Genomic DNA, 144179 nt, shown 5'->3' on the forward strand with positions numbered 1-144179 from the left:
GCCTGAAATTTAATTCTCAAATATTTATATTAGTGGTCGTGTCTTAATGAAAATCGGTATGCAAAGTCGGGGTAATAAGTCGATATAATCTAGGCCATAAATGATTGTATTCACGCACGCTGAGAAAAATGGTAGTTTAGGGGAAGGCCTAAAATTTAATTCTCAAATATTTATTATATTAGTGGTCGTATCTTCATGAAAATTGGTATGCAAAGTCGGAGAATAAGTCGCTATAATCTAGGCCATCAATAATTTTATTCACACTGATTGAAATGGTCGTTTAGGGGAAGGCCTGAAATATAATTCTCAAATAAGTTATTTATGTTATTAGTGGTCGTATCGATAAATACTTCATAACTAACATAACTTTAGTTATGTCGTAATTTAGTAGTAGTTATGTAAGTTATTAAATTTCCGATCCCTTATGTCTTATACATTGTTACCGTACCGCATATAATCACAGAGATATTCAAGAATTTGGATTTTTGTTACTAAGTCCATATCAGCGCCGAGTCACGAGAAAATGGGTAAACAGAATTTAGTGAAAATAGGTATGTAAAGTCTGAGAATAAGTAACTACAGTCTACGATATAAATAATTTTGTAAGACCCCCTAATATCACAGAGTAGAAAGAAAACTAATGTGAAGGCCTGCAATATAGAAAGCTCATAAACTTTATCAACAATAACATTACATTGACCATTGTTTGTTGTGATGTGCTTTTTGTCTTCTGTTTCCACTCATCCCCGATAGATAGGATTACTGCAGCGTACCGAGGTTTTTAAAATTTGATTTACGTCGCACCGACACAGGTAGGTCTTATGGCGACGATGGGATAGGAAAGGAATAGGGGTGTGAAGGAAGCGGCCTAGACTTTAATTAACGTACAGTCTGGTGTGACTGGTGTTTAAATGAGAAACCACGGAATACCATCTTCAGGGATGCCGGCAGTGGGGTTCGAATCCACTATCTCCCGGATGCAAGGTCACAGCTGCGCGCCTCTAACCACACGGCCAACTCGTCTGGTCGTACCGAGTGTAACAGCCTGCCTGTATATTGGCAGGAAGTAGTTGGGGAGTTAGATTACTTTCTTCTTTAGCATGCCATTCCTCTGGTTCATACATTTTCTGATATTACTGGTACGTAATACACTGGTTCATCATAGCATTCGAGCTATTCAATCCCTACTCTGAGGCACTGATTGGAATGAGTAGAGTGCATATTTAACGGAAGAATGGCACAGGAGTGTTCACGGCAGTCTGTGACCTGGTTATTCCAGCTCTGGAACTTTGGACTGTTAGATCGGCACCGTAGTACTGTTCGTTGAAAGTGAGAAAGTGTGCAGTTTTTCATTTGATCGAGTATTTTATATGATAACATTGCTTTCAATCGCTACATTCCTACTGACGTTTTAGTAATGACCTATGTTGAATTCAGTTAGGAAAACCACCAAGTTAGTCTTTCTGAGAATCCCGTAGCGAAGCACGGGTACTTCAGCTAGTTTTAATATAAAATACTTCCGTAGCGCTGATTTTTCCAATGAAAAAATCATAACACACTTGCGTCTATTAAGATGGTTAGCAGTTAGACTAGACGTTAAATAAATTACTCTATTAATCACCTTCAAGTGGACCAAACACACCTATACAGGCTCAGTTAAGCATTGTCTGTTTGTTAAACTTTTAGCTCAGAGATTTTTCGGATCCTGAGATGCCACCACCAAGATTTATGCTGTTAAGGGCGGACATGATTGAAATTTTGAACTTATCAAAACCAAATTTAAAATAATTGTACATATTAATAAGATACAGTCCCACACACAGTTTTGAGTTAATAAGTTGATTGATTGAAAAGTTATTGATAACTAACTTTTATTTTTATGTTGAAGGAAAAATGCTCCTTCCGCACAGTTTTCATTTTTTGGGCTTTAATTTGGCAGACTTGTAAAATATATATATAATAAGAGTTTTTTCTGTACATTGCTTAGAATTTATAAATAACGGTATTTCTCTATCGGTCGTGTCCAGGAACAGGAACAGGAACATGCACTTTTTAGCTGTCCGTCATTTCTGTCTGTCTATCTGTATGTGTGTGTATGTACGCGAATCACGATAAAATAGCTGAAGAGAATTTAATGAGAATCGTTATGTAAAGTCGGGGAATGAGCCACTACAGTCTAGGCTATACATATTTTTATTCACGCTGAGGGAAATGGTAGTTTTGGGGAAGGCCTACAATTTAATTCTCAAATACACTGACTGACAGAGCAAATGCAACATCAAGTAGGAGTGGTTCGAAAGGGATGAAAGTTGGGGAAAAAACAGAGACGGCACGGACGAATAATTGATGTTTATTTCAAACCGATATGCAGGTTACACAATGCGCACGGCATCGACTCAGTAGGATGTAGGACCACCGCGAGCGGCGATGCACGCAGAAACACGTCGAGGTACAGAGTCAATAAGAGTGCGGATGGTGTCCTGAGGGATGGTTCTCCATTCTCTGTCAACCATTTGCCACAGTTGGTCGTCCGTACGAGGCTGGGGCAGAGTTTGCTAACGGCGTCCAATGAGATCCCACACGTGTTCGATTGGTGAGAGATCCGGAGAGTACGCTGGCCACGGAAGCATCTGTACACCTCGTAGAGCCTGTTGGGAGATGCGAGCAGTGTGTGGGCAGGCATTACCATGCTGAAACAGAGCATTGGGCAGCCCCTGAAGGTACGGGAGTGCCACCGGCCGCAGCACATGCTGCACGTAGCGGTGGGCATTTAACGTGCCTTGAATACGCACTAGAGGTGACGTGGAATCATACGCAATAGCGCCCCAAACCATGATGCCGCCTTGTCTAGCGGTAGGGCGCTCCACAGTTACTGCCGGATTTGACCTTTCTCCACGCCGACGCCACACTCGTCTGCGGTGACTATCACTGACAGAACAGAAGCGTGACTCATCGGAGAACACGACGTTCCGCCATTCCCTCATCCAAGTCGCTCTAGCCCGGCACCATGCCAGGCGTGCACGTCTATGCTGTGGAGTCAATGGTAGTCTTCTGAGCGGACGCCGGGAGTGCAGGCCTCCTTCAATCCTTCAACCAATCGACGGGAAATTGTTCTGGTCGATACTGGAACAGCCAGGGTGTCTTGCACATGCTGAAGAATGGCGGTTGACGTGGCGTGCGGGGCTGCCACCGCTTGGCGGCGGATGCGCCGATCCTCGCGTGCTGACGTCACTCGGGCTGCGCCTGGACCCCTCGCACGTGCCACATGTCCCTGCGCCAACCATCTTCGCCACAGGCGCTGCACCGTGGACACATCCCTATGGGTATCGGCTGCGATTTGACGAAGCGACCAACCTGCCCTTCTCAGCCCGATCACCATACCCCTCGTAAAGTCGCCTGTCTGCTGGAAATGCCTCCGTTGAGGCGGCCTGGCATTCTTAGCTATACACGTGTCCTGTGGCACACGACAACACGTTCTACAATGACTGTCGGCTGAGAAATCACGGTACGAAGTGGGCCATTCGCCAACGCCGTGTCCCATTTATCATTCGCTACGTGCGCAGCACAGCGGCGCATTTCACATCATGAGCATACCTCAGTGACGTCAGTCTACCCTGCAATTGGCATAAAGTTCTGACCACTCCTTCTTGGTGTTGCTTTTGCTCTGTCAGTCAGTGTATTTAGGTTATTAGTGGTGCTATCGATAAATACTACATAACTAAAGTTATATAGAATTAGATTTTCGACCATTTATGTCTTATACATGTTTACCGTACCCGTTATGCTAAAAGAAAATGTTATTCATGAATTTATATTTTTGTTGCTAAGTCCATATGAACGCCGAGTAACGAGAAAATAGGTCAACAGAATTTAATGAAATTCGCTATGTAGAGTCGGGGAATAAGAAACTACAGTCTGGGCTGAAATAATTGTATTCGCCCGGGATAAAATGGTAGTTTAGGGGAAGGCGCCTAAAATTTAATTTTTAAATACCTATGCTAGTGGTCCTCTCTAAAAGTACTATATAACAAAAGCTGTGGAGAATACAATTTCCGATCATTTATGTTTTATTCAGGTTTACCGTACCGACTATGATAAGAGTGGCATTTCATAGTCGGAAGAAAAGTAAATGTGAAGGCCTACAATGTCGAAAGCTCATGAAATTGATTAACAATGTCATTACATTGATCATTGTTTGTTGTGATGTTCTTTGTGTCTTATGGTGCCATCAAATCGCCGATAGATGGATTACTGCTTCGTACCGAGTATAACAGCGTGACTAAATATTGGCGGGAAATAGCCATTCTTCTGGTTCATACATTTTCTGATACTGCTGGTCCGTAACCCACTAGTTCATCATATAATTCCAGCAGTTCGATCCTTATTCTGAGGCGCTGATTGGAATGAGTAGTGTTCACACTTCATGAAATAATGACAGGGAGGAATGAAAATATTTAGTAGTAGTACTAGAGGGGTGTTCACGCCTGTCTGCGGCCTGGTCATTCCAGTTCTGGAACTTTAGACTGTTAGATCGGCAGCGTAGTACTATTCGTTAAAAGTAAGAAAGTGTGTGGTTTTTCACTTGATTGAGTATTTCATATGGTGGCACTGCTTTTAATCGCAACAATCCTTCTGGCCTCATTGTAATGACCTATATCGATTTCAGTTCGGAAAACCACTGAGGCAGTCTTTCTCAGGATGTAAATATGCAGGTGGAGAGTGTCTGCAATCATAATGAAAACTCCCCAACTTGATTGTGACCGATGGTAATCAAGAAGGCCTAACATTGCAATGAAAATTTCCTAACCCAGTCGTCACACGAGAAAAGATATATAGTGACTTCCCCGTTACATTTCTTGGGTAACGTTAAGAGCTATGCAATTTAATACAATCTTACTCACAACGTGTACGTTACCTAACCCAGATTTCCGTATGGAGCGTAGAGTTCCGCAGCGAAGCACTGGTACATCAGCTAATACTCATATATTTAAGAAAAATTCCGCGTTTTACAGTCAGGTATAAACTTTCGAAAATATAAGATATTTCATTGTATAGGCAAAGATGTGTTTTCGTTCTACTTCAGGAATAAAAATATGAAAGTAATATTTAATTAATAATAACATTCAGAACTACTTTTAATTTCTGTACATATTCAAACATTCTCTGAAAATTTCAGGTGAATCCAATAAGAACTCTGTAGCAAGGAGCTTTTTATGCACGGCAAACAGCTAAAAGAATTAAGGTAGATGAAAGTTATTGGAAGTTTTAAGAAACGTACTTGCCTTAAAATTGCCCCGAACTGTAAATTACTCCCTCATATGTCTTCCTCCTGTTACGCACAGTGTAGGTCTACTACAAGGAAGATACATTCCAGCGGTATGATTGAAATGGTAGTCCGAAATAACTTTCAGGATAATTTTATCTGACAGTGTGAGAAAATGTGACGCGGGCTTGCTCTACGTTCGCCAAATTGATAACGGGTTTTGAAACAAGAAGAAGAAATGGGGGAATTTTTAACACTAAAATTGAAAATTCGATGTTTTTAGTAAAAAGTCACAAAATGTCAGTCATAACTCTCTTAAACAGAAACATTAAAAACCGATAGTGGCACCAGAATGAGCTGTACTAGAAAACATGAGAATGGATATAGTTTGTCATTGCTCTCCTCATTGCAGATATTGCAGCACGATTAGCACTAACTTCCGACTCGTTGGCTGAATGGTCAGCGTACTGACCTTCGGTTCAGAGGGTCTCGGGTTCGATTCCCGGCCGGGTCGTGGATTTTAACCTTCATTGGTTAATTCCAATGGCCCGGGTGCTGGGTATTTGTGATGTCCTCAACATCCCTGCAACTCACACACCACACATAACACTATCCTCCACCACAATAACACGCAGTTTCCTACACATAGCAGATGCCGCCCACCCTCATCGGAGGGTCTGCCTTACAAGTGCTGCACTCGGCTAGAAATAGCCACACGAAATTATTTATTAGCACTAACAGTAGTTAGTGCCTGTGATAACGTACGGATGCACCACACAAATGTCGTTCCTCGCCATCATTCATACCGCACCAGCTTCCATACAACCATAGATCAGACCGAGACTTCGACGAAAGATATGTTTCGCTCTGGTCTGTGCCAACAGACAGATGCAAAAAATACTGCATCCTTCAAGAAGTAACAACAACACCAAGTTAAGCATTCTTCTCTTTTTATCAGGCTGAGTGTCCAAGGCGGTTAAAGCACTGGCTTTCTTACCCCAAGACAGCAGGTTCGATCCTGGCTCAGTCAGGTGCTGTTTAAAGGTCCCAAATACGTCAGCCCCGTGCCCATAGATTTACTGGCTCGTAAAAGAAATCCTGGGGGACAAAATTCCTTTAACTCTGCGTCCCCGAATATATAAAAAGTAGTTTGTGGGATATAAGTTAATAGCACTACACTCTTCTAAATTTTCTTCACAGCTTTTACCATACGCTGGTAGTGTCGCGGGTATTGTGTGTTGTACATGTGGATTTGGCTTTGTTTTACTGCCGTATGGCAATCCTAAGGCAAACCCTTTGTGGAGGGATCTTTTCACTACGACGAGTTTCTGTGGTGATTGGTAAGTGTTTTTTTGTTTTTGCTATTTGCTTTACGTCGCACCGACATAGATAAGTCTTAATTGCGACGGTGGGACAGGAAAGGCTTAGGAATGAGAAGGAAGCAGCCGTGGCCTTAATTAAGGTACAGCCCCAGAAATTGCCTGGTGTGAAAATGGGAAACCACGGAAAACCATCTTCAGGACTGCCGACAGTGGGATTCGAACCCACTGTCTCCCGGATGCGAGCTCACAGCTGCGCGCCCCTAACCGCACAGCCAACTTGCCCGGTGGTTGATAAGGATGGTGAGTATATGAAGAAGAGTGTTCGCGTAGCTATGAGTTTGCATTCGGGGAATGGTGGGCTCGAATCCCACTGTCGGCAGCCCTGAAGATAGTTTTCAATTCATTTTCGCACAATGCAAATACTTCGACTGTACCCTAATTAAGACCACGGCCGCTTCCATTCCAATCCTAGCTATGTCCCATCCTTACGTTAAAGAAGTAGCAAATAAAAATAAAGGAAAATTGTGAATTTTAGAACAAACAAAATATCCAGTCCGCGAGTTTAAGGAATTGACCGTGTACAGGTAAAACTTCCAAATAACCATAAATCAAATCCGGGAGCCTCTGAAAGACAGGTTTTACGCTGACCATTCAGCCGATGAGCCAGACGCATAGTGTAGTACAATTTATTTATTCATAAATAAATGAGCTGATCGTCCACAGCGCTTAACAGATAGTTACCTCACGTTACAATGAATCAATACAGAGACGCATATTGTAAAGCACAGTAACAGGCTTGTTCTAATCACATTTCAAGCAGGTGATGTAATCTCCCAGCGGTAAGCTGCGCCACTATATGTTCCAGTTCCGAGTCCCTCTGAGCCGTCACTTCGCAGCCAAGGTATGTAAAGCCGTGCAAACTTTTAAATCTTCTATCGTAGACTTTACAAAATGTAAACAAACTTTCTTGAAGGTATAACTAGAAAACTTTGTTGTTGTTTCCGTGTTCGGTGTCGGACAAGATTCCGAAACAAGCCTTTGATATCCCAAGGGATGTCCTGGAACGTAGGGGATTGGAGGGAGGGGAAGAAAAGGGAGCCAGCCTCGCTCCACATAGCCACGTTTCACCATCCGCCGCTGTTCTCAAACAGGAAGGCTCATTCCATTTGCCCGACCACCTCAGCTTCTTCATAATGGAACATACTGGTCGTAACTAATGACGAGATAATTATGTAGTCGAGTGACCCTGCGAACTATTATTTATCATAACACACTTCTCTTATCCATTCCACCCTTGTAGAGATTTATCACTTTATCACATCCATTAATACCAGTAGGTCTGCCAGTCACGCAAAATATAACTTGACATCATATTTATTTATTTGTTTATTTTGTATTTATTTATTTATTTATTTATTTATTTATTTATTTATTTATTTGCTTCGTTCTCTAAGCAAGTCCATGGAGCCTTCTCTCACAATAAACGAAGGTTCCAATTAGACCAACATGAGACACCGGAATAATAATGCGGAGTATCGAGTAGACACCGTGAAAACATAATCAATCGTATAGCTTGCATTTCACAACCGGGTCCACTACTTCTCGCATCAGATAACACCACAATTCGTTTCACAAGGGTGAGTCAATCCAAACCCAGCATTCAGTTCAGAAAAAATTCTTGGGCTGGCCGGAAAACGAACCTAGTCCTACAAGAAACAAGTTGATGTGATGCTCCTACTCCAAGGAACCGACATTAATAATAATAATAATAATAATAATAATAATAATAATAATAATAATAATAATAATAATAATAATAATAATAATAATAATAATCGTCCTCATCATCAACATCATAATTTAAGCAGTAATTATAGACACAACGTTAGTTTCCTTTGTAGATAGTAAATATTTCTTGCAGTCTTCTCCATACCTTATCGAGTTACAGATGCGTGCTACGCCTACCGTAATGAAATGGATGAATCATTTGGTGATGCGTGTGCGGGGACGGTCAAGGTATTTACGTTCTAAGTGTGGCTCAGAGCTCGCAAAATAGTGAATGCTAGGTCCTGAGGTGATTACGTGCTTAGAGTGTTGTGCAGTGGATACTGGGCTTGAAGCTGGCTGTTTAATATCGACAGTTGGTTAAGGTAGGCGCGCGAGATCGTGCTGAAAAAGAAACTAATGTAAGAATGATAAACTCTTTATAAGTTACCCTACTGGGAAACTCTTAATTAAGTTTGCTCTACACACATCAAAGTAGTCGAATCAGAGTGTGTATTTTTCTTTCCCTTTGTCCCGCTTCCTGATTCGGGTTCGGGGATGAGGTGAGGTTAAATTATATGGCATACTTTTGTGGTCAGATGCCCTTCCTGATGTCCACCTCAGCAGATTAGCTAACGAATATGGACTGAAATAATGTTGAATGAAACTGACTATGAATGTGGACGGGTTCGGCTATGAGTAGGAACTCTCCCGGCCTTTGCCTGGAAGTGAAAATAGGAAAACGCAGAAAACCATTCTGAGGACAGCGGACGGTGCGGCTATTGTAACTGTTAATTGTACCAAGCACTTGGATACAAAAGAAGTAGACTATTTCAACAACGATGACTAGAGCCCTGCACGGATGCGGATATCCGTGGATACCGTGAAGTTAATGTCTTGGCAGATACAAACTACATGGCATTGCGGATAATTTTGCCCATAATTTCTAAATACACAGACTGACAGAGCAAATGCAACACCAAGAAGGAGTGGTCAGAACTTTATGCCAATTGCAGGGTAGACTGACGTCACTGAGGTATGCTCATGATGTGAAATGCGCCGCTGTGCTGCGCACGTAGCGAACGATAAATGGGACACGGCGTTGGCGAATGGCTCACTTCGTACCGTGATTTCTCAGCCGACAGTCATTGTAGAACGTGTTGTCGTGTGCCACAGGACACGTGTATAGCTAAGAATGCCAGGCCGCCGTCAACGGAGGCATTTCCAGCAGACAGACGACTTTACGAGGGGTATGGTGATCGGGCTGAGAAGGGCAGGTTGGTCGCTTCGTCAAATCGCAGCCGATACCCATAGGGATGTGTCCACGGTGCAGCGCCTGTGGCGAAGATGGTTGGCGCAGGGACATGTGGCACGTGCGAGGGGTCCAGGCGCAGCCCGAGTGACGTCAGCACGCGAGGATCGGCGCATCCGCCGCCAAGCGGTGGCAGCCCCGCACGTCACGTCAACCGCCATTCTTCAGCATGTGCAAGACACCCTGGCTGTTCCAATATCGACCAGAACAATTTCCCGTCGATTGGTTGAAGGACGCCTGCACTCCCGGCGTCCGCTCAGAAGACTACCATTGACTCCACAGCATAGACGTGCACGCCTGGCATGGTGCCGGGCTAGAGCGACTTGGATGAGGGAATGGCGGAACGTCGTGTTCTCCGATGAGTCACGCTTCTGTTCTGTCAGTGATAGTCACCGCAGACGAGTGTGGCGTCGGCGTGGAGAAAGGTCAAATCCGGCAGTAACTGTGGAGCGCCCTACCGCTAGACAACGCGGGATCATGGTTTGGGGCGCTATTGCGTATGATTCCACGTCACCTCTAGTGCGTATTAAAGGCACGTTAAATGCCCACCGCTACGTGCAGCATGTGCTGCGGCCGGTGGCACTCCCGTACGTTCAGGGGCTGCCCAATGCTCTGTTTCAGCAGGATAATGCCCGCCCACACACTGCTCGCATCTCCCAACAGGCTCTACGAGGTGTACAGATGCTTCCGTGGCTAGCGTACTCTCCGGATCTCTCACCAATCGAACACGTGTGGGATCTCATTGGACGCCGTTTGCAAACTCTGCCCCAGCCTCGTACGGACGAACAACTGTGGCAAATGGTTGACAGAGAATGGAGAACCATCCCTCAGGACACCATCCGCACTCTTATTGACTCTGTACCTCGACGTGTTTCTGCGTGCATCGCCGCTCGCGGTGGTCCTACATCCTACTGAGTCGATGCCGTGCGCATTGTGTAACCTGCATATCGGTTTGTAATAAACATCAATTATTCGTCCGTGCCGTCTCTGTTTTTTCCCCAACTTTCATCCCTTTCGAACCACTCCTTCTTGGTGTTGCATTTGCTCTGTCAGTCAGTGTAATTACGTTTAATTATTTTCACTCAGGTGGTTACGCGACCCTTGACATTGGTATAGGAGAATAGTGATATATAAAGAGCCTTGAGCCCATAAAGCCGTAAATCTGACCTAAACCTAACTGGTTCTTGCCTAAAATTAACGGAAGGAACAAATTTCAATACGCCGGTAGTTGTCACAAGAGAAAATCCCTCATAAACCTGTGTCTGTAGGGATTCTGGTGTTAGGCCTATTGTATTAAGTTGACACATCCACCTGTTTCAATATATTGGATGTAATGTACTGTAGTTAGATATTTGAATTATCTGCGGATAACCATTTTGCGGATGCGGATTGTACCGGGAGTACACCTCAACCCCGCTCATTCAAAATAAGCGCCTTAATGAACTCCTCTGTCGACCAAAAGGTGAAATTGCTACTACAGGAAGTTGGGACATGAACCAGAAGATGTCACCATAGAAGTATTGAGTAATTGTGTTATTGTGAAGTTGCCTAAACTGACAGAATTCATTCGCCTTGTGTTTGTTTACTTCAAGAAGTTTGAACTTTCCTCCATAGATGGCAGGACAAAAACTAAGGTCATGCGCTCTGGTGCACAGAAGAAATATTTGTTATTGAAATAAATTTTGTGTTTATAGGTTTTCTCAAGTAAATCAACTTTCATATTTTTTAATATTTCGAGGTTTGCAACACTTCCCTCTCATTGCGCAGTTTTTGAACGTGACCAGTCACTAACTTTCTGTACTTCTTTTTCAGCCTATCACAGACTTCTTCTTGGTTTTTGGGTGTAAAATTTTGAATTGGCCAATAAAGTAGAGAAGGTGTGTCCGGATTAGTCCAGAATCCTCTAGAACCTTCCCTTGGGATATATAAGCTGAAGCTTTTCTGGCTACCTTGTCTGTTGATCGTCGTCGTTCTAAGTGTGTGTGTTAAGACAGGTGGCGAGGCGCCTCATTCTTCGGCGGGCAGAGTAACAGCCATGTAATGCCCACCTAAATTCTATCTTTCTTGTTGTCTCCGCAAATGTATCCGAGGGAAAGGTCCGAATTTCTAACTATGTAAACAACCTTTTCTAAAATGTAAAATTTCGTTCGGGTAATACGTATAAAAATTTCACAAAATCTTTAACTGTAATTCGGGGATAGAGAGTGCGTTACCGTTTCGACTTCCCCTTCAGCTTGGTTGGAGGTGACTACGACTTTGTAACTGTTTTTCTTCTTTTCCGTAATGCATTAAATTATCCTTTATTCGTGTCACCTCAGTAGTCTGGGATTAGCCCCTGTATCACTGGGCCAAGAGCTTCGTTAGGATTTTATTCTTCATTTATGAGTGCAAGTATACTCCTGCATTCATTTTGTGTTCGGGTCATTCATTTATCCTGTTGTTCCTTTTCCGCGAAGGACCAGTAGGTTGGGTACTAGATACCCCTGTGTAAAATTATTTACATTGCAAATCGTGCCTTGAGAGCCAGAGATCTTAAAATTTTGTGCAACGTTGCCTTGTATAGCCTGTTAGAAATTGAGAGCATGTTGATCTTTTCTTAGTTTTTGTTATAGTGAGAGGTGCCTCTGGAAGGCTAAATATTGTAACTTTTGGAACAAGTGCTCTTGAATTTGGGAGATTTCTATACCTCCTCTGAAATTGTAGATGTGTAAACTGAGGGATCGAAGCCCAAAATTGTTAAATTGTTAAATTCTGGGGTGTTCCACCCTTGTAACTGAATTGGCATTGTACCTGAGATTTCATTGTTATTTCACCTAGTGAAAATTTGTTTTGTTTGTTTTAAAGATATATAACCTTTATTTAAAGTTTTAATTCAAATTTTGATATCGCAGTTAGACCCATTCAAACTCAGCACCTTCTTTCACCTCTCTGCGATCCTCCAAAGCACTGTAATACGGATAACCATTCGCGGATGCGGATGCGGAGCGGATGTGGATATGATTTTCTATATCCGCGCAGGGCTCTAACGATGACCTGAGTATTAAAATAAGGGGAGCTTTTCTGTAGAATCTCGTGACAGAAAATACCTCACTCTTCGAACCCACTCGTCTCCCGAATGCTGATCTTGGCTCCATAGCCGTATCGCGTTGACACGCGTGGCCACTTCGCCCAGTAGGGAAATTTTCTGAATGCTACTCTGGAAACATTTATGACCAGCCTAGACCATTTCAAAAAATGAACTGTATATTCGCAAATCAAGGCATATGTATAATAATTCGCTAAATGTGTTTCGGCTCACCCCATAATTGGTAATATTCTACAATGACACCAGCAGAGTATCCCTGCACTCTGCTGCATTGAAGTTAAAACAGACCGCATCCAGGATACCATGACAATGACCTGGTATTGCAAATTGTATTGGGATATATATTAATTGAATCGGTCGTTGTAAAAAGGCCTTTCATCCACTTTTTGATAAAGAGAGGTTCACTGTGGTGAAAATTCCGCGATAAAAGGGCTTTCCTCAAGCCTTCATATACTGTACAAGCACTGAATGGAGTTCAAACATTAATTTTTTGCTAGAACATCCTTACTCACGCCACCTGTAAGAAAGGTATGATACCGTCATTGCGCCTAGAAAAACAGCTTAGAACTCTGTCCAGAAAATGACATAATAATAGTGATACTAATAATAATAATAATAATAATAATAATAATAATAATAATAATAATAATAATAATTGTTACCGAGTTTTTGTGGTAGTTATACGTGAAAGAAGGTGCGGGGTGGTGAACAGGTCTCAAGCTACTAAAGTAAAATTAATTTAAAATTTAACAAGGTTATGTTTTCTTTTCAAAACAAAGAAATAACAAGCATGGCAGGTACAAAGTAGCAAGTCCAAAGGGTAGTTACAATATTTACAGGATTTGGGCTTCGCGCCCTGACTTCACAATGCTAGGGCAATCAGCTCAGTTTTACCCCAAACACAAGTTTCAACAGAGGGGCAGAAAACCCCATTCATGCCTAGGAGCCCTTGCTCCAAATTACACTGAAAAGCCTCCACGAGGCATACAATACTCAATTTTCAAAAGAGCCACTCGCTCTCAAATTTAAGCCTCTCCCAGGCCACACCAAACTCCACCTTCAAGCTGTCCTCAACGGACGTAAACACAGGGGTAAAATACCCAATCTACTGAGGTCTATTAAATGAAAAGAAGGTTAATTAAATGACCTCTAAAATAACAATTTGAGAGGAGGCGAACTTGCACTCCTAATACACTTTGATTAAGACCTACTTGGCACTAGGCCGTTAATACAAGGGCTAATCCCATACTAAAGAGGTGACTTAAGAAGAGAACAATTTGTTTTACGTTAACGAAGAATAGGTTGAGAAAAATAAGTTCACCTCAAAACAATATGAGTGGGAGCTCGAGAGGGTTAGCACTCTCTATCCCAGTATGTAGCTTTAAAAGAGAATATATGAAAAGAGTAGTTACATTTAGGAAAAGGTTACATGGTGGAACGCTTCGAACCCGCCCCGAGAGTTAAACTGCTGAGCTAGCAAAGAAAGAAGTTATTAATCGGCCATTACCTTGTTGTTGACCGCTGCCGAGGAAAGAGGCGCTTCCCGCCTCCTGCTATGTACTTAATACACTGAAAGATGGAACAGAAGTGGCCCGGAGACCCTAAAATCAGCAGTTTATATACTCTCGCGGAAGGTTCTAGGCGTTAGGGGAATGAGAACACCCTCCCACGAGGATTTTATTGGTTCATCAATAAACCCCCTACACAATACTAAGAAGAAACACATAATTGGTGGAAAATTAATTTAAGAAATTCGGGATAGGCTAGATTTAAAACAAGGGGAAAGGAGGGGTTAATATTGCCAACTTAACCAATGACTGAAAGAAATTTAGCAAAGAACAAACATTTGAAATAAAAATTTCTCCAACAAAATAGTTCTTTGACTCCGCACTAGGGTGCACTATTGTTGATCTTCAGTAGTGTCCTCTAGAAGAAAAAGTTCACACTTCTTACTTCAAGCGAAACAAAAACACATCAAAACTGACACAGTTCAAAAACTCAAAATTTTCCACGTGGTGACATCTTCTGAGAAGGTAGCGAATTAATAGCGTAGATAAAGTTCAGACTTCCTCCAGCAGAGGAGTTTCAAATGGCGCAAATTTTAAATTAGCGGCGTGGAGGTGTACCGCCCGGTACAATAATAATAATAATAATAATAATAATAATAATAATAATAATAATAATAATAATAATAATAATAATAATAATAATAATAGTAATAATAATAATAATAATAATAATAATAATAATAATAATTTGTTAAATGTGTTTTGGTTCACCCCATAATCGGTAATGTTATTATATTATTATACGTACATTATTATACGTTGTAAATTATTATTCTTCAAATATATATCAATGAATCACGTAAACATTTCATCTTCTCTTCTCTTCTCTTCTCTTCTCTTCTCTTCTTTTCTCTTCTATTCTCTTCTCTTCTCTTCTCTTCTACTGTCCTGTATTCCTTTATCGAAGGTTCAGTATTACATGAGCTATATCAAAATAATTTCGTCCTAAGTGATACATGTGCTGCGGGTCAGTATTTCTCCCCCTCAACATTGTCGCATAACGGTATTTTGTGGCTCAACTACGATATGTACTCCAGAATAGTATTTAGATGTTATTTTTAATTGCCCGAAGCAGGAAGATACAGCACGATGTAGTCGATTTCTACAACAGTGACCTGAGTAATGAAAGAAGGTGGACCTTTCTGCAGATTCTCATGACAGAAACGAACCTTGCTCTTTGAAGTTGTAGTTTGCTGGCGCTAGCTACTTCTCGTGCTGTTAATACATCAGATTTCATTGGGACTGTTTGAAACATGCATTTTACCTAAGCCTACCAGTAATTCAAAACGTAGCCCATACTGCGCGTCCAACATGTGATAAATAAATAGGTCTTAATTAGCCCAGAGAAAGTGCAGAATGTCATGAAAGTCAGACACTATATAACCCATAAGATGTAAACTCATTATCAAGATTTATTAAGTTTCAAGATTAAAATATCAAAATGACATGATTATTATACATTGCAAATAATTATTTTACAAATACATCTGAATGAATCACGTAAAAGTTTTCTCTTCAAATAAAAAAAAAATATTCCGCTGTCCTACATTCCTTTATAGCAGTAATATTTTAAATAAATACACTTTTTTGAGTGTATTACTAATGGATATATACTTGTTATCTTTAATTAACGATGTTACAGAAATCGGAGTTGACAAAAAACTAAAAGTATTTTTGGAAGCCTCAATGGATCTTTATGTTGGAGAGAGAATGCAATGCTCAATGAAGAACAGAATTTTAAAATGTCTTTTTTGTGTGTGTTTCTATCAAAACCATCACTTTAGACGAAGGGTCTTCTGGAAATGACGGACACTTAAGGCGTGATCGGTTCAGCAGGAGGAATGCCAGTTAATTTCTCCGTTAAGAAGTCGGTAATATTAGACACGATGCCTACATTTCTGGAGAGAAAAGAGAGAGAGAAAGTGAGAGAGAGAGAGAGAGGATGAGATGAGTAGCTCAGATGGTAGAGCGCTGGCCTTCTGAGCACATCTTGGCAGGCTCCATCCTGTCTCAGTCTGGTGGTATTTGAAGGTACTCAAATACGCCAGGCTCGTAATGAAGTATTTTCTGGCACGTAAATGAACTCCTGGGGGACATAATTCCGGCACCTAGATATCTCCAACAAACCGTACATAGATAGTAGTTAAACAGTAGTTAGAGGTACTTCAAGCCAATAGTATTGTTATTACTTCTGGAGAGCACATAACCCGAGAGTTCACTCAGGCTTCACTGGAAATTATTTCAGTACCGCGTTAATTCCAAGGGCTAACCACTCTATTCACCTTAGCGCCGAGGATTCTAATATTTAATATCTTTACCTTCCACTAAACCATGGGCCTTCACAACCTGTATGGATATTGCTCAACATACTTTCCACATTTTTAAAAAAGAGCGAAGGAGGTTATACTTAACGCTAAGGCACATAAACTAGAAACTATACTAAACCCGTAGCCCACACAACTCATTATCAGTTTTATTTCTTCAAAGGTCTTCTTAGCTTGTGTTCGTGTTAGGGACAGTGCAATAGACTATGAGAGTTGGGGCATGTCATAGCAACTATTCGTTTCCTCACATTTTTACGATGTTCCCATACAACAAAGCAAGACAATCGTAGAACATGAACACATCACGAGGTGGCGGTGCGTTGGACAGGTACTACGCACAGGGAGATAGGACTGCAGTAGTGAGACAGGCTCCGTGCAGAATGGATGTGACGAGGCAAGTACCCGAACACCCGCCATACTCACTGGACCTGTCTCCATGAGATTTTGACTTCATCACCAAAGTGAAAGTTCCATTGGGTGAGAGACGGTTTGGGACACGAGATAAAATCGCCATGAGATTACAAAATTCCCACAAGATGTGGCGTATTGTGTCCCAGGTATCCCTCACCGTTTGCAACGTCTTGTGTACAATCTAGGACACTACTTTGAGGGTTTACTGTAAAGGTTACTGTACACTCTGAGAATAAGCATTATGTAGCAGAAGGATTTCTTGGCTGAGTGTTTCCTCACTTTACATCCTAATCCTACTTTACATCCTACCTCTGGTAAACATCATCATCACATCATCATCTGTTTACCCTCCAGGTTCGGCTTTTACATCCTACTTTACACCCTACCTCTGGTCAACATCATCATCTGTTTACCCTCCAGGTTCGGCTTTTACATCCTACTTTACACCCTATCTCTGGTCAACATCATCATCATCATCATCTGTTTACTCTCCAGGTTCGGCTTTTATATCCTACTTTACACCCTACCTCTGGTCAACATCATCATCATCATCATCTGTTTACTCTCCAGGTTCGGCTTTTACATCCTACTTTACACCCTACCTCTGGTCAACATCATCATCATCATCATCATCATCATCATCTGTTTACTCTCCAGGTTCGGCTTTTACATCCTACTTTACACCCTACCTCTGGTCAACATCATCATCATCATCTGTTTACCCAACAGGTTCGGCTTTTACATCCTACTTTACACCCTACCTCTGGTCAACATCATCATGATCATCATCATCTGTTTACCCTCCTGGTTCGGCTTTTACATCCTACTTTACACCCTACCTCTGGTCATCATCATCATCATCATCATCATCTGTTTACTCTCCAGGTTCGGCTTTTACATCCTACTTTACACCCTACCTCTGGTCATCATCATCATCATCATCATCATCATCTGTTTACCCTCCAGGTTCGGCTTTTACATCCTACTTTACATCCTACCTCTGGTCAACATCATCATCATCATCTGTTTACCCTCCAGGTTCGGCTTTTACATCCTACTTTACACCCTACGTCTGGTCATCATCATCATCATCATCATCATCTGTTTACCCTCCAGGTTCGGCTTTTACATCCTACTTTACACCCTACCTCTGGTCAACATTTTCACCATAATCTGTTTACCCTCTAGGTTCGGCTTTTCCCTCGGACTTAGCGAGGGATCCCACCTATACCGCCTCAAGTGCAGTGTCCTGGAGCTTCATACTCTTGGTCGGGGATACAACTGGGGAGAATGACCAGTACCTCGCCCAGGCGGCCTCACCTGCTATGCTGAACAGGGGCCTTGTGGAGGGATGGGAAGATTGGAAGGGATAGGGAAGAAAGAGGGTAGGAAGCGGCCTTGGCCTTAAGTCAGGTACCATCCCGGCCTTCGCCTGGAGGAGAAGTGGGAAACCACGGAAAACCACATCGAGGAAGGCTGAGGTGGGAATCGAAACCGCCTCTACCTCCCGAGGCTGTGTGGACCCCGTTCCAGCCCTCGTACCACTTTTCAAATTTCGTGGCAGAGCCAGGAATCGAACCCGGGCCTCCGGGGGTGGCAGCTAATCACGCTAACCACTACACCACAGAGGCGGACCCTGGTAAACATACTCGCCATTATTCATACATTCCACAGCACCTTACAGTCCCAAAACCTATCTGTATATTTCAATTTGTCTGGTAGATTTCACACTTATGTGCAAAATAAATAGTTGCCATGACTTATGCCCCAAACCTCGTATTTGAGAAGTAAGACAGAGATTTTAAGTTGATATAAATTTAAACATGTTAACTAAAGTAAGAACATGAAGTACATAGTTGAATCAAACTACACAAATCCCTAAGTAAGGCCCAAGACGACTGCTGCTCAGTCTTAACCGCCGGCGGACACCGGAGTTACTCGTGGTCAGCGTAACGACATCTTCAGCCGTGTTTCTTGGAACGCCTCCTTCTCATATCAAACACCTCTTCAGTTTGTCTCATGAGGCTGAGTGAAACCCGCCTCAGTCCTCAGTTCATATTTAAATATAATATACTGAGGACTAGCAGAATAAAAGCCAATGGTTAATAGGAAATACTTAAAATTCTTCCTCACAAACAAACGAATATGGTGTTCAAGATATGATATTACTTCGTACGGAATATTCTAATCAGGATCCTCTATTGTACGAATTAATTCAAAACCCTCTCCCATCTCTTTCAGAGTACCAAAAGACTGTATCAGAAAATAGCAAGTATCTGTTCAGTGAAGTAGTCCATTTTCTAAAATCATGGATCATGGCTGCAGAAAAGTAGATTTTTAGTAGGCCTACTACCTTTGACGTGTTATTGTCCACCGCAATGTTGTCTTTTAAGCTGAATAAAGAGAGCATAGGTGCTTGTTCCTACAGGCGCGAAAAACTTCACTGTGGTAGTTGATTGCTTAGTTAAAGAAGTGTTCGATCCAGCTTGAATTAAAGATGAGTACCACAGTATAAATGCTATCATGTGTAATTTATATAAAAAGCCGAACAAATTGCCTGCGAAAACAATAATTTAAATAAGTTATATTGCCGTATACACGAGTTTAAAGTTATTACGAAGTAACTGCTATCATCGTTGCAGTCAGTTATTGGTTATTCTTTGGCACGTATATTTCTAGAACGTGATTTAACTGGTTCAGCTGTGATTTTAATCACAAAATTGTAATTACAAGTTTGCACACTTCAGGTTGTTGCCTCACCCTCACTTTTATCTCGAATCTGCTTGGCTGGTTGTTTGTGTGAAGATAACGGTAAAAGTGCACTTCCACTTCACGAATAATAATAACCGAGATTTTATATTATTCGCAGAAAAGAGTATGGGACGGGGCGAGTTGGGAGCGCGTGGCTGTGAACTTGCATCCGGGAGATAGTGGGTTCGAATCCCACTGTCGGCAGCTCTGAAGATAGTTTTCCGTGGTTTCCCATTTTCACACCAGGCAAATGCTGGGGCTGTACCTTAATTAAGGCCACGGCCGCTTCCTTCCAACTCCTAGGCCTTTCCTATCCCATCGTCGCCCTAATAGCTATCTGTGTCGGTGCGACGTAAAGCTACTAGAAAAAAAAAGAGTATGAAAATATTTATTCCAAAAACAATCCCCATAATTAACAAATAGTTATAGAAACTGCAATTTCCTATCATTTATGTTCCATAGATTTTTACCATACGGGTTAACACAACAGATACTCAAGAATTAAGATCACCGAGTCGGAAGAAATTCAAATGCGGTGGCTTACGTGCCCTAACCCATAAAAGTGATTAACAACAATATTGCACTAGCTTTTTTTGATTGAGATGTGTTTTTTGACTGCCGTTCATCTTCGTCAGATGGCATTATTGCACCCATCAACGACAGGTTCAAGAGTCAGTTGGTAGTATGCACTTATTACTGAACGTTACTTCGAAAATTATCAGTACGTTGAGTGAAGTGTAGTTTCATATATCCAGATATATATATATATATATCTGTTATGTGCCGATTCATTTCATAAAAGTAGACAGAATTAAATAATTTCAGAGTCTAAAAGCTTTAATTTGCCTTTTCAGCAAAATGTATGGCTTATCAGTAACGATGCGTTCATGAAGAGCGAAGTAATTCGTATGTTGTGAAACAGATCATTACACTGTCATTTTAAAATACAGTCACATCACTATCACTTAAAATAGTAACAACTCCATAAAGAAAGAATAGTTGGACGACCCGTTAACGGGACGCATCAATACACGTTTTACTATCGTGCAGCAGTTAAGCGAGAGGGTTTATATTAATCTATATGGCCACAAGAACTGCGTTAGTAGATCATAACGATGTCCAGTCCAGCGGTGTAGGGGGCACTGCGTCCGCCTGTCACCCGGCGGTCCCGGGTTGGATTCCCGACCAGGTCAGGGGTTTCTGATTGTAACTGATAAATATCCCTGGCCTGAAGACTGGGTGTTTGTGTCTTCCTTAACGTTCCTCGCCTCACATTCAACACTCTAAAATTCCGCAATCCCACTTACACGCAGGTTCCTCTCAAATGGTGAAATTAGTGGCAAAAGATTTTCATAGGTCGAAGCCACGAACAAATATCTAAAAAAAAAAAAAAAAAAGATCGTAACGATAGCAGCAGAGGTTGGTAGATAACATAGAATCAGTAGCTGCCATCGGTAATTTAAGAGCTTTTCGGAAATCTATCTACTGTCATTAAACCAACCATAGGTCGTGGCGTAGTAACTATTGTGAGTAGACGAAGGTTTGTGCTGACATATATATCTTATGGATAAAAATGGCAGTTGAACGGAAAATAAACAATTGTGCTAAAGTACTCGCCGGCCCCGTGATGAAGGGGTAGCGTGCCTGCCTCTTACCAGGTCAAGGATTTTTACCTAGACCTGAGGGCTGGTTCGAGGTCCACTCAGCCTACGTGATTAGAATTGAGGAGCTATCTGACGGTGAGATAGCGGCCCCGGTCTAGAAAGCCAAGAATAACGGCCGAGAGGATTCGTCGTGCTTACCACTCGACACCTCGTAATCTGCAGGCTTTCGGGCTGAGCAGCGGTCGCTTGGTAGGCCAAGGCCCTTCAAGGGCTGTAGTGCCATGTGGTTTGTTTTGCTAAAGTACTCAGATCATGCGCTTAACTGATTATTTAAAGAAAATGGAAATGGCATACAAGAGTAAGTTAAAAATTAAACATTACTAATATGTCGTTGGTGAACGATAAAGATAAGCCACGATAAAGAAAACTGTTTAATTCACACCACGCACACACACACACACCGAACTTATTGTATACCGCATAAAATGAGTTTCTTCTTTGCTTGACGGCGGAAGGTGGCGTCTGACTTGTTAACTCATTCAGCGTTCTGTTTTCCGTACTATTTCATGATTTCCTGGCTAATTTGTACGCTAACCATTAGTCCAAGGGGTATAGTTTCGAGTCCTGGCTGGGTCGAGAATTTCAACATTCATTGGTTACTTCCTCTTACTCGGGCAGTGGGTATGTGTGCCGCCTTCAGCATTAGAATTCATCATTGGAAGAGCACCTCCCTCACAGACGCGCAAGTTGCATATAGGCGTCAGTTCGAAAGACCTGCACCAGGCCTCTCGGAGGCCTTGCGCCATTATTACCGTAATGACCTTTTAACGAATGTGTTTGATTTTGATCGCCGGCCGCTTCATTCTCCGCTCTTCACATTCCTCTGAGGCAGTGGAAATTCTCGGCACTACTTTCAGGTAGCAGTTTTCCCATCAGCTATTTAGATAGCAATTTCTTAAATGATAAAGTTGGAGATTTATTTAACGTCTGATTATATAAATTACTTCGATCCATAATCTCCCCCACCAGGAGCTGCCCGGTTGAGGGGTGCCCGGTTCGCTCGAAAGGATGTGGGTTCAATTCCCCGCTAGGAATTTAAGAAATGAAATATCTACATCCAGAGGTGCACATGACCCTAAGGTCAATTCACTCTACACCAAAAACGAGTACCAGGTTAAATCCTAGGGAAACCACCAAATGCCGAAGTTACGGATAGTGGAAGCCTTTACCTTCCACGCCTCGAAGGATGTTCATGATTTTGCTTTCTTCGCCTTTTTAAATTTTCTAAAAAGAAGAAACAAATATGCCGCAAATTTGTCCTCTTAAATTCCAAATGTATCTTCATATCATGATGTTTCCTACTTTTAAAAACTCCACTAACGTCATTCCATGTAATTTCTCCACTAACAGCTCGGAATATACCTCTTAGTCGAACATCTCGTCTCCTTGCTCTCAAGTCCTCCCAGCATAAAGCTGGCAACAATCACCCAGATCGAACCGTCTTATCTGCGATTCCAGTTCTTAACTCATAAGAGTTTTATATACATAAGAGTTCATAAAGGTCCAGTAATAGTGCCTTCCTTGTAATCATTACAGGACCAGATAATGCTTCACCTCCTCTAATTCTTTTTCTATTATCTGGAAATATAGCCACTTATTCAATCAATTTTCTGTTTAGTCCAATAGCCCTCATTTGCGTCATTTGTCTCCCATGATCTGCCCCGGGTCGATCATTATAACGACGCACTCAATTTGACCTCCTTGAATATAAAATATCTGTTATATTTTGGTGGAATCCTACGAGTTTAGCCTCACTGGAATAACCTTTCCTAAATCCGAACTGCCTTATATCCAACCAGTGAGTAATTTTGAAAACGAATCTAATATAATCAGAAAGAATGTTTTACATGAACTCATATGCAGCACATATCAATTTGACTGGTCTTCAGTTATCCGGGACTACTATAGTAAGTCTTCATTTATTTACTACAACTCCTTCATGCAAGTTCTGATATGGTGCTATATGCAAACCCTTTACCGGTACCTTTAGTATATCACCAGAAATGTTATTAATTCCAGCTTAGTTTCTAGTTTCAGAATGTTGTACATTTCCGTAAATATGTTTGTAAATTTCATTACCTCGCTAGTATTAGTCACCTCCTTTACCTGGATAATATTATCGTTATATCCAACACTCTTTACATACTGCTAATGAAATACTTCTCTCTTCCCTAAATTCTCACATTTACTCCCCCCTTGCCCATTAACGATTCCTGGAATGTCGTCCCTGGAAACTGTTTCTGCCTTCAAGTACCTATACATGGGGTAGCAATGATCTACGGCCAAGGTTTCAGGACACATCACACGCAAAGGGAAATTTGTCGTCGCACCTGCGAAAATCGCTGTGACAGTATTGCGGCAGAAATACTGACCCGCAGCACATACATCATAAGAGCGAGAATTCTTTGAAATTACTTACACAATATTGAACTTTAGATGACTAAACTGGTGTCGTGATTAGTGTGATTAACTGCTACCCCTGTATGACCAGGTTCAATTCCTAGCTCTGCCATGAAATTTGAATGGTATGAGGGCTGAAACGGGAGGTCAACTGAGTAGAGGGGGGGGGGGTGTCTATTCGCACCTCAGGCATCCTCGAAGTGGTTTTCTGTGGTTTGCCACTAGCCCTCCAGGCAAATGCCGGGATGGTACCTAATTTAAAGCCACGGCCACTTCCTTTCCCCTTTCTTGTCTATCCTTTTCAATCTTCCAATCCCCCACAAGGCCCCTGCTCAGCATAACAGGTGAGCCCACCTGGGCGACGTATTGGTCCTCCTTCCCAATCGAATCGCAAGACACAATGTCTTACGGTCCGGGATACTGCCCTTCAGGCGGTAGATGTGGGATCCCTCACTGACTCTGAAGGGAAAATCAACCCTGGAGGGTAAACGAAAGAAAGAAAGAAAGAAAGAAAGAAAGAAAGAAAGAAAGAAAGAAAGAAAGAAAGAAAGACGACATAACCGTACTGGGCAAGGTTCTAAGCTGAAATATTTCACCCGGCGGCTTTTGCATGCTCAGCGGCGATATTTTATATGGACAAGGGTCTGTAAACGTTTTATTTAAATTCATTTTCTACAATTCTACATAGTATATTAATAACGGGAAACACAGAAAGTACCGGCTTACCGCATGAAACTATTTTTTAGATGTATTGATCAAATTAACCGGCTCCATGGTTAGCATTCTGGCCTTTGGCTCAATCGGTCACGGGTTCGATTCCCGGTCTGGTAGGGGATTTTAACTTTCTGTACTTAATTCCTATGGCTCGGGTCCGAGTTTTTGTGACGTTTCAGCGTTAGATTTCATCTTAGATAGGGCCTCATCTTCACAGGTGTGCAGGTCGCCTAAACGGTGTCAAATCGAAATATCTTCACCAGGCCTCTCCGGAGGCACACCCAATTATTATTATTATTATTATTATTATTATTATTATTATTATTATTATTATTATTATTATTATTATTATTATTATTATTATTATTATTATTATTATTATTATTATTATTATTATTATTATTATTATTATTATTATTATTATTATTATTATTATTATTATTATTATTATTAAAGCGTTTCCGGTCTTATGTCCAGATAACATATTTTTATGTTCGCCATTATGTTATCATTTGTTTACTCCGCTAAAGGGAATTTAGTGGTAAGTTGTCAGAGAAGTGCATTGAATTTAGAATTCAAGAATTTAAGAGTATTACAGATTAATTTCTCCTCTGTTACAAATATTCATAAGTCACTCCTCAACCTGCACCCCTTCTTAAATTTTTCGTTATCTGTTATAATATAGTGGATCTTTATCATTCCTTTCCAGTTTTAAAAATGCATACCTGTTTTCAAACTTCGCATCAATTTGCTTTAAACTCATCCCATAGGCTGTTTGCGTTATTGTTTGTTATTTTCCAGCGATTACAATTACTTTCTAAAAACTCCCTAATGTCCAATATTCTTACTTCTTGTAACCTTACTTTCTATTTGATTAATTCTCATGCACGACAATAACAGCTTCGTGATTACTTATACCATCCCTCTGTCTCTAGTTTTTGTATAGAGCTCATCTGGTTTTATCAGCACCACGTCTAGAATATTATTACCTTCAGTTGATTCCAACATTTACTGATCCGGCTGCCATTCCCGGATTAAATAATTTACCATAGTTTAGTCATGCTATTTGTCTTTCGTGTTGCCATCCCAGATAAAATTGGGGAAGATAATATCACCCGCTACGATCATGTCCCTTTCTGTCATTTTCCCTACATAACTTATGATCTTCCAAACTAATTCTGCGCCAGCTTCCCCCCCTCCAGGTCTGTTCGCGCCCAAAACACTAAGTTGCGTAATGTCTTTAGAGATTAGTCTTACACATAGAGGTTCACGTTTCTCTTTAATAATACATGTATAACTTAAAAATACTATTTTTTTCACCAGTATGAATACTCCCCCCACCTATCTAATATATTCTATTTCCACGATAAACTCCCCATTCCCAGAAAAAAGGTCTGCTTGCATAATATCACTTAGTCATGATTCAACTTCTGTTACAATATCTGGTAAATACATTTCTACAGGGCGAGTTGGCCGTGCGGTCAGGGTCGCGCAGCTGTGAGCTTGCATCCGGGAGATAGTGGGTTCAAACCCCTCTGTCGGAAGCCCTGAAGATGGTTTTCCGTGGTTTCCCATGGCCACGGCCACGGCCACTTCCTTCCCACTCCTAGGCCTTTCCTATTTCATCGTCACCATAAGACCTATCTGTGTCGGTGCGACGTAAAGCAAATAGCAAAAAAAGAATACATTTATACTGAATTACTTAATTCTATTCTTTTCCTTACAATACGTCAAGAGTTCAAAACTAACATATTTATGTTTTACTTACGTGACTTCCACCTTTTTGTACTGTCATCGCCTCATCCAGGTCCACCCCGTTTCTCTGAATGTACTTCCCAATAACCCTCCCAAACAAATCTCCCAACTTATGCGTACACACTGCTATAGTTTAAATGAAGGCCATTTGAGTGCAGATCCCTAACACATACCCATTCATTAGGATCAACAAATTTCACTTCCAGTTTCCCATATACCCATGACTGATACCTATTCCTTACTGATACCTCTCCTGAACGCCCTTGACTAGATCCCTCGGGCCTCAACTTCTTTTTCCTTTAAACATTAGCCCACCTGTCTTTCACAACTTCTCCCCTTTCTTCCCCTCCCTCTTTTATACTTATCGTACCCAGTATATTGTTTACGGGAGACCTATCCTCCTTCCTGTCCTCCGTTCGAAGATCACAGCTTTGACGGACGGTAGAATTAGCTCCAAACGGCAAGCGCGCCAGTCACCCGCCCGTAAGTGATTTGCTCTGTTATTTCAGGAGTAAGCAAAAACAAGTAATATGCAAATATTGTTAAAAATAAGGGAATAATTTACAAAAATGTGCGTATGTTGCTGATAATCATCAGTAGTGCATTAATGGTTTTCCGTGGTTTCCCATTTTCACACCAGGCAAATGCTGGGGCTGTACCTTAATTAAGGCCACGGCCGCTTCCTTCCAACTCCTAGGTCTTTCCTATCCCATCGTCGCCATAAGACCTATCTGTGTCGGCGCGACGTAAAGCCCCTAGCAAAAAAAAAAAAAAAAGTAGTGCATTATATGAGACAACATTTCAGACATCCAGTCCACTGGAAAATACTACTTCCGACGCCAGTTTGCAGTTGTGAATTTTCTGCACTAACTGGCAATATGAACTGGAGTAACAAGTGTGGCAAACCATCATAAACGTATTTCTATAAACCCTGTAACGCAGCAAAAGTCGGTTATATTCATGTGCAGGACAGAAGTAATATTTAGTATATCCAACATGCAGTCCTGAACCAAAAGCGAATACTGCACCCATGGAATTGAGCCCAATTGTATTATTTCGATAATTGTAATGAATATCATAGGTGGAATATTTCCACACAAGTAGAAACTCTGTTTCTCACAGTACTGCAGAAACGAAGACCGCACAAAAGGAAGCTTTAAGCCACTGAAGTCTCTGTAAGACACGGTTTGTTGTCCCCCAATAAAACAATTATCTCTGAACACAATACAGCACGAAGACGCCAAGCCTACAAGGAATTTAGCTCATGGCTGAGTACTTTTCCGTTGTTTGCATGGGAGAGAAACACGGAGAACAACGCCGAAAGAAGACAGAAATATCTACCAAACACCCCTCAGAATTGAAATGGAAACAGTCCAACTTCCCTGTTAAAAACCTTCTCAACCAATCAGAAACCTTTATTCTGTATATTTCGAAAGGAACGCCATCAAATATTCAGTCTTTCCACAGAAATCGGCAGTAGTTAATAATTTTTCAACTGTAATGACACTTCAATTAGTATATTATAAATAGCGAAGGATAAAAATTTTGTTGATGTGCAGCTAATATTTAACCGAGAGAGGACGTGTCTGTGGACGAGGGTGTGGTAATATTCCCGCCGTTGACTTATTACATCCAGTAGTACGACAGACGAAATAATCCCACCGAAGCCATCTCAAGTATGCAAATATCTATGATAAATTCAGCGATCGCAGTGTATTAATTGAATTACCCGAATTTTATTTGTGAGTTGTGACAATAATGAAATAGCAGGTAGGGATGCATGACTTAAAAGTCGCTCCTGAAGTCAGATTATATCACTCCGCAGAAGTATCCAGAGAGGCACTAGACGCCTGGCAGAAAGATCACTTGTTCTTCGACGGTCGTGTAGATTGGACGTGAAATGTGAATTCTCTTATTGTAGTAGTATCTTATGGGACAGTGTAAGATATTTGCTTAACATGTAAAGCATCAAATTAATGTATATATTATTTAATACAATTATCGCACACGTCAGATATGTTAATATATCTAGAACTTTTATGCTAATTTTTGAGATGACAAGTTAGTCACGTATGATATTTTCAGTGCGTATAACTTGGTTATATCTGACTATTACATGGGTGACAGAGAGAACTTCTTTCAATGAAAGACAGGTGGCACTCCAGCTGTCGAGGAAATACTTTTGGTTTCAGTAATTCATAAAGACAATTAGAGGGAAAGAGAGTGAATGAGCAGTTCTACTACAAACAAATCATTACCACTACTACAGGGGCCAAGGAACTTGTAAATAGGATTAACGGAGCTCGAGGACGGCAGTGCAGGTATGCAGGGAAATACTTTCACCACAATAGAAGCGAGTCCCGCGCACACGTAGTAACACGTAGAGATCTTCAACACGCGTGCTACGCATATAAGAAGAGAGAAAAAAGTGTATATAAATTTCTTTATATTATTGTGTGTATTTAAGTGTCAATGTGTTAGAATTAAGGCATCAAGAATCTAAAATGCGTGTGAAGAGTGTAACCAATATCATGGATGGATACGCCGATACTATGAAGATGTGTAATTTCTGTGTAAGAATGTTCTAATTCCACATCGGCGGACGCCCTTAGCACGGGCGAGACTTCTTTGCAAAAATGTGAGTAAATAAATTCATATAAAAATCTAACATGTAGTCTACTATTTTAATTAATCAGTTACGCGAGCTAATAGGTAGATATTTAGTTATTATAATTCTATTTCAGGGTATAGCACAGAGGATGTTAAATAATGACAATTTATTCACGCATGATGGTGTCAGTTTCATTTGTTTTCTTCTTATTATTATTATTCCTTTCATTATTATTATTATCAATTGGACTAATTTGTTTAAATGCATAGGCCTACATTTAAACGGCATTAGAGACCGTCACTATGATTTTCTATGATTGCCCATTATGAAAGTTCGATTTGCTAGTTCAATGATGTAAATTTTTAATTGATATCAATTTTCTTTTATTCTTGGTTATTTGTATAATTTCCGTTATTTTGATATTTACCTCACCTGAATAACAAAACATGGACAGGTGAAGAGTAATCACTTTGTCAATTGGTCATAGTGGATTTGAATGCATTTATTTAATATTATTGTGACACGATATAAAGCATTCAATTGAGAGATGGTAGTTGAATATTTCAGTAACTGGGAAGAATGAACCCAAGGAAAAAGATGTTATGTCATAAGGCTCAAACGATGATAGAGAATGATATTATGTGGTAATGGATTATGCACTGTAGACAACTGTTTCAATGTTGATGAGAATTTAATAATGTATTGCCAGCCATGGAGCTGAGAGGGAAATATTTAAGCCGTCGGTGCTAATAAAATGAAATAAGATTCAAGCTATTGAAGCTAATATTGTGAATGTGAAAATAAATGCCGGCCATGTTGAGCCGAGGATGTAATGAAAGTGAGCAGGAGGACAAGTCCCCTAATGTAATTGAGGTGCATTAATAATGGTGATTATCACAATGTATAGATTAGAAGGCAACGTGACATACCATCTTAAGCGAGGTAATGATATGCAAAACATGGTAGATTGATCAAATATGAATGACTTATAATGGTCCCAATATTATTGTGACACGATATAAAGCATTCAATTGAGAGATGGTAGTTGAATATTTCAGTAACTGGGAAGAATGAACCCAAGGAAAAAAGATGTTATGTCATAAGGCTCAAACGATGATAGAGAATTGATCCCAATTGATATGCGGAGATCGTATTACAATAAATAGTCGTGAGATTTTTTTAAATTTGAGTCAGTGTTTTATCACGTTTCTTTTAAATATATTGCCACTTGATTTTGGATAAATTTATTCTGTAATATTCCTAGATTTATATTAGATAAACAAAATCAGGGAAGCCATGAAAATTTGATATGGTCATGGTAGCATAACATCCTTACTCAGAGATTTGAAGTTACTGGACTCTGAGCAGGATAAAATATTTTTTTGCGTAATGATGCAATCTGAAATCTATTACATTTGATTTATGAACTGCACAATGCGTGTGTGAATAAAATAGTGTAAATAGAGTATGAATTTGTACGTCGATTGCAAGTCAACCACGATGGTTATTTTTATTTATATTATGAGTAGAATTAGGTGATTCCTCTGTGACTATAATGTAATCTAGTTGTTTTCCATTGATTTTTATCTACTTTGATGTGTTAAGTATAATGTTCATTTATTTAGTATTAAAAATGGTAGTTCGCGTAACAATAGGTACATGACGTGTTAGATTTGAAATTTCTTCTCACATAACAAGACACAACAAATTTTGTCGGAATTACTGAACAAATAATTTGGTCACTAAATTACATTTTGCTAATAAATATGTGATGATATTGATGATAAATATAGTCGAGAAAAATTTGTGAAGTAAATTTTTTTTATTTCATTTCAATAAAATATTTATATGAAAGTTTACATATTCCAGTGTGGTGTCAACAATTAGAACTATACTTAATTAAAGGTTCAGTAATGTCCAGATTTTCAATAATTATACTTGTAGACTTATTAAGTCAAAGATGTCACATTACACAGTGATTTATTTTAAAATAGTGTAGTTATCCTCATTATTTAAAATGAGAGTTCAAATTGTAAATAATTTGCATAAATTGCGGAGAATGTATTCCTAGAAAAAGATTGGAATGTTCTAAGTTTGTAATAACGTTATAAATTCTTTATTTTCCACAATCGTGATTTCTAATATCAAGCACGAAACTTAACTGATTTTTTATTGAGCCAGCTATTGAGCTGTACACCAATTGTGATCTAAATATTTGTTACAATTTATTTGAGTATTTGATGATGAAATATGGTCACAATTAATGGATGATTTATAGTGAAAGGTTTTCATCTTAAATTTTCATTAATTAATCAATGAATTAATTAATCATTTTTTAAATTTTAATTTTAATTAAGTGCGTTTATCAAAGGTTGAGTTTACATTTATATAATTTGGATACTAAATTTGGTTCATATTCTAATCCATGATAATGAGTTTACTTAATTTATTAATAAAGATTCATTTTATTTTAAAAATCAGTCTGAGTCAGCAGTTATTTATTCAGTAGTCATATGGTAACCTTTAGCTAGGCAATCCCTCAGCAGCACCTTGTGGACGACAAAGGACTGATCACTAATGAGACGGAATCTCAACAATGCGGTAAGTATATTTTTTTAGCAGGCGAGGCAAGAAAGAAGAGAATTTTCCGCAGCTCTACCGCCTAAAGGGTGCAATACATTCGCAGGTAATTTACGTCTGAACTTCGAACAGTGTTTCAGAACAGATATAATCCTTCTCCACCTGTCTTGATGATATTATTATTATCTTTAGGGATTCTTGCCATTGCACATCTACGGAACATCTGAACACCCTTAGACGTTAGAAAATGTGTCTATACTGTATAATATACATGGTTAGAAAATGAATCTCATTAAAAGCTCTAATGAAATAGTTTAATTTGTTTACCATTCAAAGATATTTATAATCATTTAGATGCCTGATTGTGGAGGTCAAAAATATACTAAAAACTAAACAATAATTACAATATTATGTTATTGGCTTACACAAAACGCGCTGCTAATGTAAAGAAATTTCAGCTCACTGTTGTTGGTCTCTCTTGTATTCCTCCTGATTGATTGTTTGTGAGAGATGAGAAAGATGTGAGAATAAGGGATACCGTCATTGAGTCTCATGAGTACTTTGACATTTTCAAGCAGCCTAGCAGTATTCTACATTTGGGTCAAAAGTCCAGCGTTTCGCCCCAGGGTTGCAGCAGATTCGTCCGTTGGATTTCCACACCTATCAAAGACACTAGCAAGTAAGTCTGCACTGTTTAGAAACCAATGCAAACCTCCTTTGTAGCACAATGCAAGAACAGTGAACTACAGGGAAACAGGATTATTGTGATGATCAGCGTGATGAATTCTTTCAGTAGTTTCTGTTGGCATTCTGTACAGGGGCTCCTATCTCATGGCCTGATAACTTATCGATATTGTTCTCGCATAGGCTGAGTGGGCCCAGTCCTCATTTCCACTTAAAAATCCCTTATCTGCCCTGGAATCGAACGCGAGTTCTCCTGCTAATTAGCAGGCTTACTACGTCTGGATTGCGGGGCCGGCTATAGCCCCCTCCACGGTACCTATTTTTTGTTAAAGCCTAGCCAGAAGGTTTTAGCAAGTGGAGATACCTATCTCCTCTGGTACACTGTCACTGCTTTGTGCTATAAAGCCGGCTTGCAGTGGTGCACTAGGTAGAATCTTGGAAAGAATGCCAAACCAACTGATTAGCCCGCTGCCACTCTGGAGCGAAACGCTGGACGTATGAAGATTGAGAAGCCTGAACACTATAAACTGTGATATTTCTTAGATGTAAATATTATATTTATGTGGTATTCTGAAATAAAAGTCAAAATATTGGAAAATTGCACATACCTTTTTATCATCATCATCATCATCATCATCATCATCATCATCATCATCATCATCATCATCATAATTTCAACGGTTTGAACACTGAATTACGATAACAGCGACTGATTTCTACTTCGAAGGAAACATTTGTCATGCTGTGCACTACAAAGAGTACAGTTCCAGTATCACAGCCGACATCATCATTGAACCGACTACAATGAAATACGGATTATGCTACTTTTGTTATTTTAAATGCATGGTAATGCTTTCTAACTGACAGAGAATAATTAAACGATGTGAAAGAGAATGACCAAATGGGAGGTATTGTGCCTGGATTGATGCAGAAGGGGATTATAGCAAGAGAGAGAATATCCAACTAGGGTAACTAACCGATCGGCCTATGTTTATAACAAGCATGTTGTATCTGGTATGGTTATCTGCTGGATTTCCCGTTCTTTCTTTTATTGAAATTTTAAGCGATTTCACAGTCACGTTATGGAATACAGGTGATGTCTGGTAATTGACAACGAGTGTTTTAACAACGAGTCTGCTATAGTCTGGATTGTGGACTCAGATGTTTTAATCTTCCTCAAGAGGTCCAGAGTTTCTTTAGTTATAGTCCCTCTGGCACCTATCATCGGACCAAGCACTTCCCACTTTTGTATTGTGCATATTATTTTAAGATCGCGACGTGGTTCGTTGAGTTTTGGTTGGTATTCGTTGTCCTCAAATCCCCAGTCGGATCGATCACCATAGCAGCTTGTTTATTTCGATCGATCACTGTGATATCAAATCGACCTGTTGATCGGTCTTCGGGGAGGCATCCGACTTCTTCATACACTCCTAGATGTCTACGAAGGCTTCAAGCGATCTGAGATCGCACAACATTGTGGCGGTTGGTTGTCATTAGCCCTCCCGTGGAACAGAACCCTAATATATGAGGAAGGGCTTCGAACTCGTCACGTCTTCTGCAACGGGATGTATTAAGGTTCCTTCAATGAAGAGTTCGCACAGGGATGACATTGACATTCATTTTAATTGCTTCCATCTATTGCCCACATGATTGCTTACCCAGGAGTTGCCTTTCTTCCAATGGGAAAATAATATTGCTTCATTTCCTTTAGAAAGCAGTAAGGTCCATTTCCGGAAAGAATTTTCAGGAAACAATTTTCGGATTGTTTTAGCATTAGACATTCATTTTGCTCTTCGGTGAGCGGCAAGCGCTGGAGACAATGATTAATTTCGGTGTGGAGATCTCTAGTCGCGTCTATGTATTCTTTACAGTTATCAGCCTTTTGCTTATATTTATACATCGAAAAAGGCTTCCCATTGCGCTTTAAAGTTCAGGTCGTCTTAGGCTGCGTTGAGCATAGATCATACCACCTATGACATCTGTTGGTAAAGCTACTCAAATTTTGAGCATTTATCTATTGTACCCTTTGAACATCCTCTTCTAGCATGTGTAGGTAGTCTCGTTGGTTTTATCTTGGTGCTGGTCAAATACCTACTATTTGTTCTCCCATCGCAGGGCAGAGACCATGCGTCATTTCGTCTTAGTTTGGAGTACATAAAGGATCGTAATCTATGGATAAACAACTGAGAAAACCGGACTGATTTTGTATGATGAATTTATTTAATAATGGAAATAAAAATTAATTAGAACAATTAAATCAAATGTGCGTGAAATCTCCTGATATCTCGAATATATTCCTACAAAGAAACATTATTATTAATATTATTATTGTATCTGCAGGTTGTGACAAATAGCTACGATAATTTCACATATCTACAAGCAGTGGTGAAGCGTGAAGTAAGTAAGGGGGTAGACAGAGATTTGTTTCTTATTTAAAGTATTTTAATCATTTTATATATTGAATATTGTTTTCAACGCATACAGGTATATATTCAATATTATATGAATGACCCTGAAACTAAGACAAACTCCATAACAACCTATAACCCTACGTGCACTCGTTTTATTTTAAAAATAGACTCAATACGCAGCGGGAGTTGTAAAGTAACAATATAATTTTAGAATTAAAAATAGCAATATAATTCACTGTTATGAGATTTAATAAGAGAAATAAATAGACTTTCGTAAAAATCACCTAAAATAATGTTCTTGTAAACGACTTCAATCCGCCTGTCCTTCATTTCAGCAAATATATCTATTACTCTCGTCTTGAAGTCAGGCGTCTTGCTAAGATGCCACAGCAGTTCGTTCTCTATACCTAGAGTTTCGAAGTTAGACAGTACTTGCTGGTCACTGAATTTCTTAACTAGGTTTTAATTCGTTTGAAGGGACTCATAGCGCTTCGCTAGCAAGTGACATCGGAATATACAGTATCAAGTTAAGCAATTTTATTGTTTCCGTATGCACATTCTCGAGTTCATTATTAAGAATGTAAGCCAATAGTTGTAGGAGTTATAATACCGTAACTAATATTGGCGGGCAAGAAAAGGCATATACTTGATTTATTAGGTGTAAGTTTGCTATACTTCGTACTTGAACATTAGTATTTTATTTCTAGACATGTCTTATCTTAAAGTAAATTCAAATTAATTAAATCTATTCAAAGCATGCCTGAGATGGTAGCCAATAAGAGCACCTTTATATCTGAGATCCATATCACAGAACACCAATACCAGCCAATGAGAGCAAGAAGAGACGCTGGTAAGTCTGTATACTGGGAGGAGAAATCACGCTATACGAAAGTCTTAATTCCACAGTCAGTACCTACAGATAGTGTTAGTGTACCTCTATCTGAAATCTATGAAAATAAAAGGGAACATTTACAGAATGGACAGCGTCTACTCTCGCCTACGTACTTCGAGTAAGTGACACGAGAAATAAGTAAAGCGAGGAATACAATAATATCATGTATGTGGAAATAGTTAATGTTCTAAAAAGTAACTGAATTAACTAGACAATATTTCGTTCACAAAATTTAAAGGGTACACGCTGTCTACTCTGTCTCCACTGACGCTTCGCCCCTGTTTACAAGTGCAGAACTTGTGTTGATGACAAAGTCCATGGTCAACAAACATTCACTTACGGCTGTACCCAAATTTATGGACTTAAGCCATGTCAGAAGGAATGGAACCCAAGATAATCCAATGGAAACACATTTACAGAAATCACAATAGGAAAAAATATAAAATGAAACAGATAAATTTGTGCTCATTTACACACGCTATAACTATAGTAGTATAATAGGACAGTTCGGCGGCCACCACCACCACCACAGGCTCTCAGAGGCCTCCTCCACCACCACAGCCAGAGGCCTCCCAGAGGCCTCCTCCACCACCACCACAGCCAGAGGCCTCCCAGAGGTCTCCTCCAGCACCCGCGGGAAATTTGAATTTGTAAACAAAGCCACGTGCTTTTAGACAGCTATCATCCATAACAACGCATCGCTAACCTCACTGCTGCCATCTTGACGGACCTAAACCTCAGTGGTACCAACTTAACCTAACTAGCGCGAGATTTGAATTGGTAAACAAAGCCACGTGCTTTTTGACAGCCACGTGCTTTTTGACAGACAACAACGCATCGCTAACTTCAGTACTGCCATCTTGACAGGCCTAAACCTCAGTAGTACCAACTTAACCTAACTAGCGCGAGATAAACAAATCCACGTGTTTTTCGACAGCCACGTGCTTTTTTGACAGCTGTCATCCGCCATCTTTAAACTACAGAGCACCATGCTGCCCTCTTTATCGCAGTAGCTGCAAATTCGTCACCTGTTGTCGGCAGTGCTGCCATCTTGGCGGGCCTAAACCTTAGTGCTACCAACGTAACCTCAGTAGCGCGAGATAAACAAATCCACGTGCTTTTCTGACAGCTGCCATCCGCCATCTTTAATCTATAGAGCACAGTGCTGCCCTCTTTAGCTACTTACCTTTGAAATGTGGTGGCGGGTAATTTTTACGTCACAGCTGTCATCCGCCATCTTGCATCGCAAACCTCAGTGCTGCACTCTTTAGCTAGATACCTTTGAAATGTAGTGGCGGCAAATTCTTTATGCTCTTGTTTGGAAACAAAGCCACGTTCTTTTTTGACAGCTGTCATCCGCCTTCTTTAATCAACAGAGCACCGTGCTGCTATCATGCGGGCAATTTCGTCAGCTGTCATCCGCCATCTTTAAACCACAGAACACCGTGCTGCCCTCTTGCGTCAGCTGACATCCGCCATCTTTAAACTACAGAGCACCGTGCCGCACTCTTGCGATCAACTCCGTCAGCTGTCATCCGCCATCATTAAACTACAGAGCACCGTACCGCACTCTTGCGGGCAATTCCGTCAGCTGTCATCCGCCATCTTTAATCAAGAGAGCGCAGTGCCGCACTCTATGTGGTGCTGACAAATTCCACATTCGCCATCTTTAATATACAGAGCGCCGCGCTGCACTCTGTGGTGGCGGACAATTTGAAAAGCTGCCAAGAGAGCATCGTGTTGGCATCTTTATTCTTTGACATGTGGTGGCGGCAAATTCCACATCCGCCATCTGAGAGCACCGTGCTGCGCTCTTGATCGTAGTAGTGGACAATTTAAAAAGAACATGTCAAGGAATACCTTTGTTCTAAAAGAAAACAAAACTACAGTTCTGAACGGCTTGCGTAAGATAGCGATTGTTATAACCTCCTTTTCCCTGCTCTGTTAAGGTATAGCTTTATCGAACGTACAACGCGATCTTACACATAAGACAGCATGCATATCGCGTACCTGCAAGTTTAGACTTGAACACATAATACTGTTTATAGTTCGACGTTGCTGAACACTGCATTGTATGACTAGAATCAAACACTGTTTAGAAAGAAAATATTATCTTCTCAACATACTTACTAAGCTGCTCTTCCTCCTCTATCAAGGTACATCTCTATCGAACATGCATTGCAAAAGCAAGAGTGTGCAAGTTTGGACTTGAACACATACTACCGTTTATAGTTCGATGTTGTTGAACACTGCATTGCAAGACTAGAGTCAAACACTGTTTAGAAAAAGAAAAAAATTCTCTTCTCAACATGAGCTAGACAATAACATACTTACGAATCTGCTCAACACCTTTTTTCTTGCTCTTCTTCTTTGAGTAATAAACGGAACTCTATCTTGCAAATAAGGAGCGGGAAGAAGGTAATACCTAATGTAAAATAAAATAATATGCCAATTCTACATTATTTATTTACATCTTGTATGTACAAGTTTTATCTCGAATCATTTTACCCTAGTGATGTTTGCGTACTTCTCCCATTCTCGACGCAATTCTTGAATGTACAAGTTTAAACTTGCCGTACTACGCTCTCAGCGTACCTCTCCCTATCTTTATACAATGTGTACAGTGAATTGTGATGTAAGACAGCTTAACGTATATATTACAAAGTACACACACCTCTAGCATAACCTTTACACACATCTGCTTTATGTAAAGTAGTACCGATCAATACTACTATGCCCCCAGGCTAGAGTGTTGGTAGAATTTGGAATGACAAACCGTTTGCAATCATCATTATTAAGGGCTACCTTACTAATTAAATGAGTGTACAACTGGTGCTTCTTGCTTCTAATGACAGACATTTGCTTATGCAAAACAGGTGGATTACTTTTAATGCAATTGTTATAGTTTTCAAAACTTAGCTGATTCTGAACGACATTCTTTTTAACCCCCTTCAATCTCTTTATTTGTAGTTCATTTAAGAGTTTTATGCAATATGACTTGGATTTAGTACCTACAAATGAATCGATAATATTCCCAGCACATTCATCTTTCATTTTACCTAGAAACTTTTTGTTCACTAGCGGTAGATGATATTGATTATTTGCAGGATAGTTACTTGTATCAAACCTACCCAAGTCTGGCTTCATATCATTGTAATAGTCATCAGTTTTGATTTGATAAATAAACGAATCGGTATCTGTGTAGAGCAAATGCGCATTACGCTCGTACTTCTTCATCATATAATCGTAATGGAATTCATACATGAGTGTTTTAGCCAATTCAAGTACTGCAAAGCCGACGTAGGTAGGTTTGTCATACTTAACCTTAACACGATTCATCTGTATTATAACAAAATTCTCATGTATGATGGTGCAGCTGTGGAAATTTTGTTTACTTATTAAATAGTTAGCACCATACCTTTTCTTAACATTTTCCCAGTTTGTAATCAATTTTACATCAACGCGTTTGTCAACATTTTCCATAGTCTTACCAAACACACTGTTATTCATGAGCTTGTAGAAATCTTTTTCAAACTCGTTAACCGCATTCGTTCTTAAATTACTTTTCAGATCGATATATGGCTTTAGCCACGGTGACTGATTAAATTCTAGTACGCGATGAATTTTGGATAACTTCAAACCATGCTGCAAACACTGTTTTAAATTTCGGTAATGAATGATATACTTTGATTTATCACACACATTAGCAATTAGCATTTTCGTCGTTGATGCGATGTACGGGGACTTCATATTTTCAGGGCAGAACGGTAAGTCATAATGAGAAGTGTGTAACTCTTTAGGATACTGTAAGTCAACTTCGAGGAAATAGCCTTTATCAGCTTCATCGCCTAGGGCGTGCAGCTGTAAAACATCCATTTCGCACTGCGTTAGCCAGCGGAAACCACTCACCGGTAGATGCTGACTCATTGCCCACCCATACTGATTGTTAGCATCGAGATAAACAATATACTGAGATTCCTGACTCGAATCGAAACTCGGCATGTACTTATTATTTGCCTTAGAATACCGCCCACTACACTGACTTAGACCACCACGAATAGACGATAGTATAAAGTGCAACATATCAATATCAGTTAGCAGTTCCAAATTCACCTGCGTGCATTTTAACATGGCATCCCAACTTACCCCAGGCGCAGTAAAATACTGACATGGGTCAAGGCTGTAGGTTTTCTTGCAAACACAGCGAAAATTTTCAAAAACATTAGCTAACAAAAGTACATCCGTCTTTAAATATAAGTCGGAGTATTCACCTAGCATTTGAATGTGGAACTGCTCCCAGATATGTTGTGCATGTAAATAGTCACCATCACTAATATACGCTGAATTCAGCGAGCTGTAAAAGGATTGTTTCGATGGTAAGGCACGTTCTTCGAGGCGTTCTAAGCAGTCAAGATATTCATAACAAAAAACACCCTTACGCCGAAGTAAATTAAACTGCGCTTCTTCAGGAAAAACGCGTCGAATTTCCGTAAATTGTTCTGGCTGTAAATGACTAGAAAGTTTATCGAGGCTACTCGCCATAAAGCGAAACGAGTCAAGGAATCTCAGTTTTATAGAATGCTCCGCATCTACTTTTACGGACTTTGCAAACGCAATGTACCGCTATTTATTATGAGGGATTATATCTACTTTTTCATCTGAAGATCACAATTGTGAAATGATGAAATGTGAGTCGTAACCAGATAAGTTATGAAAAATTACAGGGATACATTTAGGAACTCTGTGCTTAAGATTACACCTATAATGAGCGGCACATCTGTAGAAACCAGTTAAATGATCATGATCAAATACTTTAGGGTCATTTTCGGAAAATTTCCCATCACAAATGCTACACTTTGTAGCACGTTCATGATCATTTTACTGAATTTCGGTGAGTGGCTTCATAGGAATATTACAATTTAGAATATGACCAAGACGAACTGCATCACTTTCAAGTCTTTCTAAAAATACTTTAGCAGCATCAGGTCCTCGACACAGCCCTAACTTGTTAAGCGTACTATCTTAACTACACTTGACGTAATACGCAAAGCTATACGGGACATGCATGTGCATAGTATTAGTGAAAGAGTTGTCAGGATTAGGTGAGCATGTGCTGCATGGCTTGAGGATGGCTTCAAAGCCTGCATAAATCACGAAAGGTACCCACGTCTGCTTGTGAAAATTAGTAAATTTTAAAACATTATTGCCTGTAGTAGGTATCTCTGTACGTACATGATTGCAGTCATTCTTGGAATGCTTCGTTAACTGATCTTCAGTTCTAAAATATTGCAAGCATCCATCACATAGCCACTTTTTACCATCATGTTTTGTCAACTGATTACTAACAAGTCTACTCAGATTTTTAATCCAGCAAAAGTGGCTATTCTCACTGTTTTCGATACAGAGTAAGTTAACATGAGTACTCTTCTTATTACATGTATAATACACAGGACCTACTACAGACTTTTTCTCTACACTATACCCATTAATGCTAATGTTATTTAGTTCCTCAAAGCGCTTAATATCTTTTAACTGCACAGGAAATTCTATACTATCGAAATTTACAGTAGTTGCGTTGAATAGTGTGGATACGATGATGTTCTCTTAGCTACGTCTGATTTAGCAGGATTTAAAGCCGACATCACCGCCCATGCAGAACATGCCTCGTCATTGTTTTGGATGTTTACAACAGCTTCTTTTCGCTGAATCCATGTCGGCAGCTCAATGTACGATGAACCTCGCATGGGATTGTACTTATTGATGTTAACTTCTAGATACATTATTTCAACTAAAGCCCACCTGATTCCTTTTCCTGAAATTCTTCGCTCTTAGTTGAAATAATGTTCGAGACATCCCTAAGTACATCACTAAAATTAGTTGACTGACTTATGACGAAATTTTTCGTATTAAATGATTTAATGTCCGTTATTTCGGATTCATCCGTGCTTTTAATGTACAAGGCGAAAAGTTCAAAATTAACTTTAAATAAATTATGATTGGACAAAGTTTTAGCGAGAAGCTGTTGTACATCCGGTTGAACACAATTTAAAAAGTTTGAAGTGCTCTGAAACTGTTGACTGGCGCGAAATCTACAACTAAAATCCTGCTTTTAAATGCAGTATTAATTTCCTCGATGTTTGCATTACAGCCACTTCTACTAGCATTATTGTTATGCTCATTACTGCGTAAGTGCCCCTGAAAATGTGAAGATGGTACATCAGTGTTACAGTGTTCGCAGTAAATAGTTTGAAGTTCATTTTTCCTAGGTTTCTTACTACTAGTACTTTCTACAGCTACATCAGTAGCTGCACGCTTTTTCCCTACTACCTGAGGGCAAGTAGATATTTGATGTACCTCTGCTAAGTGAGCCTGGTATTGCTCTACATTAGCGAAGTACAGCCCGCAAACATCACATAAAGCGGATGTTATGCTAGGGTGTTTTGATTTAACATGACGCGTAAGGGCATCTACCCTCGTAAACGTCGCCTCACACTGCTCGCAGGAGAACGTATCAGACGCCTCACGATGTTTCGATTTTACATGACGCGTAAGGGCATCTCGTCTTGTAAAAGTTACATCGCACTGCGAGCAGGGAAACATCTGAAAAGAGAACAACCAATAGAGATTAGCCTAAAGTTGCGATGTTCAACCTATAGAGGTCGGACATGACTGTGAGTTTGAAATTATACGATTAACCTCTTCTATGGCATGCGGATTAAAGAAAATAACTATTTATCAATAGACTAAAGTTACGATGTTCAGAAGAAACCAAGTTTCAACCTATAGAGGTCGGACATGGCTGTAAGTTTGAAATTATAAGATTAACCTCTTCTACAGCATGTGGATTGAAGAGAATAACTATTTATCATTAGACTAAAGTTACGATGTTCGGAAGAAACCAAGTTTCAACGTATAGAGGACGGACATGGCTGTGAGTTTGAAATTATAAGATTATCCTCTTCTATAGCATGAGGATTAAAGAGAACAACTATTTATCATTAGACTAAAGTTGCGATGTTCGGAAGAAACCAAGTTTCAACCTGTAGAGGTCAGACATTGCTGTAAGTTTGAAATTATAAGATTTACCTCTTCTATGACATGCAGATTAAAGAAAATAACTATTTATCATTAGACCAAAGTTACGATGTTCGGAAGAAATCACGTTTCAACCTACAGAGGTGAGACATTGCTGTGAGTTTGAAATTACAAGATTTACCTCTTCTATAGCATGAGGATTGAAGAGAACAACTATTTATCATTAGACTAAAGTTACGATGTTCGGAAGAAACCAAGTTTCAATCTATTGAGGTCGGACATTGCTGAAAGTTTGAAATGATAACATTAACCTCTTCTACATTAGACTAAAGTTGCGATGTTCGGAAGAAACCAAGTTTCAACCTGTAGAGGTCAGACATTGCTGTAAGTTTGAAATTATAAGATTTACCTCTTCTATGACATGCAGATTAAAGAAAATAACTATTTATCATTAGACTAAAGAAGAAACATATATGAATGTAGTGTAGGGTACGTCAGCTAGCCTAGCTATCTTTACAACTGATTGAAGAGAATAACTATTTATTATTAGACTAAAGTTACGATGTTCGGAAGAAACCAAGTTTCAACGTATAGAGGTCGGACATAGCTGAAAGTTAAGTTTGAAATTATAAGATTAACCTCTTCTACAACATGCTGATTGAAGAGAATAACTATTCATCATTAGACTAAAGTTACGATGTTCGGAAGAAACCAAGTTTCAACCTATTGAGGTCGGACATAGCTGTGAGTTTGAAATTATAAGATTAACCTCTTCTGCAGCATGCTGATTGAAGAGAATAACTATTTATCATTAGACTAAAGTTACGATGTCCGGAGGAAACCAAGTTTCAACCTATTGAGGTCGGACATTGCTGTGATTTTGAACCTCTTCTACAACATGCTGATTGAAGAGAACAACTACTTACCAATAGACTAAAGTTACAATGTTCGGAAGAAACCAAGTTTCAACCTGTAGAGGTCAGACATTGCTGTAAGTTTGAAATTATAAGATTTACCTCTTCTATGACATGCAGATTAAAGAAAATAACTATTTATCATTAGACCAAAGTTACGATGTTCGGAAGAAATCACGTTTCAACCTACAGAGGTGAGACATTGCTGTGAGTTTGAAATTACAAGATTTACCTCTTCTATAGCATGAGGATTGAAGAGAACAACTATTTATCATTAGACTAAAGTTACGATGTTCGGAAGAAACCAAGTTTCAATCTATTGAGGTCGGACATTGCTGAAAGTTTGAAATTATAAGATTTACCTCTTCTACAGCATGCTGATTGAAGAGAATAACTATTTATTATTAGACTAAAGTTACGATGTTCGGAAGAAACCAAGTTTCAACGTATAGAGGTCGGACCTAGCTGAAAGTTTGAAATTATAAGATTAACCTCTTCTACAACATGCTGATTGAAGAGAATAACTATTTATCATTAGACTAAAGTTACGATGTTCGGAAGAAACCAAGTTTCAACCTATTGAGGTCGGACATAGCTGTGAGTTTGAAATTATAAGATTAACCTCTTCTACAGCATGCTGATTGAAGAGAATAACTATTTATCATTAGACTAAAGTTACGATGTCCGGAGGAAACCAAGTTTCAACCTATTGAGGTCGGACATTGCTGTGAGTTTCAACCTCTTCTACAACATGCTGATTGAAGAGAACAACTACGTACCAATAGACTAAAGTTACAATGTTCGGAAGAAACCAAGTTCCAACCTATAGAGGTCAGACATACCTTAAAATCTTCGCGCTGCAAACTGTTACTCGGATGAATAAAATGCGTGCGTTCAAGCCTGAAACTCGAATGATAATATTCTGGTCGTAGCTAAACAAAGAAGAAACATATATGAATGTAGTGTAGGGTACGTCAGCTAGCCTAGCTATCTTTACAACTCAAAGTTCGAAACATACCTTAAAAATGCACGTGCTGCAGACTGTTACTCGGATGAATAAAATGCGTACTTTCAAGCCCGTAACTCGAATGATAATATTCTGGTCGTAAATAAAAAGAACAAACATATATGAATGTAGTGTAGGGTACATCAGCTAGCCTAGCTATCTTTACAACTCAAAGTTCGAAACATACCTTAAAATGTTCGCGCTGCAGACTGTTACTCGGATGAATAAAATGCGTACTTTCAAGCCTGTAACTCGAATGATAATATTCTAGTTGTACCTAAAAAGAAAAGAAAATATATGAATGTAGATGTTTATTACCTAGCGTAGAAGTTGCTTTGCAAACAGTAACTAACGGTTCAGGCTTACCTTAGGTTGAAGGCTGAAGAATAATGTTCACAGCAGACAGTACTTAGACGGGAGATGTGCACGTAATAAACACACAAAAAGAACTGTGAGCGCTTCACGCAGACTGCAGCGAGTAAATATGTTCCTTGTTACCAAGCGGGTGTCAAGAATTGCAGACGTTTGCAGTACAGTTGGAACGAAGTTTTATGCAACAAGAGCTCTCCTGAGGGTCTTGCGCTGAGTTCTGCAGGCTGACGTATTTAAGCCGGGATAGAACCTGCTGTTGATGCCGAGGTGTCAGAATTTAAGAGTTCTGCAGCGGATCGAGCCTTGGAAAGTTAGCGCGCGATCCTCGACCTCTGGACTTAAACGGGAGGGTACTGAGCTAAGCAAGAAGCCGACATCCTCGGTATTCTTTACCTGTAGGCACTTAAAGGTATTGAGCTAAAACCGCATCTAGCTAGATCATGTAATTACACGTTATGACGATCGCGCAGGTCCCTCGCCTAGCATTTGCTACTTTTACGGCTTCCGACAGTAGGAGTTCGAACCCGCTATCTCCCGAAGTAGCGAGAATGATTGCGGGTACAAGATGTTGATGGTGATTTATCTGTCGGATGGGGGCGATCCTACTTTTACATATTACATTCTCAGGTAGTTTCGAATAACCAGAGGGTGTGCAAAAAGCCAGCATTAAGTAAGGGCTGTTGATGGGGACGTTAAACCTTGTGCAGGCTTCCCCGAAACAGATTGCGGGTACAAGAAGTTGATGGTGATCCATCTGTCGGATGGAGGTGATAAGCCTTGTGCAGGCTTCTTCGGTAGGAGTAGGCTATGTATCGGCACCGGGTTTTACCCTCTCCCTACTATTGTATATTACATTCTTAGGCAGTTTCGAATAACCAGAGGGTGTGCAAAAAAAGCTAGCATTAAGTAAGGGCTGTTGATGGGGACGTTAAACCTTGTGCAGGCTTCCCCGAAACTGATTGCGGGTACAAGATGTTGATGGTGATCCATCTGTCGGATGGAGGTGATAAGCCTTGTGCAGGCTTCTTCGGTAGGAATAGGCTATGTACCGGTACCGGGTTTTACCCTCTCCCTACTGTTGTATATTACATTCTTAGGCAGTTTCGAATAACCAGAGGGCGTGCAAAAAGCCAGCATTAAGTAAGGGCTGTTGATGGGGACGTTAAACCTTGTGCAGACTCCTTCAAAAATGATTGTGAGTACAAGATGTTGATGGTGATTCATCTGTCGGATGGAGGCGATAAGCTGTGTGCAGGCTTCATCGGTAGGAGTAGGCTATGTACCGGCACCGGGTTTTACCCTCTCCCTACTGTTGTATATTACATTCTTAGGTAGTTTCGAATAACCAGAGGGTGTGCAAAAAAGCCAGCATTATGTAAGGGTTGTTGATGGGGACGTTAAACCTTGTGCAGGCTTCTCCCAAACTGATTGCGGGTTCAAGATGTTGATGGTGATTCATCTGTCGGATGGAGGCGTTCAGCCTTGTGCAGGCTTCATCGGTAGGAATAGGCTATGTGCCGGCACCGGGTTTTACCCTCTCCCTACTGTAGTATATTACATTCTTAGGCAGTTTCGAATAACCAGAGGGTGTGCAAAAAAGCCAGCATTAAGTGAGGGCTGTTGATGGGGGCGTTAAACCTTGTACAGGCTTCTTCGGTTGGAGTAGCCTATGTGCCGGCACCGTGCGGGCCCTTTCGATAGGAGTGGGCTATGTGCGTGCACTGTGTTTTAACCTCTCCGTACAATCATAATATTTTATGTTAGGAACTTACACCAGCCAAATGCTACACGGCTAAGAAAATGTTCCGTGAGTTACAAATAGCTTATCAGCACGCAGTGTCCTCGTTCAAGGTTAGTACAGCCGGAAGACGAGTGTACAATTTCTGTCAACGCATACATTCCGCACGTCGCTCTGACTGACTGCGCCGGTTCAACTTCAAAGACAGTGTTCTATACGGTAGAACAAAAATGTAACCCGGTGTGAGCATATAGCCTGCTACTAAAACTTAACACTGTAAATGTTTGGAGCTCCTTTTTTAGAGCTAGATGCGGTTCGTAACGTAACAGGACCGGGATTAAAAATATATTTTACAGCCGAGTGCCCGTTCCTAACATGAGAATTTAAATCGTAGGAATCTGTTTTACGGCCGGTTGCCCTTCCTGACGCTGAAAGACTAGGATTTAGCTAGTTACCCTTCCTGATGTAACAAGACTAGGATTTATTTTAGACTGCACTTAGCTAGAAATAGCCACACGAAATTATTATATAGAAAGAGAATTGCCGGCTCCTACAGTTTGGTTTAGTGTGCTTGCCTCTCACCCGGCAGTATCGGCTTCGATTCTCTTGGGATTAAAAATATGTTTTACAGCCGAGTGCCCCCTCCTGACGCAAGAGTTTAAATCGCAAGAATCTGTTTTACGGCCGGTTGCCCTTCCTGACGCTGAAAGACCAGGATTTAGCCAGTTACCCTTCCTGATGTAACAAGACTAGGATTCATTTTTAGACTGCACTTGGCTAGAAATAGCCACACGAAATTATTATATAGAAAGAGAATTGCCGGCTCCCACAGTTTGGTTTAGTGTGCTTGCCTCTCACCTGGTAGTCTCGGGTTCGATTCTCTTTTGATTAAAATATGTTTTACAGCCGAGTGCACCCTTCCTAACATGAGATTTTAAATCGCAAGAATCTGTTTTACGGCCGGTTGCACTTCCTGACGCTGAAAACTCCAGGATTTAGCTAGTTACCCTTTCTGATGTAACAAGACTACGATTTATTTTTAGACTGCACTTGGCTAGAAATAGCCACACGAAATTATTATATAGAAAGAGAATTGCCGCCTCCTACGGTTTGGTTTAGTGTGCTTGCCTCTCACCCGACAGTCTCGGGTTCGATTCCCTTAGAACGAAGGTGCACCCCAAACACATCATTCAATGTTCTGATCATATATTGTATCGATTATACACTGACTGACAGAGCAAATGCAACACCAAGAAGGAGTGGTCAGAACTTTATGCCAATTGCAGGGTCGACTGACGTCACTGAGGTATGCTCATGATGTGAAATGCGCCGCTGTGCTGCGCACGTAGCGAACGATAAATGGGACACGGCGTTGGCGAATGGCCCACTTCGTACCGTGATTTCTCAGCCGACAGTCATTGTAGAACGTGTTGTCGTGTGCCACAGGACACGTGTATAGCTAAGAATGCCAGGCCGCCGTCAACGGAGGCATTTCCAGCAGACAGACGACTTTACGAGGGGTATGGTGATCGGGCTGAGAAGGGCAGGTTGGTCGCTTCGTCAAATCGCAGCCGATACCCATAGGGATGTGTCCACGGTGCAGCGCCTGTGGCGAAGATGGTTGGCGCAGGAACATGTGGCACGTGCGAGGGGTCCAGGCGCAGCCCGAGTGACGTCAGCACGCGAGGATCGGCTCATCCGCCGCCAAGCGGTGGTAGCCCCGCACGCCACGTCAACCGCCATTCTTCAGCATGTGCAAGACACCCTGGCTGTTCCAATATCGACCAGAACAATTTCCCGTCCCGTCGATTGGTTGAAGGAGGCCTGCACTCCCGGCGCCCGCTCAGAAGACTACCATTGACTCCACAGCATAGACGTGCACGCCTGGCATGGTGCCGGGCTAGAGCGACTTGGATGAGGGAATGGCGGAACGTCGTGTTCTCCGATGAGTCACGCTTCTGTTCTGTCAGTGATAGTCACCGCAGACGAGTGTGGCGTCGGCGTGGAGAAAGGTCAAATCCGGCAGTAACTGTGGAGCGCCCTACCGCTAGACAAGGCGGCATCATGGTTTGGGGCGCTATTGCGTATGATTCCACGTCACCTCTAGTGCGTATTCAAGGCACGTTAAATGCCCACCGCTACGTGCAGCATGTGCTGCGGCCGGTGGCACTCCCGTACCTTCAGGGGCTGCCCAATGCTCTGTTTCAGCAGGATAATGCCCGCCCACACACTGCTCGCTTCTCCCAACAGGCTCTACGAGGTGTACAGATGCTTCCGTGGCCAGCGTACTCTCCGGATCTCTCACCAATCGAACACGTGTGGGATCTCATTGGACGCCGTTTGCAAACTCTGCCCCAGCCTCGTACGGACGACCAACTGTGGCAAATGGTTGACGGAGAATGGAGAACCATCCCTCAGGACATCATCCGCACTTTTATTAACTCTGTACCTCGACGTGTTTCTGCGTGCATCGCCGCTCGCGGTGGTCCTACATCCTACTGAGTCGATGCCGTGCGCATTGTGTAACCTGCATATCGGTTTGAAATAAACATCAATTATTCGTCCGTGCCGTCTCTGTTTTTCCCCAACTTTCATCCCTTTCGAACCACTCCTTCTTGGTGTTGCATTTGCTCTGAGAGTCAGTGTATTCTTAATCACTTATTTTGTAAGATAATCTTCAAGTATCGATAAAGCTGTACCTTAACAGAGCAGGGAAAAGGAGGTTATAACAATCGCTATCTTACGCAAGCCGTTCAGAACTGTAGTCTTGTTTTCTTTTAGAACAAAGGTATTCCTTGACATGTTCTTTTTAAATTGTCCACTACTACGATCAAAAGCGCAGCACGGTGCTCTCAGATGGCGGATGTGGAATTTGCCGCCACCATATGTCAAAGAATAAAGATGCCAACACGATGCTCTCTTGGCAGCTTTTCAAATTGTCCGCCACCACAGAGTGCAGCGCGGCGCTCTGTATATTAAAGATGGCGAATGTGGAATTTGTCAGCCCCACATAGAGTGCGGCACTGCGTTCTCTTGATTAAAGATGGCGGATGACAGCTGACGGAATTGCCCGCAAGAGTGCGGTACGGTGCTCTGTAATTTAATGTTGGCGGATGGCAGCTGACGGAATTGCTCGCAAGAGTGCGGCACGGTGCTCTGTAGTTTAAAGATGGCGGATGTCAGCTGACGCAAGAGGGCAGCACGGTGTTCTGTGGTTTAAAGATGGCGGATGACAGCTGACGAAATTGCCCGCATGATAGCAGCACGGTGCTCTGTTGATTAAAGATGGCGGATGACAGCTGTCAAAAAGCACGTGGCTTTGTTTCCAAACAAGAGCATAAATTATTTGCCGCCCCTACATTTCAAAGGTATCTAGCTAAAGAGTGCAGCACTGAGGTTTGCGATGCAAGATGGCGGATGACAGCTGTGACGTAAAAATTACCCGCCACCACATTTCAAAGGTAAGTAGCTAAAGAGGGCAGCACTGTGCTCTATAGATTAAAGATGGCGGATGGCAGCTGTCAGAAAAGCACGTGGATTTGTTTATCTCGCGCTACTGAGGTTAAGTTGGTAGCACTAAGGTTTAGGCCCGCCAAGATGGCAGCACTGCCGATGACAGGTGACCAATTTGCAGCTACTACGATAAAGAGGGCAGCACGGTGCTCTGTAGTTTAAAGATGGCGGATGACAGCTGTCAAAAAAAGCACGTGGCTGTCGAAAAACACGTGGATTTGTTTATCTCGCGCTAGTTAGGTTAAGTTGGTACTACTGAGGTTTAGGCCTGTCAAGATGGCAGTACTGAGGTTAGCGATGCGTTGTTGTCTGTCAAAAAGCACGTGGCTGTCAAAAAGCACGTGGCTTTGTTTACCAATTCAAATCTCGCGCTAGTTAGGTTAAGTTGGTACCACTAAGGTTTAGGTCCGTCAAGATGGCAGCAGAGAGGTTAGCGATGCGTCGTTATCGATGATAGCTGTCAAAAAGCACGTGGCTTTGTTTACAAATTCAAATTTCCCGCGGGTGGTGGAGGAGACCTCTGGGAGGCCTCTGGCTGTGGTGGTGGTGGAGGAGGCCTCTGGGAGGCCTCTGGCTGTGGTGGTGGAGGAGGCCTCTGGGAGCCTGTGGTGGTGGTGGCCGCCGAACTGTCCTATTATACTACTAACTATAAATAGATAAATTCACAGTAGCGCTCGTCTGTCGTAACCTATCAAGTCGAGTGGTCGGAAAGTCTTATTGGTTGTAGTATTGTCCATGCGTGTACCTGCTTTTCCCTTTCAATTCTCGTCCCTCTCAGTAAATGCTTTTATGACTCTCAACAGTGTCGGGTATGCAAATGTTTTGAACCAAACTCCAGCTGACAATTCATGTACCACCCACTTTTCAATATTGGAACAAAAAAGTTAATACACTGTGTGCCCTTGCTCTTTGCGGTCATTAATTACAGCGTGTATAACATCTTCCGCTATCTAACATATGTAAATAAATAAGCTGAATTATTATAAAAACTCGTTTCTGCAGTGAGAGAAAATGTTACTGAAGACTAAACCATACTTTTCAATGAAGCTACTTTGTCATGGGGCTTAACATAAACCGGGCGTGGCCAATCACCCAAGAATCGTAAGACTGAGTGAACGAATGAGAGCTGCAAGAAATTCCTCATACATTTAAACCTTTGGCCAGAACTACTTTATTTCACGATGGGAGGGAGTTCACAGCGTTCTTTTTGACAGATCGTTGGTTCGAGTTCTAGACTCTGGCATATTTCACATCGTAAATATCCTCGAAAATATCACAGGTTATAATTTTCCCCATTCGGTCATAATATCTTTTTAAAAACTGCTTTGCGTCCTTAGCGATATATCCTTTGGCGAAGACACATTATAATGTTCTCATCGCAAGTCACGTGGTCGTAGCTATGGCACCCAAGTACTGCACGTCTCACATATTGAAATAAATCGAACCATTTTATTAATAACCTTCCAAAGTGGTGTAGAAATTCACATAAGTGAAAACGATTCTTGAGATGTCGAAATTGCAATTGGATATTGCCTGTAGTTGAAAATATTAAACAGCCCAGGCCTGTGTCATCAGACAATTGAATATCGAAATGTTCTGATTGGTTAATACTTGCATTTTCTGGAACAGTTCATTCTTTCGTAGAGGAATCGAAATATCTTTCTCCCCCACATAATTTTGTATCTATATCACTCTTACTGCGCCGTAACTATTTGAAAAGTTCCCTTGCTTATTTTTAGTTTATTTCACAGCTCCAAAAACCCTTATCTGAAAGAACAGAAAAAAACCGTGTCCTTAAGTGTTTTTGCTGGATTACTGGATGGTATTTTACTTTTCTATGTTTTGAACAAAATTCAGAATACTGTATATGAAACATATGAAAAATTAATTCAATTATAATTCACCTATTTAGTATCTTTTAATTCTTCTTTTTCTACCACTTTTCCCACACCTGTGGAGTTGAGGGTGCGAACTGTGTCGCACATGTGGATTTGGCCCTGTTTTTACGGCCGGATGCCGTTCCTGACGCCTATCCTATATGGAGGGATGTAATCACAATCGCGTGTTTCTGTGGCGGTTGGTAGTGTAGAGTGTTGTGTGAATATGAAGAGGAAAGTGTTGGAACAGAATAATTAATCAGGGGCGATTAAAATCCCTGACCCGGCCGGGAATCGAACCCGGGACCCTCTGAACCGAAAGCCTCAACTCTAACCTGTCAGCCAATGAGTCGGACAATTCAACTATTTGGTACATAGGTGCACTATTGATCGCCCCTTGATATAGTTTAAAGATGCATATTTGTTGCTGAAAGTGTGAAAGCCTTTAATATAGATATGGCTCACCATGTGCATGCCTCGTGTTCCTGACCTTAGCCTTCCAAGAGGATTGCTGTCCCGCAGAGTTTTGAGTATCAATTTGTCAGGTTGATAACGTCCTCAACCGTGTTACTTAGCTTTCATGACTGCATCCGCTTCCACTCAGTTTTTTTTTCCAATTTGCTTTAAGTCGCAAGGACACAGATAGGTCTTATGGCGACGATGGGACCGTGACCTCAATTAAGGTACAGCCAGAGAATTTGTCTGGTGTGAAAATGGGAAACAATGGAAAACCATCTTCAAGGCTGCTGACAGTGGGGTTCGAACCCACTATCTCCCTAATGCTGCTCAAAGTCCACTCATGTCAGTCGACAATTTATTTATTCTCGCGACCGTGAGTAAACAGCTTTGCAGCCCTCAGTCAACAAATAAAATCCTAGAACAAGCCGGGAAAGCTTAAGGCGAACGCACTATCGCTGCAACATCAAGATGATCTCTACACAGGTTTTCATTGATGCCGTGTTGCCTCTGGAGCGGTCTGGTGCAGGTTTTCCTGTTTGACTCACGTGGGCGACTTGTGCGTCTGGGTGTGTGGTGACGATAATGAACTAAGGAGTGGGTGTAACCCGGTGTCATCACATACCTCACTCCTGTCGAATACTACCAAGCTTAACTTCACTATCCGACGAAAAAATCACCATCAGCAGCGCCATATACCGTCACTAAATGAACACTGAAAAACGGTAATAAAAGTCCACGGAATACAGAAAAGCAAATACATCTATTTTCCGTAACCTGTCCGCCACTCTACCTTTACCAAGAACTAAATCATGTACTCATTTCTATTGTAGCCTGAGTGAATCCCAGAATTATGTGCCTCTCCAGACGTGAGAGTCTCGTTTAAAAAATTCTCCATTTCCAGACAGGGAATCGAAATCATAAAGAAACAAAAACAAACCCCATGGCACAATAGCCCCGAAGGGCCATGACCTATCAAGCGACCGCTGCTGAGTCCGAAGGCCTGCAAATTACTAGGTCTGCACGACGCGTCTCTTCGGCCGTTATTCTTGGCTTCCTAGACCGTGGCCGCCATCTCTCCGTCCGATAGCTTCAATTGTATTCACGTACGCTGATGATGATGATGCTTGTTGTTTTTATAGGGCCCTAACATCTAGGTCATCGGCCCCTAATGGTACGAAATGTAATGGCAAATTAAAAGTTCAAAATCATCCACTTGACTAAAATAAAAAATGTCATGAAGAAATGAATGGAGGTATATGAATTTAAAACAATCAGTGGATCCGTCCCAAAACTAACGTAGAAATAGTGTTACTGACCAAAGGGCCACTTCTAATGCACAATCATGAATCGAGGGGCTTTCTGGCTAAAGGGATCCAAAATCCAGGTAAAAGGACCCTCATAATAGTACTTATCGCTAGTAAAGTAGAACCATGGTATTTGTTATGTTGGTGTAGTAATCGAAAGTAGCGTAGACTCACGGTATTCCACATATTATGGTACAACTAACAAGTATTGTACGTCGCACAGGTAACGCAGACTTATAGTGTTTCTCACATAACGGCCCCACTCATAGACAACGCAAACACGTACGCTGAGTGGACCTCAAACCAGCCCTCAGATCCAGGTAAAAATCCCTGACCTGGCCGGGAATCGAACCGGGACCTCGAAGTAAGAGGCAAATACGCTACCCCTACATCGCGGGGCCAACGATTCGAACTCATAGCCTTCAAAATGAACCGAACATGTCCTTACGGCACAGGTAATCGAAAATGGCTTTACTATTCAGAGAACCTAGAACGTATTCACCGCCCAGAGAACTGCGTCTTTACAGCCTAGGAAACCTAGCACGTATTTACCGACCAGGGAATTGAGGACTGAGCACGTATTTCACTCTCCATGGACAGAACATATCTCTACCGTCCAGGGAAGTGTGCACGTATTCACCGCCCAGGGAAGTGTGCACGTATTTACCGCCTCAGAAAACGAGAACGTCTTCACCTTGCATAATTTTACTGACGACTTTTCTCTTGTGTTTCACTCAGTCTAAAATACTATGACGGGCGATTATTCATCTATGTAAGTGGTTCTTCAGAGTTGAGATCTACAAGATTCACACTTGATGAATTGTAGAAATATCCGAGACTCCCATTCATTAGACCGGACGGTTAAGAATGATGCAGGGTACTTTGATGTCTGATATTGTATTCAAACGAATGGCTGGCGAGGGCGCATTCATAAATTATATTTTTTAAAGTAAACATATATTTCACATCTCACCGCTACAAATAAATCAAGAGAACGTACAGCCTTGGGCTTGCCTGCGGTAGCATTTAGTGTACACATGAATATAGGGGAAGTTGCGGTTCGCTTAACTCCGAATACATCATTTTACTGCTTCACGGTTCACCGAGCCACTCGGCCAAGAGCTTGTCCATACTATAGCTGCGTTCTCCGTAGTATTATTAAATAACCTTTACTATTATTCCTTTCTCTGAAAACGAGATGGTTGACTGAAGAGGGACCCATTAATATCATGTATGATATTAATCCTTTGACAGAGTTCCACAATATATGAACGTATTGGATGACTTGGCTGCTTCAAAACAGGGAGGATTCTAACAGGTAATTTTTTATTCTACTCTGCAATATATCATGTAGTCTGTAATAATAATAATAATAATAATAATAATAATAATAATAATAATAATAATAATAATAATAATAATAATAATAATAATAATAATTGTACCGGGCGGTACACCTCCACGTCGCTTATTTAAAATTTGCGCCAGTTGAAACTCCTCTGCTGGAGGAAGTCTGAACTTTATCTACGGTATTAATTTTCTACTTTCTCAGAAGATGTCACTACCTGGAAATTTTGGAGTTTTTGAACTGTGTCATTTTCGACGTATTTTTGTTTTGCTTGTAGTAAGAAGTGTGAACTTTCTCTTCTAGAGGACACTACTGAAGATCAACAATAGTGCACCCTAGTGCGGAGTGAAAGAACTGTTTTTTTTGGAGAAAATTTAATTTCAAAAGTTTGTTCTTTGCTAAATTTCTTTCAGTCATTGTTTAAGTTGGCAATATTAACCCTTTCTTTCCCCTTGTTTTGAATTTAGCCAATCCCGAATTTCTTAAATTAATTTTCCACCAATGATGTGTTTCTTCTTCATCTTGTGTAGGGGTTTTCGTTAACCACCAATAAAAGATTGTGGGCGGGTGTTTTCCTTCCTAAAACGCCTCGAACTTTCCGCGAGAGTATATAAACTGCTGATTTTAGGGTCTCTGCGCCACTTCTGTTCCATCTTTTCGTGTGTAAAGTACATAGCAGGGGGCGGGAAGCGCCTCTTTCTTCGGCGGCAGTCAACAACCAGATAATGGCCGATTAATTACTTCTTTTCTTGCTTGCTCAGCAGTTTAACTCTCGGGGCGGGTCCGAAGTTTTTCCATTATGTAACCTTCCTTAAAATGTAAAGAAACTTGTATCTATTCTATCTTTTAAACTACATATTGGGAGAGAGAGTGCTTAACCCTCTCGAGCTCCCACTCATATTGTTTTGAGGTGAACTTATTTTCTCAACCTATTCTTCCTTAACATTATGTAAATTTGTTTCTTTCTAACGTCACCTCTTTAGTATGGGATTAGCCCTTGCATCAGTGGCCTAGAGCCAAATTAGGTTTTGAAACAAATACATTAGGAGTGCAGATCGCCTCCTCTCAAATTGTTATTTTAGAGGTCATGTAATTATCCTTTTATCGCTTAATAGACCTCAGTAGGTTGGGTATTTTACCCCTGTGCTTACGTCCTTAGAGGACATCTTGAAAGTAGAGTTAGGTGTGGCCTTGTGATAGGCTTAAAACTTTGAGAGTGGATCGCTCTTTTGCAATTTGTTTCTGCGTGCCTCTAGGAGGTATTACTGTGTAATTCGGAGCTAGTGCTCCTGGGTATGATTGGGGTTTTCTGCCCCTTTGCTAAACCTTATGTACATGTAAATTCGGGCTAAAGAATTGGAAGTTCGGGGCCCGAAGCCCAAAACCTGTAAATACTATTGTTGCTCTTTGTTGCCTTGCTACTCTGTACCTGCCATTCTTGTTATTTCTGAGTTTGAAAAGAAAATATAACCTTGTTAAATTTTAAATTAATTTTACTTCCGTAGCTTGAGACCTGTTCACCACCCCGCACCTTCTTTCACCTCTAACTACCGCAAAAACACGGTAACAAGTGGTAGCAGAGCGTGGTTGAATGGGTCTCAATTTAGCCCCTTTTGACGGCTAAACATTGTATTGTTCCGAACTCTAACCATTTTCTCAGTTGCTGGAATTTTTTGAGTTCTTCAAAATTGTTCTGTCATCATGCCCGGCCCTCGCGATGTTCTCCATCTTAACTATTTGCGCAAAGAGGAGTTGATCTATGAGTTAACTATCAGAAATGTGCAATCTGGAGGCACGGTTGCAGTAGACACAAATAAGCTTAGAGAGTCCCTTGATTTGCCCATTTCCATCCCCACCTTGGGAGAGAAAGAAATTGACGACTCTCTTTCCACGATCGTTGAGAATATTACTGGGCTAGCATCTGTAGTTAGTTTTTTTGATGAAAATGATCCTTCTCCTAATCAAATTAAGCGGGTGCAATCCAGGCTGTTTCATTTTTCAAATAGAGTTAACGATCTGTTGTCTCTAAAGTTGAATGACGTTCAGAAGAAGGAAGCTAGTACGCTGCTTGAAAATATTTCTGAATTATCTAGCAAGGTCACTCAATCGTTAACTGGGGAGGTTCCTCCCAAAAGCGATCTATCCACCACAGTGAATGTAGGTAGCGAGGAAGAGCCTCCTAAGGGAGAAGTAAATAGGGAAACCATCGCTGCTCAAACAACCTCTGCCCCATTGGACGAGTCTGAACGCCGTAACTCATTAAATAATGTACGTTCTGAATTAAGTTCCTTGCCACTGAAACCTTTACCTACTATGTCACCCGGGTTCAGCAGTTTGCATCATCCATTGGCAATGTTGCTCAGAGGTATCTCTAAGTTTTCCGTTAATACCACCAGTGAAGTAATTTCCTTTTTAAGATTTTTAGTTGAATTTCAGGATCATGCCCTTGTGTTTTCTCTTTCTCCATGTCAAATTTTGCAAATTATCTATCCCTATGCAATTGGCATTCTCCCTGACAAAATAGTAAGAGCCATTGCCGAGCAATCATCTATTGAGGATTTCCACGCCCACTTGCTAGCTAATTTCATCCCGGCTAGGGCCAGGTCCTCCCTTATTCAGAAGTACTATTATCGTGTACAGCGTTTGGATGAAAACTTGGCAGACTTTATCCAAGATATTAAATTCTATACTAGGGTGTTTGCTCTTCATTTTCCTGAAGACCAGATTGTACAGGCTATTGTAGAAGGAATTTCACCATCCTATAGGTCATATTTGTGTTTCGCGGCGTGCCCGCAAACTTTCTCGGAACTTGAAGCATTGGCCGTTTCAGCGGAAGGGGTTAGATACGCCGATTCCTTGCGTGTCGCGAAAGAACCCCCACCTTCCTTTAGTAATACTCGGCCTCCACCTCGCCGATCAGTCAATCCTCGTAAATGTTACGCTTGCGGGTCGCCTGACCATCTGCGGAACAAGTGTCCATTGATCAAATCTAGTAGGGCAAATAATGGAGCTGGTTCATCACAAGGCTGCTTTAAATGTGGGGCTTTCTCACATATCGCCAAGAATTGCCCAAATTCAAATAGCACCCCCTCCTGCTCAACTTCCGGTGTAAATTCCACCAATGCCAATAATAAAAAATGACTAGTGGCTTCGGCTGAGTCGACTAATCCTTCTTCCCGAGGCTCAGCCCCTGGTAAACAGGTCGAAAATTCAGGGAACGATCAGTCTTCAAATTCATCTTTTGAATGCCCTAAAGAGTGTCTTAGGATTGCGGCGGATACCACCGCACCGGTCCCCTTTCTCAAAATGGAGGTAAATAACGAACCTATAACAGCTCTATTAGATTCAGGCAGTGTTTGTTCCATTATTTCGGCCGAATGGTATGCAAAATTGAAATCTGTTTGTAAACTACCTGACTATGACTCATCTCCTGTTCAATATGTTTCGGCTAATTCATCCCCATTAGAAATTCTAGGTTCTTTACAGGTCAAAATTCGTATTTTTAAATTTACATGGAAAATCAAATTGTTTGTGGCCAAGCACTTGTCTTGCCCCATTATATTGGGAGCTGACTTCATTTCCTACACTGGTCTTGTGCTCGATCTCCAGAGTAGGTCGTGCTCTTTCAAATTTGCGTTTAATTGTAAAATCCCATTATTGAAATGTAATTCTGTATCATGTTCATCTATTTCGCCTACCCAGGATGAGATGTTGTTAGACCTTAGACATCTACCTGAGGAGCAGGCTGATAGTATTCGTAAGTTGTGTCAGTCGTTTCCAGAGGTGTTCTCTGATACTCTTGGTGTTACTGATCTTATCGAATACAAAATTGAGGTCACGGATTCGATTCCTGTCCGTTTTCCACCTTATAGGCTATCTCCACCTAAAATGAAGGCTCTGAAAGAAATCATCGATCAGATGTTGAAGGATGGTATTATTAGGCCCTCTAAGTCGGCGTATTCGTCGCCTATTTTTCTAGTCCCGAAACCCCAGGGGGGCTTCAGGCCTGTCATTGATTATAGGGCTCTCAATCGGAAGGTGGTGTTACAATCTGTGCCCCTTCCCGAACATCATTCTTGTTTTTCATGGTTCCGTAAGGCCAAGTTCTTCACCATCTTGGACTTGAATCAGGCCTACAATCAAATTCCTCTAGCCGAAGAGTCTAAACATCTTACAGCGTTTGCCACGGACTGGAATTTATACGAATACAACCGCGTGCCTTTCGGGCTCCCCACGGGAGCAGCTGTACTCACTAGGCTGCTAGATAGGGTCTTCTCCGACATCAAATTTGAGTACTTGTACCACTACTTGGATGATGTCGTCGTACTTTCAGAGACTTTTGAAGAACATCTAGATCATCTGCGAGAAGTTCTCGATCGCCTTCGTAAAGCTGGGTTAACTGTCAAGTTGTCCAAGGTTGCCTTTGCTAAGCCCTCTATGTCATTCCTAGGGCATATTGTGTCACCTGATGGTGTTGCAGTCGATCATTCGAGAACACAGGCCATCCGTGATTTTAAACCCCCTAAGGACATCAAAGGTATCGCCAGGTTCTTTGGAATGGTGAATTTCTTCAGGAAGTTCATTCCTAACTTTGCTAATAGAGCGGCGCCCTTGAACCTTCTTCGTAGGAAAGGCATCAAATTCGAGTGGGGACCTTCTCAAAAAGCCGCTTTTGAAGATCTTAAATTAGCTCTCTGTAATGCCCCTGTCCTTGCTATGCCTGATTTCTCAAAGAAATTCATTGTCCAAACCGTCGCGTCGTCGTCAGCAGTAGCTGCAGTCCTTCTTCAAGAGACTGAACTAGGGAGGCGACCCATCGCCTACGCATCTAGGACCTTGTCGGCTCAAGAAGCCAAGTATTCTATCTATGAGCTCGAAGGTTTGGCAGTCTTATTTGCCTTAGAAAAGTTCCGTCTCTATCTTGAACATGTCAAATTCGACCTGGAGACAGATAATCAAGCCTTAAGCTGGGTCTTAGGTAGGCCGCGTCGTACTGGCCGTATAGCCCGTTGGGCCATCCGTATTTCTGCCTTCCAATTCGATGTCAGGCATATCCGAGGCACCGAAAATGTCGTTGCTGATGGACTCAGCCGTATGTTTTCCAACGACGTCGAGACCCATGAAGCGGTCGACAGTTCATCACCTTCCGAGTCCATACTATCTGATGTTAATGCCATCTTAACAGATGCTCCCATGCTCTTTAGGGATATCGAGAAATACCAACGTGAAGATCCGACGCTGGCTCCGATAATGGAAACCCTTTCTTCTGGGGAACCTGTGGTCCCTTATGTTCTGAGGAATGGTGTTTTATGTTGCCCATCGAGGCATGATAAGATGATGAAAGTTGTCGTTCCAGCTGTTCTTGCACCTATGATCTTCAAGTATTATCATGAGACCCCATTAGGAGGGCATCTTGGTATCTTTAAAACTCGTGAGAAGATTCGTGAAATGTTCATCTGGAAAGGTATGGACGGTGAAATCCGTGAACTAGTGAAGGCTTGTAAATCCTGTTTGCTTAGTAAACCAACCATGTCCACCAAGGTAGGCCTTTTGTCTTCTCATCAAGCGTCGCGCCCCATGGAACGCCTGTATATTGATTATGTAGGACCCTTCCCCCAGTCTAAGGGAAATGCTAACAAGTTTATCTTTGTATGCCTAGATGGCTTTACTAGATTTTCCTGGTTATTTCCGACTAAGCTGGCTACCGCTCAGTCCACCATTACTTGCCTAAATTCTATTTTTGCTTCTTTTGGTCCGTGCCAATATATTGTGTCTGATAATGCTAAGGCGTTCACATCAAATCTTTTTCGTAAATTCTGTTTTGATTTGTCCATCTCTCATGTAACTACTTCTGCTTATTACCCTCAACCATCTCTGGCTGAACGGGTTAATCGTAATCTCAGGTCCGCGCTTATTGCCTATCATCATGAAGATCATTCCAGGTGGGACACGTCCCTGCATTGGTTAGCTTTTGCTTTGAATTCGGCGGTTCATGAATCTCACAAGTTTACTCCAGCTTCTATGATGTTCAAGTTCGTTCCCAACACGCCGCTCTTTAACCTCTGGTCTCTGAGTGACATTCTACCCGAGACAATAGATCCGGATAATATTAAAGATCTTTGGAAGAAGGCTAAAGCCAATCTTAAAGTCTCTCATGAAAAGAATAGGGAAAGATATGATCGTGGACGGAGACCCACCCATTTGAAGGTAGGTGACCAGGTGATGGTCAAGAATTTTGTTCCCGCGGGCAAGCTTGCCCCCAGATTTCATGGCCGTGTATCATTCTAGATTTCCTTACGCCGGTCACATTATTATTAAGCAATCCAGCCACCGAGAGGATATTTAGGGTTCACCTGTCACAGGTGAAACCGGTGTAGTTTCTGGGTTAACTTGCGTCATATAATCGTGAAAGGAATATGAAGGTTATATTTTTTTTTGAGTTTTCAATTTTAAGGCATTCTGCCCCTTCTATAATATTTTGTTTCATATGTAAGTTTTTTGTAAACCTTCCCCGCGCGGTTAAACTGCCATCCTATCCTTGCCACGGCCATTACCACGCTCCCGTCTCCTGCTCCACTACACACAGTGGCTCGCATCTGAAATGAATTTCTGCACGCCGCTGGCCCCTCAACCTCTCCACAAAGCCTGTGCCCTCAAAAAATGATGATGGTCCAACAATTCTGCCGCCTAGCTTTAATGTTTCGGTGCCCCCGCAGCTGCGCGGCGCCGTGCTGCGACTGGGATAGAGGAAGGTTCCCCTCTTCCCCAGCGAGGACGACATGTGCACGGCGAGCCGGAGCCCTCCTGCCGGCCAAGGCTGATGTGCGGCGCACGTCCTGCTACTGGCCGCAGCCTGTATATGTTCACCGCGGGCGCGGCGTGCTTCAACACCTCTACTCCTCTCATAGTGCGGGCGAGCGGTATCTCAGGGTACTTGAGGGGTCCGAGCGGCCTCCTCTGGACACAAGCTGCAGCGGCCGGTCTGGCCAGCCAATTTAATTAACTACATGGACAATTACCATCAGCAATTACTACACCTGAGAATTCAACAACAATATCTGGTGGACTTAGAAAATTTTTCCTCAACTTTAAAACTAAAGTTTTCCTTCTCAATTCAACCTTCTACAAACATTAAGACAGTACTTCCGCTGTTACTACAAGAATTTTTGAAACTGAATCAAACTAAATTTCAACCATTTCGATAAATGCTTCTGCAATCAATCTTCATATCCACATCATAACTTGGACCTTGTTTTCAAACAAATTTCATGTGTCACCCCTGGAGGAACCTCTGGGGGGGGGGGGAGGTCTGTACCGGGCGGTACACCTCCACGTCGCTTATTTAAAATTTGCGCCAGTTGAAACTCCTCTGCTGGAGGAAGTCTGAACTTTATCTACGGTATTAATTTTCTACTTTCTCAGAAGATGTCACTACCTGGAAATTTTGGAGTTTTTGAACTGTGTCATTTTCGACGTATTTTTGTTTTGCTTGTAGTAAGAAGTGTGAACTTTCTCTTCTAGAGGACACTACTGAAGATCAACAATAGTGCACCCTAGTGCGGAGTGAAAGAACTGTTTTTTTTGGAGAAAATTTAATTTCAAAAGTTTGTTCTTTGCTAAATTTCTTTCAGTCATTGTTTAAGTTGGCAATATTAACCCTTTCTTTCCCCTTGTTTTGAATTTAGCCAATCCCGAATTTCTTAAATTAATTTTCCACCAATGATGTGTTTCTTCTTCATCTTGTGTAGGGGTTTTCGTTAACCACCAATAAAAGATTGTGGGCGGGTGTTTTCCTTCCTAAAACGCCTCGAACTTTCCGCGAGAGTATATAAACTGCTGATTTTAGGGTCTCTGCGCCACTTCTGTTCCATCTTTTCGTGTGTAAAGTACATAGCAGGGGGCGGGAAGCGCCTCTTTCTTCGGCGGCAGTCAACAACCAGGTAATGGCCGATTAATTACTTCTTTTCTTGCTTGCTCAGCAGTTTAACTCTCGGGGCGGGTCCGAAGTTTTTCCATTATATAACCTTCCTTAAAATGTAAAGAAACTTGTATCTATTCTATCTTTTAAACTACATATTGGGATAGAGAGTGCTTAACCCTCTCGAGCTCCCACTCATATTGTTTTGAGGTGAACTTATTTTCTCAACCTATTCTTCCTTAACATTATGTAAATTTGTTTCTTTCTAAAGTCACCTCTTTAGTATGGGATTAGCCCTTGCATCAGTGGCCTAGAGCCAAATTAGGTTTTGAAACAAATACATTAGGAGTACAGATCGCCTCCTCTCAAATTGTTATTTTAGAGGTCATGTAATTATCCTTTTATCGCTTAATAGACCTCAGTAGGTTGGGTATTTTACCCCTGTGCTTACGTCCTTAGAGGACATCTTGAAAGTAGAGTTAGGTGTGGCCTTGTGATAGGCTTAAAACTTTGAGAGCGGATCGCTCTTTTGCAATTTGTTTCTGCGTGCCTCTAGGAGGTATTACTGTGTAATTCGGAGCTAGTGCTCCTGGGCATGATTGGGGTTTTCTGCCCCTTTGCTAAACCTTATGTACATGTAAATTCGGGCTAAAGAATTGGAAGTTCGGGGCCCGAAGCCCAAAACCTGTAAATACTATTGTTGCTCTTTGTTGCCTTGCTACTCTGTACCTGCCATTCTTGTTATTTCTGAGTTTGAAAAGAAAATATAACCTTGTTAAATTTTAAATTAATTTTACTTCCGTAGCTTGAGACCTGTTCACCACCCCGCGCCTTCTTTCACCTCTAACTACCGCAAAAACACGGTAACAATAATAATAATAATAATAATAATAATAATAATAATAATAATAATAATAATAATATTACACCGCCTACAGTATCTTTGGGTAGATACAGTAACTCAACAGTTGCTGTTGCCGGTCTCAAGCCCGGATAAAAGAGGATATAAAAATAGAGGACAGAAAATACCTTCAGGCAACCTCTAAGGCTAAATAGGGCCGATGACCTAGATGTTAGTACCCTTTAAACAACAAGCTGCATCATCATCATAAGGCTAAATACCTTAGCTGTATTACTGAGATAGATTAACATCGATCTCTCCCCTATCTTCAATTTACCAGCACGATGGAATCAATTAACTATGACTCTACACCAGGCCCTGGTATAGATACTAAGATTTATCGCTCATCGGATTGTAGAGGACGGAGAACATCATGCGGGAATGTGTCGGAGCTTCCCAAATCTCTTCACCCTAGACGCAAGAACTTTATTGGTAGTGTTAACACCAGTACTCTATGCAAAAGTGGCAAACTCAAACAATCAACAGACTTTCTTTCCTTTTCTACCACTTTTTCCGACACCTGTGGGGTCGCGCGTGCGAACTGTGTCGTACATGTGGATTTGGCCCTGTTTTACAGCCGAATGCTCTTCCTGACGCCAACCTCATGTGGAGGGATGAAATTACAATTGCGTGTTTCTGTGGTGGTTGGTAGTGTGCTAAATTGTCTGAAATTAAAGAAGAGAGTGTTGGGACAATAACATACACACAGTCCCCTAGGCAGAAAAATTAATCGGACGAAATCAAAATCCTTGACTCGGCCTGGAATCAAACCCGCGGACCTCTGAATCGAATGACTCAATGCTGACCGTTCAGCCATTGAGTCGGACTCAAAGAATTAACAGACGCCTTGGATACATTCAATAGCCAAATTTTAGCACTTCAAGAAGCCCGGTATACTGACGAAAATCATTTTTAAAATAGAGTATTACGGAATCTATAAAGGTAAGCCAGCAATCCCACTCCCCAACCAATCTTCACAATTTGGTGGATTTATAGTCGATGAAAATATTACGAACTGAGTGTTCGACTTCACATCCCCCTAGGAGAGAATTTCAATACTAACCATCAAATCCGGAAACGAAACCTATACTCTAATCAAGTCACATGCACGAACAAACAATTACAATATAAAGGAGCCCTGAAAATTAAAGGAATTTTGGGAATTAGTCGAAGAAACCACAGCCAAAATTCTAAAAGATCACATCATAATTTTACTGAGAGATTTCATTGTGCAAGTCGGAAGTGAAAAGACATAACTAATGTACGCCTTTACCCTTCTCACAAAATGACCAATAGAAATGAAGAAAAGTTGAAAAGCTTCTGAGAAAACCTTAACTTAAAGCTAATGTAGATTCATTTTCTTGGCATTTCCACGTAACAATATGACTTGACTATCTCCGTAGGATAATTTCAACTAGACCATGTAGTAATTTCCTGTAAAATTTAAAATGACACTGTGAATGTCAAAGATAAAAATGAACTATCGAGTCTGATAACTATATATATTAAATTTCAACCAAACAGACCTAAAACCAGAACAGTAAAACACTTGAGAATTTTTCGGATTTTCTTAAAAGAAACACAGGGACTTTGCTCGCAAATATGCCCAACGGAAATCCTTCTGATTGGATGGAACTCAAAGATAGTATCAGAAAGGCTTCCCAAAACATCGGCTTACCTCCAAGAAACTCAAGCATAAATGAAGGAATGAGACCAGTGACAAAGAAAATGAATTAAGAATTAATGCGTGACAAAATTTGAATTCGCACAAAACCAGACAAAAATGGTATGAATTTCTCAAAATTAAAAACAAAGTCCAGGTGGGACCCTTGAAACAAGTAATAAGGAAGATTGCAAACTTCTCGCAAATTAGTATAAATGTCTGTTAAACAGTGAGACCACAGAGCCAGGACATCCTATCTAATCCGGACACAGAATCACCCAAATTAGAAAGTACTGGAAATAATTACACCTCTGCTTGTAGTACTGTTAATTTATCAAGGCAACTCTAATATATTCAATACTGCGGGACCATATACATAATCTATATAGAACATTGAGAGGGTCCAACACTTATGAATGTAACATTAATTCAACAGCAACTTCAGGGAGGCTGATTTTCGGTTCCCGGTTCTGTCAGAAATTTAGGATTGATAGGAGGGCCGCTAAAGCGCGTCGGCTTCTCACCGCTGGATACCGTAGTTCTAATCCCGGATCCATGTGAGATTTGTGCTGGAAAAAGCGGAGGCGGGACAGGTTTTTCTCCGGGTACTCCGGTTTTCTCTGTCATCTTTCATTCCAGCAACACTTTTCATTATAATTTCATAGCATTTATCAGGCATTGATAATCACCTTGGGAGTGGCCTTTATCTGCTTCATTCATTACATCCCTGACCCGGTCAAAGATTGGAAAACAGGCTGCAGGTTTTCAGATTAGGAGGGCAGCTAAAGGTACATGCAGCTCGCCTCATTACAGATGTGCCTGAAATCAGCTTTTTTTTTTTTTTTTTTTTTTGTTACTTGCTTTACGTCGCACCGACACAGGTAGGTCTTATGGCGACGATGGGACAGGGAAGGGCTAGGAGTGGGAAGGAAGCGGCCGTGGCCTTAATTAAGGTACAGCCCCAGCATTTGCCTGGTGTGAAAATGGGAAACCACGGAAAACCATTTTCAGGGCTGCTGACAGTGGGGTTCGAACCTACTATCTCCCAAATACTGGATACTGGTCGCACTTAAGCGACTGCAGCTATCGAGCTCGGTTGAAATCAGCTGTACCACCTTGTAATGAGGAAACAGATTTAAATGTACATATTTCCGTGTTTTCTACGGTTATTCTGTACTTCATTTCTGAAGTTGTAAATCTGATCTCCATTTTAGTCTGCAACGTCCAAGTTTATGATCCATATAGCGGTGTTCGGCGGTTATCTCATTTATAGAGTCGCATTTATTTTACTTTAGTGACTTCATCCTTGCCTATCATGACAATGAATATGTTGCGGTTGTAGTAATAGAGGTTATTTGCTTTACATATTCTGTGATTGGTCTTGGAGTCTAATTTCTTATCAGCTATTACAATGATTCCCACGTGTTCAAACTGTTCTACTGATCAAAGATCTTGTTATGCTATTAGATGTTACATTCCATTGGTTCCTATTTTGTGAAGGACATGATTTTACTCTCACTGACATTAACTGATATTCATTTGTATGCCTTGATTATCAAATTCCCAACTTCATTCTAATACCCACAAATGGGCAGTGCAAACTCATAATGCTAAAATAAACAATTCTGGTGATATTATCTCAGCAGTAATGCTATGGGACTTATCCTCTACCATTGAAAATTGAAAACAAATTTCTAACATATTAAAAAAAAACTTATATTGAAGTGAAGTATTTCGCTGAAAAGTCCTATATCTGCTCATGGAGTTGGGGTGTCCTCAAGAAGTGTTCTTCGTCACTGTAGTCGACTGTACTTCACTGAAAAGAATGCCAACACATTCACCGTGCCGATGGTGAATACAGTACAAGACAGACACCTCGAAATAGAAGATGGACGTAGGGCGGTGCTGAGCGACGTGGGACGACGCCGTTCGCTCCACACTTACGTGACCTCCACGCCAAGCAGCCTCTAAGTAGGCCTAAGGGAAGCCGCCTCCGGGTCGCGAGAAATCTTGCAAGTTTAGCAGAAAAAGAAGGAATTTTGAGATTGAGTTCAGACGTCGTTCTTATTCCTTTCTCAGCTTTCTCTTATAGCCAAATATCTTGTTCCATCATTCTCTTTGTGTTATCACATCCTTCCTTTAGATAAAACAGCTGCCATTCGTATACGTACAGTAGGATTCCTAAAGAGATGCCAACACTTACATAGCTCTTTTCTAAAGTTATTTTGAGCAGACTACGTCGCATATAATGCCTTACTCCTGAAATTAAATTGTTACACAAATTAAAACGTCGTCTGTTAAATAGCTCTTCCTTTACTTTGAAGCCTAAAGGAGGAGGAGGAGGAGGAGGAGGAGTTCTTTCTTTAATTTGCAACGATTATAAAATTAAATATATGTACAGTGTATTTAACTTTTCTAGTACCTTCATTTAGAAAATCGAAAAGTGTATCAAAATGAAGGTAACACATTGTTAAATGCTTTGTAATCTTTGTTCTGTGTACTACACAAAATTGCAGAACGTGCTTTCATAACTTTTCCTTTGAACCTAAACTTCAAAGTATGAATGATGAACACTGAGCGCATCTGTCATCTGAATGAAAGTAATTCTAACCCTCAGCGGAAAAAACAAAAGGAGGTAAAAATTGTAGGAAAGAAGATAGAAACAGAGAAAGTAACAATGAAAGGGAAGGAAGGAAATAATGAGGTATAGAAGGCATGAAGAAAGAAAAGTAAAACAGAGCACCGAAAGGCATAAAAAGGAAAGAAGGAAGTTAAAAGAGAGAGAATGAGGGAGGAAAGTGAGAAAGAATGAAGCAATGAACGAAAGAAGGTAAAAAGAAAGTCGGAATGAAATGAAAATAACGTAAATAAAAAACGAATCGAGGGAAACGATAACAATGGATGCAGTAATAAAGGAAGTAAGGAAGTCAATAAAGAAAGAAAAGAAAGGAAGAAAGGAAAGAGGGATGAGCAAGAAAGGAAAGGATAAATAACGAAATAAGGAAGGAATAAATAGAGTAAGAAAGGAAGGAAGGAAGGGAGGAAAGAAAGGAATGAAATCGAAGAGAAATGAAGAAAGGAAGGAATAAAGATAATGAAGAACGAACATAGGAAATATAAAAGAAATGTACGATGAAAAGAAAGGGAAGAAATGATTAAAGAAAGATGGGAGGAAAGAAGAAAGAATAAAGGGTAAGGGATGAGGGAAGAAATGAAGTAGGTAAGGAAGGAAGAACGGAAGGAAGGGTGAAGGGAGGAGCCGTAACGGAGAAAGGGTTGAAGAACAGAAATAAGGAAAGAATGAAGGAAATTAGCAAAGAAATTCATGGAATCGACATAGGTAGTTAATCAAAACGTGATTATACAAGTACGCATCAGAATGATTTGAAATTTACTTTATTATCTTTATTTACTTTATGTTTAGATTTTTGCTTGAATACGTCGTCCGTATTTTTTTTCAATTTTCTGCAGGAAGATATGGAAAGAAAGAGAAAATATCTACAAAGTCTATAAATAAGGAGTATCCCGCACAAACACCCATCCCCACAGTGTCCACACAGGTAGCAACAAGACAAAGAAAATAGGGGAAAAATTCAAACAAGGTGGAAGCAAGATCACTCAATAAGAAACAACCACAAAAAGGTACTTACCACGAATATGACAGGTAACCAGAGCCCGCGGAAAGAATGAAAATAATTATCACTGTATGGTTTCAAATTACTACAATAATAACACGTCCAGGTACTTTTGAAATAAATAAATATATTTAATAAGAGAATGAAGTAATATTAAGATAACTCTGGACTGAGAACATCAACAGGTATAAAAACATATAAAATAGAGAAATAATACAAAAACACAACTAACTTACGGTTCGAACCGGCCTAACTTATTGGGACCCAATATTAATTTCACTACTAACTTAACCTACCTTCTTATTTATAAATTACAAATAAATCATGATACGGTTTAAAGGCTTTTTGGTTTAGACTAATTCTTTATGCACCATTAACTTAGTTAATTTGCATTAAATAAATTTTGTTAAGTTAAATTTCTTCTCTTAGAAAATACACTAAGCGAATAAAGAAATTCTTTGAGGTACTAAGCGAGAAGGTTATACAAGGTTCATTATACCCACACGCAAATAGAGAAAAACAAGGAAAAACCTGAAATTAAATTGGGGAAAATCAGGAAAATCATATCACGCGGGTAAACAGAGATACCAAGAAATAAATCAATCACCAAAGATAATCGAGCCAAAAATTAAGGACAAAACTTAGATTTGAACATTACAGCATCCCACCGGAGCATAAAAACCTATTTTTTGTCAACAACCCTCAAATCCGTCCCCATAGCAACAACAACAATTAATCAACCAATCCCAATCAGAAACGCAACAATGCCGAAAACAGACCGCATAAAAAACGAAAAACAATTTCCCAGAGGGAAAAGGAAAGCCCGAAAAGAAAGGCAGAAATAAGCAGAAAAAGGAGAAAATCCGCACAGAAAAACCTTATACAACTGCCTCGCTTAGTATCTTTCATTACCCTAGTGCAGGCCCTCTAACAAGGGTTTAAGACATCATAATTTTTTTTAAAGAAAATAACGGAAATGTGACCAGAATAAATATTACAATATTAGTAACACATTTTTAAGGTTTCCAATTTTGAACAATTCCTAGTTTGAAAGACGATACAAAAGCATGGGAACTGATTTCTAATCACAGCACAAACCCCCGAAAATTTATCATTATTATTAAATTCAAGTTCGGGTAAATTTCGATTTGTAATTCCAGTAGAGGCATTCCAAGTATCACGACCCAACTAGCACAATCACTTCGACGAAATCGTAGCAGATGAAGTTAGAGGAAATTTATAAACTTACAGTCTTGGGGGTGACGCTGAAGAAGGACGCCGTACTTAGATTAGGCCGAAGTTCAAACAAATAAAACTAGTAGTAAATACAACATCTGCGATGCTCCAAAAGTTCGTCCAGAGTACAGGAACACATAAATCGGGGAATGTGACCCCGAATATCTACTGGATCAACCAGGCACCATCTTGAAGTTGAACATCATAGCGGAGCTATGCATGCACATCTGTTCGGCTTCCATGTTCTCGGCAGACAACCTCTCTCTTGCTCTTACAACGGTAAGCGGAAGTTGGCTTAGTTACTCCAGGATCCCACTGCGCTGGAGGTTGCGCAGTATGTTACAGTCCACGGAACTTAAACGACTCCCGGTAGGGCATATTAAACAACAGAGTTTACAGTCCCGACGTAACTTCGAGTAGTTGCGTATAATCAAGTTTCAAATAAATAGTAACTCACCCACAGTCGTAGGAGAAGGAAGTAGTTCATGAATTTAAGTTACTATGAGGATTAAGTCTATATCTCGCAGGGAGATAAAACGAAATAATTTCAACAGAGATAAACTCCAACTCGAAAATGTCAAACAAGGGGACAATTTATTAGTTCCGTCATAGGAGTCAGAACCAATAGCATAATACAAAATATGTCTATTGAAATTATATTTAAGCACAGAAAGATAGTTCTTTTATTGCGAGTGCATATATGATATTTCACACAGATTCACAAGCATTTTGAGTATAGAAGCAAAAACTGCTTGTTTTACATGTTGCCTTACTTCGCACTGACTCAGATAGGTATTTCGACGATAGGCTAGGGAAGGGCTAGCAGTGGGAAGGAAGCGTCCATCGCCTTAATTAAGGTACGGCACCAGCATTTGCCTGGTGTGAATATGGGAAACCATGGAAAACCATCTTCAGGGCTGCTGAAATTGGAGTTCGAACCCACTATCTCCCGTATTCAAGCTGACAGCTACGTGACCCTAACCGAATAGACACCCGTAGACCCGTTTGGGCTGGGATGGAGAGGGAGTGAAGTATAAAATTAATAGAAAATGAACTATATTAATGTATAATCCATAGTTTCTAGCATCGGTGAGGTGAATAGTGACACTCAGATATCGTTTAAATCCATGATTAGCCCGATTGGCAACGGGGTTAGAAGGGGTGAAAAAGAAAATGTCCAGAATTACCGATATTACGGATAAATACGTGTATGTTCCAGCATAGAGTAGCTCTCAACAAAACTTGGTACGCATATGACTTACTATCTGGAAAAACGACTGTAGAGGCAAAATACCCATAGCACCACTAGCGGAGGGTGTAAAACATAAAAAAAGAAATTAACTAGAAAAGACCGATATTAGTGTCGAATCCATAGTGTCGAAGTCGCCGAGAGGAATTTGTTCACTCTGGATGGCGTTTAAGGCATAGTTCAGCTCCAGTCGGAATGGAGGCTGAGAAGGGGTGATAAAGAATAGCCAAAATGACCAAAGTTATGGATATACTGTATGTGTATGACTAACTATATGATAAAAATACTGTAGGGGTTAAGACACCACTAACAGCGTTAAGAGATGTGGTAGGCATGGGGTGAATTATGAAAACAATAGAAAACGACTTGCATTAACGTAGAATCCACAGTGACACATCCGCCGTTTCAATTCTCTTCGTATCCAATAATTCCCTTAAGAATGGTCACGCCTCGCAGCCACTACGGAGTCCATCAGAACAATTTTCGTTGAGTTCATATTCCTATGCTCAAGTGTAAAGAAAAATTAACCTTAAATAGATCATACTCTAGGGGTATGCATGCATTCGTACAGTACGGTTCAGTCATATCTTAAGGAAAATAATTCATAGGAAGGGCATTGTCACATTCGCGGTTTTGGCACAACAGCGACGATATGACTTACTAGGAGGGCTATATTTTCAAAATCCGATCTGTTGCGAAATTAAAACCACAGTGAGAATCGATTAAGCTTATGCAGATGTGTTGCGCAGTGTCCCTATTACGGCTGTCGACCGCATCACGACACACTTGTCAGTTCTGAGCACGTAATATTCTCGAATAGCCTCATCCACTCGTTGAACAAGATCATCGGTTGACACTCGTTTTATTCCCGACCGCCTGTATCATGAACGTTTGTCTGTACGTCCTGATACAAAGTTCCTGCACCATTTCCGCACTTCACTGTCACTCATGAAGTTTTCACAGTACATATTACTCATTCGTCGATGAATTTCGGCTGCATTGCAGCCCTCAGCATGAAGAAATCGAATGGTATCACGTACTTCACATTTGGCGGGAGAATCTCTTGTCCTAGGCATGTTTACGTGCTCACTGCGTGTTCAGAACAGACAAGTGTGTCGTGAAGCGGTCAACAGGCATACTAGAGACACTGCGTAATACATCTGCACAGTGCTTCGTCGGATTCTCACAGTGGTTTTAATTTCACGACCGATCGGAGGCTGAAAAAGCAGCCCTCATATTTGGAAAAAAATACTGTGGGGGTAGGGCATCCCTAGCACCCATATGGGAGGGGATAACATGTAAACATCAAAAACGACGGAAATAAGTGTCGAACCCATGGTTTCCAGGGTCGCTGAGATGAGCTGTGACACTCTGGATGCCGATCGATTGAAGGTTCAGCCTCAATTGGCATGAGGGTTCACAAAGGATGAAAAATGTACAAAAAGAGAGAAATGTTGATTCCTTAGTTTTAGGGGTCCCTAGGCTGATTGGTGACGGTCTCAGTGGCACTTGGAATCAAATCTATAGTGCGACGCTTAAATACAGTTTTAACTTACGTTTTTTCGTTGCTTGAAAGGATCAACTACTTACCAGAAAATTTGGTGTGCCACAAGGAAATATTTTAACGCAAAACTAAGCAATCTCAAATTAAAACTTAAAATTATCCACAAAAAAATATTTCTACCTCTACAAATGAGTTCGTAAACTATCAGTCGTCACAATAAATACATCTTTAAAAATTCACTTCAAACAGAGTAAACATTAAAAAGTACCCGAGCAGAGCACTCACATCAATAGCGAAGAAGATAATGTTGATAGGGTCATCAGTAGCTACTACTCTAATCTGTTTGTCACATTGATGTCTTGGTCTACCCCTAAGATTCTCACCTGCTACTCTTCCCCTAAATATTAAGTGAACAAGTCCTGGGTGTCTTAAGATGTGCCCTATTATTCTGTTTCTTCTGGTCAAATTTTGCTAAATTTTCTCCTCTCATCAGTTTCATTATCCTTTCATTCGTGAATCGATCTATCCAATACATCCAGGATTCTTCTTCAACACCACATTTCAAAAGCTTCTATTCTCTTTCTTTCTGACTTGGTTATTGTCCTTTAACACACTGCATCACCTAGGCCCTAATTTCATTCGACTGCACTCCATTATTTTTGTTTTGGATGCATTTATGTCCTTCTTGTAATCCTTCTCCAAGACTGTGCCCGTACCATTCAGCAGATCTTACACAGACTCAGATAAAATAACAATATCATCGTCAAATCTCAGTGTTTGGATTTCCTCTCCTTGAATTTTGATTCCCTTTCCAAATTCTTCTTTGATTTTCTTTACCGCCTGTTCTATGCAAACACTGAAAATAAGAGGAAGCAAACCGCAGCCTTGTCTCATTCCTTTCACGATTGCTGCTTTGATATGCAATTGAAATGAACAATGAAATAAATTAATACACAAACACAGAAATTATAAGTACTTCGCAGAGACAGACATACAGTGTATTAGATGAAGCACACAGTTTTTATGTAAAATCACTTATATGTCCCTTTGTGTTGTGTTATTTAATCTCATACATTATTCGATGCCATTAATTTCAATTCCAAACCAATATTGCAGAATATTATTTTTCTAGGTCTGGGTTGATCCGACGGCAGAGCCTTGGGCTTCTGAGCCCAAGTAGGAAAATTCGGTCCGGCCTCAGCAGGGTGCTATTTCGAGGTCGCTAAATGCGCTAACCTCGTGTCGGTAGATTTACCAACACGCGGAAGAACTAGCCTACTCTTATGGAATAACAACAAAGGATCTGCTTCAGGCTTAACGTCTCCAACGTACAGAATAATCACCATCAACAAAGTCATAGCCTAAATGCCCTCACTTCATACAAGAACGAGGAGTTCTGCAGTTTAGAATCAAACTCAGGCTTTTGGCATGCTATCTAATGATAAGAAGTTGTATCCCACTACCTCTTCTACTCTACACGCCAACGTTCTAAGTGATTTTATTCCCCGACGGAACGTAAAGTGGCTAACAGGGGTGTCTAACCACACAAACTTGACGCCTTAACGATTATAGCCATCAGGTGGGCTCCTGACCCGCTGAAAAGCCTAATTTAGTAAACTCAAACAAGGTCATTCTCAATGTTACAGCTTCTGTACAAACCATTATAGGCTGTGGGAAAGTTTGACATTGCTTTCATTCTCCAGTAGAGCAACAAAATTACAAAATTCGGACACTGCTCTGTATATATTAATACCTTTACTTACTATCGATACTGTGATTTTCAGATTTGATGTGGTTGTATGAATCTGAGGATGTTCGGTTGGCATCCTGTTATGTACATTCTTACATATCTAATCCCAGTTTATTCAAAGCTACTTGTTAGTTACCTTATCTAATTTTAAAATGAATAAGACATACCTCAAAACCTTAACTTACAAAAACCCTTATGACTCGAATACAATAGGAATAATAATAATAATAATAATAATAATAATAATAATAATAATAATAATAATAATAATAATAATAATAATAATAATAATAATAATAATAATAATAATTGGAGAATATCAGTAATGATTTAGTGCAGATATGTATTGCCTAGAGGCAAGTTAATCTTCAGATATCGAAAACATTTCCTAAAAATGTAGTCGGTACATTTGTTGACTTAAAAAAATAGCGTATGATTTTGTTGATTGTCATTAATTATTTAAATATATTGTTTAGATAGAAATATAATTCCACTAAAAATCAACATAATATATTTGTTATTACATTATAGTAAAAGTAATTCAATATGAATACATTCTACCACGTTATAAATTTTCGATAACTGAAAAGTAATGGAGAAAGTCCGTCGCCTGTTCTCATTTTGAAGGTTTATATTTCTCGAATGGATTTAAATATCTGTTAGTGCAACTTTTATGTTTGCAAAAATTTGGTGGGCACATTCGTACTTACTGCAAGAGAAACGAAAAAATATATGTAGCTACATAAATGTGACCAATCGAGTAATGTGCCTACTGTCTGAGTTTAACGCTTAGCAACATGTACTGCGGGATGGGTAAAAATCAGGACCTGCAGCCGGCGACCTCTGCTGAGGCTAACCACTCACGATTTGTGGCGGGGGTGAACGCTAAAACCGCGAGGCCGTGGTAATCGATGTTCAACTGATGGCTGACGTCATGAGACAGTCGCTGATATCGGACCGGCCACTGTTTTATGACGGGACGATAAGGCCAGCACTTGATAGAACTACATAAAACTTGTTACCACATCATCCGCAGGATGAGTCTCACATTCACATGATGTCGTTGTGAGAATTGGGTCATTTGAATCCGATTCAGGACGTAGCCAGGGTCTAAAATTATAATGGAAAAATTCCCCTACAGCGCACTTTTAAAATCGAACAGGAAGAGACGTGTATGACATATTTTTTTAATCTTTCCCATATAGTAATTTAAAAATTTAAAGATATTTGAAGGGTAAATTCATTTCGCATCCTGTTATGTACATTCTTACATATCTAATCCTAGGTTATTCAAAGCTACTTATTTTAAAATGACACCATAAGATAAACCTCAAAACTTTAAAGATAATAGTAACTTATTAAAAGACCTATGACTCGAATTACAGTAAGTTGGAATAATAGTAATTATTATTATTATTATAACCTTCACAGGAAATGAGACTTTGAAATCCTTAAATTGCATGGCCTTTTCCTAAGGCTCTATAATGTATCCAGGTTATTATTGCGGTATTTCACATCGTTTATATGAAACTGTACACTTCGCTGGAAGCATTGGTATATAGATCAAATAAGCAGCGTTAAAATTGCTCTGGTTATCTTGAAATGCGTTGCCCGGTGTGGACAAGCAGTTAACAGAAGATTAAAAAAAAACAGATTTTAGTTTTATGTTTCTTGCATCTGATACGTGCAGAGATTACATATTATGGGAATTTATAATATAAAGCATGTATCCTGCGCTATCTATGAGGAAAATATAAAACCATTTGGAGGTAATCTAACGTGGTGTTGGGCTAAATAAAAAATATCACCAAATAAGGTGTATCACCAAATAAGGAACCTTCATCCCACCTACTTCCACCAGCATTCACAGTACTTGCCAGCCATTGTTCAGTAATTTGTTTCATGCCATAGCACCAAGATTCATTTTCCCATCAGATCAAATGGATGTAAGTAATTAAGAGCTGCTATATGAATAACACTAAATTTCTAAATGGTACAAAAATACCATGTCCGTGGTCTTACGTATTTCTGGTTCTTTTCCGGAAGAGTTCCAGGTTTCGTTCCGTAAAGTGTACACTATAAATCTATATAAATAAAATCGTTACGACTATGTGTCTGTACATTGATTAATTTGGCAAAATTTCCGTACAGTTATCCGTTTCAGGTGTAATAATGACCATCTGCATCATTTTTAGCTTTGGTGTCTGTCTGTTTGTCTGTTTGTCTGTTTGTCTGTCCTTCTATAACTTGAAAACTACTGGATTTATTTCCACCAAACTTCATATTTAGAATCCACCTGTCCTTGGGTAGGTTTTAGTGCAAATATCGTTTCTAAATCCCTGAAATCAGTGGGGATTTTTACGAAACCGAAACCGTGATTTTGCACTCCCTCAAAGTATACACAACCGAACTTAATGGTAATCTACCTGCCTTAATTAAAATTAATTTTTACAACTTTTTTCTCACGTGCATCATTTCGATAACAGGATTTAATAAGGAAGATATCATTAACGGACCGTTTTTCGGTACAAGTCTCACCGGACTTAACGCAAGAGCGGGTGCGCGTAAAGCGTATTTCTTACAACTTGAAAACTACTGAGTTATTTGAACCAAACTTTATATTTAGCATCCTCCCCTCCAAGGGTAGCTTTTAAGTTTTATACCATTTCAAATTCCCGGAATGGACTGGGGTTTTATAGGGGACCGAAATGGTGATTTTTACTCTCCCACAATATATAAAGTACAAGACCAACCTGACTGGATATCGATCAAAATGTTTGGAAATCCAATTCTAATTTCTTTTTCTCATGTGCATTTTTCAACGGGAGGAATAATAAGGGAGATACCATGAAAGGTCGGATTTCAGGCTAAGTCTAGCGGACATAGCCCAAAAGGTGTTATACGTGGAGCAGATTCCTTATCTATCTAGATAAATCATATCGTAACGACCGTGTGTCTGTGCATTGACAATTTTGGCGAAATTTTCGTACAGCTTTCCGTTTAAGGGGTAATAATGACCACCTACATATTTTTCAGCTATAGTTTCCTGGAAGTCCTAAATTTAACAACCCACCCCCCCTCGCCCAAAATCAGGATTGGCTCACAATCTGCCACACGAGCTGAAAAATTGAAATTAAGCAAATTTATACGTTTTAGCCGGTAACGTACGGAAAACTTCCAAGATCTTTAAATATTTCACTTTTTATGCCGAATAATATCGAAATATAGGCAATTTAATGACGGTGCAGACCTTCGTTTCGAGGTATTTCGCAGCTAAACGGTAAGTCCTATCACAAAACGGATGGCACGTTCTCCGTTCAATTTCGAGTGATCTACAACTTTGTTCCTGTGATATTTTGTCGTATCTCTCTCTCCCTCCCTTATAGGGTAGATTTGGCTGTATATTTCGATGGTTCGTAAATTTTGTGCTTTTTACATGTGTATTACTTAGTTTGACACACTTATAGGAAAGGTAGAGTCATCGAATTTGGCACGCACATTGACACGACCAATGGCTATATGCGAACCCAATTTCATGATTCTAGCTTCCGCATAAGTATGCGAAAAATAATGTAAAATGATGAAAATGTACCCAAATTTCACCCCATTCAAATATCGTAACTCAGTCGAACCCATAAATATGTGAGATACGAGAAAATATTTTAACACCAAACATGTAGAGCGATAAAAGGGACGTCTGAGAGTGCAAACCGTTTGTTGGTATGATGTACCGTTTACGAGCAGTAAATCTCGAAATGAAGGTTTGCACTTTCAAATGTACCCATGCTTATCTGTCATCTATATAAATATAATCGCAACGACCGTCTGTCTATACATTGGCTATTTTGGCGGAATTTCCGTACAGTTATCCGTTTCAGTTGTAATAATGACCATCTGCATATTTCTTAACTTTGGTGTCTGTTTGTCGGTTTGCTTGTATGAGTTCTTTAACTTGAAAACTACTGAATATATTTCTACCAAACTTGATATTTAGAATCCACCTGTCCTTGTGTAGGTTTTAAGGCCAATATTATTTCTGAATACCTAAATTTACTGGGGGTTTATCCGAAACCGGAACCATGATTTTGCACTTCCTCAAAATATGCACATCCGAAATTAATCGAAATCAACAATCCTTAATGGAAATCCATTTCTAAAAATTTTGTCCTCATGTGAATTTTTCGGCAGGAGGATTAATAAGTGAGATATCATGAACGGTTGGTTTTGCAGGTTAAGTCCAGCGGACGTAGCCAAAATGTGTTGTACGTGGAGCAGATTCCTTATCTATCTATATAAATAAAATCGTAAGGACTGTGTGTGCCTGTACATTGACTATTTTGGTGAAATTTTCGTACAGATACCCTTTTGAGGGATAATAATGATCGTCTGCATATTTTTTGGTTTAATTTCCTGAAAGTCATAATTTTTACACCCTCACCCAAAATCCAGATTGCAGCATAATCTGCCAGACAAGCAAGAAAATTGAAATATGGCAAAATTATACGTTCCAACCATTAACGAACGAAAAACTTGACAGATCTTTAATTTTTTCATTTTTTATCCCCGAAAAATATCGAAATATGGAAGCAATTTTAATGATGGTGCAGACCTTCGTTTCGAAGTATTTCGTGGGATAAACGGGAAGTCCTATCACATAACGGATGGCACAATCTTCGTTGAATTAAGAGTGATCTTCAACCTTGGTCTTATGACATTTCGTCGTATCGCTTATACGTTAGATTCGTCTCTATTTCTCGATTTTAAGTAAATTTGGACCCTTTACCAATATAATTCATACTTTCAATCACTTACAGGAAAGATATTATGATCAAACTCTACACGAACATTGGCCCACCCAGTACCTATATGTGAGCCAAATGCTATGTCACATAATTATCCGAAAAGTAATGCATTGTAAGATAATCTTACACAAATTCCAACCTATTCAACGTCTCTGACTCAATCTGACCCATGAATAGATGAGATGCGAGAAAATATCATAGGACCAGCCATTTAGAACGCTAAATACTGCGCCTTACGGTAAAATCCTTTGTCAATATGACGTACCGTTTAGCAGCAGTTAATCTGTAAATGAAGGTCTGCAATATTATAAACATGCATATACTTTCGTATGTCCATCTATATATATTCATTGATGTCGATTTGTAGCGATCGAGAAAGGGGGTGTCTGCTATTGTAATCAGTACTCCCTACACCGACTTTGACTGCCGGCAGTAGGAATGGGGTCCTTCTCCAACTCCTGTGTAACTGGCATTAGTAAGGAGGGCATACCATTTTAATGAATAATTCACTTCTCGATTTGTCTTGCAGAAGGCAAGGGATCATGCAGTTTTGTTCGAAAGTCCCCTACCCTATTGTGTTTGGCTCTAGGCCAGGGTGCCCGCCATTATAAACAAATGTTCCAATCTAAAATTTGACTAGCATTAGGCACAGTGGCCTGCTATTTTCATGGAAACTCACTAATTCTGTGTGACTGGCAGAAAGCTGGCTGGCAGCTGTAAAAAGGGCCTGTCATTATAATGATAACTGCACAACTTAATTTTGACTGGTGGAGGGAAGTTGCCTGCTATTATAATAAAAACTCCTCAGCTGTAATCCGTCTGAAAGTAGGAAATGGGTCTGCCATTGTAACTAAAACTCCCCAAATCGATTGTGACCGCGCAGTAGGCAATGGGGCCTGCAATTATAATGTAAACTTGCCAACTCGATTGTGAATGGCGGTAGGCAAGTGAGCCTGCCGTTATCATCACAACTCCGCAACCCTCACTTGACATTGGAAACAACGTATGGGGACCTCCCCATTCTATTTCTCGGATAAGGCTAAGAGACATGCAATTTTAAAACAATCTCATTTACTGCACGCACAGTATTTACGTCGATATCCGTATACAATGTAGAATACCGTAGCGAAGCACGGGTATATTTGCTAGTAAATATTAAAGTTCATAAACTCCTATAATTCCAGCAAATTAATTTGAGGAAAAAGAGACGTTAAACATTTTCAATTAGGCGGAATGTCTTGACGGTTATTCTAGTGTTTGAGACTGTTTATGTAAGTCGTACTATCGTACGCAGCAGCGCCACACTGATGCTCTGGTTACCACTACAACAGTCTCGACATCCAGTCAAGTCTTCAATTTCCGGATTCATTAATATAAGCGTAACTTCGAACCAATGAAAAGATCACCAGTAATTTAAAGGGAGGTGAATATGCTACTTATAGTTTATGGGTGTATGTAGGTGAACACTAAACTGTTCATTACAACAAAATTAAGAATGTTGATCAATTATACTGTGTGTTCCATTTTGATCTTGCAATTAGAAACGTCATTAATGATGTGAACCTATTCATTATTCATTAGTAAAATATAATCCCTCCGGTTCATGTTCCAGATTTTTATTAGTCTACGGCCTGTTTCCAGTCATTTGACCGGGTCAGGAATGGAATGAATGAAGGCCCCATCTAGCTGAGAAGATAGTAACTGTGCCGGCTGCCAAAAAGGCTGTCGCATTCCTCTAGGGCAATGATTAATGACTGTCAGATTAAATGATATTGGAGAGTCTTGCTGGAAATAAAGATGACAGAGAAAACCGGAATACTCAGAAAACCTTTCTCTCCTCCACTTTTTCCAGCATAAATACCACACGGTGTGTCCGGGATTTGAACTACGGAACCCAGCGGTGAGAGACCGGCGCGTTGCCATCTCAGCTACGGAGGCACTTCGTGTTCCATTGTTTTCATAAATTTGTATTTTGTGTTCTACGAACTGAAACACTCAAATGTTACATTAACTAAGTCGACTGTGAAAGGAATGTCTCCGATATCAACGACATGTGAGGCATTTTCAAACAGTGTGAGTATCTAAGAATTCTTGGAATCCACATATTGAGGAAACAACCTCATTGAGTCTATTTTCTCTAATGGCCATACTTACCGTCTTAAAGCGCAAGTAGTATGATTGCTGGTAGTAAATACATTCGTATGTTACTCTGTTCATTATTAAGGATACGAATTCTTATTAATATTTATATTTGTAGTAAATTATTTGATCATGAATAAGTAAACAGCTTTTATTCAACATGATTAAGACACAGTTACTATAAATTATTTTAAACAGAGTGTGAACATAATTTGTTTGCTAAAATGTGAGTTATAATTGATATATATATATATTCTACAGATGTTTAAAGGTAACACCGTATTTATACAATCTACTGAATTTTTCTGGTTTATTTTATGATCTGCCAGGATATAGTGATATTTATAAAACTATTACGGGTCGAAGTAATACTCATCTCAGATATTTTAACTTTACGGGGACACGCGGATACTGTATATTATATTAGTGATTGTTCTTATTTCTTATTTATCCATTTTAACTGTGATCACAAATCAGAATATTCTGCACGTAGATCTTGCGTGCTCGTGCGGCAAATTCTAGCTTGGGTGTTCGCGTCGATGGAATTTATGTCATCGTTATTAATTCCTTTTTTTACTTTAATACAAATATATGTATTATACAGGTTACTTTGTCTGCTAAATCAGTTATTAATTAGGGAACATATCTGTTTCTTTTTCTTACTAGAAAGAATCATTTTAATATATACGACAGAATGTTCAAAAGGTTTGCAAAAGCTCATATCTCCTTCATATTCCGATGCGTATTGCCCTGCCTAATTTGAAGAAGGGAAGAAGATTTTGTCCTCATGTTCAGGCCTAATCAAATTGAAACACATACTGTAGGATTTCCGAGTGGTGGTGTTGCGACTTCTTCCAGACATTTAGTAGCTTACACGTACTCCGACTTCTAGACCCTTTGTAGATCTCCTGCAATATTCTTCTTCTTCTTTCCTTCTTTACCTGTTTACCCTCCAGGGTCGGTTTTCCCCGGGGAGTCAGCGAGGGATCCCACCTCTACCACCTCAAGGGCAACGTCCTAGAGCTTCAGACTGTGGGTCGGGGGATACAACCGGGAAGGATGACCAGTACCTCGCACAAGCGTCCTCACCTGCTATGCTGAACAGGGGCCTTGCGGGAGCATGGGAAGAGTGGCAGGGATAGACAAGGAAGAGGGAAGGAAGCGGCCGCGGCCTTAAGTTAGGCACCATCCCGGCATTTGCCTGGTGGAGAAGTGGGAAACCACGGAAAACCACTTCCAGGATGGCTGAGGTGGGAATCGAACCCATCTCTACTCAGTTGACCTCCAGACGCTGAGGTGACCCCGTTCCAGCCCTCGTACCACATTCAAGATTTCGTGGCAGAGCCAGGAATCGATCCCGGGCCTCCGGGGGTGTCACCTAATGGTACCTACTACACCACAGAGGCGGAACATTCACAATCTTCAATTCCCGCAAATAATTTGCACCTTTCCTTCACTTTCTTGGGGATAACTGTTGGTTGTATCCTTATCAAGGTATGGAGTTCTACGAGATACATTGAGGGATCTTATAGGAACTTTCTTCTAGAAATATTTGAAAAGTCATTAATCATTATGCTTGCAAACAACTGTAGCATTGATTTCACCAATGTTCATGACATCAAAACAAATTTACTTCGATAGCAAGTGTCAAGAGTTTCTAGAAACACCTTACTCTCCGGAAATTTCGCCAGGATATACACTTGAAATATCGTTTGGTTGAATGTCATAGGTATTACTCTTCTCTTCACAACTGAGTGTTGGTCAGTTTTAAACAAGTAAGTAAGCAAGCAAGCAATCCTGTAGTTATGGCTGTTGATAATGTGATCATAGTCACGGGACGTCATGTTTAACGGGAAATCACTGGACGTGATTTTTTTTCCAAAATTCCACAAGCATTGGCTGAAATTTAACCATGGCCACTTTGGCGAGAAGGTTCATTTACATGTCAGTCTTTACATCATTTCAAAATCACTCTGAAAACTTAATAAAGAGGAAAAATATAGGGTTTCCAAAACAGGAATTGTAACGCCAGTGATCTCATGGATGAGTATTGTCATCAATTTCCTCATGAGATTGTATAATAATGAACCAAATAATGAACAAAATAAAGGGTACAGATCTCTGCACATGGTTATGAGGGTGTTTAGGGGTTGTAGTAAGGATGTAAAGGAGAGGGCATATAAGTCTCTGGTGAGACCCCAACTAGAGTATGGTTCCTGTGTATGGGACCCTCACCAGGATTACCTGATTCAAGAACTGGAAAAAATCCAAAGAAAAGCAGCTCGATTTGTTCTGGGCGATTTCCGACAAAAGAGTAGCATTACAAAAATCTTGCAATGGTTGGGTTGGGAAGAATTGAGAGAAAGAAGAAGAGCTGCTCGACTAAATGGTATGTTCCGAGCTGTCAGCGGAGAGATGGCGTGGAATGACATTAGTAGATGAATTTGAATGGTGTTTATAAAAGTAGGAAAGATCACAATATGAAGATAAAGTTGGAATTCAATAGGACAAACTGGGGCAAATATTCGTTTATAGGAAGGGGAGTTAGGGATTGGAATAACTTGAATAACTTGAATAACCAAGGGAGACGTTCAATAAATTTCCAATTTCTTTGAAATCATTTAGGAAAAGACTAGGAAAGCAACAGATAGGGAATCTGCCACCTGGGCGACTGCCCTAAATGCAGATCAGTATTGATTGATTGATTGATTGATTGATTGATTGATTCTTCCTCTCTTTACTATCGATATATTTCATTGATAACGTCTTGGTTGTGGAGCTGCTGCTGCAGATCCTACAGGGTTAGCAGAACGAGGTTGAATTGTGTTTCATCTTCTTGTTCTTCGTACTCCTGGCATCTGGTAAGGGCTCTTTAGGCTAAATAGCTCTTTTTCTATTCGTTTACTTTCTACTACCATGTTACTCTCTCTCTCTCGCTGAACTCTCTCGAAGACGGTCTTCATTACGTGTAGCATGCTTCTGATGAGCTCATTTCCGATGTGATCCTGTCCTGAACCTCCAGCTAATATTGAAAGCATTTTTACTCATGGCATTTGGACAAGACTTCAAGTATTCATAGAACGTTCAGTATATCCTCATAGGTCAGTGCAGAAAACTGGCTAATTTTGTTTTCACATCAGACAGCCCATACTCCTTCTATGATTTACATCCTCACAGCAACCACCCAACTTTTCCACCACGAAGTCAAGGAATTTAAAACTCTCTTATAACGGTGACAGTAGATACTCCGGTGTTGGAGCCAAGGGATATTTGAAATTGGAGTGAAGATTCTTGGTCTTCGATCGACTCACTTTCAGTTCATTAGCTTCTAGCATTCATTCAATAAATACCCTATGAAGGGATATAATTCGCCGTCTTCACCAAACGGCAAAGTCTCAAAAACCATGAGACATCTGGAATAAGTCATTTGTTAGCTTTTACATATTTTAGGAAATGGTTTCAGGGGTGCTGAAATCAGTATTATTTGAAATATTAAAATCTGAAGGTAATACCGATCTTTTTTACCACTGAATGTCAGCAATCATAATTTAAATCCCTGAGGTGTTAACTAGTACCTAAGTACAAAATTGTGTCATGTTCAAGGACTTGAATATATTGCAAACAAGGCGAAGAAATGTTTGGATATTCACATTGTTCATACAGCAGTGTTGTGATCTTTTTACATGTTTTCCATCAGAGTTACTAACTTTAACACAGGCTTTACTAAACTAACTCAGCGATTTATTAAGCCGACCTCTTCCTGATTTAGATGTTTCAGCTCTCTCCTGGGCGCTTTCTTTCTCTCTTAGACTTGTAATCCTCTTCCAGTAGAGCCGCTGGCACTTCGGGAGTGACTTATGTCCACACTGTTCACCGTGCTTAAAGCCGAGCCTCTATGGCCGGGATGAGCGAAGCATGAAAGGGATCAATGATGGTTTAAGACGAACTGTGTGGAATGCAGATGGAAGTTAGCTGATAAGTTCATAATTTTTAATGAGAAAAGTTACGGGAAAAGAATCTGAGGCAATGTGACTCTTCATTGATGTTGAAGCGTGGGTGAACTGAAGAGATAAAGCGATTTCGTTTAAATCCAGTACTTTTAAATTAAATTCAATCAAATATATTTTTGCAAATCAATTATGAATATCATCTTATCTAAATTAAGAATTATGCATGACTTAATTGATATCTCGGTTCACACATTGATGAGTCTCGGATTCCAGAATTATCTTCGTGTTACAAACTCTGAGAATAAAATAGATTTAATGTAAGGGTATTTGATAATCGTTATATGAATTTATGTAATTCGAAACTTAGTAATACACTCATGAGGTCCTACTGAGCTAGCAGGCATGTGCGAGTGTGTATGTCGGGAGGGGATATGTATGCGTATGCGATGTATTTAAACTTCCCACTAGATTATCCGATTCTGATGAGCCTTGTTGTGGTGAAAGTATAGTCACTGAAAATTTAATTGAAGTATCGATTGGTTAATAAAAGCTGCCTGCTGGTAAGAATGCGTAATAAGATATTTTTCACCAGCCCTCCTTTACCAACAAATGGTGAATTCTGTTTCCTACGCACGTAACTTGGTTTTAGTACTATTCGTGAAAATCACAACTTTCGTTTAAACCGTGTGGTCCACCAGCCCCTTGCGATCCAGTTTTATGAATCTCATTACATTTAATATAATTCTGAAAGACATCGGCCCCTCAACCTAAACCGGAGTAATATATCGAGATGTATGTTGATGGGCTAGAAGACAGCAGTAATTGTGAGCGCCACTATTAATTCATTATGGGTACCTTGAACGAACACGTAAAACGAGTACAGATACGCAGAACACGTACTTTAAAACAGGAGTTGGACACACAGACCGGGAGCACGGTACTGTATAGGCTGGGAAGTGGGCGTGGTAGCTGAAGTGTCGCAGTAGCTCACAAGGAGTCCGGCCCCATGGCTAAATGGCTAGCATGCTGGCCTTTGGTTCGAGGGGCCCCGGGTTCGATTCCAGGCTCGGTAGGGGATCTTAACCTTAATTGGTTACTTCCACTGGCCCAGGGACTGGGTGTGTGTGTGTGTTGTCCTTAAACAGAAAATACAAGGAAAATAAAGAAGAAATTAGAAAAATAAGGAAAATATCAGTAACTAAGTATATATTAAAAAACAAAGCAAGAGAGCGTGGGCGGGCAGCGCTCAAGGTTGGAGGTTCGAATCCCACATAGGATTCTTTTAACAGCCACTTGCCTGAGATGTGGTAAAGTTGCATACTTTATAGCCTCCAAAAACTGATTTGTTTATTTGACCCTCTGAAAGACCGCATGTATCTTTGCATTAGGTATGGTGTTGGGTTGGACGAGGATGAGCAGATGATGGTCTGTGGCCAGTTAGCTACGGAGTACATGCTCCAAGCTTCATACACCAAAGGTAGGACAAAGTATGCCCCATTGGAACGATAAAAAAAGTAAACTCGTGTCCTCATCCCGAGGCGGTGCAGCTCTTTTCAGGCACACCCCCATTGGAGGTGAGCTGCATGTACCATTTCAACCACATACCAGCCCTTCTGCCATTTTTAAGTTTCTGGCAGTACCGGGAATCGAACCCAGGCCCCCCGAGGACGGCAGATATTAACACTAACCGTTACGCTATGGAGGTGGATATTGGAACGATAACATCATGCGATGGCAGGTAAGTATGTAGCTGGGCGAACTCCCCTCCTCCGAAGTAATTCACTACACAAAGTTCATTCACTGCCTCGAGATCTATTCCAGCGACGAGAATGTAGATATGTTAATTATCTATGGAGAAGCTAGACAGAATGCATACCAGGCACAACGCCTGCAACAAGAACGCTATCCGGATACACGACAACCGACGGGCATGACATTTCTTAGTGTGGAAAGACGCCTGCGGGATACTGCATCCCTGGGAAGGACACGGCCTGTTCGAGATCATCCCGTGACGTCTGCTGACAATGAAGAGGTCTTGTTTGACGCTATCCGGCGTAACCCTCATTCTAGCACATGGACCATTGCACAGGAGACGTACATCAGCCGAGTGTCTGTTATGCGGATATTGCATACACACCGGTTTCACCCGTATCATCTGCACTTACACCAGGAGCTCCGTGGTTATGATTTCGATGCCCGGGTGGCGTTCTGTCAATAGATCCTACAACGTGTGGACACTGATACTGCTTTTTTTAAGCGACTTTTTTATTTACGGACGTAGCACGATTCCACAACAATCGAACCGTTAATCGCCATGATATGCATTACTGGAGTGTGGAAATCCCATTGGGTGTGACAGACAGCTTTTCAGGTACAGTGGGGCGTGAATGTATGGTGTGGAATCATGGGTGATCACCTCTTCGGTTCCCATTCCTTTGAGGGCCATCTGACCAGCCAGCGATACCTGTGGTTTCTCGAAGGTGAACCACCACCGTTTTTGGAACATGAGCCACTCCTTGAACGCTGCAGGATGTGGTTTCAACATGAGGAAGCTCCACCAGACACGTGGGCGGTCATCCGGAACCATCTCCATGCGACATATCCTGATAAATGGATAGGAAAGGGAGGACCTGTCCCTTGGCCCGCCAGATTGCCCGATCTTACGCCCCTGGATTCATTTTGTTGGACCATATAAAACAACTGGTGTATGCACAAGAGCCGGCCAGTACTTGTCACCTTAGACAGCTTATCACCGAGGCGTGCCGATCCGTTTCACCAGATATGTTGCAACGGGCCAGACGGTCCTTACAACATCGCGCGCAGCTCTGTATCGACAACGGAGGTCGTCAGTTCGAACAGGTGCTGCGTTAAATGACATGTATAACTAAAATAACTAGCCTCTATCAACCCAGTTCCACACCAAAGGAACTTTTTAGGGCTATATGAACAAACCATTCAGTGAAAAATACCGGTATTAAGTATACAACCTTGCCTTATCGCAGGCAATTGGCTTAAAACATTACTTGCATGGGACTTGAACTGTCAACTATTACACATCTTACCGCGTTCTAGCAATGTGAGCTAATGCGACACTATACGTACGGCGTCCGCTTCTCAGCCTATACCGGCCACAGACCATTATCTCCACATCCTCAACCAACCCAGTACGATACCCAATGCAACGATACATATGGTCTTTTACAACTCGTTTTATTACCCCGATATAGGGAGAGGGACCGATATCTTTCAGAATAGTAATAAATGTGAAAGGATGCATAAACCTTGATCGCAAGGGGCTGGTGGAAAAAACGGTATAAGATTTACCAACCGCGAATGATTAGAAATTGGATTTCTAGTAAATGTAGCTACCCAATGGTTCTTCCATTTCAGAACAAAGAACTCATTCACTGTTTCCGTATTAGTTTTACAAAAATAAATAATATGTTTTTTCAAAACTCTCTCCATACTTCCACAGAAACTAGTTCGTTATCATAAGAAATTCATCACTCTTTCAATATATAAATTATTATTTAAAAAAATATTTCATGAAAGTACACTCCACCTCTGTGGTGTGGTGGTTAGTGTGATTAGCTGCCACCCCCGGAGGCCCGGGTTCGATTCCCGGCTCTGCGACGAAATTTGAAAAGTGGTACGAGGGCTGGAACGGGGTCCACTCAGCCTCGGGAGGTCAACTGAGTAGAGGTGTGTTCGATTCCCACCTCAGCCATCCTGAAAGTGATTTTTCGTGGTATCCCACTTCTCCTCCAGGCAAATGCCGGTTTAGTACGGTACCTGGGCCACGGACACTTCCTTCCCTTTTCCTTGTCTATCCCTTCCAATCTCTCATCCCTCCAAGAGGCCCCTGTTCAGAATAGCAGGTGAGGCCGCCTGGGCGAGGTACTGGTCACCTCTCCAGTTGTTTCCCCGACCCAGGGTCTGAAGCTCGAGAACATTGCCCTTGAGATGGCAGAGGTGGGATCAACCGCTGAGTCCGAGGGAGAAACCGACCCTGGAGGGTAAATAGATAAAGAATAATAATAAGAAGAAGAACATGAAGAAAGAAGTACAGCCATCGCAAACAGAATAGTATACACATATCAAATAACAAGTAGGTTCTTTAGCTCTTCACCGGTTCCTTCAGCCTCGTAATGTAAGGGTGCTTCTTTCCTTATCCCTCTTCCCCACCACCTTCGTCCTCTTTCTCTTTTCTCTACTCTCCTTCAAGCTTCGGGTTCAATTCCTACCTCATCCTAGAATAAATATCCTGGTTTGAGAAACTGAACGGTATCACTTATCCTTATGAGTTCTACTAACGAGTTACCTGGAATGAGAGGGAGCAAACAACAACGCCTCTTTGTACGGCAAAGAACTCATTGAGCTGATCAAACAGGACTTCAAAGTTTGCAGGTCTTTTGTATAGGCTGCAGTCCTTTTAGTGGGTTTATGCGGCATGGGCTAAACGGGTGACAGTTTCGTTTCGATTTTCGTTTTTTTTCAGTTTGGTTAAAAGTTTGCTTTGGTTTGTTTTTCATTTTGGTTCTTTGTTTTGTTTCAGTTTGGTTTGGTTTTTTTTGTTCTTTGGTTTTGTTTTGTTTTGGTTTCTTGTTCAGTTTCAGTTTAGTTAGATGTTTACTTTGGTTTTGTTTTTGATTTTTGTTTTCGGTTCTTTGTTTTGTTTCAGTTTGGTTAGAGATTTAGTTTGGTTTGTTAATGGTTTTTGTTTTTTGTTCATTGTTTGTTTCAGTTTGATTAGAGGTTTGAATTGGTTTGTTTTCGATTTTTATTGGTTCTTTGTTTTGTTTCAGTTTTGTTAGAGGTTTGGTTTGGTTTGTTTGTTTACTTTTTGGTTCTTTTTTGTTTTCTTCTTCTTCTCCTCCTTAATCTATTTACCCTCCAGGGTCCGTTTTTCCCTCGGACTCAGCGGGGAATCCCACCTCTACTGCCTTAAGGGCAGTGTCCTGGAGCTTCAGACTTTGGGTCGGGGGATACAACTGGGGAGAATGACCAGTACCTAGCCCAGGCGGTCTCACGTGCCATGCTGAACAGAAGCCTTGGTGGGGCATGGGAAGATTGGAGAGGTAGACAAGGAAGAGGGGAGGAAGCCACCGTGCGCTTAAGTTAGGTAACATCCCGGAATTTGCCTGGAGGAAAAGTGGAAAACCACGGAAAACTACTTCCAGGATGGCAGAGGTGGGAATCGAACCCACCTCTACTCAGTTGACCTCCAGAGGCTGAGTGGACCCCGTTCCAGCCCTCGTACCACTTTTCAAATTTCGCGGCAGAGCCGGGAATCGAACCCGGACCTTCGGGGGTGGCAGCTAATCACGCTAACCACTACACCACAGAGGCGGCGCTTGTTTTGTTTTGTTTTGAGATCTTATCGTAGTTACCATTTTGATTGCTTACTTTACTCGCTGCACTATCACGTTCGGTAGAAACTTAAGATTTGTGGTATCGCTCCCACCACACACTAGCTCTACGCCGCACCTCATCCCTGTAGGTTTTCCCCTACTTCATTTCGTTTTCATCTCATGAACGAGGGGTTGTACTTCTGACCACACTCCTTTGGTGAATTCTAATTTTGATCGACATCTATGATATTAGGTTAGCAAGGTCTCGGGAGTCTGATGTTTTCTACCCTCACTGCAGGGACTCAGAATTTGTGAGACGTGATTAGTGACCATCCCAGTTGACTCTCTAGTCATTTACTTGTGTCCGGCGATTTTCAGCATTTCATTCTGCTCTCAGTACCCCATTTACGTTTTTCTGTCTTCAGTTTTTCAATCATTTTTACTTTCAGCTTCAGTTATGTTTGCGAGATCTACTGTAAGTTTCAGTTTCTCTTCCCACATCTTACCTGTTCTATACATTCGTAGACACCGAAACTATTTCCTTCCAATTTAATGTTTCGAACGGCTTGCAATTTCAAGGATTTGCTGCCTAACCTATTAGTGATCAGTGCACTTATTTGTAAGCACAACAAATGTTCATTTTCGTTAATTCGATCAGGATCTGTACCCTTTATAATGCTTTATAATCCTTTCAAGTGACAATATTCTTCTTCTACTTCTCCTTTTTCTTCTTTATTTGTTTACACTCCAGGGTCGATTTTTCCCTAGGACTCAGCGAGGGATCCCACCTCTATCGCCTCAAGGGCAGTGTCCTGGAGCTTCAGACTGTGGGTCTGGGGATACAAATGGGGAGGGTGACCAGTACCTCGCCCAGGTAGCCTCACCTGCTATGCTGAAGAGGGGCCTTGGTGGGGGATGGGAAGATTGGAAGGGATAGACAAGGAAGAGGGAAGGAAGTGGCCGTGGCTTTAAGTTAGGTACCATCCAGGTATTTGCCTGGAGGAGAAGTGGGAAACCACGGAAAACCACTTCCAGGTTGGCTGAGGTGGGCATCAAACCCACTTCCACTCAGTTGACTTTCCCAGGCTGAGTAGATTTCGTTCAATCCCTGTACCGCTTTTCAAATTTCGCGGCAGAGCCGGGAATCGAAACCGGGCCTCCGGGAGTGGCAGCTAATCACACCAACTACTACACCACAGAGGCGAAGTGACAATATGCTTATGTAAAATATGAAGAAGGGCCGTTCTGACTTACTTAACAAGAATTGAGTCGGTGAGTATAGAAAGAAACTCATCGCCATTTTAAATGCATACACCTTTCAGCGTTCAGTCCGAAATCCTCTGCGAATTAACTACTGTAGGTAGCTGAAATTTCTCTTCTTAGAACGATGTCTACGGCCTCGCTTGGTTCCATATCTCTTGTCACTAAATAATTAAGAATTGAGTCTGACCATCGTCACCTTACTCTACATCTACTTCTCGTACTCGCCACGGCCGAGCCCATTTTCTCCTTTCCTCCTCGATTGACCTTGTATGAACCCACCACCAATGCTGGTTTATACGATCAGCTTCATCCATCAAGTACATTCGTAAGTTGGTCTTTATCACCTCATTCCGAGTGTCTTGCATTTGTTCCCACCTGTTCTTACCAGCAATCATTCTCCTTACTTTCATGCGAGTTAATTCTAACTTACGAATAAGATCTCTTAATAAATCCAGCTTTCACTCTCCTCAGCACAGTCGGTGCGAAAAAAGAGCAATGTAAAGATCATTTCGTTGTCGAGCTCACTTCGCACCTTGGACCAAATATAAGTATAATTAACAAGTTTATTTATTTAGTAAGTATACTTGCAAGTATAATTAATTTCAAAATATGTACACATATAAATGGTGAATCAAAAGGTATTTAACATATTGCCGAAAATGAAACACGTTTTCAAGTACTATTTTACAATTGCGGTATAGAATATATAAGCTAGACGAACTATACGGTATATCCCACCTGAATGCAAAACACGCACACCACATTGCAGAAAGTCTCTGTCTCCAGGAGACTATAGGAAATAAGTTTCTGTAGTTTGTGCGCAGTCCTACGAGCATAGTAATACGGCGTGTCGTATGCGCATTGTGCCTTGCTTCACTCAAATTTCGCGCCAAATGGGTTGTAGGCCGGTAGGTAAGATACCAGTTTTGTAGAATTTAATATCGCCAACTTCATGCAGGATCACATTTGGAAATGATTGAAGTGAAGGATTCCAAACCCTTCATCACAAGGAAGAAAGTGTGTGTTTAAAAATGTCTGCCTTCAAGAGCTCAGAAGTAGGCAGCAGTTTGGTCCCGGAATCATCTCCTCAGAATACCAGATGGAGTAATAAATTATCGCACATCCACTTGCATAAGGAAAGGTCAACTCCATATGCCAATTTTCGTTGAGTATACTTTCCTATGTTTCCTATGTTGCATAAGCAACCTAAAGCTATTCAGAAGAATGTGCTGGAAATTTTACCTACACTCAGATTAATTTACTCTTAGAAGCACCCTTAAATTTTAGATTATTAAGTTAAATGAATAAAATGTCAATGTAAGGTTAGAAACATTATAGTTTATATTTTTCGAGATATAGTTTTATAATTGTAAATATTAAAAATTAATTTTAAAAAATGATTTTTATGATGCTTTACATTTCATTCAAATTACGTTTCACATTAACTTTAAATTATAATTAACTTATTTTTAATTTAAATAGTTATAATGTTCAGTTATTATGTTTATGCAGGTGCATACTTATACGGTTTGGCATAATAGCAGGCTTCATAGCCTGAGCCCCGCCATGTACAGAAAGACATTAATAAATAAATAAATAAATAAATAAATAAATAAATAAATAAATAAATAAATAAATAAATAAAGGAAAATGAACCTTACTGTACCGTTCTGTGGGAATGTATGTTGCATGGCGTATTTGCTCTCTCCTAGAGTAAGATGTATTTAAGCTTCATTTTGCTTTACACTCGCGCATGGGAAAATGAACTCATCCAAAATGGTTCTGATGTACTGCATGTCAATGTGTGGCTGGGAGGCGTGACCAATCTTAAGTGTAATAATGGAGAGCAAGAGCATTGTCACACTAAAGGTTTTGCCACAGCAGCGACGATATGGGTTGCATACACAGATGATTATCGAGATAATGAAAACACGTACGTTCCGCACCACAGCGTCTTTGTGGGATGTAACATTGATCATTCTTTCTCTGTGGCTGTTATTCGTTACTGCAGTACGGCAAACGGAGCAGTACGTATTCGTGCGTGCTACCGGCCAGAATTGAGTCAATATGGGAGACCTATCGTACTTTCAACGTACAATAAGTGCGTGAAAGACTGTCACTGTGTTAAATGAACCCAGAGAATCAGTGTCCAGTGTGAGGACGGCATACAATAATCGTGGCAATATATCATCAACGAAGAGCAGTAACGGACGGAAACCAGTTTCCAGTGATCAGGATCATCACAATGAACTGTGAAGCTAACGTAACACAAGTGATACCAGCACCTCGAACAGTCGTTTTCTGCTATCAGAGTTCGACGTGAGCTGCACAAACTGAATATTCACGGTCGGATGGCAAACTCGAAATTACTGTTCGCCACCAAGAACGAGTTAGAGTAATGAATAAAATCGCTGCGCGAGCAAAACGTCGTATCTCACAATTCTCCTCCTATCAGTGATTTCCCTTAAGACAGGTCACGGCTGCCAGTCACATATGGATATGCTGTCCATCAGAACAAGTTTCGCTGTGTTCATTTTCCTATGTGTACGTGTAAAGGAAAATTAACCTTACCGTGCCGCACTATAGGAACATATGTCTGCATGACGCATTTACGCACTCCTACAGTACAATGTATGTAAGTTTCATTTTCCTTTACGCGTCAGCACAGGAGAACGAACACAACGAAAATTGTTCTGATGGACTGTATATCCATCCATATCTGGCTGGGAGGCAAAAGTTGAAAATTAGAAAAGCAGCTGGAAAAGGTTTCGGGGGATATACTAAAAGCAATGGGTTGGGGCATAATAATATCATATCTGAAGTAAATGCTTGATTATTGTTTGCATGAAGGAACTATACCAAATGAATGGAGAGTTGCTATAGTAACCCCTGTGATAGACATGAAGCTGAAAATTACAGGTCAGTCAGTTTGACATGCATTGCATTTAAGCTTTGAGAAAGCATTCTTTCTGATTACATAAAACATGTTTGCGAAATTAATAAATGCTTTGATAGAAGGCAGTATGGGTTTAGGAAGGGTTATTCTACTGAAGCCCAACTTGTAGGATTCCACAAGATATAGCAGATATCCTGTATTCAGGAGGTAAAATGGACTGTATCGCGATTGACCTGTCTAAGGCATTTGATAGGGTAGATCATGGGAGACTACTGGTAAAAATGATTGCAATTGAATTTGAATTTGAGGAAAAGTGACTGGATGGGTGGCTCTGTTTCAAAAATATAGAACTCAGAGAATTAGAGTAGGTGAAGCTTTATCTGTCCCTGGCAGATGATGTTATTCTGTACAGGGTAATAAATTACAAAATTGTGAGCAACTGCAAAATGACCTCGAAAACGTCGTGAGATGGATAGTAGGCAATGGTAGATGATAAATAGGGATAAAAGTCAGGTTGTGAGTTTCACAAACAGGAAAAGTCCTCTCAGTTTAAATTACTGCGTAAATGGGGTGAAAGTTCCCTTTGGGGATCACTGTAAATATCTAGGTATTAATATAAGGAAAGATCTTCATTGGGGTAATCACATAAATGCGATTGTAAATAATGGGTACAGATCTCTGCACATGGTTATATGAGAGTATTTAGGGATTGTAGTAAGAATGTAAAGAAGAGAGCATATAGGCCCCAACTAGAGTATGGTTCCAGGGTATGGGACTCTCACCAAGATTACTCGATTCGGGAACTGGAAAAAATCCGAAGAAAAGCGGCTCGATTTGTTCTGGGAGATTTCCGACAAATGAGTAGCGTTACAAAACTATTGCAAAGTTTGGGCTGGGAAGACTTTGGAGAAAGGAGACGAGCTGCTCGACTAAGTGGTATGTTCCGAGCTGTCAGTGGAGTGATGGCGTAGGAGGACATCAGTAGGCGAATAAGTTTGAGTGGTGTCTTTAAAAGTAGGAACGATCACAATATGAAGGTAAAGTTGGAATTCAAGAGGACAAATAGGGGCAAATATTCGTTTATAGGTTGGGGAGTTAGGGATTGGAATAACTTACCAAGGGAGATGTTCAATAAATTTCCAATTTCTTTGCAATCATTTAAGAAAAGTCTAGGAAAACAACGGATAGGGAATCTGCCACCTGGGCGACTGCCCTAAATGCGGATCAGTAGTGACTGAAGTAGTCACCAGTCTCAAGAGCATTGTGGGATATGAGGCTTCGCTTTCGCAGTGACGATATGCTTATGAGACCATGCGACCCGGACAGACAATGACTGTAAGAGAATAATATGGTCCTATAGGTCATCCTTCACATTATTTCGAACAACATGTCGGGTTTATGAATGGTGAACGCCCAATGACACTTATGCGTTAAATTGCCCCAACACCCTACAGTTAAACATGGGCTTGACTCTGTGATGATGTGAGACGTAATTTAACGATATCTTTAATCACAAGACACGAATTTTGACAAAGAACTATAATGATATTTCAGGTAACGATGTTTATTCTATAGGCTCCGTGCGTATAGCACTGTGCTGCCGCGGGTGGATATTATGAGAACTACTCAGAGGTTGATGTTTATAAACAGCTGATCGTAATGTTACTTTCTCCCTGCGGGTGGGGCCGGTTGAATACACTCACGGTATCTCTAGCCTGTCGTAAAAGGAGAATAAAAGGGGTCCCAGAGGCTTTCATTTTTGTAGCATTTTTGAGCCTGACATTGATTCCCGTTATTTGTGTCAGGCTACTCGCTTTCATATTTCTTATCTGAACTCCCTTGGACAACTGTTGTTCTTTTTCTGTTCCGACGATGTTAGGTTTCCGAGGCTTGGGGAGTCTTTCATTTTCAAGCCCTTTATGGTGCTTGTGTGTTTACATGTATTTATTCAATTCTTTTATAGTGTAATCTTGGCACTACTATTTTTAAAACGTCAAAACGTTCCGGAAATACTATGTGCTGTAATAAAAGATACTGCAATACAGACCAAAGTGTGAAATTTTATAGTTTTCCATCACGACCTCACGAAATAGATTTGAAAAGACAGTGGATTTTAGCAGTAAATCGCAAGAAGTAAGTAATTGGGGATTTACATATTTTAATTAATACTAAATTATACTGTACAAAACCTATATTAACCATAAATTTTACAAAAAAGGTTATGAGCTACAACCAAATAATTTTAGTAATGAATTTTACAATTAGGTTAAGAGCTATAACCAAATACTTATAGTAATGCTATACCTGAAAAGTAAGCTTCATACGCCTTATTTTTAAAGCACACACATCATAATCGTAGAGATATTATATTACACAATAGTCTTGATGAAAGCCAGGATAATAATAATAATAATAATGAATACCTTAATACTGAGCAAAGTGTCAAATTTTGTAGTTTTCCTCAGTGGATAAGTATATTTACAGAAATAGGCCTACATGGCAAGAAATAGGAACACCATCTTAATAGCCTACAGAACTATTTTACAAATTTGTAATTATATATAAACATTAAATGAAGAAGCATTGCAGTATTTTAAGTAGTTCTATCAAAGTCATATTATAAAACCAGATAGTCACAAAATAATTTGAATTCATTACAACAGAAATTCAAATAAGTGTAATACAGATAAAACTTAAATTTTACAATATGTGTTCAGAATAATAATTCCATTTAGGCCTACAGATTGCACAAACTTTATCACCACATGTACACAATTCATTTTATAGGGCAGATGGTATTTTGTCGACACCTTCAAAATCATCTAGAATCTGCAGCAAACACTTCATAGGAGGGTGTAAATCTCAACATCCTTCTAGTCCAGCATATGTACCAAGTATCTTTCCAGAATGTTACAGAAGAAAGTCAACGGGAACAGGCTCTCTCAACAGATTTGTAAGACTGAAGGAAAGAAGTGTAAATAGAAATTTAGTCATTTCAACATCTCATATATCAGTTCTGCAAGATAGTGAGCCTGTTCTAGTGACCATTAAAGCTGATGCACAAACTCAGACAAATAGAAATAGTGGTGTAGAAAGTAATTTTGAATTCAGTTGTATTTTGGATGGAAATAGTGTCAGCACACAAGCAAGTATATCAGCCATTCACACATTGCATGTTAAACCTAGACATGTTAGTAAACTGTCTGGGCCTGACTCCCCATATGAAGAAAGAGGATTTTTTGGTTATAGTTCAGTTTCTGATGAATCACAATTAAATGTCCTCACTGGTGTAAACAAAGAAATTTTTAATATATTTTTAAACATACTGCCAGACACTACTACACGCAAAATTAGTAAAGAAAATAGACTATTGGTATTCTTAATGAAAATGAAGTTAGCCTTGCCATTTGCTGCCCTTGCTGTTATTTTCAATATTCACCGTAGTACTATTTCTAGGATATTTCAATCAGTTTTACCTGTACTGGCAAAAGCAACAAAAAAGTGGGTTCTCTGGCCTAGCAAGGATACTGTTAATGCTACATTGCCTTCTGTTTTTAAAGATAACTATCCAAATTGTAGAGCTGTTATAGACTGCACTGAAATTAAAACAGAACAGCCTCCTGAAATCAGCCAGCGTGTGTATATGTACTCTAATTATAAATCTACATATACTGCAAAGGTCCTTATTGCAATTGCACCTTGTGGTATGGTGACATTTATTTGCAAATGTTATGGTGGTAGAGCTAGTGAGAGTTTTATCACAAATGACTGTGGAATTTTGAAATTGATAGAACCAGGAGATCAAATCATGGCTGATAAAGGTTTCCCTGGCATAAAAGCTGTATTGGAGGACAGCAATGCAATTTTAGTAATGCCTCCCTTCATGCATGAAGGTCACTTGACACCTGAAGAAGTAGATGACACTTACAATATTGCTAGTGTGCGAATCCATGTTGAACACTGCATTCCGAGAGTGAAAGTATATAACATACTTCAAAAAATTCCAAGTGAACTGTTATGTTGTGTTGATGACATTGTGCATATGTGTTGTGTTATGACAAATGTACAACCTCCCTTTATTTCTGAAGCTCATTATTAAATTTGCATGATAGTTCCTTTAAATAATGTGTAAAATAAAACTGTTGCAACTTTTCAATACAACCCTTCAAGAACGTATAATTTCTTTGAATTTCTAAAAGAATGGAAGTGTGGTTCTCTGTATAAATGAAAAAGTCACAAACATCAAGCCCACAACAGTACATCAATAGCTGACATTGAGTGAAATATGTATGATTTTGTTTCAGTTCCAAATTTCTTTGTGAATTTCTTGTAATATAGGGTACATTGATCTCATCATTATCACCTACAATTGGTTTATCTTTGCATGAAATAGGGCATTTTATTTCTAGTACCCTTTCTGGCTTCCCATCCTCCATTACTATACGATCAGGACTAGCACATAACCAAGGATGGGTGAGATGAATTACAAGACCACATTCTACAACTGTTCTGTCATATAAATTTGTGTATTTGGCAAGAGCAGGTTTTTCTAATTTATTTCCAAATTTTACATTTCTAAGGCTCCTACCATAAAGACATTTAGGATTAAAAAGTGTAATTACCAGTTTCATGTGATCTTTCCTCCTACTTTTAAATGAATGTGCCCTACTTGCAGAGATCCTTTTCTTTCTTTCTGAAAACCAGAGGTCAGACTTCGATTGATGTAAGGTTTTAACACAAATTTCAGTTGCTTGAGTCTTATTAATTACAACATGATTGTTATAAAAATGATTTTCTAGTGCAGAATTGTTGACACTACACACATTAATTACAGATGTAGTCTCCTGTTTCATTAATAATGTTGTTATTACATGTTTTCATGCATTATTCTGAACAGTACCTGTGACATCTGCTATTAAATATCCTAGCAATTCATTGGCAACTTTTACTGATTCTGATTTTTTCTCCTCATTTAAGACTTTGGAAAGTATACATGGGGTTTTTAAATCAGGAATTTCAGATGCATTAACATCAAGCCTCTGCCTTTTTCTGGGAAAAAGTTCTTCTAACTTCTTTCCCTTGTTATATTTCTCTTTCCCCGCGTTTGAGATACGAGGTCGAGACCATTCACATGGTTGATCGGTTCGCGAAGTTACATTTTATGAGTTCACTGCATGAATAACAGCCGAAATATGCTTGCACTTCTCTGACGGTCCAGCAGGGCATTCACAGGAACAGTTAGTTGTCTCTCTAGTAGCACTAACCTATGAGAACATGGTATCCTATTAGAAGTAAGCCTAACATAGTTTTCTAATAATAATAATAATAATAATAATAATAATAATAATAATAATAATAATAATAATAATAATAATAATAATAATAATGTTATTTGTTTTATGTCCCACTAACTACTCTTTTTACGGTTTTCGGAGACGCCGAGGTGCCGGAATTTTGTCCCGCAGGAGTTCTTTTACGTGCCAGTAAATCTACCGACACGAGGCTGACGTATTTGAGCACCTTCAAATACCACCGGACTGAGCCAGGATTGAACCTGCCAAGTTGGGGTCAGAAGGCCAGCGCCTCAACCGTCTGAGCCACTCAGTCCGGCAACATAGTTTTCTAAAGTCAACATTGCTTATGTGTACATGATCATTAATCCCGTTATCACTTCAACTGGTACATAAATGATTAGGTACGTTACCTCTATCGTGACATGGTAAGGTTTCTGGCGAACCGATGTCTCTCTTATCACATCAGCAGTTATTACACTGTTGGTATTTCCTGCAAACTGTTTTTCTAGTAAATTAATTACATGTCCACTTTCTGCAAGTAGACGGCCTTTCTTCGAAGAATTGGGCCGATTACTGTCAGATAAAATACTCTGAAATCCCACCAATATTACCAAGTCTGCCATGGCAACACGTGGTGAGATGACAGCTGATGTTCATGCGTTCGCGGTATAACGCAATAACTTACAATTTTCGCCACTCGCAGCGCGGCAGTACATTTCTCCTTCGAATGCACGGAGCCTATAGTACAAGAGTTGTTCCCTGGATGTCTACATTCAGTGGAAGAAAGCCCCACTTCTAATACGTTGGTCTTTCTCCGAGGCACTGCTATACTAATGTAGTTCTATGGTTACCACACCTTGTATGGTGGGTCACCGTCGGTAGCCAGTTGTTCCTTTTACCGTCAAACTGGGCTCTCCATTTCGCGCCACAACCTTGCAGTACATTTCGATTACTGATATATTTCCAGGAATTTTCAGTAATTCATTTAACGTTCAACTTCTCTCTCATGCCACTTACCTTGACTGATGATTTACCCCGTTGCAGTTTGTTTTCTCATAATGGTTTACTCTGTTCAGTATGAGAATTTGGCGGTTCATGCAATACGTCCGGAACTGCAGATGTTAAATGACCATCTCGGACATAATACGTGTTCCAGTTGTGATTCGTTGTTCACAACACCCTAACACAGATCTTGTCATCAAAAAAGCTCATCCCCTCTTGCAGGTACTGTTGACATAGTCGGAAATTTTACCGCTCTCATGTAGTGTACCCGCACCTACACAGAAAAGGCTCCGGCATGAGATATACAGGGCGTTAACGGGTTGAAAATATAGTAAATTAGGAGCTTATCTAATATTACCTTAATGGCACACAGAACACAATCAAATTAAAGTTTAAAGTAAAACAAGCGGTTTATTAGACCTTGATTACGATGGGAATGATGCATCTATGTTCACAAATGAATTACATTAATTGTTAACAATTGTTGTGGTTTATTATAGACTTGTAGTCGTGTGTGATGGATCCGAGTATTGTTTATCGCAAAGCGATTCACCATGGCGTGATACGAACGGAAACATTTACCATAAACACTGAGGCTATATGACATTATTGATAAATGAAATTAACATAAATGCAACAAGTCTGAGCGATCCCTATTCTAAAAACACACAATTATTTCCCAACGGAATACAATTAAAGAAACTATACAAATGTTGAACAAACACCCGGGTTTGAACCAACCCTCAGTTGAATGCAAATTCGCCGCGCCGATGGATTAGACCCACCGCCGACGCTAATTACGGTCACAACATGTTACATAAATAACATAGAGAATCATATATTATACACAATGAACACGTGAGGCACCCCATTCTTCATTTCAGCATTGTCGATTACCAATGCCGGCGTACCGGGTATAGAACTGAACTGACAACCCCTTTGGATGAAAGTAAGACACTGAAATCTCTAGCTAAATTATACTCAAATGAGTAACAACAGTAGTCTAACAAATACTAGTACCAATCACCGTGTTATTTATTAGCGAATACTTCATTCTGATGTGTTGAATATTTCCCATTATTAGCCGATTCCTACAGGCCTTGTTTTATTAGCTCTTATATGAGCGGACACACACACACACACACACACACAAAAACGTCTGTTTACTAGGTCAAGCGTCTCACCCCCTACCACGTGTGGTCAATGGCCTTGGCTTCCACAGGCATAACAAGCACTTTCTTTAACAAAATCACCTCATCCCGAGGTACATTCACAATAAACTGAAGTCTATTCCTCATTAAGCAAAATTGCATCGGCTTCCAATACATCACCTCGATTCAATACATATTTTTATGGCTTAATCATGACTTCAAACATCTTACCTATCTTTCAACACGACACTGGTATGATTTGTATGATTACCGTCATTACAATTATTATTATTATTATTATTATTATTATTATTATTATTATTATTATTATTATTATTATTATTATTATTTCTCATCATTAAGCTACCTTCCTACGTGATTTACCTGGTAATTAGATCAGACTGTGTGATCACACCGAACTTCCTCGCAATTACGATGTGATTAAATAACCCAGCGGCAATTAATTCGTAATTAAACCCTAATAACTTTGTGATTAACACATAATTAATTTCTAATTAAATCGTCACACGGTAATACAATAATGAATTAAACAGTCACACGCTAATCAGCTCAATAAAATACTCACACTGTAATTAACTTCTGATTAAATATTCACACAGTGATTAACCCAATTAAATTTTCACACGGTAATTAACTAAATTAAATTATTACACGGTAATTAACCCAATTAAATGTTCACACGGAAATTAACTCAATTAAATTTTCACACGGTAATTAACTCAATTAAATTGTTAGTAAATTACTGTATGATAAACTTCATCAATTAATCCAGCTTAAATTGTAACACTCCCTAGCTAAATATTTCAAAGGAGGCCTGGGAAATCAGTTCCATGTATATTTCTCGTGACTCTGGGGTCTCACGTTGCATACTTATTATTCATCAGTCATGCATTTATTGATACAGAATCAACTACAGCCTAGCTTAAATTACCATGAATTTACTAAAATACACTGACTGACAGAGCAAATGCAACACCAAGAAAGAGTGGTTCGAAAGGGATGAAAGTTGGGGAAAAAACAGAGACGGCACGGACGAATAATTGATGTTTATTTCAAACCGATATGCAGGTTACACAATGCGCACGGCATCGACTCAGTAGGATGTAGGACCACCGCGAGCGGCGATGCACGCAGAAACACGTCGAGGTACAGAATCAATAAGAGTGCGGATGGTGTCCTCAGGGATGGTTCTCCATTCTCTGTCAACCATTTGCCACAGTTGGTCGTCCGTACGAGGCTGGGGCAGAGTTTGCAAACGGCGTCCAATGAGATCCCACACGTGTTCGATTGGTGAGAGATCCGGAGAGTACGCTGGCCACGGAAGCATCTGTACACCTCGTAGAGCCTGTTGGAGGATGCGAGCAGTGTGTGGGCGGGCATTATCCTGCTGAAACAGAGCATTGGGCGGCCCCTGAAGGTACGGGAGTGCCACCGGCCGCAGCACATGCTGCACGTAGCGGTGGGCATTTAACGTGCCTTGAATACGCACTAGAGGTGACGTGGAATCATACGCAATAGCGCCCCAAACCATGATGCCGCGTTGTCTAGCGGTAGGGCGCTCCACAGTTACTGCCGGATTTGACCTTTCTCCACGCCGACGCCACACTCGTCTGCGGTGACTATCACTGACAGAACAGAAGCGTGACTCATCGGAGAACACGACGTTCCGCCATTCCCTCATCCAAGTCGCTCTAGCCCGGCACCATGCCAGGCGTGCACGTCTATGCTGTGGAGTCAATGGTAGTCTTCTGAGCGGACGCCGGGAGTGCAGGCCTCCTTCAACCAATCGACGGGAAATTGTTCGTGTCGATATTGGAACAGCCAGGGTGTCTTGCACATGCTGAAGAATGGCGGTTGACGTGGCGTGCGGGGCTGCCACCGCTTGGCGGCGGATGCGCCGATCCTCGCGTGCTGACGTCACTCGGGCTGCGCCTGGACCCCTCGCACGTGCCACATGTCCCTGCGCCAACCATCTTCGCCACAGGCGCTGCACCGTGGACACATCCCTATGGGTATCGGCTGCGATTTGACGAAGCGACCAACCTGCCCTTCTCAGCCCGATCAGCATACCCCTCGTAAAGTCGTCTGTCTGCTGGAAATGCCTCCGTTGACGGCGGCCTGGCATTCTTAGCTATACACGTGTCCTGTGGCACACGACAACACGTTCTACAATGACTGTCGGCTGAGAAATCACGGTACGAAGTGGGCCATTCGCCAACGCCGTGTCCCATTTATCGTTCGCTACGTGCGCAGCACAGCGGCGCATTTCACATCATGAGCATACCTCAGTGACGTCAGTCTACCCTGCAATTGGCATAAAGTTCTGACCACTCCTTCTTGGTGTTGCATTTGCTCTGTCAGTCAGTGTACTAGTCTCCTGACGCCTTAATTGAACACAAGTTTCCCAAAATAAACTAAGTAGATCTTCTACCGCATGCAAACCTATTAGATTATTGTCACAATTATTTACAGTTATATCACTCAGACCTGTTATGAATTAAATAAAATAAGAAATAAAAGCTACGTGCCCCTTTCGGCACTTCAACATTTAAATTAAGTTATTCCTAACATGATAGCGTCAGCGTATGATGAATAATTCCCGTGCCCTCTAATCAGGCCATATAATATGAAAAATACTCATCTCCATCACATGATGACACGTTGTCAGCTCGGGAAATCCATTTCAGGTTTTAGTGTTGACCCATTGGCACCAAAGCAATTACTGGTAACACAATTCTTCCTTCAGGATGGAAGTCCATAGTTCCTAGTTGATGAAGCCGCTGGCAGTAATCCTAGACACACAACGCGTCACTATTTAATTTCAAATCTGTTTAGTTGCGTTCAATATCGGATTCCGCGTACCTTTGTTAGTACCCGACACAGTAGTGCCGTAATAATAATAATAATATTACGAATCGTATTAAGTGTTCGCGACAGGTCACTAATTTTTTGAAGTTTAATCACTGGTGTCACGTCTATCAAATCTATACAATATTTACGTACAGTACGCTATTTCACTTGAAAATTAAGTTTAAAGTCACTTAAACAAAGGATCACGGGGAGCTTAGCTAAACATTAGCTCCGCCCTCGGTAAGCTGATAATCTCGAATGACGAGCTTCGAACTCGGCAGTGCTTTTTACAAGGAGACCATTTCTCTAACCCCAAATCTGCATGTAGCCTATCCACGGCGCACTAGAGGTCAAATAGTACGACTATCAGGTGACCAGTATTCACCTGATGTGATTGAGACATATCCGTACGATTATTCTTCGTAGGATCTCCTGTAATTAATTAAAGTCTGTCCGGCTTCCCCTTCCACGCGGGGGTGAACTCCCTTGTCAAGGAGGTGTCTTTGAGAATAAACAGATGGCCCCGGTACTTTTCCACACAGAAACAACACAGTATTCTTTCTTCATCTGAAACTTATCGAGTAAGTGGTCATTAGACACTCTAAATAAATGTTCCAGCGACATTTATCTCTTTTAAATCGGGAGACGACTCCAGAATTCGAATTTCATTAATTTTTAGATCGTAGATAATTAAGTTGACTAGTCTGAATTAAAGAAAGTTTGCTTCCCCTCATTCTCCTTGACGTGAGGAAGGGATGTCTTCTCTCAAGTTACGTCATTGTGAATCCCCGATTGCAACCCCGCCCGAGTCTAGGCGGGCTTGGCTTCTGCCGTGGGTTCCAGCTACACATCGCAATAAATCGCAAGTAATGAAATCCTGCGAATTAAATTTAAAAGGCTCATTTATCTGTCTTAATGATATGAATATTAATTAGTTTTGGTTTTATTCCCTCAAAGATCATTGCTTCTGTAATTTCAAAGACCAGTATTGACCAGAGGTCCTTGGATAATGCCCTTGTCGGGTGCAGTAGCAACATTGACCTGGCTTCATGCGTCACCCCAGGGGATTCCCGAGCATCCATGCACGTTAACAGTGTTCACAACAATACAATTATCCGCTATAAATCATACATTGATTCATCCCTAATAATCATGAATATCGAACAGATCTCATTCTTTCATATCGAAAATTTTTCTCCATAGAATAAAAGTCTGCGTTTATCAATTATAACCTTAATCATGTACAGTACTTCATGAATATTTTTTGGTATGGTATGCTCGCCGTAATAAATACCCATAAATTGAGATGTAATTAAATTATAATCTTTAAATGATATGGATAAATTCTATAATACGTGAATGTTATATAAAAATAAATAATTATTACATTTTCATTAGCAGTAAGGATATTAAATGGCATTTAAAATAATTTCATAAATACAGTTGAACATAAATTTATTTTTATATTGTTCAACTTGTAATTAAAATCTAAGCTGAAGTACAGAAAGAGTTAATTTCATCATTAAATTATGTTAAAGAAAATGAATACCAACGTAGTTCAAAAACTGAATCGCTGTTCTCTTGTTCATATGATGCAATTGAGTTGCGATGTTCCTCAAAGTGCGTTGAGCTACAACTCACGTACGGCAACTCGCAAGGGATGGAAGCCACTTTGAAGAATGTATTGATTACAAAGGGAACAATATAAAATGACACGAAATTACAAAACAGGTCATAGTTTTACAAAATAATTTGTTATCTCCAATGAATACTAGGATCGATTTTCAGTACCTATTTCTTGACATAGTCGGCCCCGTGGTGTAAGGGTAGCGTGCCTGCCTCTCACCCGGAGGCCCCGGGTTCGATTCCCAGCCAGATTAGGGATTTTTACCGTGACCTGCGAGCTGGTTCGATGTCCACTCAGCCTACGTGATTAGAATTGAGGAGCTATCTGACGGTGAGATAGCGGCCCCGGTCTAGAAAGCCAAGAATAACGACCGAGAGGATTCGTCGTACTAACCACACGACACCTTGTAATCTGCAGGCCTTCGGGCTGAGCAGCGGTCGCTTGGTAGGCCAAGGCCCTTCAAGGGCTGTAGTGCCATGGAGTTTGTTTTGGTTTTTATTTCTTGACATCCTTCTTTCCCTTTATATTTTCGTCAGATTTTTCTTCTGAAAAATGACTACCTACTCCGATTACAAATTCGTTTAAGTACCGTTCCTGATGTTAGGAATTGAATGTTTCCTTTCGCATGCTATCCTGTGTGAAACAGACTATCTGATAACCCATACTTTTTCTTTCTTTTTTCCTTCTTTCTTTTTCCTTTCTTTCTTTAATAACATCTAACATGTCCTGTCTTCGTATCTTCAAATGTTCTTTCTATCCATTATATTCCTGAAGACTGGTCACGCCTCCCAGCTACATCTGGATATATAGTCCATCAGAACAACGTACTTTTTTTAATTATCCTATGGTAATCCGTAAAGGATTCAGAACCTTAGTATGCCGTGCTGTAGGAATGTATGCTTGCATGACGTATTTACGCACTCCTACAGTATAATGTATTTAAGGTCATTTTACATCTACACATTAGCATAGAAAAGTGAATCAAATGAAAATTATGCTGATGAACTGCATATCAATATGTGGTTGGGAAGCGGTATCAGTCTGACGGAGAATAATGTATAAGGACAGCATTTGTATATACGAGGTTTTACTGTAACAGCGATGATATGCTGTTGTTGCGATGAAATGTGGTCAGGTCTCCTGATCATCTGATCATAAGGTGTTATTTATATCTTTTGCGTCTAACATTAGGCTCCTGATATCTCCGTAGACCAGGGTTCACAAGAATAGGTCGCACGAAATATTGTCGCTCTTCGGCCAAAATGGCACAATGTTCTTCCTATCCATTAATTTCCTTAAAACTGGTAACGCCTCCCAGCCACATATGGATATGCAGTCCATCAGAACAATTTTTGTTGTGTTCATTTTCCTAAGCCCATGTGTAAAGGAAAATATTAATCTTAAGTACAATGTCCTGTAGGAGTCCGTAAGTATGTTATGCAAACATAACTCCTAGAGTGAGGTACGGTATTGTATTGTATTGTATTGTATTGCATTGTATTGTATTGTATTGTATTGTATTGTATTATTCTGGTGGACTAAATATCCATATGTGGCTGGGAGGCAAGATCGGTCGTACGTAACGGATAATAAGATAATCGGGAGATATGACCTTTTGCCTGAACAGCGACGATATATCTGTGAACACGACAAGAGACGTCATACAAATATGCCCCGCTTCACTCAACCACTTCGCTTGGCTTGGAGATTCATCAGTGGACTCATTACTGAGTGCTGTCCAGTGTTATTGAAATAATTTTGTTGTAGACTGTAACTAATCTTATGTTTAAATTCTTACTGTAATGATAATAATAATAATAATAATAATAATAATAATAATAATAATAATAATAATAATAATAATAATAATAATAATAATAATAATAATAATAAACATCCGTTAATTTGGGTGCCAGATTCACCAGAATGTATCCGTCCAATTTAATTTTAATAAAGCATGTCTGTAATTCTCTGTCCTCCCAGGGCGTATACAAGAGACTTTGCCCTGGTACATCTGATTCGGGCCTTACGCAAACCACTGTAAACGACTAAACGGATGGGAACTGCACCCAGGGTATATACCAAAAGTAACTCCTCCATACTGACATGAAATTATAATATCATCCACGCATACAAATTTATTAATCTCATATATAAAAACAAACACACTAATCAATCCTACACAAACAAATACAAACCTGAAAAGTTTACTAACATTTCAACATATAGAACAAAGTCAAACCTGCAATATAAGTACATGGTAAACCATGGCTCCTTTTCTTGTAACCAGTGTTACAAGCAACATGTATAATAGTTCAGCAACACATTCAAGATATCAGATAATTGGCAACAAGTGCAGTCATTATTATTATTATTATTATTATTATTATTATTATTATTATTATTATTATTATTATTATTAGTTTATTGCTTTTAAAGTCACGAACCAGTCCGATGGTCCTATAGTGTTAGTATGTATGTCCCTTACCCGGAGGCAGCAAATTCAACTGAGCAGCTATCTGACATGAGACATAGCGGTCCAGGTCTTGAAACGCAACCAATTCTGCTGGGGGTGTAATGGTTCAATAACTTAATGATATCTGCATGGGAATCAGACGTCTTGGCATATGATAACCTTGCTGTGTATATCACGTGTTGGTCTCTACTTTTTGGTGTAAAGTATCAAAAACACAGCTAGACTTTCGTAAATTATGAGGAAGGAAAGAATGGAAAGTGCAAGGACTTGGAGGATAAGGGTGGGTTCTTAAATAATCCCGGCATGAGCCTAGTGTGAAAAGAGTAAATCACAGAAACTCGTCTTGATGCGTCTGTTAATGATGGATCTTTTCTACATTTCTTCGAAATATTATTTTACTATTTCGCTGTGACTAAGCAGGTTGATTAAAATGAACCTACAATCTAAACCAACACTGCAATCTTATATCTGAAGCTTGTCAGACTTTTCTACAGATGGTGCAAGATAAAATCGTAACATTAATTTTATTAAGCAATATGATTATCATTCAATTTCATTTTAAATTGTTATTGGTACTATTTTTTATTTTCAGCCATACAGGACAATTATCGCTACCTTCTAAAGTTATGTTTTTGTTAAATACAAGGTCTCCACTTTCAAGTGACACATGGGTTCTGATCTACTGTGACATTTATCAAATGCAAGTTTAGGTTGTAACTGCAATTGATCCTCCTATCTTCGGCACATGAAATAAACTAATGGCGAGCACACCATTGATAGCATTTTAAAACAGAGCTGAACATAGAGCGAGAACAAATTTGTCTCCCGCAATAGCTAGGAGTTCGCAATTAGAAAGTAGATTGAAAGGAACATCGTATATGGTTCTACTGCAATTGTCCAACAGCCGATACTCACCAAAGCTTTACGATGTGAAGAGGAAATTAGAAATTCATATTTGCCGATTGCTAACAGAAGATGAAAACCCACATGAATAGCGGTGTAGTAGAATGAAATCGGAGAATTTCATAGGAAATTGAACGTTTGGAGCCCTTTTTGTTTCAGGCGATCGGTGAACGTTCCTATTCAATTAAAGATGAAAGACCTTACTTCAGTGCTCAGCGCTATTGACGTCATAGGCCCAACAACGAAAATGCATGTGTAAACACCTGATTCGATTTCATTCCAATTCAGCAATTGGGCTTGGTGTGAGAGTACACTTTGTTCTCTCGTATTTAATTTGCGTCACCTGCCTGAGGGACGGAAATATAGATGGACGTGGAATGATGAATCCTATATAGTTGTGTCAGAATTATGTGAATAATACAAACCAAATACGCACTATGATATTATCTAGGCTACATTCGGTATAATTAGGGGTTGCCTGGCCGAGGCGGTAAAGGTGTACTCGGTTCGCCCGGAAGGACGTCGGTTCGATTCCACTTCAGAAAGTCGTAAAATTAAAAGAAACGAGATTTCCACTTCAGAAGGTGCGTATGATCATGAAGTTTACTCAGCCTACACCAAAAATGAGTAGCAGGTTAATTCCTGGGTGCAAAGGCGGACGGGCGTAGAGCTAACCACTCTACCCCATCAAATGCCGAGGTTACTGATGGTGAAAGCCTTTGCCTTCCAATCCTCCAAGGCCTTCATGCCTGTACGCAGATGACTTAGCATTGCTTTGATTTATTTGCGGTATAATTACATTTTTTAGTTATTTATTGCAAAGATAATACCGGTGGATTATACCGTGAAACCTGTGATGGAATGAGCATTCTACAGAATGAGAGATCTCAACTTATTGACTTAGATTTCGTAGGTGCTATTACGCTTCTGGCTGAAACCACAGCACCATCACCACCACCAAGGAAGATAGAATGGTGTCGATCTACGATAAATTCAGTCAAAAGGAAAACTATGCCTGTAAATGGTGAGAATAAAAATAATAATTACAGCGCAAAAACGTTTGTTGAATGGTGTTGACCATTTCACATACTTCTAAAGTCTTATCTCTAATGATGGGAACGTATCTGGGTAGGTGCCAGTATTAAATGTCGTGTACCAACGAATGCGTGGAATATGGATTATCATTTCCATAAGCTAAGCGTCTATCGTTTTGCCGGCAGTGTTATACTGATATTAAACTTTTAAAATGTGGGTGAAATCAGCACACAAACTTCATGTATTTCATCAACAGTGTCTGAAGCGGACCTTTAAAATGAACTGCCACGATCACGTTACTAAAAGAAGAGAACTGCGAATAAGTGATTTTGGCAGTCTACGCAATCATTGAGGAAAGAAAATTACTATTTGCTGGGCATGCTCAGCAGGTAGGTGACGAAACTAGCCCGATGTCGGCACCGATGTGGGTATCGCCAGATGGACATAAGAGAATAGGACGTCCCGCAGTATTTGGCACCGAACGTTCCATAAGCAGTTTGAAAACAATAATGTACACTGGCTGGAATGAATCGAAGATCAACCAGCTGACAGAACTAATTGGAAATATCCTGTCGAGATCATCGCCATCATTATAGGCAGTCAAGTACAACAATTGTCTTCAGACCGCACCAATTATTGTTCTTGTCTGGCTGAACAGAATAATTTAGAACCACAGACTCTGTTGTAACGTTAGCAGATGAAATCTATCGAAGTTCTTTGTTATATTTCGTTCCTGGACGTATTTGTCCAAAACGTGGTAATATTCGGGAGTGAAATATTGGCGATAACTGCTGCAGAAAGAAATAGAATGGAGGCATTTGAAATGTGGTCTTTCAGGAGAATGCTAAAAGTGCAATGGGTCGATGGGGTCACAAACAAAGAGGTATTGCCTTCATCATCAATCAATCACTACTGATCTGCATTTAGAGCAGTTTCCCTATCTATTGTTTTCCTAGCACTTTCCTAAATGATTGCAAATAAATTGTAAATACACTGACTGATAGAGCAAATGCAACACCAAGAAGGAGTGGTTCGAAAGGGATGAAAGTTGGCGAAAAAACAGAGACGGCACGGACGAATAATTGATGTTTATTTCAAACCGATATGCAGGTTACACAATGCGCACGGCATCGACTCAGTAGGATGTAGGACCACCGCGAGCGGCGATGCACGCAGAAACACGTCGAGGTACAGAGTCAATAAGAGTGCGGATGGTGTCCTGAGGGATGGTTCTCCATTCTCTGTCAACCATTTGCCACAGTTGGTCGTCCGTACGAGGCTGGGGCAGAGTTTGCAAACGGCGTCCAATGAGATCCCACACGTGTTCGATTGGTGAGAGATCCGGAGAGTACGCTGGCCACGGAAGCATCTGTACACCTCGTAGAGCCTGTTGGGAGATGCGAGCAGTGTGTGGGCGGGCATTATCCTGCTGAAACAGAGCATTGGGCAGCCCCTGAAGGTACGGGAGTGCCACCGGCCGCAGCACATGCTGCACGTAGCGGTGGGCATTTAACGTGCCTTGAATACGCACTAGAGGTGACGTGGAATCATACGCAATAGCGCCCCAAACCATGATGCCGCGTTGTCTAGCGTTAGGGCGCTCCACAGTTACTGCCGGATTTGACCTTTCTCCACGCCGACGCCACACTCGTCTGCGGTGACTATCACTGACAGAACAGAAGCGTGACTCATCGGAGAACACGACGTTCCGCCATTCCCTCATCCAAGTCGCTCTAGCCCGGCACCATGCCAGGCGTGCACGTCTATGCTGTGGAGTCAATGGTAGTCTTCTGAGCGGACGCCGGGAGTGCAGGCCTCCTTCAACCAATCGACGGGAAATTGTTCTGGTCGATATTGGAACAGCCAGGGTGTCTTGCACATGCTGAAGAATGGCGGTTGACGTGGCGTGCGGGGCTGCCACCGCTTGGCGGCGGATGCGCCGATCCTCGCGTGCTGACGTCACTCGGGCTGCGCCGATCCTCGCGTGCTGACGTCACTCGGGCTGCGCCTGGACCCCTCGCACGTGCCACATGTCCCTGCGCCAACCATCTTCGCCACAGGCGCTGCACCGTGGACACATCCCTATGGGTATCGGCTGCGATTTGACGAATCGACCAACCTGCCCTTCTCAGCCCGATCACCATACCCCTCGTAAAGTCGTCTGTCTGCTGGAAATGCCTCCGTTGACGGCGGCCTGGCATTCTTAGCTATACACGTGTCCTGTGGCACACGACAACACGTTCTACAATGACTGTCGGCTGAGAAATCACGGTACGAAGTGGGCCATTCGCCAACGCCGTGTCCCATTTATCGTTCGCTACGTGCGCAGCACAGCGGCGCATTTCACATCATGAGCATACCTCAGTGACGTCAGTCTACCCTGCAATTGTCATAAAGTTCTGACCACTCCTTCTTGGTGTTGCATTTGCTCTGTCAGTCAGTGTATATTAAACACTTCCCTTGGTAAGTTATTGAACCGAGGAGGTATGAAAAGAACGATCTGGCGATGTTTGGCACATACGGGACTTGTTCATTTAGCTTTGGAGGGAGGCGTATGATGGTGATCGTGGTGGTGATTGTTATTTTAGGAGAAAGTAGAGTTATGCAACCATCTTCTATTAACACTAATAAGAGCGATAAAAAATGGGATGACCACTCGGAAAATGAAGGTGTCGACCAAAGAAAGACAAGGACCACGTGAGGCGTGTAAATTAAAGACTCCGTATTCTTCAAATGCTTTAATATGATCGTGGAAGGAAAATAACAAGAGTTGACCAAGGGAGGTCGGATTGCATAGATTAAAATGAGGAGCCTGGCACAAGTAAGTGGAAGCAATGCCTGGACTCAGCTAAGGCGTAGGCCTATGTGATAAGAATGGCCAAGGTAGAGCAAGGGATCGGTATAACACACAGATTAGGAAGAATATAGGATGTGATAAATATGTACCAGTGGAAAGGTTGACTCAGACAGGGAGGCCAACCGAGCTAGAACTTAACGTTCACATCATCTCCTGAGAAGGCCGGCAGCGATGTACCTAAGTCTTGGTGGGATGATATGCGGGATGGCGTAGGTGAGCTCAAAGACCTGTTCCCGACAGCTCTGAGAGAGGCTAGCGGGTTGAATCTACTGCGCCGGGTGGTTTGCAGTGGGAAGGTTAGTAGGCTACGTACATTAACTGGAAGACTCGGTTAGGACAGAGTAAGTTGAGATGGAATGGAGAACTGCAACGCAAAAGTCCAAGGACTAATGACAACAAATATATTGCGAACTTTCACGAGCTTGACATAGGAATGGTGCACGTTTTAGAACGCATTAGGCTGATTCTCACTGAAAATGCATCAAAGAGTTAATAATATGATAACATTACTCCGAGACCCGAACAACTTGCGCGGCAAATTAAATCATTCCTGCGTTATTTTATATGTAAGCTTGCAAGTCAACACAAATAGAGGAAGGAATTTCAGTATACAAGCTGGCGTATAATTAAGGATTGAATTCTGATGTAGGTTAAATACATGCTACAGCTTGTGGAAATCTTTAATACACTGGCGGAAAAAGTATTCAAACACCATGAAATAAGGAATGTAGAATACGGAAATTTTGGCAATATATTTGTGGAGATAACCTATTTAATGGATTAAAGGTACAAGACTACGGTTTAATATCCGCGAGAGAATATCCATCGCAAATGTGCCACGCTGGTCCATTAATGATCAGTGTAATCGCCTGACTGTTGAATGCAGGCATGGGAACGTGCAGGTGCCGGATGTCAGCTTGTGGGATGGAGTTCCATGCCTGTTCCACTTGGTCGGTCAATATAGGGACGGTCAATACCGGTTCTGGATGACGCTGGAGTTGTCGTCCAATGATGATCCCTACGTTTTATATTGAGGACAGATTGGGGGATCGAGCAGGCCAAGGCAACACGTCGACACTCGGCAGAGAATGTTGGGTCACAACAGCGGCATGGGCCCGTGAATTATCCTGTTGAAAAACACCCCCGGGAACGCTGTTCATGAATGGCAGCACAACAGGTCGAATCACCAGGCGGACGTACACACCTGCAGTCAAAGAGCGAGAGTGCTCCCCAGACCAGAACTCCTGGTGCAGGTCCAGTGTGTCAACGCCGTAGGAAGGTGAAATGAAGACGCTCACCTGGCCTCCCTCTAACCAACACTGGCACTAAGGCAGAACCACATTTAATCGGAAAACACAACGGACCTCTGCTCCATCCTCCAATGAGCTCAATCTAATGAAGTCACAGACGGTGGTGGTTCGGCATAAGTGGAATGCACGCCGAAGAATGTCTGGCTCGGAACTGTCCTTCAAGTAACCGATTTGGAACAGTTCGTTGCGGCAATGTGGTGCCAACCGCCGCTCGAATTGCTGCTGCAGACGCAGCCCGCTGCGCCACAGCCACACGCCGAATACGGTGGTCCTCCCTATCGGTAGTGCCACAGGGATGTCCGGAGCCCGGTCTTCTTGCGAGCGTACCTTCTCGTGACCACTGCTGCCAATACGCATGCCCATTAGAGACATTCCTGCCAAGTCGTTCTGCAATAGCGCGGAAGGAACGTTCACTTTCACGTAGGCCTATTATACGGCCTCGTTCAACCGCAGTGAGTGGTTGATACAGGCCTCTTCGGCGTCGTAGAGGCATTCCTGACCCAATAACAGTCACTCCGTCTAATCTCACAGGTAACTAATGCTCTCGCACAGTACAGCCTGTATTTAAAGCAAACCTAATGTGCAAGTCATGGGGCCGCTACTATCACCACTCTAATGCGATTTGCGGGAACTTTGAATCAACGTCATCTTTCAGATGTATAAACAAGCCTACCAACTTGCGTTAAGCTAGCACAACCCTTTCTTGGTGTTTGGATAGGCGGTATCCGCCAAGATTACGAGGTCATAGAACACACACGAAACTCGGGGCTCTATTTCAATGAACTAAACCGTTATGAAAGTGCTAATCAGTAAATTGAACGCCAACAGTAATATACGAAATCAAGCAAATACTTTCTGCTTATATTGTACCTTACTCTCTCCCTGCTTTCTTCATCTGGATGCTCATCGGCAGAATTCACCTTCGGTTCTTCAGTGGATCAAATAAAATCCCAATATCTATTCTAATGAAATAGAAGCAGGACAGGAGCTAATAATTTTTGAATGATAAATCAACATGTTACAGGTGGACAAATTTACTACGATAAAACAGGAATTTCCCCTTTACGAACCATAAAACTTGATACCGAAATGGTCACTGCAAAATTTATCAACTGATGGGTCTCTTCCCCACACAATGTATGGTCCAATACAAGTTTTTCGGTGACTTGAGATACCTTATTTCTCTAGTGGTATTGTGAACTTCCTAGTTTGAACTTATACGAAAACTTTAGTTCCTAAACGTTCAATAAAGTTGGGTAAAGATTAACAAGGTTCGCGCTACAATCTTCTCTTGAAATTAGGGATACATATACATAAACACTAGTGCAGGACTGCAAAATTTTAAACCCCATAGTATTCACAGATCCTATTATTGGCCTGATTTCCAATATGCAAATGAATTAGTTCAGAAACTCGCATCCCTTCTGTAAAAATAGGGCTTAATTCCCTGGTATTAAAGACACTCCTATGACAACAATTATCAAAACAAAAACCACACCAAGGAAATATACACGTTAAACACTGCACCTGTAAATACACATAAAAGAAAATGTACTAGTCTTGACGGGCTAGTAATGTCTGGGGCACGTGATTAATCCTCAGAGAAAGGTCATAGACCTCAGTGAACCAACAGAGAAGCAAGGGCGTTTGGTGTCGGTCACCATACACACCACGGTCTTTTAACAGGATGTAAATACAAAACATGTACCGAACTCCTAGGAACGGTGAGCTAGCGGTCATATGTCATCAAGTCTATGGCCACCTTCTTACATCTGACGAAACAATAGCACTCATTATATCTGGGCGAACCATTTCTTCCCTTCACTGGGGGAAAACTTCGCAATCTCGACAGCCATAGCCTCTCAAATAACCCTTAAAATTTCATCACATTGGTCTGGTACAATTATCCCCAGACTCGTAAAACTCGTAAATCACATCAGATAGGCCACGATGTATAACATCGGACTATCTGGACTATAGTCAATATGTCTCTATTTCCTATTCATTAGGCCCCTGTTCGAGCCTTCCATACAGTTGTGAATCAAACTGCCAGAATTCACTAAAAAACCATCACTAAACAATGATGGTGAAACTTCGTCCACAGCCTTCTCTGGATCTCTGAAATCTCATGCATATCATTAATCTACCACGCACATCTTACTCTTTAGGTTGGGTAACTTTCTCAAGGATCTTCTCTCAGTTCAACTACTAGAAGGCCCTTTCGTCCTTATTCTATGGATGATATTACCTCTCAAATTTTGATAGCTGCAGTCGCTTAAGTGCGGCCAGTGTCCAGTATCCGGGAGATAGAGGGTTCGAATCCTACTGTCGGCAGCTCTGAATATGGTTTTCCGTGGTTTCCCATTTTCACACCAGGCATTACGCTGGGGCTGTACCTTAACTGAGGCCACGGACGCTTCTTTCCCATTCCTGGGCCTTTGTTGTCCCATCGTCGCCGTAAGACATATCTGTGTCGGTGCGACGTGAAAAAATAAAAAATAAACAAATATATATCAGCTCTTAAACCACCGTAACTCCAGACAAAACAAGAACAACATTATATGGCATTGCAATCAATCAAACCTCTCGAACCCATATCCCTTGTGTAACCAACTACAATCCGAGCAAATCTATATACACTGAAAATACACATGCAACGGTTCTAAACCTAAACTAACACATGGTTTGCATTAGGCAGATTAATGATTTATTTACATTAGAAATTCATGAACCTCGCTATTCTATCACATGCTTATACCTATTCAGACTTATCTTATTCAGGTGTTGTTACTCAGTTGCCTCTTAAAGGATCCCAGGTTTATTATGCCTCGTAGCTCCCTGCTGGTCCCGAGATGAATCCTCTTGATTCGGCAGCTTAAAGCTGTCCATGGTAGTCTCGTACACCGGGTGCTTCTTGATTACAGTTGGAAGATCTCGTTTCATCTACTGGATCGGCGGTATTCATTCTCCGGGTTCACCTTCGCCTGTCGTCTCTGCAATCAGCCTGGATAACGTGCTAGATATCTGTGCAATTGCGTACTGGTGTGGAGTTTAGAATTAAATAACAGAATAAAACATGTTCATTATTTCCGCCTTTATCTAGTTTTCCCTTCCCGCTTTATTTGTTTACTGTCCTATAGCGCCCTTCACTGTATAATCACATGTCTTATCCTATAATTCAGCTTCGTAGCTTCAATTTTGACTTCATTTAAATACACTTCTTTCCTGGTTAGTTCAGAGACTATATTGGATAATTGCCATTAATAGTACACTTCCGTGGCATGGTTCCAGACTTCTATTTTTCTATTGACTTGTACAAAGTCACGGGAACAACCTTCTTCGTCGAGCTCTGGATCAGAATAGAACGCTCATCCCAATGTACTTCTCCTTTTTATAATATATGTGGGATGACGTCTCACTAGGGGAATCACGAACAGAACCACGCCTACTCCTTATGTTGAATGGGCTTCGGTTGTCAAGGTATGTTATGTAATGAGTAAATTTGGATATTAGACATAACTTAGTAGATATAAACAACTCGAGACACTAGATAAATCCAATCAATATTCTCAATATTACAGTTTACCGTCATGTGGCTCCTAGGCGTAATTACCCGTCAACCTCGCAAGCATTCCACTGCGGTTTCTTCCCGCATTTCTTAAGTGACTTGGTTAGCAGATTATTACAAGTTGTCCATTTCATGACCTTATCGATGTTTAATCAAGAAGTAAGTATAAATAACCACCTAATCGATACTTTATTAATGCCTCAGGCAAAATTGAATAAAATTAAAACTTACAGGACATGTTTCGACCACTTAGTGGTCCTCTTCAGCTGTATAAATAAAGAACTGAAAAGAAAAACATTGACAATAAGCACAAATAAACGTTCTTTGGAGACTCCTTTGATAAAAATGGAGGTCATCAGAATAGGTCATCTTCCAAACAAGAACGTGAGGCAAGATGACCTATTCTGATGACCTCCATTTTTATCAAAGGAGTCTCCAAAGAACGTTTATTTGTGCTTATTGTCAATGTTTTTCTTTTCAGTTCTTTATTTATACAGCTGAAGAGGACCACTAAGTGGTCGAAACATGTCCTGTAAGTTTTAATTTTATTCAATTTTGCCTGAGGCAGTAATAAAGTATCGATTAGGTGGTTATTTATACTTACTTCTTGGTTAGCAGAGTTGGAGATTAATCTGTGAATCCCGCTTGCGTCCTCCCTTCGTTGGTCTACATGTCCTCGTCGTGGGTGGCTCTGGTCTGGCGCGCTTTCCTATGTTCATATCCCGCGCTAGTTTTAATATATGCATGAGGTATTCAATAAATGATAATACCACGCAGATGTGGTACGGTAAAATATAGCATTCTATATTTCTAATTCGAAGACCTTATATACAAGTGCTATCTGGACACAAAGATATGGCAGGCATCTTTCACTATAAAAGGACCCGATCGGAAGTATTCTTTATACTCACTACTCCGCACTTCCTGTTACTTGTAATGTTACTTCTAGACATCTGTGTCGTTGCTGCTCAATCTGTGGCGAGATAACAATGAATATTATTCGCAGTGGCATAATAATAATTTATAATTTCGTGTGGCTATTTCTAGCCGAGTGCAGCCCTTGTAAGGCAGACCCTCCGATGAGGGTGGGCGGCATCTGCCATATGTAGGTAACTGCGTTTTATTGCGATGTAGGATAGTGTTATGTGTGGTGTGTGAGTTTCAGGGATGTTGGGGACAGCACAAACACCCAGCCCCGAGCCATTAGAATTAACCAATGAAGGTTAAAATCCACGACCCGGCCGAGAATCGAACCCGGGACCCTCAGAACCGAAGGCCAGTACGCTAACCATTCAGCCAACGAGTCGGACTTCGCAATGGCTTGAGTGTGAGTGATACAATTTTTAATAGCATAGATATTTGAATCTTCTTAATACATGGTGCTTTGATTATGGAATTCATGCGTTATATCCAAGCGGAGCTAACTAAAACAAAGGTATAATTATACATAGCATTGTCGATGAGAAGCAATGACAAGGCGAGTGTTGTTAATGTTTACTAATCCTTGTGTTCAAGTTCCTGATGTGTTCCGGAATGATGGAATGTGTAAACCGTAAGAATATTGATACAATGCTTGCGATGTGTACCTAAGCATGCCGCTGAGGCAAAACGTGGAAATGGACAGAGATGGAGTTAAATTTTCAATTCCCATGGACGAAGTCTAGTCGACAAAAGATAAGTTTGATAATTCATGGTTCCCTAAACATTTATTTCATTTTGTAAACGGTTCCTCAAGGCAGAATTTTAATATTATTGTGTTGTGTAGTTGTAAATTTTCTTTCATGTCAAGATAGGCAGAATTACCGTGACATGAATTAACTCGAAGGACTGGATAAGGTGCTAATTTGATAGACATCATTCATGTATGGTACGTCCGACTCGATGGCTGAATGGTCAGCGTACTGCCCTTCGGTTCAGAGGGTACCGAGTTCGATTCCCGGCCGGGTCGGGGATTTTGATCGTTTCTGATTAAATCTTAGGGCTCGGGTACTGGTTTTTTTCGTCCCAACACTCTCCTCTTCTTATTCAGACACTACCACACTACCAACCACCACAGAAACACGCAATACTGATTAAATTCCTCCATATAGGGTTGGCGTCAGGAAGGGCATTCGGCCGTAAAATAGGGCCTAGTCCACGTGTGCGACGCATTTAGCACCCGCGACCCCAAAGGTGTGGGAAAAAGCGGTAGGAAAAGACGAAGAAGAAGTTAATGCATGCTGTGATGTATATTTTTTAAATGGGTTCATTTTGAGCATAATTGGGGTGCTATTCTGGGATGGTTCTGATGATGAGTGCAGTTCTTTTTAAGGGTTTCTTCATCCAAGCAAGGACGGGGTGGCTGAGGATGTTCCTGGGGAGCGAGGCATTTGCTGCTGTTTGGCTTGTTTTAGGCAGGTGTACTGTATCAATGTCCGCCTTTGTGGTGTAGTGGTTAGTGTGTTTAGCTGCCACACCCAGAGGTCCGGGTTGGATTCCTGGCTCTGCCACGAAATTTGAAAAGTGGTACGAGGGCTGGAACGGGGTCCACTCAGCCAAGGGTGGCCAGCTGAGTAGAGGTGGGTTCGATTCCCACCTCAGCCGTCCTGAAAGTGGTTTTCCGTGGTTTTCCACTTCTCCTTCAGGCAAATGCCGGGATGGTACCGAACTTAAGGCCACGGCCGCTTCCTTCCCACTTTCTTGTCTGTCCCTTCCAATCTTCCCATACCCACAAGGCCCCTGTGCAGCATAGCAGGTGAGGCCACCTGGGTGACGTACTGGTCATCCTCCCAGTTGTATCCCCCGACCTAGAGTGACACTGCCCCTGTGGCGGTAGAGGTGATATCTCTCGCTGAGTCCGGGGGAAAACCGATCCTAGAGTGTAAACAGATAAGGAAGAAGAAGTACCGTGTCAAAAGAGTAAAAATTCTCACTTTTATCGTATTTTTGTGGTACGTTTCGAGCTGTCAGTGGTGAGATGGAGTGGTGTAACATAAGCAGAAGAATAAGCTTGAGTGGAGCTTTAAACGTAGGAAATCTCATAATATAATGAGAAAAGTTGGAATTAAAAGAGGGCAGATCGGGGAAAATGTATAGGATGAGGAGTAAGGGAATGGAATACATTATCAAGGAAAATGTTTGATAAGTTTCCAATTTCTTTGAAAATATTTAAGAAAAAGCTAGGTAAATAATTGATGGGGAATCCTCCACCTGGGTAACGGCCCTAAATACAGATAATTGTTGATTGATTGATTGATTGATTGATTGATTGATTGATTGATTGATTGATTGATTGATTGATTGATTGATTGATTGATTGATTGATTGATTGATTGATTGATTGATTGATTGATTGATTGATTGATTGATTGATTGATTGATGTATCTAATATTCACTTATTATTGGGGACAAGAACAACTTACTATTTTCACAAAATAGCTCAAAGGCTAATTTACGTTATGCAATGGTCATATTTGAAGGTTATGCCAAGCCTATTAAAGAGTAATCTCATGTTTATATTTTAAGCGTTACTTTGCACGTGTTTAATAAGATCATATGAGACCAATGATTTATTAGGAATCTTTCAATGTCAGCGGGGTTAATTTGTGTGCATCAGGATTCTTCGAGGAAAGAAAAAATATCATTGAGGCTACGGTAGGTTATTATGTGAGAACGAATGGAAAAGTATATGGTTTAGGGCGATAGCTCATCAGAATAAATATCCAGGTGTGTAATTGTGATAATTATGGATCTACGTTATGAGATTAGATATGCATTTGTTGAAGTTATATCATTATGAATCCGGGACTTCAAATGAATTAACATGTGACTGTGCGACGAAGGTCAAAAGACCACGATGATTATGTTATACCGAGTGGTACAGCTGCCCTTACTGTTTTATGCAACCCGCTGATTATATCCTAACCTAAACTTTGGCTATTCTCGGGGATGTCTGGTCTTACTACGCTTCCCATAATTCGTTTATTCGTGTCAACGAAATCCGCACTATCGATCAAATACCGAATGATGGTAAAGCATCGTGAAAATTATGTATCAGAGAAACTTGATGTACAGGGAATATGATGGCTGAATGACTAGAAGTAGTACTGATATAACGCTTACATTCAAGCTAGGTAAATAATTGATGGGGAATCCTTCACCTGGGTAACGGCCCTAAATACAGATAATTGTTGATTGATTGATTGATTGATTGATTGATTGATTGATTGATTGATTGATTGATTGATTGATTGCTGCGACAGTTCGTGATAGCCTAGAGTGCTTGAAATTACAGAAGGAAAGTTCTGCTCTTTAATCGGAGGTTCGGGTCCGATATTGGATATTTTTTATTTCGTTCCTAAATTTTCGTGTTGTTGAAGACAAATCTAAATCAAGATCAGTTCTCATGTTGCAGGTACTCTCTTATGTTCGTGTCGAATTAGCTCTTAAAACAGCTATGCCACGGCTGCTTCCTTCCAACTCCTTGTCCTTTCCTGTCCCATCGTCGCCATAAGACCTATCTGTGTCGGTACGACGTAAAGCCCCTAGCTTAAAACAGCTATTTGCAGTAAAATAAGTTATTACCGACAGAGGTGCAATGGATTTGTACATTGCCATTCGAATAATGAGTACGGTAGAGGTGAGTCAATTTTGCTGGCTGCAACGTATGTAGTGGAACCTGCCAGCACTTTGCTGTAACAATTAAGGGTGAGCGCGACTGAAGCCTGGAATCGAGAGCGTCGACTCCATCGACTCCGAACACCGGTTTCGGTTCGTATGAAGCCTCTCGACACCAAGTTAATTAGATGCGCATTGCGGGGCCGCTTGCGTGTCGAGGCGCGGGAAATAACATGAAATATCATACATGTTGCTGCTCATTTGCCCATTGGGTTTTTTTTAAAGAGTATTGTAGAGTGAAGTACGATATCGTTAACGAAGACGACCAGCGTAATGGTTTAGTTGAAATACAATTAAACGTGTCATGTCAGAAAGTATCGGCATAGCAGACCACGGACATTTAATTTCACGTCTTTATGTGTGTCCGCCTCAGTGGTGTAGTGGTTATTGTGATTAGCTGCCACCCCCGGAGGTCCGGGTTCGATTCCCGGATCTGCCACGAAATTTGAAAAGTGGTACGAGGGCTGGAACGGGGTCCACTCAGCCTCTGGAGGTCAACTGAGTAGAGGTGGGTTCGATTCCCACCTCAGCCATCCTGAAAGTGGTTTTCTGTGGTTTCCCACTTCTCCAGGACACTGCCCTTAGGCGGTAGAGGTGAGATCCCTCGCTGAGTCGGAGGGAAAAGCCAACTCTGGAGGGTAAGCAGATTAAGAAGATGAAGTCTTTATTTGTCGTGATCAGGAAATTGATAAGCAGATATCGATCACTATGAATTGCACATGAACAATGAAAACAAATCTTATATGGGTAAATCCTCTAACATAATTCGAACATAGATTACATCAATAAAAGCCTCCGTGGCTCAGGCGGCAGCGCGTTGGCCTCTCACCGCTGAATTCCGTGGTTCAAATCCCGGTCACTCCATGTGAGATTTGTTTTTCTCTGGGTACTCCGGTTTTCCCTGTCATCTTCCATTCTAGCAACACACTCCAACATCATTTCATTGTATCTGTCAGTCATTCATCGTTGCCCCAAAGGAGTGCAACAGGCCTCGGCAACCGGTACAATTCCTATCCTCACCGCAGGATGGGTGCTTCATTCATTCCATTCTTGACCCGGTCACTGACTGGAAAACAAGGTTGTAGGTTATCATTATAATTCAAGGACCACGTTAATTCTTGTTGCATGATTATTATTATTATTATTATTATTATTATTATTATTATTATTATTATTATTAGTAGTAGTAGTAGTAGTAGTAGTATACTCAAAAGCCCCTTTTCGCGACAGCCCTGGTAGGCCTTGGCCTACAAAGTGACCTCCCCCCAGCTCGAAGGCCAGTAGATTACGAGGTGATGCGTGTTCAGCACGACGAATCCCCTCGACCGTTATTCTTGGCTTTCTAGACCCGGTCTCTACCTCAACGTGATCACGAAACATGAGATACAGGTAAAAATTCCTGACCTGGCCGGAATCGATCCCGGGGCCTCCCTAGACTGCGGAGGCGGCTATTATGACGCACAATGTTTGGTAAAATATTTGTTGTAAAATCATACTCTAAGCACTCGCTTCTTTTTTCTGTTTTATGACCCAGGCCAGGGGTATTAATCATTTACAATGAAAAAACCTAACACGGCCAAGAATCGAAGCCGGGACCGCCGGGTGACAGGCGCGCGCGTTGCCCCCTACACGGCGGATCTGAACTCTTTGAAATCAATATGGGTGATTGTGTAAAAGTATACTGTCAGATTATTATTACCACTACCGTCATCATTATCATCATCGTCGCCAAAACAGACCTACAACATTAACACTAACTATCATAAAATTCCGAAACAATATTTCATGTTTGCTGGCTAAAAATCATCTTGTATTCATCGTATCACGAGTTACCAAGGGAGGAACGTGGAATTATAATTCCAAGCAGTTCCGACAATAGATGATAGATGGCATTACTGCATCAGTGGAGTCGACACTGGAGTCGAGAGTGTCGGTTCCAGAGGTAGCAGTCTCGACTCTTCGCGACTCCGTTCGCAGCCCATCCCTAGTAAAAATTACTATGTGCTGTTTCATGTGAAGTCCAGTCGTTCTTCGAGTCGAACGAGCGCAGTTGCTTGGTTGAATGGGCGTGTCATAATGCTAATGATAAATGCAGTGCGCTGAATTCGTCGTAGCCATTTGCCGTATAAAATTCGCATCTTATTTTTCCTTTCTGATGTATGGTGCGCTGAATTCGTCGTAGCCATTTGCCGTATAAAATTCGCATCTTATTTTTCCTTTCTGATGTATGGTTTCTTTTTAAAGGTGAAAAGTGACTTTTGAGATTTAAGTAAGTTAAAACTTAATAGTTAAATCTTAATTACGAATGCCCTTAAGAGCACAAAAATAAGAATGAAACGCTCGTAGCTAGATTTGAACCATGAGTCCGTCGAATAAATCACATTCGGGGTGCGTTTAGTACCATGTAGCTACTTCGGGCGACGAAGACTAGGTCTCGTATCTCTCTATTAATGGAATTATCTACGCTATCGCTTCGAAACTGATCTTCTATGTTACACGTTTTGAACTCGAATGTGCAGACATTGCTGTAAACACCGCAGCATACTAAAGAATCATGTCCTCTTAAGCCCAGATAGTTGCAACCAATCCCTATGCGTAAAGTATACGTTACTCGTGAAACTTTTAGAGATACTTTGGCTCCCTAGTGATGAATCGGTAGATCTCGTTCGAGATTCGTATTGGCAAACTTTGACACGCAAAGTATGAATCGCCATGAGACATCTGGCGTATACTTTACGTACTAGTACTGTTGTTGTTTACACAGCAAAAATATAGAATGCTTGGAACAAGATTCGCATCAAGAAATATTATATAATATCATATAATATGTGTGACACAGTTGTTGACTTAAAATAATAAAGATTTATAAAATTCCTATCGATAGATAAAAAAATCGATTCAATTCGCATTTCATTTCCATTCAATTCGCAGTATTACCGGAACCGGGGTAGCTCCCTCCTTACTTCACACCCCGTAACACCAAGTACCACTAAAATTTTCGCGAGTAATTCGTATTACTTGGTTAAATGAGTACAGCATAATGTTTCAGGTGGTATTCACACTGAGTTTTTCCGTAGTGGTGCTTAATTTGGGGAAAATTATTCTGTCTGTTTATTATAACTTCCTTAGAAGAATATCAGAGACTTCTGAAAAGTGAAGGGATGCCTAGAAGTGTACGAAATGAAAATCTTAAAAGGCATGACTCAATAACTTTTCGAACCCTCACTGCTCCACGTAACTTGTACAAGGGCATCTAACACACCTAGTTCCGCCCAACTACTTTCCATGTGAACGTCCAGCTCTTAGAACTCTGTATGCACGAGGAGAGCGGAAGTTCTCGCTTCGTAAAGTTACTGATGTGTTAGAGCCTCATGATCCAGTTTTATGAATTTATAGAACGCTTTAACTAGTAATTACATGGCGTAAGCTATTACATCTGCTGTACAGTATTTGCGTTCCATAGATTATAAAATACTGTGATAAACACGTTTCCATCAGTTTAAGTGTGATGAGACTATACAAAATGGCGGTGAGTTTACATGTCTGTAATCGGTCGTAACCTATAACGTTTTCTATGATATCGTGACCATCATTTTCTATCAAAAGGAAGTGGCCTCGTGAACCAATCAGATGCGCAATTCTCTACCGACAGCTAAAGAAGTGACCATGGTTTGTACAGTATAGTAACATTTCTTAAAATGACTGGAGTGTTGGACTCCGCTCTACATAAAATGGCATAGTGTTTTTGAGATGGGCCTCACTTACTGCTCCTTGCACTGTTTTTGCATTGTACGGGGAAGTCTATCTCCGGCTAACTGCACATAAAATTGCTATAAGATGTTGCGCAAGATATGATTAAGAGACATTTAATTCCTAGCTGGTTGCATTATCTTCGGGAAAAATAGGGGCAGCTGTACCACCCAGTATATATATTCGGTTGAATATGAATAAGGATCTCCGAATTATACTGTAGTTATGATTAAACGACGTATTAAACGTGTCTCTTCGTAAATGTTATCACAGTTGTACAACCTCTTATCTTACTTTTCAGTGACCACTATTCCCTCTTTCTGAGGTTTCTTGGATACTCTATTAGAGTGGCTTGTTGACACAGTAATCGACAAGCTGAAGGAGAGTATTGAATTTAATACAAATGTTATAACTTACGAGAGAAGCTCTCACAACATCACCTATCATCAAAGAACTCCAACAACAGTTAGAAAATACCAAACATAAGTCAGACAATGCGACAGAGCAACTAAATCAGTCTCTATGATGGAACAGTGTCAAAGTAGAAGGTTTTCCGTAAGTACACAGAGAAAATGTGTATAAAATAATAGAAAATGTTGGTAAAACTGTTCGATGTCCAATTGAGAAACATTGCTCATATAATTCCTATAATTGTGAAATTGTGGAAAACAAGAGTTATTCATGACAGCAAGGAAGAATATTAGACCACCTTAAACTTCAGAAATTGGCATCAACACGTCCAACTAGACAATCTATATTAACGATCATCCGCCTCCAAGAGCAAGAGGATTACTGAAGCAAGCAAAAGACATACGGATGAAAGGGGTATGTAATATATCGTTTATGCAGGGAAATATTTTTTATGGAAAGATAATACCTATAAAGTTGTACTTTTCATTTCTCATCATCATCATCTGTTTACCCTTCAGGTTCGGCTTTTCCCTCGGACTGAGCGAGGGATCCCACCTCTACCGCCTCAAGGGCAGTGTCCTGGAGCTTCAGACTCTTAGTCGGGGGATACAACTGAGGAGTATGACCAGTACCTCGCCCAGGCGGCCTCACCTGCTATAGTGAACAGGGGCCTAGTAGGGGGATGGAAAGATTGGAAGGGATAGGCAAGGATGAATGAAGGAAGCGGCCGTGGCCTTAATATAGGTACCATCCCGGCATTTTCCTGGAGGTGAAGTGGAAAACCACGGAAAACCACTTCGAGGATGGCTGAGGTGGGAATCGAACCCGCCTCTACTCACTTGACCTCCCGAGGCTGAGTGGACCCCGTTCCAGCCCTCGTACCACTTTTCAAATTTCGTGGCAGAGCCTGGAATCGAACCCGGACCTCCGGGGGTGGCAGCTAATCACGCTAACCACTACACCACAGAGGCGGCACTTTTCATTTGTATTTGTGATAATCCGTATACTTCAGTCTACATAAGCTTATAATCTAAAAACCAAATATGTGATAACTTTTAGATTTTCAATAAAATATTGTTTCTATTGGACATAACTTCCTTATTATTTTATGTTAATACCGAAAATATTAGTACCAAACGGAGTAATTCCTCTAAGTCAGACAATGAGACAGAACAAATAAACCAGTCTCTACGATGGAACAGTGTTGAAGTAGAATGTCTTCTGTAAGTATACAAAGAAAATGTGTATAAAATAGCAGAAAACGTTGGTAAAACTGTTCGACGTGCAATTGAGAAACATTGCTCATAGGATTCCTATGATTGTGAATTTGTGGAAAAACAACTTCCAGCCATTTTGATTATTCTTGAATCCGATTAATTCCAGAAAAAGATAAATACCAGAACTTAAATAGATATGAGTCTTACTTTTGCTCTCTAATCCGTAATAATGAAGGAGGAGTAGTAAATTTATGGTTAAGAGCATTATAAACTATTATAAATATCCTATATTAATAGTCCCTATGTTCCACCTTAATTACTATTACATGAAGTAACAGTAATTGGTGTTAATGTGTTGGTATGTTAAAATCCTCATGTACAACATTCTAGAGACATTATAATGTTATTAGAAGAGGCCTGTAATAGATATAACAAACGAATCCAAATCCCATGGTACAAGGGCCATGGCCTTCCAAGTGACCGCTGCTTAGTTCGAAGGCCTGGAAATTACGAGGTGTCGTGTGGTCGGCACGGTGAATCGTCTTGGCCGTTATTCTTGACCTTCTAGACCGGAGTCGCTATCTCTCAGTCAGATAGCACACAATTGTAATCAAGTAGGCTAAGTGTACCTCGAAACAGTCGTCAGATCCAGATAAAAGTCCCTGACTTCGCCTGGAATCGAAACCGGGGCGTCCTTGTAAGAGGCAGGCACGGTAGGTGATTTTAATATTGACAAATTAGAGAACACTTCTCTCTCTAAAGCTGTGAAATACCTGTGTGGCAGCTTTAATCACAATGCTAATGCAACTTTTCCCACTAGAATCACCAATAACAGTAAATCTCTCATAAATAATGAATCTATATAGTAAATAGGGGCTACCTGGCCGAGGCGGTAAAGGCGTGCTCGGTTCGCCCGGAAGGACGTGGGTTCGATTCCCCGTCAGGAAGTCGAAAAATTTAAGAAATGAGATTTCCACTTCCGGAGGTGCATATAGTCCTGAAGATCACTCAGCCTACACCAAAAATGAGTACCAGGTTAATTCCTGGGGGCAAAGGCGGCCGGGCGTAGAGCTAACCACTCTACCCCATCAAGTGCCGAGGTTACGGATAGTGGAAGATTTTACCTTCCACCCCTCCAAGGGCCTGTACGGAGAAGACTTTGCTTTTTATATAGTAAATACATAAACACCGATATTAACATATATGGGAAATAAGTTGAACATTTTAAGTGCCTTTGCATCTGGATAACTGAGGGCTTGGACCCGCATTTAAAGATCCATGCATGCATAGAAATGGCTCGTGCTCGCTTTCTGAAAATGAGAAATTTACTGGGTGAAAAAGCCTCAGTTTGTAGATTAGTCACAACTATGCTATGTATATTCAGTGCTTCTGTATGGCGCTGAAACACGGACTCTGAAAGGTAGCACCATCAGGAGGACAAATGGCTTCGAGATGTGGATTTTCTGAAGGACATTTTGGATCTCGTGAACTATGTTTCGAATGCTGTCTACTCAGATTCATGTGTAGGGAACGAATTTTGTTGTATGCAATCAAGAAAAGAAATACTACCTTGGCCATAAGATAACTGACAATACAACCTACTACATTGATCATACTTGGTAAAATTGATGGACATAGAGGTCGTTGTCGAAGGAAACACTCTTGGCTGAAGAACTCACAGAACTTGACAGGACTAGATTCGAGTAGACTGGTGAGGGCAATCGAATATGGTGCAGAATTCACTGTCATTGTAGCCAACCTCCAGTCATAGAGAAGAAACTGCAAGGAGAAGATATATATATTGTAGCAGGAAACGTTCATGAGTTTAGGGCATGAGAAGGATCTCAGGTAGTGGAAGTTGATTTTGGAGCCGATACAGAGCAGGATAGAATCGCAGGGCGAATAATAGATGGTTATACTTTTTCCAAATAATTTATTAATAATGTTGAATGATTCATCACACTGCAATATTAATATAGGACTCAGATCTTTCATAGAAATCAAAAGTTTAAACGTAAATCTTCTTGAATTCAGTTCGAGAAAAATAAATAAATATCACTGACCCTATAGTCCTTCTAACTTTTGTGAAAACACGAAGTGCCAGTTCTTCACCTAAAGTCCTTCTAAGTATTAATTCATGAAATGAACACACACTTATAATTGGAAATTGAAATAAGAATTTAAATTTCTGCTGAAAGTTTCTCAGTTTTTTAGCCTTGAAATATAGAACACTTGAAAATCCTGGAGTTCTTCTATGTAATATGAATATTACATTTTGAAAAATAAATTTATCATTAAAGATGAACTTTGGAGAAATAATGAAAAACTACGAAATATGGTTCACACGCAGCACTGAGAAAATCACTGTTCAAGATTGATAAGAAAAAGTCAGTCAGTTTCTGACTACTCACTTAGTAAATAAATTTTGGCTTACAAATGTTGATGTGGAGAATGGGAGTCTGGAACATTACGCGGAGTGTGGACGGAGACTCGAACTCGATGTTCCACGAAGAAACCACGTTGACGTCCCTCGATGGGTACCATAGATGAGATGATGTTTGAGGTAGCTGGATTTTGTAGAATTTCACCAAGATTTCCGCTGCTCGTGGAGGTGATTTTAGCACACGGAAAGTTCAATTAGCGCGAGTAGTAATTACAGATGCTATCATTCACTGTCAAACACAGTTCAGTTCGTATTTTAATTTTATGACGTTAAATGCATAATTACAGTCCTTGCTGCATAAAACACTATTTAAAATCGTCACTGAGAACGTCCATAAATACACAGTTCAAACACTTGAAAAAGCAACGTGTAATAATTCTCATCACAGTCTCTGAATCAATAACCTAGCAGATAACACTGATTTTCTGGTAGTAATAATATTATATTACCTTAGAAAAAGTTCTTAATATTCACCAAGTTTATCAGTGGAGTAAGTCGTGTCCTAATATGGCACGAACACTACGTAAATAAAGAGACACAGTTCATAGATGTACTGTATTAGAAAACATGAGTCCTAGAATAGTTAGAGTTATTGTACACGACAGTTTCTGTTTGTTGTAGTAGCTCAATATTATGTGAAATTAACGAAGTCCACACGTGATGTTCTAGTCTGTGAATATCAAATATTTGACTTCGTACTTCAATGATTTTATACGTGTTATATTTCGAAATGTCTGTGAATTATATCGTAGTCGCGGCACGATAGACTAAGTACGGTGCGACGGCGATTGATTATCCCATAATTTCGTCTCCGCGAAACGCGACGGAAAGTACTATCTTCGAGACTGCACTGACAAACTGTACGAGGGTCAGTCTCCCCTCTGTCTCACTCACACATACACATACTGCACTGCTCTGCACTTCTTGTCAGCCTTGACATAGTGGCCTATATATCTGCGCCGGGAGGGGTGGTGTTCTGAATCATGTGACCGAGAGTGCTCAATCTTCATAACTTTATATTGTTATAACTCAAAAACTACTGGACAGATTGCTTTGCAATTTACAGGATTTTACTTTTACGATGTCTGCTACAATTTAGCACTGGTCCTGTTCAAATTGGTTAAGGCGTTAAAAGGTTCAGGGAAGAAAAATTATTTCGAGAAATGTCTGCAGGGGAGGCAAGTTTTAAGCGGTAGGTGACGTCACTTGACCTCGCCTGGCTCGCTCGTGGACTCTGGTACGTACTGGAATGTTCCTTCGCTCAGCTGTTCGCATGTCAGACGGAAATTGTATGCTGAAATAAAGTTTTTTCAATTGATATGTGCCAGGGCCTAGGCCTTCCTGGTACAATATACAGGGTGAAGCGTAATTCGCGCACTCGGGCGTCGCAGCGCGACTCCTCTCATGCCAGCAATAAAAAAATGTCTCTTACAAAATTTCGTTTTGCGAGTATATCCGGCAGAAAAACGACGTTCAAGAGTAGCAATCTGGCAACACTGTAACCACATGTAGGGTAACTACCTCTGTCAGCACGTTCTTGTCGTACTGTACAGTTGGTGCAGTGGATAGAGTTTTGGGTTAGCATGCAGGAGGTCGAGTGGTCGATCCTGGGTTGAGGCGTATGTTTTTTATTTCGTAAATGTAGTCCAGGTGGTATGGTGTCTGGCATCTTAATCGTCAACAGCGATTGCAGTGGGTCCTCTAGCAACCATTTGCACTTACATACTACGATCCTAGAAATGGACGAACAGTCGTTTTCATTGGTCAGCTTTGAAAGGCGCCCTTTCCACGTCGTGGGCGTGAATTTATTCGCACCACTTCATCTACTAGATATGAAACCTGTTTTCTTTGTACCCTCCTTCAATGGTCCCATAGATTAGTCATCATCATCATCATCATCATCTGTTTACCCTCCAGGTTCGGTTTTTCCCTCGGACTTAGCGAGGGATCCCACCTCTACCGCCTCAAGGGCAGTGTCCTGGAGCTTCAGGCTCTTGGTCGGGGGATACAACTGGGGAGTATGACCAGTACCTCGCCCAGGCGGCCTCACCTGCTATGCTGAACAGGGGCCTTGTGGAGGGATGGGAAGATTGGAAGGGATAGGCAAGGAAGAGGGAAGGAAGCGGCCGTGGCCTTAAGTTAGGTACCATCCCGGCATTCGCCTGGAGGAGAAGTGGGAAACCACGGAAAACCACTTCGAGGATGGCTGAGGTGGGAATCGAACCCACCTCTACTCAGTTGACCTCCCGAGGCTGAGTGGACCCCGTTCCAGCCCTCGTACCACTTTTCAAATTTCGTGGCAGAGCCGGGAATCGAACCCGGGCCTCCGGGGGTGGCAGCTAATCACGCTAACCACTTCACCACAGAGGCGGACCCCATAGATTAGTACCAACTATTATTCTTGCCTCGTTCAGGTCCATTACATTTCGTTCGGGCCTTACGTTACCAGTAGACCTACCAACGTGCTCTGCGAATAATGTCCAAACTGGGTTACAATTTGTATGTGTTATCACCATGGTCCCAATAATTCTGCCTTTCAACATTGCGTCTGGTAACCGCATGCTGTTTAGTACGTATCTCAATGCATTATTATTATTATTATTATTATTATTATTATTATTATTATTATTATTATGTTGTAAATGTAGGATACATGTGACCTCAGAAACGGTGTCTTACTGTACTACAGTAGGTAATGTCAGATGGAAATTAGCAAATAAAAAATGCGCCTCAACCTAGGATCGAACCATCGACCTCCTGCATGCCGACCAAAATCTCTACCCACTGCACCAGACGATTGCAGGAGATATCCAGCTACTGAAAAAACAGCGGCTGTAGTTGCTACTCGGTACCACTAATCGCCTCAGTAACCAATATTTTACTAACCACCATTGAGTTGATAACGCGTATTTTTACCATTACGGGAGGTATGAAATGGGCAAAGAAGAGTTTTATGTGGTCACTGATAGCGACATAGAAAAATGCTGTATTAGTGGAATGAAGATTTTGTTGTATACTGTTTTTAGAATTATTCTGGCCTCTTTGGACCACGTTTATTTCGATTTCCAACAGTCATCGGATCCTAACATCACAAGTAGTCGGATTTCTGAAAAGTGTGGAAAAGAGTCCATCCGGCATTCCATGTCGCACGATGCAAAAGAACTGTGATGACACATTTTGTGTTCACTAGACAAAATTAATTAAAACAGCGCTAGACGGCCCAATATAGATTTTTTCCTAACTGTTAGGTTCTTCTATCCTAAATAATAATAATAATAATAATAATAATAATAATAATAATAATAATAATATGAATGAAAACCTACAACCTGTTTTCCAGTCATTTTCTTTTTTTGCTATTGGCTTTACGTCGCACCGACACAGATATGTCTTATGGCGGCGATGGGACAGGAAAGGGCTAGGACTAGGAAGGAAGCGGCCGTGGCCTTATTTAAGGTACAGCCCCAGCATTTGCCTGGTGTGAAAATGGGAAACCACAGAAAACCATCTTCAGGGCTGCCGACAGTGGGGTTCGAACCTACTATCTCCCGAATACCGGATACTGGCCGCACTTAAGCGACTGCAGCTATCGAGCTCGGTTCCAGTCATTTACCGGGTCAGGGATGTAATGAATGAAACATATATAGGCTGTTATTACAATGGGGTCGCCACTCCCAAGGTGATTTATTAACGAGTGATAAATGAGAATGGAGAGTGTTTCTGGAATGAAAGATGACAGGGAAATCCGGAGTACCCGGAGGAAAACCTGTCCCGCCTCCTCTTTGTCCCGCACAAATCTCACATGGAGTCACCGGAATTTGAACCACGGTATCCAGCGGTGAGAGGCCGACGCACTGCCGTCTGAGCCACTGAGGCTCTAATAATAGATCGCACACGCACCCAGTTCCCATGCCATGGGAATTAACCAATTATGGTTAAAATTCCCGACCGTGTCGGCAATCGAACCCGGGAGCCCTGTGACCAAAGGCCTGCACGCTAACCATTTAGTCATGGATCCGGGCAGTGAGTAATAAAAATTACCTGAAAAAGGAAAACATACGGTAAGAGTACAGTATTTCACGCGAAAAAAACAAAACAAAAGAAACACTTCCACCTCTGCGGTGTAGGGCTTAGTGTGATTATCTGCCACCCCCGGAGGACCGGGTTCGAGTCCCGGCTCTGCAACGATATTTGGATAGTGGTACGAGGACTGTAACGGGATACATTCAAAGTTCAACTGAGTAGAGAGGGTTCGATTCCCACCTCAGTCATAATCAAAATGATTTTCCCTTTTCTCCCAGTTCTCCCCCACGCAAATGCCGGGATGGTACCTAACTTAAGGCTACGGTCACTTCCTTCCTTCTTCCATGTCTTTCACTTCCAATCTCCCCCCCCCCCCCTGTGCAACATAGCAGGTGAGGCCGCCCGGGTGAGGTACTGGTCCCCCTTCCCCTTTGTATCACTCAGAACCAGTGTCTCACGCTTCAGAACACTGCTCCTGAGGAGGTAGAGGTGGGATCCGTCGCTGAGTCCGAGGGAAAAAACGGATTAAGGAATTAAAAGGCACAACTTAATTCAAGTGAAATACTGTTCTAATATGCTTTGCTTTTCGATGTAGTTTATAAATTTATTACTCAAAATCAGTCTCAGCAGACTTAAGAACCTAACAGTTATAAATTAACCAAGTCGACTGGAAAGAGATCCTTCAGGTATAAAAAGAAAAACCAAAGAGGGACTAGTCGGAATGTCGAAACGCCACATAGCATCATAAGCAAACGCCTACAGACGGTAGCTGGGGTTTGATTATTGTTATTATTATTATTATTATTATTATTATTATTATTATTATTATTATTATTATTATTATTATTATTATTATTATTTCCCTCATTCCCGAAACATTTTTCCTAAATGTTGTTTTTTGCTGTATCTCTTTCTTCTTGACGCCCACTTCTGCTAGAACCTTGGGCTCCTGAACAAATCACTCAGGCTGTGTTTTTCACTTTTCTTATAGAAAGAGAAGTCTTTTAGGTAATCCTTCTTGATTCATACTTTCAGTGTGTCCATAAAAGGATAGTCTCCTCTTCCTCATAGTCGTAATTTATTCGCTGGTTTTATAAAGTTCCCAGTTCTGTCTCGACCGAAAAGTATGCTGGCCCGTTTGTAAGTTTATTGTACCCAATAATAATAATAATAATAATAATAACAATAACAATAATAATAAGAAGGAGAAGAAGAAGAAGAAGAAGAAGAAGAAGAAGAAGAAGAAGAAGAAGAAGAAGAATACCCAGGGATTTAATTTGCGTGAGGGTTTCCCTCCGAACTGAGTAAGAGCTAAGCACATCCCTGTGTGAGACACTGGGCTGGGAGCACTTCAACACCGACACGGTGCGCCCCAATGGGTGATAGGGGAAGTTCCTGTAGATATGCAGGACAGGTGTGAATAAGGCTTAGCCAAATAAACACTCGTGGAGAAAAATGAGAAAGGGAAAAAGATAAAAGAGGAAAGAGAAAAATGGTCCACGGCCTCAACGACAAAAGAGGTATATCCCAATGGCCGAGATGGCGGAAGAACCGTTTCGAAACCACTTCGCGTCTGACTTGTAGCAAGCGGCAAAGTGGTCAGGGTCTGTTCACAAGAGGTGCGGCTTTAAACATGCTCCGGGAAGCTAAATTACAAGCAATCATGACTTGTATAAGTAAAGACAACATTACCACAGGTAAGTGGCAACCAAGCATTCGGATTCTGGGGAGCTTGGGCTTCTACGAGAGCGCAAGTCGGAGTGATCTGGTAAACTTTCGCGGAAAACAGACACTTGCATTGGCACTTTCACATTCAGACACTGATTCAAACAGGAAAACTATACAATCTCACAACAGAACTTACGAAGCAGAAGATCCAAATTCTGGGCCTGCTGGGAACACGTTTCATAGATTCAGAAACGATAGACTACAATACAGAATCTTCAAATGTGGAACAAACCAGAAAACTGGCAAAGGAGCGGCACTATTTGGCATGGCCTTCATTGTGGACAAAAAAGTTTTAGATTCCGCAAAAGAGGTGAAACCCGTCAGCAAAATACTGTACTTACGACTTTGGGAATCAAACACACTAACAAAAGCTACAACTTTATTAATATTCATGCACCTAAAGATATGTACATACATACATACATACATACATACATACATACATACATACATACATACATACATTATAAGTATAGACTGTTATGCCTTTCAGCGTTCAGTCTGCAAGCCTCTGTGAATTTACTAAACGTCGCCACAATCCTCGATTTGCAACTAGTGTTGTGGCCTTATTTAGTTCTATACCTCTTATCTTTAAATCGTTAGAAACCGAGTCTAACAATCGTCGTCTTGGTCTACCTCTACTTCTCTTACCCTCCATAACAGAGTCCATTATTCTCCTAGGTATCCTATCCTCCGGCATTCGCCTCACATGACCCCACCACCGAAGCCGGTTTATCCTTACAGCTTCGTCCATCGAGTTCATTCCTAAATTAGCCTTTATATCCTAATTCCGAATACCCTCCTGCCATTGTTCCCACCTGTATGTACCAGCAATCATTCCTATTACTTTCATGTCTGTTACTTCTAAATTATGAATAAGATATCCCGAGTCCATCCAGCTTTCGCTCCCGTAAAGCAAAGTTGGTCTGAAAACAGACCGATATAAAGAAAGTTTCGTCTGGGAGGTCACTTCCTTCTTACAGAATACTGTTGATCGCAACTGCGAGCTCACTGCATTAGCTTTACCACACCTTGATTCAATCTCACTTACCATATTTCTATCCTGGGAGAACACACAACCTAAATACTTGAAATTATCAACCTGTTCTAGCTTTGTATCACCAATCTGACATTCAATTCTGTTGAATTTCTTACCTACTGTCATCAATTTAGTCTTCGAGAGGCTAATTTTCATACCATAATCATTGCACCTATTTTCAAATTCCAACATATTGGACTGTAGGCTTTCGGCACAATCTGCCATTAAGACCAAGTGGTCAGCATAGTCCAGACTGCTTACTACTGTGCCCATTGCTTCTTCGGACTATTACAAAATGGCGTCCAGAAAAGGTATAGACCACACAGGCCCAGATTGTATACAAGAGAATCTTGAGATATGAATACATTAGGAGACAATGACTAACTTGGGTCGTCTACATTTAAAAGGCGGTGGAGAACAGAGCGATGTCATGTGAATTGTTTCACAAAAACAAGATTTTTTAAATATTATTAACACACACACTTGAAAAATTGAACCCGAGGCGATAGGAAGCAACTCGCTATTACTGCGTTGGAAGAGAGGAATAATCACGATTACAGCGGAATTTCTGAAGAATTACTGCTCCAAAATAAGAAACAACGGCAAGATATTTACTGTAGCACAGTAAAAAAATATAAAGACGGCGTAATATACGAGTATTTATTGAAACATGTTTGCGGATAGAGCGATACGCAAGTTTAGAAACTCATCGGAACTCATTATCTAGAAGTGTTGTAGAAAGAGAAAGATACGAAAGAATAATTCCTTAAGAAAAAGAATTGAGGAATAAATTGAATTTTCAGAAGATAAATAATTTCAAATAGTAGATTCCTATAAGACAAGACCGAAGATTCTATACAAATATAGATAATTGATTGGCTATAGCGCAAAGAAAAACAAATAGAATATTTAAAAGGGAGAATATTATTCTAAGAAATTATCAAAATGAACGCTTACTTGTCGAACTTGTTTGATAATATTGACACTTGTACCATGAAGAAGATGTCTTCCTAAACTCGAAATAGACCAACCTGGAGGGAGATATGATCCAGCCCGATGACCATACCTAATGTGAGGGGAGGACTCCAACCGAATCTCAGACCGTGGCCAGTTGGAAAAGCCATGTGACGCAGATAGAGAGCTACTGACGGCTTACCTGATGAATGACGAGCTTTTGCTATAAATATTTTAATTCTTAATTTAGCTAGTCATATGCATATAGTATAAAGTATTATAAGTGTGGAATACTTAGAAGTGCAAGTGATACAGTGAAATGACGTATGTTACGTATAATTTGTTGATACTATATTAAGTTAGTATATAATGAGATCGATATCTCGTGGAAATTGGCTATACGTAAAGTAGGTGGATTATCATAGTAATTAAAATTACGAGAAGGTAGGAAAGCTATCGAAGAGCTGAATATAAGGATTTGCGAATGTTAGATATTATTTACGGATCTTGGGAAACCATTCACGTAATGCTTGCGTCATAAGTGGATCATGAGAGAAGAAGTGTGATATATATACGTGTTATTCCTTGTCAAATAATGTTACTAGATGCATGATTGAAATATTTAATGTTAAGCACCGTAATATGAGAAGAGAAATGATCCATTTAAGGAAGTATTTATGTAAAGAAGAATAGTACGTCTTAGTAATCGCATTTATGTTGGAAGAGGTTATGAATAATGAAATATGGTATTGATAATGATGATATGGAATTGTTTGAAGGTTTAATAGTTGATAAAGAAGTTATATGAAGTAATTTGAGAATGATAATGTAAATGTAGGTGATTATAAGACGTAAATATGGTCGATAAATGTTTAGATATTCATGTTTGGATCAAATCAGCGATGCAAACACAAGGAAGGAAATACGCCGTGGGAATAACACAAAGTAAGGTATGAATGGTGGATTTATGTATATAGTTGAGATTAGAGAGTTACCATAATGTCATACACAGCTGTTAATGTTAAAATATTCGTGTCTTATGACATTCTCTCGTAACATGTGTGAAGTGAGAGTCGGTATAGCCATAATGTACAACGTAGTTATATAGTATCGATATATCATAAAGTAAATACTTGCGGGAATTCCTTGCACAAGCATGATATGTTGAATATGAGTGTAGTAAGTGAGTGTATGCATATTGAGCCTTATAGTAGCAAATTCAGAATTATTTAGTTAGAAGTGTTGCAGGTTATTTTATATTTTGAGTGACGATTAATCATTTATCTGGTATTTCAAATGATAGGCTAGGATGTTAGGAGCCTAGATTTTGGTAGGTAATAGGAATAGTAACCTTAGCCCGTCAATCGTCAGAAAATATTTCTACGCCAGAGAACAACTTTAATAAAGAATTCAGATTGAATAAACAGGAAATTTATCAATTATAAGGAAATATTTCGTTTTAAACTTCAATGTGATTATGTTATTGTGATGTATTTTGAATCATGAACTTTATTGCAAACTAATTAATTATTTACACGGTACTTGAATGATTTAATTCTCAGACATAATAACATGTTGAAAGACACAAACTCATTTCAGAACCAATGGATTCAGTTTATTTTTTTATTAAGCCAGCGCTGACTTAGATGTATAGTATTGTGAATTGTGACTAATTTTATTCATTAATGATAGAATTTCATGATTATTCGAGTTCTCTATTCTTTCATTTATGCTTAATTTAATAAATGTCTTCTGTTATTATTATTTTTTATCAAGTGAGTGATGATTTGTAGAGGTTGATTGTAGATAGACCTAGTTGTTAAGATATTTATCATACAATTTACGTCGAATTTATGCGGTGAATGATTTACTTATTCAAGATTGCGATAGGATGGACACGCGGGAGGGGCGCACTACCTTTCCACCTAACTGAATCCCTCCCTGCCGTTTTATACCTTTCAGCAGATGATCCATCTAAACTACGAACAGCAAAGGTGAAAGATTACAACCTTATCTAAATCCTTTAAGTACCTTGAACCAAGAACTCATTCTATCATCATTTCTGACTGAAGCCCAATTGTCAACATAAATGCCTTTGATTGATTTTAATAATCTACCTTTAATTCCATAGTCCCCCAGTATAGCAAACATCTTTTCCCTCAGTACCCTGTCATATGCTTTCTCTAGATCTACGAAACATAAACACAACTACCTATTCCTCTCGTAGCATTTCTCACGTACCTGGCGCATACTGAAAATCTGATCCAGATAGCCTCTCTGTGGTCTGAAACCACACTGATTTTCATCCAACTTCCCATCAACGACTGATCGTACCCTCCCTTCCAAGATGCCAGTGAATACTTTGCCTGGTATACTAATCAATGAGATACCTTGATAGTTGTTGCAATCCTTTCTGTTCCCTTGCTTATAGATAGGTACAATTACTGCTTTTGTCAATCTGAAGGTACCTCACCAACACTCCATGCTAATGTTACTACTCTATGAAGCAATTTCATCCCTGCCTTCCCACTATACTTCACCATTTCAGGTCTAACTTCATCTATTCCAGCTGCTTTATGACAATGGAGTTTATTTACCATCCTTTCCACTTCCTCAAGCGTAATTTTACCACCATCATTATTCTCCTCCCCATGAGCTTGCCTGTTCGCAGTACCACCAGGATGATTTCCTTTTACATTGAGAAGATGTTCAAAATATTCCCTCCACTTCTCTAGTGATTCCCTGGGATCTATTATGATTTAACCTGAATTATTCAAAACACTGTTCATTTCCTTTTTTCCTCCCTTTCTTTCTTTATTACTGTCCAGAAAGGTTTCCCTGCTACTTGACCTAGCTTTTCCAGGCTATTACCAAAATCCTCCCACGACTTCTTTTCGAATTCAACAACTATTTGTTTCGCTCTGATTATTTCATCTACGTTCAAATCCCTGTCTGCCTCGGCCCTTGTTTGGAGCCGTTTCTGATAAGCCTTCTTTTTACGTTTACAAGCTGCTCTCACTTCATCATTCCACCAAGATGTTCGCCTTTTCCCATCTTTACACACAGTTGTTCCTAGGCATTCCCTTGCCGTTTCTACTACATCATCCCTGTATGCCATCCATTCACTTTCTATATCCTGAACCTGCTTACTCTCTACTGTTGGAAAATTCTCACTAATCATATACATGTACTTCTGTCTAATTTTCTCGTCCTGGAGATTTCCTACCCTTATTTGTTTGCAGAGAGATTTCACTTTCTCTACCCTAGGCCTCGAGGTACTTAGTTCACTACAGAACAGATAGTGGTCTGTATCATCGAAAAATCCCCGGAAAACTCGTACATTCCTAACAGATTTCCTGAATTCGAAGTCGGTTAAGTTATCATCGCTTCACAGGTAAAAGGTTGTATTCCACAAAGCTCTTTCTATCCATTATTCTCCTTAAGACTGGTCACGCCTCCCAGCCACATATGGATATACAGTCCATCAGAACAATGTCCGTTGTGTTCGTTTTCCTATGCCGACGAGTAACCGAAAATGAACCTTAAATGCATTATACAATAGGAGTGCGTAAATGCGTAATGCAAGCATACATTCGTATAGTACGGTACAGTAAGGTTAATTTTCCTTTACACATGGGTATAGGAAAATGAACACAACAAAATTTGTTCTGATGGACTGCATAACCATATGTGGCTGGGAGGCGTGACCATTCTATAGGAGAATAATCGATAGGAAGAGCTTTGTGGAATACAACCTTTTATCGGTGAAGCGACGATATATTCCATTATGGATCTGGTACCCCTAGATTCCCATGTGTAGTGGTGAATAGCCTTATGATTGAGGAATGTTTTTTTTTTTTTTTTTTTTTTTTTTTTTTTTTTTTTTTTTTTTTGCTAGTTGTTTTACGTCGCACCGACACAGATAGGTCTTACGGCGACGATGGAACAGGAAAGGGCTAGGAGTGGGAAGGAAGCGGCCGTGGCCTTAATTAAGGTACAGCCCCAGCATTTGCCTGGTGTGAAAATGGGAAACCACGGAAAACCATTTTCAGGGCTGCCGACAGTGGGGTTCGAACCTACTATCTCCCGAATACTGGATACTGGCCGCATTTAAGCGACTGCAGCTATCGAGCTCGGTGAGGAATGTATTCGTAACTGCTAAAGCCATACTAGCATAGAAGTCCAAAAAACGCTTCCCATTCCCATTAGCTTCCATATGTTCCTCACATTTACCAATCACCCTTTCGTATCCTTCAGTTCTATTTCCAACTCTCGCATTGAAATCGCCCATTAGCATTATTCTCTCCTTGTTGTTGTCCCTGACCACGATGTTACTCAGCACCTAAAGATGATGAAAGTAAAAAAGAGCTCGAAAAACGGAAAGATTCTGGGAAAAACTTGAAAAAGAGAAGGCCAAAATCCCAGAAGAAGATGTGAAAAATCTACTCGGTGACTCCAATGCACAAATTGGCAGGAAACGCAAATACAAGAAGACAGTGGGAGACTATCCGGCACACATGTTCACCAAT

This window comes from Anabrus simplex, chromosome 1 (genome assembly GCF_040414725.1).
Source record: "Anabrus simplex isolate iqAnaSimp1 chromosome 1, ASM4041472v1, whole genome shotgun sequence".
In the NCBI taxonomy this organism is placed as follows: Eukaryota; Metazoa; Arthropoda; class Insecta; order Orthoptera; family Tettigoniidae; genus Anabrus; species Anabrus simplex.